Genomic DNA, 144,179 nt, shown 5'->3' with positions numbered 1-144,179 from the left:
ATGAAGGTGAGCATCATTGCCTCCTTCCCAACACTCTTAAGCCTGGTCTTTGGTGAAGCCAGGGATCTGGACCCAAGCCTCCTGGTTGAATCTAGTGCCTTAGCCACAAGACCCTCTGCTCTCACTATACTCTGTCTTTTCTCCCAGTGCTGTCCCCATCTGTGTCCTCACACAGCCCTTGATTACATCCTTATGAATCTGAAAAATAATACCCAAATGGGCCTTTAAATGTCACTTAGTCCTTTGCCCTGCACTCATTCTTCTCCTCTGTTATGTAGGTTTTTTTTCCCCTGGAGCTTCCCACCCCTTTCCATTCCTATCTTCCTACTGTAGTTTCATTTTTATCTCCCCAGTTCCATTCCTGCAGCATTTCTTCTTTTCCTTCCTTTCCCTCTCTCAGTAACCATGCACATGTCTCCTCCATCCTTGCCACAATTCCTTCTCTACCTTTTAGCTCTTCCCTGTTCTTCCATTTCCCCTCTCTCTTTGTCTAATTTTCTGCAACCCTTTATTTCCTTTCAATCAAGTGCCCTTTACAGGATAATCTTGTACCAGTTCTACTGTGACAGAAACTACCATGCACTGACATCTTTGAATTAGGTTGTCTGTACACTTTTTGACACACTCTTTATCTCATAGAAAAACTCTTCTGCTGCTTTCATTCAGCAGCATGAAAGGCACTTCTTGAGAATGGTCTTTAACTAGTTGGCTGATGACTATTTGCAATAAATATCTCATTAAAGGCTCAGCACTTTTATGAAGGATAAGTGCAGTTTCTCCCCCAAGCTTCCATCTTTTCCTGTGCTGCCTATTGATAGTCAAGCTGCTAAAATTCTCCTTGTTCTGAAGAGGAGAATTCATCCCTGTTACACTGCTCACTGGGATGAATCCTTGGCTCCCAGCCTGTTGCTGATGGCCACATGGAGCAGGCTTGGACCTGTGAATGGCACACCATTAGGCAGGTGTGAGCACTGATGTGTACAGAGCCACCAGCACCGCTTCCCCAGGCTTGGAGAAGGTCCAGTTTGCTTTCAGCCAGCATCAGAAAGTTGGTTGGAAAGAAGAGGTGCCCATTGCCAGTGATAAGGGCAACAGAAGGTTGGAAAGAACCATCCAGTTGGAGGAAGAAGAGAAGTGATGTTGGCCAGCTGGAAGGTGGTGGTGGGATAGACAAAATCAGCAGTGAGGGAAGGCCAGGCTTGTAAACCTGTATTGAGGATGGGAAAGAAATCTGTGTGGCAACTGGCATTTCAATATTTACAGCATCATCCTTCATACTGAAATATGTGCAATAGTGCAGGGCAGAGCATGCATGGCTGCACACAAGTGTGGGTTTGCAGTAATGGCTGTAGCTTCTGTGGGGCTACTGCATACTTCTACCAGTAGGAATGAGATCAGATCTTGGCTCTGGGTCTCTGCTTCCAAACAGAGCAAGGATGAGAGCAGAACCATTTATATCCAGCTGGAAAGTGGCAACCTTAAATCAGGCCACAAAACAGAGGCAACTCCTGCTCACACTTTTAAATTTTTTTTCTTTAAATTCTGCTCTGAGTTCTCTTCCAACTCCTCAGCATTAGCTTCCAGAGCTAGTGAAGCATGTACAGGGCTTTTTTTGATGTATGTACAGCTATCAGTTTTTGTATTGCTAATTGGGGTGAAAGTGTCTTAGCTTTGATTTTTAATGTTCTGTAATTTGCAAGATAAGCCTCCATTTCTGCAGCAGTTATATAGGTAGGGCATCATTCATCACATCTTGCAGATATTTTATAACATTGGAATTGTTTATATATCTACTAACCTTGAAAGGTGAATGACAGCTCTTTCCTGGTACCGTTCAACCTTAGGAGTAGATATTTTGTAACAGGCATCACATATCAAGTGATGATATAGTTATTTTAATTTTTTCAAGCATATGTAATATCTGCTAGAGTCAAACCTGACTAGACAACCAATTTGCTTACAATCAAGAGTTCAAACTTGCATTCTGGCACTCCCAAATTTATTACAGCCTATACCACTTACTGTTGATAGGCACATCTTCACATCTCATATCATTAAAAAAACACATTTGTGACTGCTCTCATGCAAATCCCAAAGGAGATAACAGGAGCTTGTCCAGCACATGGCACAGGTTTCTCATCAGTGACCTCATAACAGAGAAATCAGTGTGCATACAATAGATCACCAGGGTTCCTTTGCCTGCCAGATTATATATTTAAAATAGAATGTAAATAACTAGATTTCCTATTTATTAAAAATATGCTGTCATGATAAGATTATGGGCTTGAACAATGCTGACGACTCAATCAAACTATTCTATGATTCTGTTCTATGATTCTGTGACTCGATGTGAGGTGTGTGTAAGGCTGAGGACTTTCAAAAGTCCTTGGCTCAGATTGTCCCCCTCCTTTCACTGTCCTGTGTGGTTTTACTTGGCACTACCATGCTGCTGTCACCAGGCTCCTACTCTATTCCTGCTGGCAAAAGGCTGTGAGGTTTATTTATTTATTTCTTTGTTTCTTTACACTGGCAGTACAGCATTGTCAATGGCAGCCCCGTGGGCCATGACAGGAGCGATGCTGCCTGAGTGCCCCCTTGGAAAGAAAAGACCACATCAACTCCCCTCAGAGTTCTCCCACCCCTGTCCCCAGTCCTTAGCACCACACAGCTTTACAGGGTGTTTGAGCATGTAAATCTTCCTTGCTGTTTCTTTCCTGGTGCTGGTATAAATCCAGATCATCAGTGCAAGGCTACCCATGGCACACTCACTGACGAGAGAGCAGTCAGGATTTCTGTATTTATCTTTTACACATCTTTGCCTTGGTGCTGTTTTGTTTTGCTTTCTTTCAACGAGGAACAAGAAAGCATCTTAGCCTCTGAGCAGCTTCAAGGCCCCCATGCAGCATGCAGTTCTGTGCCAGTCCATGCCAAGCCTGAACATTTGTACCATTGCCATAAGTCTTGAGCTTTGTCTCGAGCTGAACATTCAACATGCTGAATATTGGTAATTTCTGATTCTGGAAAGCCTAATGTCCACTCTGCTGTCCCCTCATTTTACTTATCACCATATTTCAACGTTATTTTTCTCTTACTGTCAGGAGATAATAAACAATTTGGGTTGCTTAGATGCCTACATAGATTTAGATGCCTACAGCTCTTCTTAATACAAGCCTTCTCCATTTTTGACCAAAAAATCTTACTAAAGGTAACATACAGGATAAATTCTTAATTATGCCAGGATTACCATATGATTCTAACAATCGTCAGGGATAAAACATCTGCCCCTTAGTTCCACTTATTGGAAAAACAATGCAAACCCTTTCATACTTTGCTGTTTCTCAGCTATCAAATCCTCCCTCAGTAACTAATCTCTAACAGTGAACATTGCATTATATTGGATAGTTTTGTATTCACTTTGCCAATATGCAGACCTGGGAGAGCTGAGGTAAAATGAATGTGGAATTTACAAGTGGGGATAACATGCCTGGAGTCCCAATCCAAGATTCTGGATTATGACAAACAGTGTATTAGTATTGCTCTCACCCTGCCTCAAAGGGTTTTTTGGAAGTGATTTGTCTTCAGCTGTGGAGGTGTGTGCCTTTCCACGTGTATGTATGCACTGGTCTGATGTATGTACACCGATATGCACCTGCCCATCATACATTTTCATGCATCTGAGCCAAATAAAAAGTTATTTTAGCATGTTCTGTATGGGTGGGACCAATATAATCATTCCTTGTATGTACAGTGTTTCAGTACATGTGCAGCCATTTACCAAATATAGTGTCAAACTGTGATTCTTTTTCTATTTCTTCGGACATTGTTCTTTATTAACTGCAATTTATACCATCCAGTGGATTCTCTGTCACTATTTAGAGGCATGTTTCAATGTATAGTTGTATATTGCCTGTTCTGTGTGCTTTATGATACTGTTTGCATCTTAAATAAGCTGAGTATTTCTGGTCTAAATGTTCTTAATTTTGTACCCTTAATTTTGTACCCTTAATTTTGTACAGACTTTTGCTTGGGTTTCACAAGTTGATGGAGTATGTTTAAGAATGTAGTATGGAAGGGGACCAGCTGTGATAAGGTAAAAAGGTCCTAAAATTTCAGATTTATGTTTCATAGAAAAAGCCAGTACTTTCTTTTACTATTGCAAAATTATTTCGGTATTTTTTAATAAAGAATTGGATTTACTTTGTTCTATGTATGTTTTCTCTAATAAACCTTATTTTTTAAAAAAGGATCTGGGCTCAGTGTTTATGCATCTGCAATATTCATTGTGTTCAACACACAAAGCACTTTTACCTACCATGCTCCCTGAGGCTGGGCTCTCCTAATGCCAGAATTACCTCCTATTCTGACCAGTGCAGAGCTAATCTCATGTATTTATTCACCCTTCTCTGCTATGTAAACAAGAGATGGATACTGAGGTGCCAGCCTCTCAATAAATCCCCACTGTGATACATCAGCACCAATGCTCATTTGCAGGGCAAGCAGTTCCTTGGGTTCTCCACTGAATTAAGGCTGGGGTGTCAATTTGAGGCAGACTCCTAATCCCTCAGGCTGCCTCTGCATAGGCATGCCTTGCTCTCATTTGTGTTGATGTAAATCTGAGGTGGCTCAGCTGAAGTCATTACAGTTATTCTGGATTTATACTGGGGAGAAAACAAGAGCAAGAGTTGTCCCAGGACATAATATTTCAAGGTTCATCTGCCCCCTTTATACTCTAGCAGCTAGTGGAATACTCTAGCAATGTCTCAATAAAAAGCCTGAAAAATAGCCAAAAAATCTCAGCTCAAATATCATTAAAAATCTTCTCCTAGAAAATAAGAAATGCTTTCCCTGTTACATAGAGTCAGCTCTAGCTATCCAAGAAATACATTGCATTGGATGATTCCCCTCTTTTCTGCCCTTTAATTACATTTTCCTCCATGATGCTATCAAATCTACAGCCTGATGAAGTTTCCCTTGAAGTCAATTTGCCATCCATGTCAGTGAAAGTGAGTACAGACCCTGGATAATAGTCTTTGGGTTCTATCTTCTTATTGCTCTCCCTAATCAGACAGAAATCAGATGCAAACACTAATGTTGCAGGAAAAGTAGATGAATCAGGACACCCCTTGATTTCATTGATTCTGGACTCTCTTTATGAATCTTGAATTTAAGGTAGACTTAAAAAAATGTTTTAAAGCTGTTTTCTTCTCATGCTATGCCTTTGCAGGCTAAGACCAAAAACGAAGGCTTGTGAGACACACAGAAACCCAGCTGCTGCTCATCCCCAGCTGTGGCTTGTGGCTGTGCTGCTATTCCAGGGGCAGTAGAAAGGGCAGGAAAGTACATATGCCAGTTCTGAGAGGCCAAAGGCCCTGGCAGAGTTGACAGGAGGCCCTGGGCCAACTCCTGCTGATGGCCAGAGGTTCCTCTGCCTGATATGGATGCTCATATTCTGAGTGAGTCACAGAATTAGGTCCCAGTTCATACAACAAGCCTGACTTAAGCCGTGTATTTCCCTTGTTCCCTTAAACAATCAAGTGCAGCATTTTGGCTCTTCTGACAAGGAGAAATTTGCCTTTTTTCAGCAGACAGTTCTTTTATCTCCAGGCTTTAAAGCCAGAAGAAAGTTTTCCTTCTGACTGAATATATTTAGAAGCTGTCTGAAGTCATTTAGAGCCTGGTTTCTGAGGTGAAGCAATTCAACTTCATCGCTGGTTTATGTGTCTGCAAAGGGCTCTGTGGCCTCAGTTTGAAGCTCAGACACTGCCTGTAATAAATAATGGGGGGAGGGAGAAAGCTCCTTCCTTTGATTATGAGAAGTGTATAGAGTAGACTGGACTTCAGGAAGCCAGCATTGATCTTGAAGATCACTGAATAACACAGGCCATGAGGCACTTTCATTTACTATTCTGTCTAAAGATCCCAGCTGGGCCTCACATCCCAGCTCCACAAGGAATCACACAAGGAAAGACATCAGCATTCCTGCCTTGCACAGCAAACAGACCATGATTTAGACTTTGGGCAATGGATGAATACATACATATATACATGTGTGTGTGTGTGTGTGTGTCTAGACACACATAGAAATGTCTTTATAAGGATATATACAATGCACTATATGGAGACAGCAAAACACCATTGACAAAACTGGTAATGCAAAGAAAACAAAATATCTGGATGCTTTCTGTAACTATTATGTAAATTTTTATTTTGTTTTCATTCCCCTGGCTACCTGGTGTGATGTCCTTCCCATGAAGAACTCTTCCTATACAAGTCCATTGGAGTCACTTGCTCATGCAGCTGTCTGCCTCTTGCACATCTGTCAGGAGCCTCTGGTCCAAGAGCTGGGATATGGAAAGTGATGATGTTTTACACAGCCCTCTGCACAGACTGTTTATCTGGTACTACCAGGCAAAAGAGGAGTGTAATATGCCTGGGTATTCCCAGGTTTTTCAGATCTCTGGAAGGAAAGCCTGCTCAACTTTGCCATGTCAATCTACACTAACACATCTAGGAAGGATTTTCATATGCTGCTATTGTGAAGAAAACTTCTGGTTAAAAATTATGTCCAGACAAGATGAATTATTAAGCTGGAAAAAACTGTCGGGAGATGGGAGTTGCTTCCCATGCCCTTGCCTCACTCTGCACAACCCGGAGAAGGATCAGAGATCTCCAGTTCAGCAAAGATTTACTCTGGAGGCAATGTTGTGTGCTTTTGCAGCACTGTAAATAATTCCAACATCTGTCTGTATGAGAGCTCTGGGAGGCAAAACCAAGCCCTGTTCATGCCCCAGCAATGGGACTCATTCTGACGGGCTCATCTGTCTGCCAGTGCCTTCTTGATGGCACTCCTGCCACCAACAGCTGAGCAGGACTTCCCTGCCCAGCTGTGTGTAGGCCACTTGGACATCTGGCACAGAAGCATAGAGCAAGAGCTCTACATGTCCTTTGAAAACCTGCTCAGTGCCCTGCTAGGACCTAGAGAGCATGAAGGAGAGAGATGTATCCTGAGCAGGGTTGCAGAGCTGGGTCTGAGGGATGGGCTGGTAGGAGAATGGACTAAAGCCTGGACATAAATGAGAGGCTGGGAACTGGTGGTACTACTTGAGACTGGGAGAAAATAGGAAAGACAGGAATGGTAAGCAAAGTGGGAATATGCTGAAACAAACATGCAAACAAAAAAACAGTAGGACAAATTGGTGAAGGAACTCTCTTCTCTAGATTGTGATGGTTTGTAAGAAGACAATGCTGCTTTCTGTGGTTCCCTGAGCCTGGGAATCGCTGCAGGGACCTGGAGCACCCATGGAGAACTGCAAGCAGCAGCGACTGAATCTGCATAAGCTCTCCCCAGTCCACAAACACACGCTCCCTGTGACACCATGCCAGCCTCTGAAGAGCACAGGGCACTATGGTGCACCTCCGCCTCCCACCCAGTGACACTGGCACCCCTCTTCTGGTCCCACTGAGATCCCTTGCTTTCCTCCCCAGTGCTGATTTTTCCATTTCTCTCTTGCATTCATTTTTATCCTGCTGGCTTTTTAAACTGATGGGAGCTCTTTGTTCAAAAATAAGCCCTCTTTTGAAATAGTGTTACTTCTCTCCTTGAACTTCTCCCTGTGAATGACTTGACATTAAGCTGATAGTTGCTCTTAACCAATTGTTAACCTATTAGTGGAGCCCATAAAAATTACTGAAAGGCCAAGGCTAAAGCTGTTTAAATGAGAAATATTTCTACGGAACTCCCCCGAGATGAAATAAAAAAAGCTCCTGCCGACAGAGCGGCTGCCAGTTTGAGACTAACGGGTTTGAAGATGATGTTTTGCTAACAGCAGTTAATCAGTAAATTCCCATTACTAATAAGGACATCACTCTTGGCTGAAGCTGCAAATTACATGTTATGTTTCTCGGCGCTGAAGATAAAGTGTTCTTTAAATTCTGCGTCTGCAAATGTAATGTTTAGCACAAAACACCATCAGGAAAAACAAGAGGAAAATTGAAAAAATGTCACACACATTCTGCATCAATTTGCTCCCCTGTCACTAAAATTACATATCTTTTTTGTCTTGGTATTTATTGCCACCTTGAAATTTATATTTAGAAGGGGAATGGAAACCATGGATGCTTAGTTTTGATTTCAGGCATGCTGCGGTAGCACGAGAGGCATCCTAAAGTCAGTCATAGCCTGATGTAAGTGAAATCAGAACTGGCTCCTGCCACAAGACAAAATTAAAAAGAAAACAACCTGAAAAGTTTCATTATAATGCTGCATCTTGATTGCCATCCAGATCTTTTGCTCGCTTACAGCACGGCAAGTCTGGCTTCTTTCCACTGATGCAATCATCAGTCCGGATTTCAACTCTCTTACTAAGAGAGTAGAATCTTTGCCATCAGTGTCTAAAGAAGAGTACAAAAATGTGTTTTATTATGGTTAGAGAGCTGGAGGCACTCCTTAATTACCAGTCCCTTTTGTACTGCTTTCCCTATCCCAGACACAGCCAAATTCAGAGCCCATCCAGTTGCTTGGAAATGGAAGATGAAGAGTGCCAATAGCTAACTCGACAGCAGGGCTTTTTTCCAGTGTGAAGTGTTCTTTATCTACATTTCTAGAGACAGTCATGCAAAAGTCAGCTGCTTTAGGCAAAACTCCTCCCTCCAGTGCCAAATGAGGTTTGCAGGGACATGGCAGCCTCACTTTTGCTGTCCACTTATTTAATAAGAAAGTGTCTACGTGACTGACACTCCTCCATGACTTTCAGCAGCAGCTTCAGGCTTACTGGGCTGCTGGTAAGAGTGGGATTTAGCCCTGCACTCCTAATTCTGCATAGGACTGGTGCAGAGATACAGGCAGACACATGCTAACCCCACAGCAGTGAGCATGTTCCAACTCAGGGCTGGTGGATGTTGGTTGGCCTGCAGAGCACATTGTTCAGCCTCTGTGCCTGGGTGGGTGCAGGCAGGAGGCTCTCACTGCTGGTGCTGATGGGAGTGTTCCCCTATTCCCCTCTCTTTCCCCACTTTGGAACCAACCCCCCTTTTTTTTCCAATGCTGCTGGGCAGCCACTTTCTGGAGCAGGCAAAAAAGCCATGATCCCCTGGGGAAAGAGAGGTGGTCGAATGGTGTAAGGGCAGCAGACAGGAAATATTGTGCTTTGGTTCAAGGGAAGTTTTTCTGCCACAGGGAAAAAGCTGAAAGACAACAGTTTTTTTGAAGGAGAATCATATGTGGCCCAGGAAAAGACAAAATATGTTGTGCACTCCGTGATATCCTCACTGGAGCAAGCAGTGCCTGTCAGAAGTCAAGAAATGCCCAGGACCAGAGGGTCAGGGCCTGATACCAAAGTGCCTTTTGAATCCCTGGTGCTGTGTTTTCTTGGCACTGAAAAGCTTTCCTGTGAATTTCTCAGTCAGGATGATGCTGGCTGGTGATGTCTGGTGTTTTCCTCTTCACTTTCATCTCTGTTAACACATCTTCTGCTTTCTCTTAGAGATATGTACAGCTTCCTTTTGGATGGAATTCTGTATTTTTTGGCTTTGCTCTACTTTCTGCATTTTCTGCACATATTTTCCCGCTTTTGCTTGCACGTCTGTATCCTTCCTTCACTTAGCAGCTAACCTTCTATTAATCATTGCTTCCCTGTCCCTTGCTCTCCTCACTTAGAACAGCTTGGTTCTTCTCTTACAACTTTGTATTTTCCACCAGAAAATCTGCTTCCTGGTGGATCCTTCCTTCAAGATCACTGTCTAGGAAACAAAATGTCAGCTAGGAGTTTTCTGCCTTGAACTGGAAAATGCTGACAGCCATGAAATTCAAGTTCCAGGAATTTCTGGAAAGCTGGGAACTCATTTTCTGTTTCAGCTGTACAATATGAAGGCTGTAAGTGGCCTCCACTGCAATTCTCACTTTTTCTCTCCCTATTGCCAAGGATGCTCAATATTAAGTTAACTCTGTCAAGTCACCTCGGTTTTACCTCAGTTCACCAACCCGCACACAGCACTTAATAACAATTTTTCTCTGAATTAATATTTTTAGTATTTCTCAGGTGCTGGCATCCACCTGAAGTTTTAACTGCTTTTAACAAGCTTAGAGTTAGGCACAGTGAACTTCACTGGGGCTGTAAATTTATGATGGCATATTCCAAACCTCAACAAGCCATCTAGCCACCAAGCTGCCAAATAAGAAACCTGCCACCATGTCACCAGGTTGTCTCTTGGAAGGACTGGGCTCTTCTGAGCTTCTGAAAAAAAATATTTTTGCCTCTGGTTCCAGGGGGTTTAATGAAGTACCTCCTCCAGCAAATAGAGCCCATCCACTCTGGGATGAGAGCATAAAGCTGAAGATGAGCCCTAGTCTGTAATGCTTCTTCTCAGCAAGCTTCAGGAAGTTCTCAGCCTTCACACACAAGTGAAGGCGCATCTTGTGCAGGGACAGGAGCATGAAAGTCAGATCATAGAGTTTTGAGTAATGCTCTGAAATGAATGATTTACAAATCTGCTCCTGTGTATTTAACAGAGTCAGCTAGCCCAGCTGAGTTGCAAGAAAACCTTCATCTGAAAGCAACAAAACTGAGAGCTGACTGCAGGGATGGGGAAGGCAGGAAGGAGGTGTTTTTTCTCTGAATTTCCAGGTCTTAATTTTCCATTTCCACACATGAAGCTGTCTCCTGTGTTTTATTTATCCAGTTTGAAGTATTTCAACTTGGTCTTGATTTTATTGACTTGGGTATTTTTGTTGGCTCTACCTTTCCCCATCAGCAGGGACTGAGAAAGGTCCTTCACAGCCAAACCCTGTCCTGTTACTGCCTGGGAACAAGAAGCACCAACAGTAGCCATGGGCAGCAGTGGTCTTCCCTCTTCTCCAGAGAAAAACTACCCAAAAGAGTATGCAAACCTCCAAGGCAATCTGTGATATTAGAAGGAAACAAACTCCTCCATTAGAACAAATGATGCTCTCTGTGTTTCCTTTGATGGTTAATGAAGTGACTGGTTGCTTCTTTTGCAGAGAACTGTGAAGTAGGGGTTCTCAAATGTGAACTGGTTCATTTTAAGCCAACTGTACAGTTCCACACACCAGCTGCAAGGACCTAGAACTGCAACCCTTGTTTAGCTCAGAACCAATTTCAAATGAGCAATCTGAGTAAGAGACTCCCCAGTTTAAGAAGTCAACTGAATTAGAAAGCATGATTAATTGCTACAGTTTACTTAGCTTCAGATTTCTCTGCTTTGCTTGCTTACCAGAGAAATCCCAGCACCTACATTTGCTGCAAATAAAAACACTATTTGTGTTAATTGATTTTTATATTGTAAATTTATTACCTACAGTTTCATGCTACATGGCCATGTGGTTTAACAGTGTGCAGCCCACCCCTGGCTCAGAAAGGACGCTTGAATTAAAGCTCCACATGGAGAATTCGGCAAGTTAAACACCCACCACAACACAGAGTTCAGCACAACAGAGGTTTCCCAAATCCACCAGACCTATCCTCAGGCAATGAGCGCTGAGGGAAGAGCCTTGCTGGTCACAGGAGCCATCCAGGATCCGACTCAGAGGTTTGAGAGGAGCTTCAGGTCACAGAGCCTGTGTCAAGCCTGGAGCTGAGCACAGAGAGAAGAGGGAGCTGGAGGCTGAGCAGCACATGGCAGGCAGCACTGCTTGAAGACGCCTTGAGCTAAAAGGAAAGGATGCAGAAAAAAAGGAAAGTAAAAATTAGTTATATCTTCTAATATTAAAAAAATTATTTGGTGATTCATCCAAGATTCAAAGTGTCAGTAATTTCTGAGGGCATAATAGCACTCTTTGCTTTTATTAAATTTTGTTCTCTTAAATTACGACCTCTGCCTGGATGTTGCTGTTTCAAAAAGAGCAGAACCATTTTTCCCCTCCCTTTTTATTTTTTTCCAACTTTCCACAAAAACCTTCACCTCCAGCTAGAGAGGAGGCCTGGAAAATTTCAGCCTTCTAGGTGAAACTTTTGGATAGTTGCAAGAAAGTGAAAACAGGGAGATATAACATAATGGAAAAAATTTTGGCAGCCTCAGTTATAGCTGTCACCAACGTTCCAGCCTTAATGAAAACTTTCCTGAAGTGAGGCTGGGGTAGAGGAATTAACCCAAAGAGGGCCTTCCCTGACCTTGCTGTGGTTTGCAGGCAGGCTGAGCCCCTGGGACAGAGAGATCCGCTCAAGCTGCCATGTTCCACACTGGAAGGGGCTTGCATCTGTAAATCAGAATGTTATTTCTGCCCAGGATTTATTTCCCTTCACCTTGGGAATTCCCTTCACAATGACTTGCCCAGGACAAGAGCTTTCTGCGTTCCTGGTTTGCAATAATCCTGTCTGGTAATCCCTGAGCACCAGCAGTGCAGTTCTGGCCAGCTTCCCTGGACCTGCCATCCTACCACCCGCCAAGTTTCCATGGAAAGGACACTCAGCCTGGCCTGACAGGAGACAGAGATGTTGTGTGCTGAGCTGTGGACTCCCAGCAGACTCAGACAAACAGTTCCTGGCTCCTGGCTTGCCTTCCCTCACAGGGCACCCCTGACCCTGCAAGGTCAAGAGCGCGAGCCTCAGTGCAGCCCCAGCCCAGCAGGAAAGGGTGCACCAAGATCACTCCCACCACAGCCTGTCCCAGACAAGGAAACAGAGCTCCACCATGTCCATCCAATCCAGTTCAGGCAGTTGGCACCCTTGGCCCCCAGAAGCTCTGCATTTGCTCTAGGTGGCCAGCTGGTGTTTCTGAGAAAGGTTCGTGGTGTGTTGTGCATTGCTGGCTGGCTTGCAAAGTAAAAGTGCAGGGTTACAGAGTCATAGAAAAGTAAAAGTGCTCTAGGTTACAGAGTCATAGAATATCCTGAGTTGGGAGGTTTGATGACCCCCAAGGATCATCAAAGTCCAATTAATATTGTACCCCACTGGCAATCCACATGAACTGTGAAACTCTTGAAACTCCACAGCACTGTCCCAGTGGCTTCCAGAGAGAGAAAAACCCAACTAGCGCTTTACTCATCATCCTTTGTAACTCTGTTACCTGAGAATCTCTTTCAGATAAAACCAAAATAATGATTTAGTACTTGTCACATAAAATAATTAATTTTTGGCCCAGACTTTTACGGTGCTGCTCAGTTTCAAGAATTCAAATAAAAGAGCTTTCCTCATTACTTTGCAAGGTCCTACACCTGGGCTGGGAAAACTCCCAGTGTCAATACAGGCTGGGGGAGGAAAGGACTGAGAGCAGCCCTGTGGTGAAAGACTTGGGGGTTCTGGTGGCTGGGAAGCTGCACCTGAGCCAACAGCGTGCACTCACAGCCCAGAAACCCAACTGTGCTCTGAAACCCAACTGTGCTCTGAGCTGCATCAAAAGAACTGCGACCAGGAGGCTGGGGAGGGGATTCTGCCCCTTTACTCTATTATTGTGAGACCCCCACCCGGAGTGCTGCATCCAGGTCTCCAAAGGAAGGACAGAGAATTGTTGGAGCAAGTCCAGAGGAGGACCACAAAATTATTAGAGTGCTGGAGAACTCTAATATGAAGACTGAGAGGGCTGAGATAGTTGGGGTTGCTCAGCCAGAGAAGAAAAGTCTCCAGGGAGACCTCAGAGCACATTCCAGTACCTAAAGGGCTTATGAGAAAGGTACAGGAACAAACTTTGTTATCAGGTTTAGCAGGTCCTGTAGCAATAAGACAAGGAGTAATGGTTTTTAACTAAAAGGGGACAGATTTACATGAGATATAAGGAAAAAATGTTTCACAATGAGAGTGATGAAATACTGGAACAGGTTGCCCAGGGAGGTAGTGAGTGCTCCCTCCCTGCAAACACACAAGGCGAGGTTGGGTGGTGACAGGTGAGTATTGGTTTATATTGATATACACAGGTTTTTTGGTGTCTATCAATCAGGAATGTGTCAGACCTGTGATGACAGCTGCCAGTTTTGCTCTGTAAATGCAATTGATCGTTGATTTGGAAGAATATAGTAAAAACAAAGATTGTTTGTGTGTTGTTCCTCTTGTCCCCTTAAAAGAGGGAAGCTTCTGGCCCCACAGCTTGAGGATTGCCAGAAAAACAATTGATTTTCCATCCAACATAACTGAGGTGTGGGAAAGAAAGGATAATGAATCCTCTACTATGGGTGGAGAAAGTTTCTCTTGTGTTAGAAGCTGCTTGACACAAGGCTGCTGCCTCCCCTGCTTCACTGCTCATTTCTGCCTCCCTCCCTCCTCCTCCTCCTCCAAATCCCTTCCTCCCCAGGATGAACCAAACAGCAACAGTGATTCTTGCAGAGCTAATCCAAGTCAGGGCTAAAAGCTTCCAGGAGAGGTTTGGAACAAACAGCTGGGGCTGCTGGCAGAGGTTAGAGGAAAATATAAAATATTAATAAAAAGCAGTTATCATTTGTAAAAGGCAGACTGGCTACTGTTTAACAGCCCTACCTGTGACCAGGATGATACTAATATTAAAACCAGGGATATCAGTGATGCCAAGTGCTTGGAAAACATTACATTTAAGCACAAAGGCTCTTAGAGGATCAGTTCACATCTTGCTGACATACAGCTATCAGGCCACTCAGAGTTCTCTAAGATATATGAAGCAATTGAAAGGACACATACTGTAATTACAGGGATATACAGATATACATGTTTCAACCTTAGCTTCAGAGCAATAAATCCTCCTGAGGTAGATAAATCTTTGGTTGGTAAGAGAGGACTCTTGCTGCTGGTTCCTGTAAAGTAAACGTGCTCTCACATTAATAAGCTTTTAAAGTGAATGGTTTCATTGATTTTGGTGGGGTTCCTTGCAGAAGTGAGGATTGTAATGTTTCTTCCAAAGAAATCTGACTGGGACACAATTTTTGCAATGTATTTCAGGCACATTTGCAGTAAAATGTAGTAACTTTTCCAGACCAAGGGTCAGTGTGTTTCTTTTCCATTATTAAGCCAGTGATCTACAACAGACAGCATTTTTCTGCGGAGTGGTCCTTGATACATTTCCTGCCAGCAGGTAAGATGTGATGGTTTCTCTACCACACAAGGGAATAACCTTGCCAACATTATCCTGTCTTGCGCCCAGCATTTACTGCACCAGTGGGTGAAAAAATAAGAGCACAAGGCTCACAAAATGCCAACAACTGATCATGTGCATCTTCAGGGTTTACTGTTGTATTTTCAAAGGATTGACTTGTCTGGTTTTTATGTGTGCAAGTGGTTGCCTTAGCCATGGCAGAGTTGCCTGGGAGCTCCAAGTCCTTTTCAGAGTGTAGCATCTCCCTGACTGGCCCTCAATAGAAGCATCAGAAGAAGATGCAAAAACCACAGATACACCCAGGTGTTTTGCCAGTCCCTGACAGCTGACAGCTGGCTTGTGCTCTGGAAAAGCTAACTGTGTTTATCTTTTTGTAAACATGTTATCCTTTTAAAAGTCCCTCTGCCTCTGAAGTACTGTGGCAATGGTATCCTCAAATTAATATGCAATGCTAAGAAATGCTCATACTGATTTCTCTATTTCTTTCCACGCTGTGAAAGGTAAGTAGCACTATTTAACCTACCCCTTTTGCCACTGTTCTGTGATTCTCTCCTTGCAAGGAGAGATGTATCCATCTGCCTGTGCTTTGCATGTAAACCTTCTCACACTTCCAACTGGTTTTGCTACCCATCCTCAGTACCCATTTGTTTGCCCCACAGTCATGTCCAGGCAAGCAGGTCCAACTCAGCCACAGCATGGATTATTACACAGTATTCCTGTGCCAGTCTGTGTGTAGGGGCTGGCGTTCATCTTATTCCGTGCCAACAAGGTCTTTGGATTGGTTTTTTTCCTATTTTCTAGACAGTCTGTGACCCTGAGGGGCTCAGTCACTGGCAGGGACTATTTTGACAACACAAATAATTAACCCTTAACTAGCTTAAACCTCCAAGTCTAGCTGAACCCTTAAGCAAGGCTTAAGTTAAGCTCAGTGAGGTTTGGGAAACTCGGTGGCTTGCAGAATTGTCTCCTTTTTTTCCTCTGAAGTACTTTCCCAATTAAGTAGTAGTTCAGAAGAGGGTGTGGAATTTGGATCGTTATAGGTGACAGTCCTTGGGAGCTCTGAGGAAAGGGCCGGAGGGAATTATCCCCTCTTTCACTTGAGCAATGAGGTGACTGCCCTGGAAATCACTTCTTTTAGTGCCTTATTAGTATTCTGACACGCTGCTCATCCTATTAAAAATTACCTTGTCACCAGTGCCTTTACTAGCTGTCATAAGCATGGATGGGGCATTAACAGGCAATTCATTAGCTGTGCTCTGTTCCAACGCTCTGAAGCTATCCACAGCTGCTGAGGAAGGGTTTCTTCCACAGGGGATGGAGCCTGCCCTAGAAACAGCCGTGAAGATGCACACACCTGTAAGCAGGTGGCCTGGGGGTCACAGCAATATTTCCCCCAGCATTGCCTGCTGAGCAAGATCAGGTCTTGAGCAAGATCTGCTTCCCCTCTGAGTCAGGAAAAGTGAGGAAAGCCATAAAAATAAAGGGAGTATCAAAGGCATGGGCAGGACAGGGGCAGCAAAATATTTAGAAGAAACAGTGTCACTACTCTTCACCCTAAATCTTTCTTGTACTTTTTCAAAAAGGATTCCAGGACTAAAAAAAAGGTGCAGAAAAGTATACCATTTGGCCTGGGAAACCCATTTCATGAAATAATTTTTCTTTTTTTTTAAAGATAGTAGTTATTGTCATTTTGTCAACTAATTTTAATGATGGGGGTTGACAGTACAGCTAAAGATACAGAAAGTTTACTGAACTTTTTACAGATAAAATCCCAAAGGAGTATGTGGGAACAACTGTTTAAAGATCTACATCCCCTTTGTAATTTTATTTGAACTGTGGAAATAACTATTTTTTCTCTGATCACATTTACAATAATAACTCTTTGGACATTAGGAAATAATAATTTTTGGTTTCTTTTTATCTTTCAAGTTGTTTTCTACATCCAATTTAGGTTAATTCTGATCCTGAAGTGAAATCTTTTCTATTAGTTTCTCTCTTTAAGGTTGTGGTGCCTTGCACACCCCATCTGACTTAGGGCATCCTACAAGAAGGCTTATTTATATATATCCTCTTTGGTTTTGTTTTTTTGTTTTTTCTGTGGAATATAATCTGCAGGAAGTCTGCATATGCCTTCTTATTTGAGGAGAAGAAACCTCTTCAGTGAGGCATTCTCTGTGCTTGAATACTTTAGAGAGCAGAGTATAAAAGCAGTTACGTGGAAGCACAATCCAGAGCAATCCTCTGCCAAAAACACCATCTCAGCCCTCCAGCTGCAGCAGAGCATGCATGGGGGAAGCAGCCTCCACCCTCTGCTCCACAGCCATTACTCTAAAGGAGAGCCATGGAGAGATCATCCTGACATCATGTGGGATTAACAGAGCTAATCCAAGAAATCATCACATCTGAAGGATCCTTTGGATCAGATACAGTCACAGAATGGGATCATTTCCTTTTAAATGTGCTCTGCTTTCCCTTCCAGGATCTGCATTTCCAGGTGCAGACAAAGCATTTTCTGAGACATCATTTGACCGCTCACAGCCCTGCAAAGGTTGGCTGTAAGTTTATACACAGTAGAAGCCAATGTCAATCTGCAATGAACTCTAGAGTTCATAATGAAGAACAGGTGAGAAATCAGTTTCCTGCTCTTTACCTGGGGGACAAGGAACACTGTTTTGGGACCTGGCTCCTCAGTAGACATCATAAATAACTACACACAAAGCAGAAAAAAAAAAGAAGAAAGCTTCTCTGTTTCCATGAGTTAAGCACATACTTTAGGAATAAGTTAATCACTCTGTTGTTTCCTGTCTCCTACCAATAAAAGAAGACTTATTTAAAGTATGATGTATACTGGTCTCCAACAGAGCCACTCAATTTTTACAAAGAACTGTTGGATCTTGTTGGCAAAATCCACCAGCTCACTGACTCCAGGTTTATTGGAGCTGCCAGATCCTGTGTGATAGCTTCCCAGCAGGGAATCAAGGCCTGGAGAAGAGAAGCCTGCAGGACTGCCTACAGGATTGAGAGGTATCCCATGGCAGGGACCTCGGCACTGTCATTCCTTTGGAGACCGTGTGTGCCATTAGAGCAGCTCTGCAAGAGATGCACCTGCCCGCAGCGGGTGTAGAACGTAGCAGCCCCACAAACCTCGGTGTGATGAGGTTCCAGGGTCAGTGGACTTGTGTGCCAGCTCAAAACACGGCAGTCCGGGTCCCAGTATCTACAGTGGCACTTCTGCCGCTGAGCCACTCACACTCTGACAACATTCGAGTCTCTAATTCCTTCTGAAGTGCTTCGCTTCCGTGAAACTCTCAGAGATCTCAATGCCTTTGACGCGAGTAGGTTTTTCCACATCTTCGATGGATCTTCCCTGAGCACGGAGATTTTCATATCCGCAGGAGCGCGCAGAGCCCCGGGCATCACCCACGGCCGGCATCTGACGGCTTACGAGCCGTGCTGAGAGCAGGGGCTGCAGAGGCGTCGCTCGCCATCCATCACCCCACGGAGGGGGCGCCGGGCTCGGAGCCGTCCCCGGGCCCCGGGCGCGCACCCCGCGGAGCCGCCGTCGGGCGCAGCAGCGGCGGGCCCTGCCCGGAGCGCGGCTGACCCCTGGCGGCGGCTGCCGGCCCGAACGTCGGCCCCGGGCGGCGGCAGCGCCGGGCGGCGGCCGCGGGTCGCTCCGGAGCGGGGCCGGGGCACGGGCGGGACGGGCGCGGGGCGATCCCGATCCGCTCCCGATCCCGGGCAGATCCCGCCGGGAGCCGCCGTGCCCCGAGCGGCCGGCAGGGGGCGGCGCAGGGCGGGGATGGCCGCGCTCGCCGGGAGCCCGCGGGTTCCTTCGCTCATTCATTGATCCATCCTCAGGGAACATCCCTGCCGCCCCCGGCCCCGGCACCCCACCCGCTCCCTCAGAACTGGGACGCGGGCAAAGGCCCGTTGCGGCAGCAGGACGCGGCCTCGGGGTCCCTCTCTGCCTGGCCGTGGGTCTCAGCACTGCTGCTGTTCCCCCGCCTTCTCTTTGCATCACACCTTCCCGATGCTCCCGCGGCAATCTGCACCGCAAGACGCCTCGGAGATTTCGGAAGCCAATATTAACCACAAAGATCATTTGTGTCTCTCTTGTGAGAAACACAAGAACGTGGCCTGGCTTTTTCATCAGAGAAATAGCACGTCCTTTGCACAAAAGAGGCTGGTTGAACATGGGCTGTGCCGTCCTCCATCTCTTTGGGGTCCTGCTGAGAGCTGCTGGCCTTTCTTTTCCTCAGTAATTACCAGCAGCGTCTGTAGCTAAAAAAGAAAAAAAAAAGACATACATTTTTTCCCGGAGGTGTCATGGTTTTATGTCCCCACTTTTCATTTGGAGTACGGGAGCAGTGCAGACTGCGGTAATGAGTCTGGCTGGCCACCCCAGCCCAGCTGGGGCGAGTGGCAGAGCCTGGCAGAGCTGGCTGGCACATCCTGGGGAACATCATGAACCCAGGTGATTGCCAGACTCCGAGGTGAAGTTACAGAGGGGCCTCATCTGACTTCACTCATGTGGCGTTTCATTAGGGGACTCTGTGCCGATCAGAATGATGGAGCATAGGCCAGCGTGTTGGCTCTGCAGGCTAATTAGTCTCTCAGACCTTCTGCTCCTCTGGAAGTCCCAGCCCGGCTGGGCAGGAGGGGGCTTTGTGCTGCTCGTGTGGAGTGGCCAGGCTCCACATCTGTGGTGCTGGTATTTCACTGGTCTGCGGGGCTCTCGCTTGGCCTATAAACCACAAACATCTGCTGGGGTTATGGTCGGCTTGCTGGCTGATTTCAGCAGGGGTGGTGACCTGCTGTACTAGTCAATCAGTTCTGGAAGAGCAAACTGGATGCAATGCAGAGGAGTTTGAGAGAGCAGGAAAAGCACTCAGCCAGTCAAAAACAAAAACTTGGTTTAAAAAAGAGCTGTGAAAATGGTAAAATGTTGCAGCTCAATAGCCTGGGCAAAGCACACACTTGTGCCCAGGTGACCTTGGTCTTTTCCACACATTCTCTCCCTTACCACCTAGATAGTATTTTTTAATGCATGTTGACAATAGAGCATGCCAGTTTATCAACCCAGTAAGATAAGAAAAATCTAGAATCACTTCAGAGGAAGGAAATTACAAGAAGAAAATGTGCCTCACACCCACACTGATAAAGTACTCCTAATTTCATTTAGTTAGGGAATAGTTTATTTGAAAGTGATATAACAGCAATAAATTCACTGTAGTAGCTCAGGTTGCAATGACATCTTCAGCCATTAATGTGGATGTCATGTGTGTCTCAGAGAAATGTCATCATAGCTTGGCAGCCTGAGGAATGACGTGTAAGAGACCAACTCTGCTCTCCATCCCAGCAGTGCTGCCTGGAAGAATTCCACTGACCCTTCCCTCCACTTTCCTTGGATTGACACAGATGGACACTAAGAGAGGAATGGACTGTCAAAGCTCTCAGTGTTCAGCATAATTTCTTTAAAAAAGGAGTCCCTGCTGCTGGTCTGATTCACGTCTCTCCTGTTCCAGGGTAGATTCAGACTGATTCTGGGGGATTTGCGCTGGCAGACAACAGAGATGTCCTTTTTTAAGAGATATATATAAAGTTCTTCCCATGTAAATTCAGTTTAGATGCAGGAGTTTGGGTGAAGGACTGTTGAAGCTACTTATCCCACCAGTTATTCTATAGTCTCACTGAGAATTTATTTCCAGGTCAAGCAGGGCAGCACATGCTGAAAAGGCAAGGATGGAGCACAGCTCTGTGCAAATAATACATTAGGTCTGCACTGGACCAATATCTACTGGCAAAACAGACTCTTTTTTCAGGAACTTGGTCCAGTTGGGACTTCCAGCAAATGAAAGTATTTTATAGTGCAACCTTGTAAACTACTTAGGGATTTTGAAAATAAACATAAAAGCAAGGATACTGTTCCTGCTCCTCAGTGTCTGATAATTTCCCAGGAGCATAGATGACTGAAAAAAGATCTCTTTTCTCGTGGTTACATACCCTGCTATTTCAGGGATGTCACTCACTGGACTGCATTATCAAAAACATTTAATGAATCTCCCCTTGGGTTTGCATTCCCAAAGAAAGCCACAGCAGCCCAGATTGCAACTCATGGCAGCCTAACTGCTTCTTGAAGCCATGCTTGCCCTGCTGGGCGACCTCCTTAAGTCTCCCCAAAATGCATAGGAGTTCTTGGTCCCCTTGGGAGCCCTTAGAAAGCCCAGCCAGAGTATCCACCAGCCCGTATCCCTGTCAAAACAGAGGGGCTGGACAGGAGTAGAGTGAGGAGACTTCTGTAAAAAGCAGTCTACAAACCTGTGAGCTTAATGGACAGTGAAATACATGGTACTTTTTTTTAATCAACTCCTGTAAGTATTACAGTAGGGAATAAAAATTTCCACTAGATTCTATATGGTGGGAAGATTATCTCTTTCTTTTGAATTCTGCTGGATTTTCCTGTGAGAGCAAATGTGTCTGACTGATAGTGTGTGGCTATCAGACACAAGGAAAATTATCTAATTTATAGCCTGTACTGAGAAAGTTACCAGCAGCAGAATAAAATAGTTCTCCATATGGCACCATAAAGGTTCCAAAAACTATAGTTAAAGAAAACAACAATGCTCGTAGAGAAATTCTCCTTCCATGTATCAAGTAAGGGGTTACAGCAACAAGGCTGGTAAAGGCTCACAAGAAGGAACGATGTCTTTGATTGTCTTAGATGAATTTAAAGCTTTTATGTACAGGATTACAAGTATTAGATGCATCTTTGTGCTAACAGGGCTCATGTTTTGAAGTACAAGAAAACTCTACAGTTACATTCTGTGGAGGCTTCCACAGTTTGCCAAATGGAAAAACATTTGGAGGTTTGGAAAAATCTTGCACATAAATTACTAAAGGCACGAAGCGCCTGAAAGATGGATGAAATCAGAAGCCAAGGAAAAGCAGCGTGTGTGCCAAGGAACAAAAAAAAACATGTAATGATTTCTTTTAATGACTCTCCTGCAAAATGGAGAGCAAGCTTCCAGGGCATGTCATATTCTCATAAAAGCAGCTTGCCTGGGTGATGAGAAATACCCTGTAAGTGGTCAGACCGAGACCAAATTTTTCATCCTTTCTGCACGTAGCTCTCCATTGATTATGTTAAGTGCTACCCACTGGTTAAAAACACAGCAAGCTCATTGTCTCTGCCTGTGGCAAAGGGCAGCTACACACTTGCTAATTTCCTGATTTATGACACCCTATAGAAGGAATTGAAAATGGGCACAAGGCGGGGGACACACACGCACTATTAGGACAGAGGGAGATCAGGAAGTTTGTGATAAAGAAAAGGCAGGCTCTCGTCTGACATGTAATCTCTCTCTTGGCTTGAAGTAAACCTGCTCCTTCAAGGCTATGCCATCAACAGGGCCTGGCTCAAGTTTCACCACTAAATCTGAGTCAACAATCTCTAATCTGGACACTGGGCTCAGGATTCAGGCTCAGGTTGCAGTTGGAAGCAGACAACAGGGACACAGGAGGTGGGGGTCAGGGGGAATGGGGAGAGGAGGAAAAAGACAATCTTTGTTTCTCACTTGACTGTCCGCATAAGGCTCAATTGAGGTAATTTTTTTTTTTTTTTGTCATCTCCGAGATAAAACTTTGCACCTCTCTGGCCTTGAAGTTGCCTTCCTGACACTTATATTAAGTACAGAAGATATATGTCCGAGAATGGGGGACATAAGTTTGCAGAGCAGCTCAGATTTGGAGTTCTTTTCATCTTTCTGACATGTGATACCGTGACATAAGCTGCCTGCAGTGGGGTTGCTATGCAGATATACAGTTTCTGAAAAGTTACACCAGGAAAACTAAAACCTACCGATGGATTTAGCATTTCACAAAGAAGAGGGATAAAATGTGTGGCAGTTAGACTCAAAAGCTAGAAAAGGTGAATTAAACTTTCATGAAAACAATCTCCCTAAAAAAACAAAAAGGATCAATAAGTATAGAAGGATCTTGTTGCATTCCTAGCCTTTGGGCTGCTGGCTTAATCCCGCTACTGTATATAATAAAGGACACCCTGTGTGTTTAATGGCAGGGACAGAAAGAAGTGGAATATACTTGGGTACTGTTCCTCCTAATTTCACCCTCTTCCCCCCTCTTTGTTGTTTCTTTGCCATAATTTTATTTTGAAAAATAAAGACTAGAATAAAAAATATGTTGTCTGAGGCTTGCAGCCAAAAATGTGCCAGCACTTTCCCTTCCCACCGCCCCCCCAGTCCTCCTCAAACTCCTTAGGCCAAAAGCCTTAACAAAAGCTGTTTTCTGTTTGGAAGATCTCCGGGTCCTGCGCTCTCTTTCCTAACCCCTAACACAGGAAATGATTTTATAATTCACGTTATTAAGCAATTCGACTCATGCTCCCCCCTCTTCCCACCTCATTCCCTGGATGTCGACCGACAATAAGCCTGTGGGCTGGCACCCATCCTCTCTGACCGGTCTGTGTCAGCTCCTCTACCTGACTCTGCCCATAAATCATCCTGCTGGCTCTCTAGTAAGGGTGTGCAGGCAACAGGGAGCTTTCCCCAGCATCCAGCTGTGCTCAGCACTCGGGCCCCTGCTCAGCCATGAGTTTTGGGAGATACCTGGGAGTTCTACAGCCAGCTGCTCCTGAGCCCTGTGTGCGTGTGTGTGTCCAAACATTGCATTTCACATAAGGCCTGTCATGCCAAAGACCATGACAGCCACTGGGATGCATGAACTAACTGTCCTTTGGCAAGAAGGAGAAACCACATCTCTGTCCCGAGGTGCTCAGGAGAGGGCGGGTAATGAGGGCTGGCATCACCCAGCACATGTGGGGCAGATGTGTCGGGGCAGCCCTGCCAGCCTGGCACACTCCGCCCTGCTCCAGAGCTGCCTGGGTGATGCTGCCAGTGCTGCTGCCCCAGGGAGCCCTTTGGCTGCCTGCCCTCCCTGTCCTGCTGTGCTGAGGGCCCAGGAAGCGTGGAGGACAGCGAGGCTGCAGCACACTGAACTCAGCTCCTGGAGCTGGCTTGAGGGAGGCTTCCTTTGCTTCAGAAGTGGGCTTTGTAACAGCCCACTGTAAATGAAGCAACTCTAAAGCCCTTTTGGGAGGAAGAGCAGATGCCCTTTTTCCAGGACAGAGCCTCAAGCACTAGCTGGAGGACTGTGCTTCCTCTTCCTGGCACTGTGGATGTCATCTTTGTGTCTCTTCCCTGCAAAATGAAGAGAACCCCTCCTGCCTTTCTTGGCATAACCTGTGCCCCAGTAGACCAGCCAGGACAGATTGTATCACATCGATTCTGGCTTGGGACATGGGAAGGGATAACAGCCTCTCTCAACAATTTGTTTTGCATGTGCCTGTGTGGGTTCGATTCCTTCAGCTGAGGAAAGGGTGTGAAGCTGAGTCTCCTGGACCCTCAGCAAACCCCCAGAGTACAACACTTTTCTGGAAAAGAAGGCAGCATTCCTTCTTCTGCAAGCCTTTTTCTTTTACTAAATAGGTCCAGCAAGCTCCTTCAAAAGCAGGGCTGCTGAGAGCTGAGAATCACAACATATCTCTGTCCCCAACTATCTTATCAGCAGATAACAACCTAACAAACTTTCCTTCCCACCTGGGGCAGGATTCCAGCTGCAGCAAGCGTGGGCTGCTCAGATGTCACAGAGCTCCAAGAGGGAGCAGGTGATGCTGCCCCATCTCTGGTGACAGCCATGTGCCTGGACTATTGATGTAGGGACACACAACTTTTAGATGTTTGCATCATTTGCAAGGAAAGCTCCTGGGCATTTGGCTGCCTCTCTGTGTTTTGAGTATGCTTGGAAAGCTTATTTCAGTAGGGCAGTGGGTGAAGTGGCTGGGACACACCTGCTCCAGCAGATAGGTGATGCTTTAGAGACCAAGGAACAGCTTGGAGAAAAGAGAGTGTCAGTGGCCAAGTTACCATTTTCTTCTTCTTCCTTGTGGCTGGGCCAGTTCTTCACATTGTCACAGGACTTCAGGTCCCAGCAGGTCGTGACTGGCCAACACGTCAGGCCGAGGGGCGCCCCTGTATCAGATACCCTGTGCCCCTCTGGGAGGCTGCAGTGCCCTGCAGTCAGCATCCATTGCACCTCTGAGGAGCCATGCTCCCACCATTCCTAGAAGCAAACAGCCAGAAGCTGCTGTTCTGCTGTGCTTTTCCACAGCTCTCTGTGTTTTGCTGGTGCTTCCCATGTTTTGTGCAAAATGTCCAGTATTGCTCAAGGTAGCAATGAATTTCTTTGCTCAACACCACATAAATGACAACTAAAATGTGTGTAAGCCTATGAAAAGCTGTTTTCCCCATTTAAAAACATCTCAGCTGTTATATTCAGTGTGAAGCAGGTTCAACTCAATTTGGGATTCTCTCTCCCTCTGCTGCACATGTGTGGATACTGAGTACCACCTTTCCTTACTCACAGATCCCAAATATCAAGTCAACTTCCAGTGAGAGTGGAAGGCAAAACAACTTAAGAGACTGCTTCTTTTCCGATTTACACCTCTGTAAATCCAGAGCAATTCCAGGGGAATCAACCTGAACCAGCATCAGCAAATTTGCTCTTCGTTTGCACACAGAATGTTTGTCATAGTTGTTATTATTAAATGATGTCTTTATATTCCAGGTCTATTTTTAAAACAAAGGCAATGAAGTTTGGGCATCCAGTTCTATATATGGACACTCCAAATGGCATTGAAATGCCTCATGCATGTGTTTGGCTGAGTGTTGATTTGAGTGTCCAAATATGGACCTCAGAATGGGATATCTCACTTGGATAAGCATCCTTGCAGATTTGGCTCACAGCACTTATTTGAACAAAGCAAATTTATTTCTATAATTTAGCACGGAAAAAGCACAAATTGTTTTCATTTTGAGGGACATCCTTATTCACGGAATCGGGCCACTCAAAAAACTGTCATGTGTAGTAGTTCTGAAAAAAATAAAGCTCTCAAAATCATCTAAGACAACAGGGGAGGAAATTAATGCAGAGTGCTTGCAGTGCACAGACCCCCTTTTATCACAAGGGCAAAATTCTCGCTGACAGCAAGAATTCAGTGCTAGCAGAAGGGCCCATACAGCTTGATCACAGCAAACTCCCCTCTGCCCCGGCAGTGTGAAGGGGTGCATGCACGGCCAGCTGCTCCGAGACCCGAGGCAAAGCTGCCTCTCCCTGCTGATGGAGAGACAGTCTCTGCATCCCAAACCCATGTGTAAGGGCTGGAGCCATGGCTGCTGCACGCAGGAACCTTCCCCTGTATCTCCTGGTGCACAGGATTTTCTTTGTCTGGCTCCTTGATGGCAAGTTCCCTAGGAAAGAGCTTGGCTTGGCTATGAGGTCTTAGTGCTCAATAAATAATGTCAGCAGTAGGAGAGCACCGATCTGCAAGTGTTTGCTGGGCTCCTGTTAATTGCAAAGGACCTCTACATCCTTTGTGTAATTCCATTCATTTTGTTGGCATCGTACAAGGGATGGATTTGGCCTCAGAAATAAAGCAGGTTTCTCTTGAATAATGTATTGTACCATTTGGTCTGCATTTTCCTCAAGGTTTATGTATACTTGGATATTTCTCCCCATATATGCAGCTGGAGATATTTTTTCAATAGCAAACAATGAACCGATTCAGCTGTTCAAAGCAGTTGTTCACATTCTGAATTTTGGGGTAAGATGTTAAGAAAGTATAAGGTGAGCAAATTCTCAGGAAAGCTAAGGCAAGTTCGTGATCACTGGAAACATGTGAAGCCAGCTCTAGCCTAGATCACTTTCTCTACCTCTGCTGTCCTGATGATTTTTGACAAGCTGATTCCATTTCTGGAAAAGAAAACCAGTTCACCAGAGAGAAAGATTTCTCTAAAGAGTCTGTTGTTTTTCAGAAGAGTGAAAATGTGTGCTAACAATTCTGGACCACTGACAAAAGCAAAATCAATACACACGGCCTTCGTTTTACAGCCAAGTTCAGATGAATAAATAGAGATGCAGCAAGCTGTTTACTAGGGAGACAAGCTTCACTCTACATGCCCTTCCAAGCAGGCGTGCTTAGGCTGTTGTTGTTTGCCTTACATGGCTAGTAAATGAAATCAGTCAAAGAGTTCCAGAGCTCACTGGACATTTCCAAGCCCTCCATCAGCAGCGCTGGCTGTGCTGGCCAAGAGCTGGGAAGCAACCGCTGTTGTGTGAGACAGCTGTGGCAGAGGTCTGGGGGCAGTTGGGAGGAGTTTGGTCCTTTGAAGAACCTCTGATTTCAGGGGGAGTTCATGCACAGGAAAGCCCCATCCTCACAAAAGGCAGGCAGAATACTCCCTGTACATTGCCCCAGAGGCAGCATGAGAAAAGGGTGCTTGCACAGATCCTTCCGAAATCAACGAAGCTGCAGCCACTGCATCTATCCAGGGATCTTCTCTAAGATCAGGACCTCACTCTGTACTGTGCTAAGTGCAGGAGTTTTTCTCCCCATGCCTTAAACACTGCAGAAAGTGAGAAGTGTCAAGGGAGGCATGAAGATGGAAGGGACATAGATACAGCTTTCAAGAACAACTTACACGTATTTTTCTGTGGCTTCAGACTCAGGGGTCTTCTTGTCTGTGACCAGGCAGGTATAGGAATGAATAACTGCATGCACAAAGAGGGGGGAAAAAAGAAAAATAAAACAACAGCACATTTAAGTGCATTTTTTTCTTGGAGATTTATTTTGTTTTAATAAATCTGACACCAGTCAGGGAGAGAGAAAAGCATTGCAAGACCGAAAGGAAAGCAGAGCACGCTGAGGGTGCTTCAGATTCTTGCTGTCTTGAAGATGTTTCATCAAAATGTCTTTGAGCTCTCTCCCTAGACTCAGGAGTTTTTGGATCCCCCCCCCCCCCCTTTCTTTTTTGTTGTTTTTTTTTCGTTCGTTTGTTTGTTTTTTTAAAAAGCGAGCTTACTCGCCCGGTGTGATTTCCAAGCTTTCACAGCTCTAATAAATAAGGAGCACCTGTAAAACAGTAGCTTGACTTAAGTGAATCTGTACAAAGGAAAATATAGAAATACAGTATATACATAGTGCTCATAGTGCACCATCACTACAAGGCTCTGTTCAACTGACTCTACTGCCCTGCTCCCAACACCACTGACACAGAGACTCTGCTCCCTCCTCTCTTTCCCGCAGCAGCCTTATAGAAAAGGTGTACTCTGAACACTCAAGAGTGAACAATTGCTTTATTCGAGTTAGTAAACAGTTACACTGAATCACAAGGTGATCTGAAATTTTTTTTAAGTTTTTTTTCTTTCTTTTTGATTTTTTGTGGGGTTTTTATACGTTTTTGTATTTTTTTTCTTTTCTTTTTTTTTTCTTTTTTATTTGTCAGAATGGGATACTCCACAACTCTCTTACCAATTCAGTGCCAGTATAACATGCTCTAGTGTACTTTTGGACTCTTGGCTACAACTGTACAAGTGCACACAAGTAAATTCTACCCTGTTATCCTCCACCCACTGATTGAGGATCAAATTGCACATTTCTCTTAACCATGACAGGAGAAAGCAAACAGTGAAACAGAATCATGGGGGATCTTTCTCACTTTACCCTTGTTTTCATTGGTTTGTCCATACCATTCTAATTATCATGAAAGGGCTATGCATATGGAGAGATTGTCTCACTGCCTTCCTGGATCACTGAAAACCATCAGGGTTGAAATTTCATCCAAGTCTTTCGTGACGCCCAGCAAATATTCCCCTCAGATTATTTTACACCTTGAGGGAATTTTGGTCTTTAGTTCAACACTCTTGCTCTGTTCCCAAATGGGGCGCTATTTAGGGGAATTTAAAGAGAAAGCTGAGAAGAATAAACATTTACTGAGTTCTCTTGGCATTCAGTCTCTGAAAAACCACAGTATAAACTATTCATGCTGCTTCTTACATCTGTCAAATCAAAAATTAAAAGCCATAAAAGTGTAACACTGAAAATATGGCATTAGAAAGGATAAAGGTGGCCTTTGTAAAAATAACAAGGAAAGTATATTAGCCAATAAAATATTCTAACTCTTCATTTAAAAGTGCATCATGGGTAGGACAGAGATGACTCTGAAGCGTTGCTACTCCAGTATTACCCCTTTCCCCCATCAAAACTTGAATAGGTCCAAAACCATACAATGCAAATCACGATTCTTAGTGTAGCAGCAAAACCACAGCAGTTTTTCAAAGGAAAAAAAAATTTAAAAAAAATCCGTATCACTGTCCAGTTCTCACATATCTGAACTTCGAAGTCAGTGAGGGAAAAGTACCTATGTTGGTCCATGTGGTTTTTGAAACCCGGGTGAAAAATCCCCCCAGCAAGAAATGAAGAGGAAAAAGCGTTCCAAGAGGAGAAGAAGGGTGGTCGCAGAAATGCTGAGCACACTGTGTGGATCTATGATGTGCTGTCTTCTGGGTCAAAGGCACCCGTGGGACAGAGACTTCCTTGGGGGCTTCATGTCAGGAAGCTCTCTCTTTGCTGGACTTTCAGCTGGAGGGGTGGTGAGCGGACCAGCTGGTGTCATTCGGTGCAGTGACGTGGTTTGCTCTGCTCCCTTTCTCCATGCAAGGTACCCTGTCAGTGAGCGCTCCTGCAAAGCAGACAAGCAGAGGGGGTCAGGGAGAGCAGCAGGAGGCTCACTGCAGGCAGGCTGGGCACTGCCTGAGCTCAGGTCCCACACGGCCTCACGCTGGGCAGGCAGCCAGGCCGAGGCACAAGCCCACTGCTCCGGCCTCGCCGGCCCCTCGTGCCTCAAGGGCCATTGGGACACACAGCCTCCAAGGCCCCTGGAAAGGGAGATGGAGGAATTCCTGTGATACAAATCTGGAAGCTGATATAATGATAGTTAATTATCATCAACACCCTGGCAGGTATAAGCTCCTGAGTCTTAGTGTTTCTAGGGGATACTGGGAGATGCACCAGTGATTCCCTCATCAGCTGGCCACATAAGATACCTAGCAGTGATTGTCCCCTCTGTCTCCCTACACAGGGAGCTTTAGACTTTATCTCCTTGGACGGGATCTGCTGTCCCCTACAGATTTGGACTGAAACTCTGCAGTACTTATCAGCCTTAGTTTTGGTGCTGGGGCACACTTCCCTTCTCAGTCTGCTCCACGATCTCCCTTCACACTGGCTCCTCTGCAATCCCTCTCAACAACTTGCCTGTATCCCCTTGCCAAAGGTCCACCCTCCTTACAGCAGAGACTGGAAGGCACATGGAATATGTTGACTAGCATAAACTTCCATGGCATGGAGACCAGGATATCTAGGTTAAGGAGTAGCATTTGTGCTTTCAGGCAATGTGCCCAGTGAGATGAGCTTCTTTGTGTGTATAGAGAGCTGTGAACAAGAACTAGACTGAGAATTGGGATCTATCCACCTACTAAGGTGAGGCACATGACTGCTTTCTGTCACATTTTTTGGCTTGAAGTCTTGGTGTAAAAAGGGAAGCAGAGAAAATTAAACCTGTAATGTCTGAAACTTCATACTGCTCTCTCTTTCCATACATCAACAGAAATGAATTTCCATTCCTCACTAACCAGACTTATAGTACATGGACAGCACAGACCAATAAGGGATTTGGGAGGAAAGGCATAAAGAAGTTCAGTGGCTCTTGATGCTTTCTGCCTGGAGCAGAGCTATGTCAGTTCTGTCTGTTTTCCCATGGTGCAGGTGGACTTAGTGTAACAGGGTGTGCAGAAGGGCAGGAAGGACCTTCCCTGTTGACTGGCTCATATGGCAGTAATCTTGTTTGATGAATGCATCTTTGTAGCATTCAAGTTACAAAATAAAAATCCATATCAGGCATCACAGGCAAAGTTCTGTAAAGAAATGAGAACACACCAGTCATCACTGCTTGGGAGCTCAATGCTACACACCTCGTGCCAGCACTAGCGTGCATGACCAGCACAATAAAGTCAGCTATTTATATCTCTCCCCAAAAAACCCCAAATTACTTTTCAGGAGAGCGACATACACTCTTCACCCTAGCTGAACCTGCCTTCAACACACATCAAATATTGCTGATCAGATAGAAAAATTGCATCAACCACAAAAGAATTTTCACTAGGGTAAAGCCATGGAGCTGAACTTATGTGAGCTGTGCTGAGGTAAGCAGACTGGGTTTTGCTTGCTTTCCAAAGTCAAGTAGGCCTGGGCTGATCCTGGGCTGGAAGACCACCTAGAAGTTAGAGGCAGGCTGTAGTTCAAACCCAGGAAGCAGCATGGAAAAGATGAGGGAAAGAGAACAAGTAAGAAGGCTCATTTCTGCCCTATTGTTAATGTGGGGAGAAGGAGAATAACTCAACTGGATGACGACCCAGCTCAAGCAGGTGGCTTGGAGGTTCATCTGTGTGGGCTCAGATAGTGAGGCAGTGCTCCCGTACAACAGGTGAGAGCTGCACTGGTGCCCTGCATGGCTGTTAGTCAAAACCTGAGCAACTGGCAGCTGTGACACAGGCTGCACTCACCCACACAGAGCTTCCTCTTTGGTGATGCCCGACCTGCAAGGATTTAAGACCTTGCCCAGAGCAGCACAGAATTAGAGCATGGCAGGTCAATCTGGCAGCTCAGGCAAAGCCTCCCCACTCTTTGCTCCCTCTCTGCAGTTACCCAGCTACTTCCAGGTGCTGTTGCAAAGCTACAGCCCTTTATCCTGTGGTGGGAATTTTGGTCCTGCCTGGTAGAGCCAAATGCTGGAAGTGTTCCTCACTTCCCTGCCCCTCCATGCTGAGGAGCTGGGTGGCTCAGCTGCGGGGAGATGTCCTCCTTATGCTCCCCCACACCCCAGCACTGATCCCTGAGTATCTGCTCCCAGCACCGCCCAGGAACCAAGCTGGCAGCATGCTCCTGATGGCCACCAGAAAGAGCTGCTTTTCCACAGTGGCCTCCCCAGTCATGTCCTGCTCCCTCAGAGGGGCCATGTCATTGACATGGCTTTGGACTCATACACACATCCAGATGCACACACAGTTTTTTCCATGGTTGCTTCCCTGTCATTCTATGCCCCATTGAACATTTCTGTCTCCAGACTCACATCTTATTGTTCAGGAAAAATTAGAGACTGGGTGGGGAGGCTGAAACAACCGTTGATGTGGATTGGCATGGCAGAGTTTCCATAATTTAGCACAGCACTTAATTCACCCAGACAATGAATGCTGATGTGCTAAAAGAGGCCTGGTTCATCTGGGACATGCATGGCCCTAGAGTAAAGGCACTGCAATTATTTTCTCAGGGAAACTGCTCTGAAGATAAACCACAAGAGTGCAGCTAAAGTCAGCATGGGAGCAAGCTCAGCCCTGGAAACACTCGGGAATCATCTGTTACTTGTAATAGTTCTGTAATTTTTAATTTTATGTTTTTTACAATTCTTAAAGCAGTTCAAGCTTCTTCATTAAAACCTTCCCCTTTGAATACTCTATGATTTATCTTTCCATGAGCTAATGGAAGGGATGCCACATTGCAAAAGTCAGGGAGGGCTTTTAGCTCAAATGGGAGAACAAGCTGAGTCCTTAAGCATCAATGCTGGATTTCAAAGAGAGTGGTTTCCTTCTGCTCTGACCTTGTAAGCTAAAAAGATCCTCCTCAGCTTTGGGTCACCTGTGGAACTCAGTTCTCCCTTCTACCAAAACATGAGCTGGAATCTGAGCAAACATTATGACTTTAGGGAATATACTGGGGAAGAGCCTGGGGTTTGCCTTCTTTGCCTAGGCAGAAGAAGTGGTGAAGACACCTCCAAGTCTATGAATTGTTGCACCATTTTCTCCAGGCTACTACTGACAGAGGGGTCTCTGGTTTATATTTTGGGACATTCTGAGGTATGTACATGGATCATGCAAAGAGGAAAATGCCACCATGGTTTTGGACTTCTAATCTCTACACTGGAAGTGACTCCTATGGCAGACCACAGAGCCTGCCAGGGCCAGTCCTGATTGTAATTGGGTATATCTCCACAACAGCAAGGCAGCCCAGTCTCCCCCAGTCAGTACAGCACCAGTGTGTTTGCCAGCCTTGTGAGTAGTATGCTTTGCCCCACTGGTGTGCAGATGTGGCAGAAGATATGATTTTCCTCTGAAAAAAAAAAAAAAAAACAAAAAAAAAAAAACAGCCAAATTTTCAACAAATTCTCCCATTCTAAGCCGGGATAAAGTTGAAATTTTGCAAGGTATTTTTTAAAAAAATAACAAGAAAGCAACCAACCCCCCCAGCCCCCAAAAATAATCCAAATCAAAAAACCAAACTGTACCAAACAAAAAAAACCCCAAAACTGAAAAACTGAAATAGAAGGTAAATCTAATCCAGACAGCTTCTACTCTCCTTTCCTGAAAACAGGCAACCACTGTGATTCAATAACCCTTCTTTAAACCTCTGATTTTGTCTGAATCAGAACCGTAACTTCAGCATTTCAGCAGTCTTCTGTGAGCCTAAACCACTATTCCAAGGTGCTTCTCAATTTTGTTATTCAACCTGATCTCTGCAGTAAAACCAGTTAAATAGCCAGAGAAAGGCAGTTTAACTGTTGGTGGTGGTAAGGAGGATGGTGAGGATGGGTGTCTTGCTGAGGCACAGCCTGTGTCTCCCTGAGAGAGTCCTTCTCACCTGGGCTACACCTGGGCCTGGCTTTTTAACCCGAAATGTTATTGTGGGCCACAAAAATTATAACAATTACAATAACAAAACTTCCTGAAACAGCAATGAACTTTCTTAGTGAAAAGTTTCAGCGTCCTATATCACGAAGCAATCAACATTTTCCCGTTTTCCCCATGAACAACTCCACTGTCCATAACCATCCAGGACTGCATGCGTGACACTGTCCTCACAGGGTTTCTCCCTGGTTTCCACAGCCCTTGTTCTGGTTCTTTTCAAGTCTTAACAACAGCAGATGCAGACTCATCCAAAAGCAAAGGGCCATGCTCAGGTGGCAAAAATGTCACATGGATTATCTTGTGGGAGAAAGAAGAGGGAAAGCTCGTCCAGAGCACATAAGGAGCAAGTGGGTGAGACCGGGTACAGACCTCAGTGCAGTGCCAGATACCTTAGGGCATCTCCCTTATCCTCAGCACTGAACTGAGCACTGAAAAACCTGGATTGGGCCCAAACACTGCTTTAGATTTTCTCTATTTCTTACCCCAAGAAGACAGGAACAATGTTTTTACCACCAATCATTTCATCAATAATTGGCAAACTGCTTCAAATAAAACTGAATTGGCATTTTAGCTGATCTTTCAAATTTAGGGTCACAATTCAAATTTTCAGTGACTTTGTCATGTATCCTCTCTAGTCGTGTAAAGACTCTCTCAATTGGAGAATTCCTGTGGGAAGGGGCTTTTTTTCTCCTCTTTTTGGATTAGGAACTTAGAAGTGGCAGCACAAGTAGTTCATGAAACCTTATAAATATTTGGAGCATAAGCAGATGACACAAAGTTTTGCATTTAAGCACGTGGGCTCCAAATAAATAGCTGAAAATTGCCTTAACCATAGGTTTCAATATCAATCACCTGATGATGGGATACAGATCCTTCCAGAGAGGTCAGAATTCCATAGTTATGTCACTCAACACTACCCAATCCTGAAACCCCCTATTTCTTAATTTATTTTTTTTAATATCTGCCTTCATAGAAGATGATTACATTACACGGCATGAAAGTCCAAAGCTGGGACTGGAAGATGGAGCACAGCAGGGAGTAGGGGTGTCCTCTCAGCAAATGCAGTTCAGCCTCTTTGCCTTTAGATAATTTGTTGTTGAAGGTTGGCTCGAATTTAAGGCAGCAATGTTTCAGAAACACTTGGAAAAGCAAGCCAGCTGCAGGACGGATATCATTACAAATTGAGACACATGTTGTACAGGAATACCATTCTTTTCAAATACCAGAGTTGTGTCTGGGGAAGCAAAGCCACGCAAAGGAGTCGGAGGCAGGACCTCGAGCTGTAGCATGCCAGGGGCCTTCAGTTTGCATTAGAGGCACCAAGCACTGAGTGCACACAGCACTGAGCAGGATCAAGCCCAGATATTTAATCAGCTGTAATTTTCATGGAAGAAGCAAGCATTAAATAGTTGAGGGCTCTGCAGAATGTTAGAGGTTACTCCAATTCATGGCTCTCACGAGATGATCACATATGTTTCCAAAGACAACTTTCAGTCCTGCAGCTCATTATCAAAATAATGTAAATAAGGTCATTATTAGGAGGTCTCAGCTGTGAGGCTTTGACTGGTGGAGGCACCCAGAAACGTGCTTACCTTTATGGGACCAACAGGAGAGACTCAGCAGGTAATCTGGAAGCAAAAATTGCTTCAGAAAGTCTTGCTTGCCACTATCTGATTTCTGCCTGACTTCTTGCTCAAAGAGCATTGTTTCTACTTTTCTTCAATCTTCCACTGTGTTTTTTCAAACAATAATTTAATTTTATTTAAAATCTATACCTCACTGCTTGAGTATGTCCAACTTTTTTACAACCACAGTCCTCAGAAGCGTTTTGCTCTTTTCTCTCTCACTTTCAGGTATTGCTGTTAAATAGTTGATAATCTTCTCACAGTTGTTCAGAGCTCACTGCTCCACATTGAGGTTGGCATGGTGTTTCAGGGTCAAGCTTCACAAAGGCTGTGAGGTGCTTAGCTCCTCATCAGATTTCAGTGGCAATCAGACACATACCATACAGCATCTTGGCCCCTGCATGCCAAGGCAATCGATGTCTAGATGATGTTTTTACAAGTGTTTTTACAAGAGTCTGTTTTACTATGGTCTTTGTTGTTAGGGACTCTGTATTTAATTATGAGTGGTGCTTTCCTCCCCACCCCCATAAAATTTCCCTGTACCACTGACTTTGGTAGCTCAACAGCACAAGGACAGGCTGATGAAGAGCTCGAGTCTCCCCCGTAGGGCTGTTTCACACTTAACACTTTTCAGTGCAGCCAAACCCCCTCTGAACCAATTTAAATAAGAGGAGCATTTTAGACCTTATAAGTATGAATGTGCCTGAAGAGTCTTTAAAGCCTGGCAAAGAATTATGAGCAACTCATTGTTTCAATATGAATATGAGTTGCACCAACTTAGGGAATGCATGGTGCTTATTTCAGTTCAAATGATTTTAATTTCATAAGACAATTAAAACTAATAATGGCAAGTAAACACCAAAATTATCTCTGAAATGGGTGGTCTGAGGTCCTGGGATCTGTCAGGTAGGCTACAGTCTGTAGGTGTCATAGGTTCTTCAGATTTCTTTGGGTCTGTCAATTGAGCTTTTTTGGCTGTCAAGTTCTGGCCGTGTGTGTTGTTTGCCAACAGGCCTAGATGATTATTACCTTTACAAATCAGACTAGGTGTAGTTATTTTCTAAACTGAGTTCAAGAATCAGATTTCATATTTGAAACATGTGCCCTAGGAGGTTTTATAGAAAAGCAGGAGGAGCCCATCAGAAATCAGCACTTGCTCCTTTGATTCAAAGAGTGTGCAGTGATCTATGGCAGCGTACCACGAGCCTGCTATTTACTGCCACTGAGACGGAAGTTAGCACTCCCACACCCCGGCAGCAAGATGTGGGAGCTGAAAGCTACCCTGGAAGTATGTCATTTTATACTTCACTATTTTGAGAACCTTTTTTTTCTTTCCTTTTTATTTTTTTTTCCCCCTGGGAAATCCTTTTTCTGATTTAATATACCTGAGAAGGTATACAGGCAATTTTGAAACATAAGATCACACTGCCAGAGTCAGGCAGCTCTCAAGGGCAAAGCTTCAGTTCCAAGCAAATGTGTTTAAGGCTTTGTGGTGTTAAAACTCTCTCCTCTCCCCCTTTGGATAAATAGAAAATTTCTGTAGGCTCATAAGAAGCCAGGTGAAGGAAAACTTCTGAAGCAGAAGAGTAGGTGTTAAGTGCATGAGTCCAATTACTCTGCTGATTTAAATTATTTTGGCACCAGTGGAACTATATCCAGTTAAAATCAGCTAAGGCTCTGGCCTGTAGTACCATGTCAACAAAGATGACTAGCATAGAAATGTGTTCAAATACAGAAAAACTATTTTCAACTACATGTTTAAGGTCAAATTTTGTCAGAGCAATCTGGGCAGAGGTAAGAAAGATGTTGGTAGATAAGATACCACAGTGACAGAGGAGATCTAAAATCTCTAAGGCTAAAAAAAAGGAGGTCAATAGCTATGCTCCTTCCCTCAGGAATCCAGACCAGAGTAGGAAATCTTGTGCTGGACCATTATGGGCAGAGGAGCTCAAAGTGGGATATATACTACTTCTGCTCTGAACTGAGTATTCTGCCTGCTGTATATTTTTACGAGTACAGTGCACGGACTAGACAGCTGAAGTTTTGGATCTTTCACTTTCAGCAGATGCTGACCCTGAGACATACAGGTTGGCTCTGTAGATGGCCATACACCTACTATTTCCATTACTTCTGGAAGAAATTCTGCTGTCACAAGCAGAAAAACTCTTTCCTTTCCTGACCCCTCTGTCCCCAACACAGGATTACCCAACACACACACATACGCACACACAGAAGCTAGTTGTGAGTTTAGCATGTGCCACTTCGTTTTCTCATTTAGTTTAACATAACTATCATGTTAAATCCAAGCAGACCTCAGTGTTTTCATTTCTTTGCTTTAGGAAACACTGACATCAAAGCTAGCGGGTAAAAACTGATCCCGCCAGGGCATAAAGCATGTAGGCAGGCAACACTAACACTGCTAATTTTAGAAACTCACATTGCTCAAACTTGAGAATATAACACTCAACAGAATACTCTTCCTAGCTTCATTCCTTTATCATAGCAGGACTTTGGCACTGAGACATCTTTTGATAGTTTTTCAAATTGCATCAAGTTAGAACAGCTTGACAGTCCACATCCTGATGGAGAAACTAAACTTTCACATCAAGGATTATGTTGCTGATTAGCACTTTCAATAATCAAGTAATTGGTACATTAAATAATCCAGAAATTGGCAACTTGCCCAAAAAGGTCACGCTTGCACTGATTCCTTTTTAGAGAGTCCATGTTGCTGTTACATGAATTCAATCTGTCTGTCCAGAACTCTAGCGTAAAAATATTTGGCTAATTTCCTTCTTGTCACACAATTTGATGGGAAATAAAATCCAGGAAAAGTTGCACATTAGAGCAACATGTTCAGATTTCCAATTCAAGTAGGTGAGAAGCAAGAGGGAAAACGACAACTGGCTGGACTTTTTTTCTCCCAGGTTAGTGTAGCCAGCGCTATCAATACAAACCTCCAAGGGTCCAAATCAACCCATTTGTTAGTACAGCTTCTATCCTCTTTCTAATTTATTAGAATTTCTATGAGGTTGGCGTCTCTATTAAGACATCCTCCCCACAACTGGACTGCAGAAGAAGGGTTTTATCTCCCTGCTTCCTGAGGCCTGGGCAGGAGGAACTAACCCATGTGCATGGCAGAGCTCAGGGCTGCGGGTGCAAGAGGCTACACTGATGTTCTCGTCTGCACAGACACAGACAGGCACAGTCCTCACAGGCAGGGAGGGCAGAAATCTAAGGCAGAGCCAGCCCTTTTGCTCCCCCAGACTGGCTATGACCAGCAATGCTGAAATAGCAAAAGAAGGGCTCTTCGTGAAACCACAGAGTCCTCACCTCAAATCAATCATCAGAGCTGCACAAATCACTCGTGCGTGCCTTGAGGCGCTCAAAACCCACCCGCATTTCACTGAGGTACCCACTGGAATGAGATGGTTACCATGCTGTTTACTTCTGCAGGGTATTTGGAGTATCCTCTTTCCCTTGGAGCACTTGGGGACTCTGGTCTCCCATATCTTCTGCACAGAGGCTACTTCTTTTCTTTTCCTGGAGGAATGAGGGGATGGACACAGACTAATAACCATCACCATGCCGTGCTATGCTACTGCACAAGCCCCAGGGGGATGGCAGACACCTGGGCTGGGCTTCTTAACTTCCAGTGTCTGTGTGGAAATCTAGGTCTGTGCCAGTCACCCTAAGTTTACCTCATTGCAGGCAGAAATAGGCACTCCTAGGGCACAATTTATCTGAGCTGTCTTAGTTGTTGACTCTGGGATGAGCTCAGCTGTCTCTTTGAAGTGCTTGCTTCTCTAGGTTAAAGAGAGTTTAGACAATTAGCTCAGCTGCATCTTTGTTACAGATGTCTGTATTGGGTCAGATGAATCTTGCCTGGCAACCTGAAAACTTTCCTGTAAGACAACCCTTACACTGAGGCAAAGAAATATGAAAAACTCAGGATAAAAGGGAAAATCGCTATTCCTGAGGATAATCACAGTGGCAGTTATTGACATTTAGAGAATACAAAGGGCTGAGGACAGTAAGTGGATGATAAAGAATCCTTGTCTTTCTAATGCAGCTTGTTCAGCTTGCCAACCTTCTCTCTCAAGTACTATCTGTGATGTCATGAATAATCATGTCAACAGGCAAAAACACATTACTCGATGAAGCCAGAACTCACTCTGAGGGTTTAGGCTCTGGCTTTGAATGTTACTACTCTTCATGGGACTGGGACCTTGAAGAGGCAGCACTGCTGCAGCCTGGATAGTCCAGGCAAGCAGAAATAGATGCTAAGAACCAGCCTGTCTTTGACTACAGAGTAAGCACATAATATGCAAGTCTTCTAGCACTGTCTTGAAATAAGCAGCTATGAGGAGCTTCAATGAGGTAGGAAAGGGTTAACCATGGCTCTCCTAAAATTTAATAAAAAGGACACAGCCAAATAGTGGCCTTCTCACTAGATCAAATCACTACCCCTAGGTAGAAGCATGCATACATTTATGAAGGGAATCTTTCAAGCTCCAAAGGTAACACAGGGGTTTGCAATAAAGATATTGCTGCTGAGGGACATACATTCCATACCTCAGGGGTGGGTAGGGGGATCCCCACTAATAGGACCTAGGAGTGTGTAAAGATTTAAATATTAATTTGACTTTCAAGTGCCTGTATATGCTGATTACTAGTCCAGGAATGTGATAGTTGTCCTCTCTTCTTGTTAGTGTATCTTTCATGTGTGTCAGCACATGCTGAGAGCAAAGAATAATGGTTGTATTCCACCGAAGAAAGTAAATAAATACTGTTGGTGATCAAGGGAAGAAATGTTTCCAGCCCTGCAATGAGCACAGGGAAGGCTGTGTTAACAAATGAGAAGGCAGTCCTGGCTATACTATATATCTTTGATGGTGCAATTAGCCCACACTGATGGAGCAGGGAGATACTGCAATGGCCCAGATTACACAGTCTGCTGCTGCTATCTGTGGCTGTAGGTGCCAAACACCACTGCAGTCATTATTTGTGCTACTAGGAACAGGGATTTACTGGAGGCTACAGAATATTCCATGGATTGTAATGAAATCTGGCATGTCACCAAGCCACATCCGGCTAAGCATCAGTATTTTACTGCTGAACAGATTTCTTGCAACACCCACCATTTCCCCTTTTCCTGAAAGAAGCTCTTCGTGCTTGTGAATCTAAATAAATTCCATTACATTAGTTTTGTTAAGGAATATATTCAGTGCAGGTAGCACAGTGTGCAGCTGCAGTGCCAGCTGCAGGTTGAGCTCTGGGGGGGCCAGAGCCCAAGCCTGAGCACCAGGCAAGAGAGTGGGAATGGGCACTAATCCTTTCCATAACAAAGGACACAGGGTGACCACACACCCCCAACAACTCCCAGGCTTCCCTGTGCTTAGACTCTGAGGGTATACAAGGTAAAAAAGCCCAGGGTTCCTTTGTTCTGCATCCCTACTCAAAGGCATCAGCTCGAGCTGTTGTTTTGTTATTTATTTATTGCACCATGATGAAATTGTTATAATGACTGGGATATCTGAGAACTCTGATGTGGAAAACCTGGGGTCAAGCCAGTGAGGAAACCTGGTCTGATTGTGTGAGTGTGGGGTGTGTAGCTGTGGAGGGGCTTTGTCCCAGCTCAGGTGGCACAAGAGTGACTGCCAGAGGCGTTCTTGCATGGTCAGACAGGAAGATTCATTAGACAGTTTCTCACTCGCAGGTTTGAAGCATCAGACACATACTAAACAAAGAGTTTTACAAAGGTGCTATGCTATCAGAGGGATTCAGTAAGCTGGAAATTGGAAACAAAGGATGAGAAGTTTCTGCATATGGAGCACTGTCCTTGGACAAGCCAAGGAGGGTGGTGGAGATACCCAAATCTCTGCCTTGCTTTGCAGCCCTACCAGGAGCCACAAACATACACCAAGCACTGGGCTGGGGCAAATCTCAGCTGCTTTTTTAAGGTGGGAGACTTGCACCAAAGGCAGATACCTCAGGAAGGGCAGTAAAGCCCCACGGCAGAGGTTTTGCTGCAATAAGCTATAGTGGGCAGGTCCCAAACAGCAGGCAGTCCCTAAGCACCAATACCCCAGAAAGGAAAGCCCATGGAGAGGAGTTCAGTCTCTCGAGAACAGCTCAGTGGAAAGCCAGGATGCAGTGTGGAGGCAGATCAAAGTGAGATGGTTGGAGGTGACCATTTGCTAAGTCCATTGGACCTGAGCTAGCAGGAAGCTGCTGGGTCATCTGGCTCTGTGCTACGCTGCAGGGCAATTTCAGTCATCGTGAAGGCTTGAGCTGCTGTGTAACTCAGCTGGAATAAGTAAGCAGATTAATGGCCCAGACCTGTACCATATTCTAGGCAGAAAACCACTGATTTTGACATACACAGCACAATAACTTCACAGCCAGAACCATCATGACATGTTCTGTGAGCAAAAGTGTAATGAGGCTGCTGATGAATGGAGTACTGACAAGTACAGATGCAATACAACACAAAAAACAATACTACAACACAAATACCAGTAGTTTTCTGAAAGTGCTCATAAATTGAATTTGTATCTTTCTCTTTCATGAAGGCCACATCCACATGAGTTTGCCCTCACACCTGAAAATACTGAATTCTATTCACACAGAAGGCAGTAGTGATTACACAAACCTTTACTTATTCTGATTTCGAATTCGGAGACACCTCCTTTTCAATGGTGGCTCCAGATCCTCTGGCCCTGTGCTGAGCATTGGCGTTGAGATAATGCACGGCGCAATAGCAGTCTTTTCTGCTGGTTTTGGCACAGGCTGGATCACGCAGCCTGTCTTGGGCAGCATCCTCAAAGCATACGCGTGGTCCTCGTCTGCTGGATTGTTAAGGTTTGGGTCCTGTTTGTCTCCCCCAGCCAGGGGCTCATCCCCAGCCTTCTTGCCAGCCTCTCCCTCGAGGTGGCAGTTCGAGGCGCAGTTGTTCTCCTTCACGGACTCCAGCTCGCTCACCGCCAGCTCCTCCGGGGACTGGGGCTTTTTCGGCTCCTGGGGCGGCTCCGGGTTCTTGGAACCCTCTGTGCTCTTTGTGCCATTCACAATGACGTTGCACACCGCTGCGCCAGCTTCCAGTCCTGGCGTGCCAGAGGCCAAGGAGATGGGACAGCAGTGAGCTCCGTCACTGCACGGTAACGTTTTTGAGTCAACCGGGCTGCAGTTGTCCCTGCAGTCACTGCAGTTCCTTTTGTCTGAGCTACCAAAAGCCAAATTTACAACACTGTTAGGTTCACGTTCAACTTTCACCTGGGCGTGCAGAGCCCTGTGGATGACATTGTGCAGCCTAGACCGGTGGCCCACTGTTAGGTCTATCACACCGTCCTGTGGACCCTGCAGCACGCTGGGGAAACCAAATTTACTGTTCGCTGGACTACTAGGTCTGACAGTCAAATCAACAACTTCATTTTTACTGTGCTCCTGAAGCACTTTAGCTTGATTAAGGGACTGGCCTGAGCAGCTCGGTGATGAGTCAGAGGATTTGGATGATCCTTGCTTTGACTCTCGAGGGGATGAAGAGCTATTGGTTGGCTTTGCCCCAGGCGTCTCGCTGGAGGTACTCGGAATGAAGCTTTCACCATTGCTGGAGAAGCCGTTAGGGGGTTTGGAGTCGTTGATGTGAGGGATGGGGATGGGAATGGGGATGGGAACGGGCAAAGGGACAATGACAGGATATGGCACTAGTAGAGTTGGGGGTGGCACCAGTGGGGCGAGGGATGGCAATCCGAAGTTCATCATCTGTGGCATAGGCATAGGACCATTTGGCATCATGCTGACAGGGGGGAAAGGAAGACTGGGCAAAGGAGCCCCGGGAGGGGGAGGTGGCAACAAGCCAGGAGGATTCCCAGGCATGGTAGGTGTTGTGGGAGGATGGATATGGGGGGAAAGCATTGGCCTGTGCATGGGGCTAGAGGTGGGACCCATATTTCTGGGACCACCTGGTGGGGGACCAATTCCAGGAATCATTGGATTTGATAGAGGGCTGTTAGGATTTGAGGCATGGTGAGGTGGCCCACGAATAAACGGTGGACGGATTTGCTGCATAATTTGCTGTTCCATGAATATGGGCAGAGGAACTGGCCCACGGTTTGTCATCACCATGGGAGGACTGCGAGGAGGGACACCAATTGGAGGCACAATGCTAGCAGGTGGCTGGACAGAAACTGGTGGAATATTTGGATTCTCACTGATGGGAATAGGTTTGGGAACTGGCGTGGGGATTTTAGTGACAGAGCAGTTGGCAGTGTCAGACGGAGAGGCAGTGGTAGACGCTGATGGTCCAGGTCCTTGAATTTGGCCAGCTGCAGACGCTGGGGATGGGGCTTTTCTCCGAGCATCTGCTAGCGGTATATTCCAAGAATCTGGAGTCAGCAGCTGCACCCCAGTGCCTTCTGCTTTATTTTCGACTGGAGGATGTAATGTACTGCACAGTCCAGCTGGAAGATTGGCCTGTGTCTCTTTGTAGAAAATGTCCATTTTGTACTGATTGAGACATTTTGCACTGCAGAACTGAAGCCTTCTTTCCCCGTCCCCAAAATCCAGATACTCTTTTGTGTGTCTTATGTGCTTACACCAGTCACATACCTACAACACAGTAATAAAATCAAATCAGGTAAGAAAAGCAATCTTCTCTTCATAGTGTTATTTTAAAAGTAATTTTTCAGTTGCTAAACACATTATTTTTCTAACAGGAAAAAAAGAAGTCGCATTTGTGAAAACTGCACCCTTTCTTTCGCCCCAACATATTAATGAATTGAATGACACTCCCTTTTCTGGCTCCCATGATCTCAGTTCTACCTTATATGATGCTTTATATATTTTAAACCCAAAGCACAGAAAAGAATCCTCAGCTGGTATAAACTGTTATAACACGCATGTGTAAGCATGCAAAGTCCATATGAGTATGGCTGTGATCACTCCTTGGTGGCAATCTAAGATGCCTGTGCCATCTGAGATGCCATGCTACACAAGGAGTGCGAGAACTGGAAAAGGACTCAGAGAATTGCTGGAAATGAATGCAAACCATTCTCTGCTAAACTGCAGCCCACAGTAACATTTAGTATTCTACCAAGGGTATCAAATAATAGGCTGGAAAGAGTGTGATATTTCAAAATGGCATCACAAAGCAAAAACCATCACTGATTCTTTGCCCTTCGTTCCAAGGAGAAACTTGGAAAAAGTTGGGATATTTGCGTAAGGTTCGAATAGTCCCAATTTGTGATGTTTCAGCAAGCTGGAATTATTTTCTGAGCTGTTTGCCCACTCTTGTGTACAAGTCACTTTGAGTAAAACTTCTTGGCAAGCAAGGACCTGTTTAGCAACTCTCAAATACTACGGCAAAAAGTTTGCATTGCAGGCTCAATTTTGTTTTGTTTCTCTGCTTTCCATTTAATCCTTTTTTTGTGTTGCTGTTGGTGTGGTAAAGGCACAGCCAAAATTTTTTTAAATAAGGCTGCAGAACTAATTAAGCTGTGAAAGGTTTTCCCAGTTGTAAACCACTAGACACGAAAGTTCAAAAAATAGTCATTCTAGGCTTCAGAATCCATTACTTCAGAGAAATTATTGTGATTTCATTAACACATTAATTTTGCAACACCAACAGCTCTCACAGATGGTGAAGACATGATCTACAATTCAAATATGACTCTTGTTTGCACAAATGCCTTTCCTTCATATGGCATTTTAAACAAGAATTAATATGAGTAATCTTGCCATAGCTATAAACAGATAAACAGATGTCAGATTTTTCAGTGCCTCACTTTTTTGACAGAATTTTACACACACAAACCCCCCCCCATTTTTGTCATTTACATTAGTTCTCAAAATACTCCACTGACAGAGATTTTTGGTGCTTTCTATCAGCATGTTGAGCCTATGACCATGTCATAATATATCCTGGTATTGTTTTCTCTGCCTTTTCCAAATAGCCCACATTAGCTTGTTTTGAAATGACTCTATCTTTTGTACAGAGGAAAAGAATACACTAAAAACCCCAAAGAAGACTATGATTGTGAAAAGACTGCATTAAAAGGATAATTAATTTTAATAACTATTGGCCATATAAACAATTCAAAACAACATATGCTGGGCATCTGATTACCCATCTCATTTAACTCTCAGCTTTCCTTTAATATAAACAGTGGCAACATTCTTGAGTTTTCAGTAATATATCTTTAATGTATATAGACACACACACACGGTATGCTATGGCTACTAGCCCATTTAACTCCTCCACCTTTTGGCTATCCTGCCAGGTCACTGTTTCTTTCCCTCTTGCTCCCCTCCCCATTCACACACACAGGCACACACTCCCTCCTCTCTCTTATCCCAACATTTAAATCAAGCTAAATAATCAATCGAGAAGCAGCATCCCCTAAGTCAGCCCTGAAGTTTGTGAATGCGGGACCCAGATTTTTAGCTTGGGCAAGCAGACACTGTGCCCTGTGAGATAAAGCAGAGGGGCTGCTGGTGCTGTTTGGCACATGTGGCATCAGTAAGGCTGTATTTCCAGCATGGTGCCCCATGGCAAAAAAGGAAATTTCCTGGTGCAAACAAGTCCAGCCCTGCATTGAACATACAGTGACGTTGTCACACCCTAAAATGTGTGGGCAAAAAGGCTGTGAAATGCACAGAAGTGCTGGGATAAATGCCTGCACTGCCATGGTGCATGCATCCCCCAGGCGAGGGGCAGATGGGAAAGCAGGAGCAGCAAGCAGGGCAGAGGGGACAATGCCACTTCCAATAGCTCCTGGATTTTATCAGGTGTCAGCCCCCCACAGGAAGGCTCAGGGGCCATCACAGACAGCCCTGGAGCTTGTGCTGCAAATAGTGCAAGCACACAGCAGTGGTACTGAACCATCCTGCATATTTGGCATGGCTGTGGGTTTGCCACCCACCTGGCAAGGCAGCACACATGATGGAACCATCCTGTAATCAACCTCCTGAAATTTTCTGGCTTGCCACTGTTTTCAAAGCAGACAAAAGGGGAATTTGTGAGTCTACACTATGAGGTAATAAGATACATTTAACTCAGTAGAACTGCTGAATTTACCTTAAAGTTATTTCTGAGTGAGAGCTCACTGCTGTAGCCATAAAATGCTATCTATTTTGCATGCATGGAATCAGGATGTACTCCACCACACTCCTCCTGCTGCTTGCAGAGTATGCTCTTGCCCCAAGGGCTGGCAAAGATGCAGAGAGACTCCACATGTACCCCAGGAGATGTACAAAGAGATACCAGGAGCTCCCACACAGCTCCTGAGGCAGGCTGGGGCAGCATGAAGCCCACCCTGGCCCACCACCATCTATTTGCAGCAGAAAGACAAGGAGGAGAGTGGCCTCAGAGGTGCCTGCAGAAAGGGATGGAGCAGGACTTCAGGTGCATCTGCACTGAAGACTCGCCCTTCCTTTGGGACAAGGAATAAACCACCTTGTAACCCCCTGCCAAAGAAATGCCTGAGAAATATGAGAGAGCAAACCCAGTCTCCTTCTCTTTCTAGGAAGAGCCCCATCCATGACCTTAATTAAAGGGACTGAAAGAGAAATACAGCTCCACAAAAAATTGTGGCATCTTTTCTAATAATTTAATTTCATTTGTTAGCATTTGCAAAATTCACTGAAACACTCCACTGTATTATTGCTGTATTGATTTGTTTATCTCCAGTGGGCTCCTGTGTCTCTCCTGGCTAAACAAATATTTTCTCTTCCTTGGTAAAATATTTAGAAATCCTGCTTAGAAATTCTCTACTGATTTCTCCAATTTTCAATAATTCGGTGAGGAACAAGAAACTCTGCCTCACTCACATATATACCCTTCTGTATATTTTATCAGTAGATAAAATTAATTAAAGCCAGAGAAATTAAAGGCAGCAAATCTATTCCTCTGAATACCCCGCATAGACCAAATATTCCATAATTATCTCATTGATTTAATGCAATATCTCAAAGTGTTGAAGCTACAACATCAGTGTAAAATGTCCATCTTCTACATTCATGTATTTCATAATTTTCTTTTGTTTTTTCTCTCATTCTTTTTACTTACATCAGCAATCAGTCTGTGCTGCTTAGTTAAGACAAAAGGTATAAAAATGTGGGACTCATATGCAGGTAATATGACACCTCACAATACCATACTAAAAGGCAGAAAAACTGTCTCTACAACAATGAGGAAATTAGTAAAGGAGAAAAAAAATCACTTAAGAATTAATGAATCAAGTCTGTCTTACAGAATTGATAATTTAAGATGAGGTCAATGAATTTATGATACAAATGGCTATATTACTAAAGGTGATAAAATGCAGCAATATCATTCATTTTACATCTAACTAATGATGTGCTCAAAGTAATTACAGATTTCTTCTAAAAGCCTACACTGATTAGTTCAGATGTGATAGGTAAAACATATATATCTCTCCATTCAATAAAATAACATTTTCTTATCTGTAGAACACACAGCTGATGTCTTATCTTTTTAAGTACTTGCATTCTGTATGGAACATCACTGTTCTTCACAACCAGCTCAGAATTTCTCTGCACATGTATTCCCTTTCCTTCCCTTTTCCTGCCTTATTCCTTCTTTTCGTTGTACAACCAAGAGAAGAGCTGGACTGTTGCAGAGTGCTTATTGACACTGCCCATTGGATTTGGGAGTGCTCACACATGGGAGCAGCTCCCCAGCTTTCAGTGGGATTAGTCACAAGCACTCATCCTGTAGGATCACATTTGGAGGCCCTGACCCAGCACCAGTGGAAAACAATGAAGAGGCTCCTCTTTAATGCAATCCATCGGCTTTGGGTCTGTTGCCTAACCATGGCCCCTGCTCACCCTGGAGTCATCAAGAGCTTTGTTCCCAATCTCAACAGCAGCAGACACAGGGACAGGGATTTTGGAAGGAGCTGCAGGAGAAATACCCAGGAAGAAAATAAATGCTGTGAGACTGAGTTACAGACATTTCCTAACAAACATAGGCACAGCCACCATTTTACACATTTCTACCAACAGGAGGTTGGACCAGTAGTGGTGTCACTGACAATAAGCATGAACATTTCCAAGATAAGAGGGTGAAAACTTGCAAGGTGCTAACAGATCTCCTATGCACCTTCATCTCTCTTGGAAAACACTTCTAGGACCGCTCTGGGAGAAGCCCACTTCACACCATGAATGCCAGAACATGAATCCTGAATGACAGAAAGATCAGTATTAAGATAACGGCCTATCTCATTCAGCTGCAGTGCAACAACCCTCAAGAAGATTAAATTTACCGAAGTGGGGCATATCCAAGGCTAAACAACAGAATGAACATTCCTTCAGTACATTTAATGTATTTATATTTTGGTGGCAGGTTGCCAGCATGTTACTTATAAGCTCAGTGACTTGGTATCATTTATCTGCTTTCCTGTGAAACACACAGCAGCCTACACCAGGAGACAACTCAGAAGACACTGCATCAGCAGAAACACAGCTCGTGCCCGAAATGGGAACACTGAGGCAGCCAACACTGAGGGATCCCGTAACGCTCAGATGTCTCTAACACAAAGAGCGGGAATAAAGCCATTCCTGTTGGCATCCATATCTTTATTTTGATAGAAACACCCAAAGTGGAGTCCAGACATGGCTACAAGGCTGCCTTGCAGGCACAACACAGGATCCTGCTGTGCCCAAAAGGGCCTGGACTCCAGGCACCAGGTAATTAATACTTAAATCAATTGGCTGTCAAATGCAGGCACAAAGTTCACACATTGGTGCAGTCCACCACTAACTTTTGAAGAATAATCTAGTATCAGACACTACTTCATTAAGAAATACACTTGGCAAAACCTGTTTGCAGAGGTATTTACACCAGCCCTAGAGAAACCAGGAACAAGTAGCAATGGAAAAAACCCTGCTCTGATGAAAGATTCCCTATGCCTCTTACACAATGCTTTGGACAACTATCAGCTCCATGGTAAAGCTTGGCAAGAGGACAGAAAGTGGTCACTAGGGCAAAGACGTGCCATTTTCAGCTTCTCCAGGACCAGAAGGTGACTGACAAAGCTCCTCTCCTTGCTCAGGACAATGCCACTGGGGTATGCCTTGCACAAGTGAGGGTTGAATCACATCTGAGGACCAGGCTTTTATCAAAGATGCTGAACAGATGCTGAAGATTATCAAAGACTCATTTCTTGGCATAAAATCCATGTATTCTACTTTGCTGAGTAGTTCCTATTTCCTTTTCTCACTGTGGTATCCAAGTGCTATCTCTTTATATACATTCAGGCATATGTTCTGACTTCACGAACACCACTGCACATTTCCTATATCCTGTTCTGGCCCTGGTTGCCTTTCCTTTTAGCCCAGACTGGTCCTGGAAAGGTCTGGGAAGATGCCTGAAGTTTCCAGTACTGCCACCCAGTCAGGATGTGTGAGGCATGGAGGCAGAGGCTCCCACCCCATCCCAAAAGCCACAAGGTGAGGACACAATGCCTCTCCCCTCCTGCCTTGCAGCCCAGTGAGAACCCGACACACCAGCCATAAGTTTTTCTGCAAGGGCTCAAGATTTTTGAAGTCTGCCAAACATTGGACACAGCAAAAATCTAGAAATTAGGTGGCGGCTAGAAACACACATACAGAGGTTTCTAGCGCACAGCCAAATGAGTCACAAGTGGTGTTCTAGCACACAGCTCAGTCACACCCTTTGCAGAGCACCCAGCAGCCGCCGCAGCACGGACACCAAAGCACCCTGAGCCCCAGGCCCCCTTGCAAGGCTGTGAGCACTCCCAGCAGAACACCAGGGGAAAATTCAGTCAATCAAAAGGAAAGAAACCTAGATCTGTGTTTCCTGCTGGACTATGTACCCAACTGACTCCAAAGGAGTGTGAAACCTCTCTCTGCTGTCCTCAACAGCTCCCCAAGCTTGTTGGGCAATGTGGCTATCTGCAGCCTCCCTACTTTTCTCCATTTATCCATCAACAAGGCTTCTCTTCAGAGCAGGTCACCTAAAAGGTAATCCCCTCATAGACCCCACCTGCAATGCTAATCCTGCAAATGGCTCTGTTTCTGCAGTCTGTTGCCTGATTAAGAACTGAAAAACTTTGGGGCAAGAGCTGTACCTCAAGTGTTAATGTATCCAACACTTGTGGGCACAGAGAAGCTCTGGCCCCAGTGGAGCTCTGGGTTAGACTGAGACCTCCTGCAAACATCAGTTTGGGTCTGTATCAATCTTCACCTCCTCTTCTGCTCACCTTCTGAGGATAACTTGCTGCAGAACAGCCCCTCAGGAGCCAAAGCCCCCATCAGGCTCTGAGTTCTTAGCACACACACCGATTTGTTTGACACAAAAATTGTTCCAAGGAATTAAAGTTCCCTTTTAGCATTTCCTGGCTCAGAAAAAGACAAATATGAAGAAGAGCAAGGTAGGCACACTGCCATGCCAGTTGAGAAGGTGGGCAGGTGAAGATCTGCAGAAGGACACAACCATGCTCAGAAGAATAGAGTCAGAGAGAGAAAGAGGGGGGATAATGTGTTCTACCCAGAGATGATGGAAAATGACAAACTCATTGGAGAGGTAAGCAACAATCAGCACAATAGCCTAATGCTGTTGTGCTTTTTTCACAGCTAATTGAGTTATCACAAAAGGTATTCAGCTGCCAGCACCCAGCGCCAAGAGATAGAGTGGGCGCAGCCTTGCCAGGAGCTGCTGTCGCTCACCAGTGTGTCCCACATTTCTCTGGTTGATCCTCCTCCAAAACACCCATGCTCAGGCTTCCTCCTGACACGGACCAGGCAGCCTGGGGCACAGCCAGGGCTGGGCAGGGTGTGCAGGATCTGCCTGTCCAGCACTGCAGCCGCTCTGTGCTGGCCCATGGGGCTGGGGGCTTTGTCTGGGGGTCCCCAGCAGGCATCAGACTGTTCCTGAAGGGGGAGGGCAGCTCACAGTGTCTACTTTGAAGACAACTATGACTAAGTCCCAGCTGTCATGACTGGGAATTGATGCTCTTTCACTACCAAATGTCAAACAATACTGTAACAGGCATAATCCTAAGTGTGGCTCTAAGCAGTTATCCAGCCTCGATCACCATTTTTGATGTCTTATTGTAAAACATTCAGCATGTTTATTGTGGCAAGATTTTTCTATCCAAGATGGCTTGTGATAATTTTTTTATACTGATTGTTCCATTTGAATGGAGTGATTATTATAAAAAACAAAAAGAATCATTCCAGCTGAAACCTGCTGCGAAGGAACCCCGAGGCAGGCTCTAACACACTGTGAATGTGGTTACAATATAGCTCATAGCAATGCTAGGTGTGAAGGAAAACAGATTTTTACAATGTTTGGAGCTTTGTGTAAAAACAGTTGACAAAACAGAACACTGCAGTTGCCTACAACTTAAAACTGTCCTGTGACAAGTTTCTCTCTGTTAAAAAGATACCAAAGCTTGCCTGCCTGATTGTTTTTTCTTTCCCTGATGTAACCCTCCTGAACATCTTGTCCTTTCAAAAATCTTACCCAGTTTTCTGAGTGAATACTGATTTTATGTCATTTAAATGCAAGACTCACTCTGTCTCCATTTTTCATACTAATTATGCAAAAGTCTAAGCTACATGAAGCATAAGGAGAAAATAGAGTTATTTGGTAATTAATGGCTAATGATAAATTGATACCATTTTTTGAATCATTGCAGTTGTCATCGGTGGTATTTAAAACATAGGGCTTTTCAAAGCCCTTGGGTTCCTTTGTGTTGGGGGGCTTTTTAATGTTCCCAGTCAAGAAAAATGAATGTGAGTTATGCTAATGCCTGATGGAAATCCAGGTTGGGTCTTATTTCATCACAGTGGCTACATATTTGATTTTGTATATAAACAGCTGAGCTCTGTGTTTTCACCTTCAGTCTGAGGCTTTGAAAGCACAGAAGGAACTTTGGATCTAAAACCACTGGTGAAGCCCAAAATATGATGGGTGAAACTTCAGGGAAAATGAATGTACTGTGAGGGGGGGCTTGCCAAGAGGGAAGTTCTTCTCCCCAGAAACATTCCTGGCTAAAATAACACAGAATGGGACAATAGCAGCATTTAAATCTAAAATCTTGAATGTAAGGTTTTTTACAGAGGAGCTATACAAGAGCAGATTAAAGGGCATGTCTGTATGGCTGTTTCAGTACTGGCTAAGTCCACCACTGCAGCAGTGACAGAAGTCCTAAATAAAATGAATGTGATCCATAAGATAAATGGGAGGTAAGAAGAGGAGAGAGAGCTGGGGGTTAAATGCCCTCAGTAGGTCAGACAGTCTGTCTCACACATTTCAGAAACATCTGAAGAACACCTCAGTCTGAGTGTCCTTTCCAAAAGGGCATGCCATGGGTTTCTCATGCCTTGGAAACCTCATCCCACACCAAGTGTATTGGTCTTTGAGCATGCAAGAGTCTGTGGGGCAGAGCAAACCACAGTTCAAGCCATCAAGTCCTACACTCAGATCCTGAACTCTCATCAAGCCTCATCACACAGAAAGGCCAAGTAACAGTTCCTCTTCCAGACTTAATCTAGTCTGACAGGAGACCATGCAACTGTGTCAGTAGCCACCTTCCTTGTGAGCATAATTTGAGGGATCTGTGGAGTAAACTGAGTGTCTCCACCACCATGCTCCTCATGGCCTTTAGTTCTTGGGAGGCACCATGAAAAGCCAACTTGGCAGAGCAGTGGTGCAAACATCTGCTGGTCAGTCAAGAAGTTTAATTTGGATTATGTAGGCATTGGTCTCCTTGATGTTCAACACTTGATTTCCAGACAAATGCTTCTCATGATGTGCATTCCCAAACTGCCCTGCTCCTGAGATGATGGTGGGAAACAACTCAGCAGACAGAAACAACTACATTGAGTAGGTGAAGCTGGAAGTCTTGCTGAACTACAGCCTGTCCCTTTCCACAACAGGAGGTTTTGCTTTATCATACTTAAGCTGTTAGTGCCCCAGCAGGAGCTTCACTTCTTCCTAAAGATGATACAAATGAACTTCATCAAACTCCTGTCACTAAAGCTGTGCAAGGTATCAGCAGTGGAAAAGCATTGCAAACACCTTGAGAACAGGACAAGAAATGTTGGTTTTGAATATTCAGGAAGTCTTAAGAAAGAAATCAGAGCTATCATCTGGAAAAACATTTCTGGGGCTTAGAAATACTTCCTCAGAGTGCCCAGGCCCTGTTGTCTCTTTGGGGCAGCAGGGGAAGGTTGCACTAGGAAATACTCTCCTTCCTCAGAGAGTAGAAATGCACTTCTTTCCTCAGGAGGACATTCACCTCCCTGACATTGGAGAATTTTTTGTATAATCTACATTCCCACACGTTCAGCTACAGGAGGCAGCAGAGCAGCTTCTCCATCCTTGGGATAGCCAAGCTGCAGAGATCCATCAGTGCCCAGGCTGACAACAGGGCCAGCACTTCTGTCATGACAGAAACCCCTCACTCCTTTCTCCTTTGGAGAATTGGACTAAACATCAGCCACAGAAGGTTTCTTCTGCAGAGCATCTGCCAACAAGGGCAGTGAGAAAGAGAGCCTGTAGGCACTGCAGCATTCCCTGCATCCAACCCAGCAACTGGGAAAAGAAAGGAAGCAACTGACACTGCCAATTCTTCTATCAAATTCTTTTGAGAAATAAAGATGCTGTTAAGCAAAAAAAAAAAACCTTAAGGGTAAAAGGGGCACTTTACTACGTTCAATCAGTATTGACCAAAATCTTTCCAAATGAGAAATCTGCACCCTTAGGAATCTCATGCAACCAAGTCTGCAGATGACTTCAGAAGCCAGATGAAGATTTACTTCTCTAATTAATTCGCTTTTTTATTCAGTGTCTGAATAAACATGTTCACTCATCTTGTTTTCTGATCAAAACTTTATTCTGATAATATGGCAGACATTGTGAGGTGGAAAATTACCCATCTGGCTAGAATTTATATCTAGTAATATCTTATATGTATTTTTCCCAGTATATTTTCTTTTTTATATTCAAGAGAATATAAAAATAACAATAAAACCCCCTGTTACTACTCCAGTTGCTCATAGATTGGTTGACAGAACTATAAATGTAATAATGAGGAGGTTTGAGGGGCAGGCTAATGTTTTTTGCTAGCATATGATGCTTTTAGCCTAAGGCATTGCTGGGGGCCAATACCACTTCACCTGAAACCAAAATCACCACTGAACAGTCATTAAATCACTCAGAGTTAAATGTAATATTATGGGTCTAGAGAATAGTACTGTAATCCAGATTTGAAATTTCATTAATCCATAGAATAGGAAGTAGGAGTGCAATCTGAAACCTAGGGAAATCTTTAGTTATTACCCTTTATTTGTAATGAAGGGTTCTAAGTCAAATTTCTCCCTCTCACCTACTGCCATTTTACAGTGGCATAACTCTCTCAGACTGTTGGGAGACTGGTGGGCTGTTTTCTTCTGATTCACGCCTGTACAGGCAATTCTGTAAGAAGCTTACAGAATTCAAGACTCTGGGTGCTTTGAAAAAAAAATATTATATACGTGTGTGTGTCTCTGTGTGTGTGTGTGTGTGTGTTTGTGTTTTCCCCCTATCTACACAGCTAAGAGATCTTCAATTCTTCAGTTTTTATTATGACATGGTAATCTTTCTCATGCAATAATTTTTACAGGCCAGGACCCAGGACCCACTACACTGTATTAGGTGCTGTAACAGATACATAACTGTGGCACAGGCTGCAGCAGAACTGGCTGGGTCTCACAGTCGACCTGACACAGGCTCCCTGCATGTTTCCCCACCTTTCCCAAGCATATAAAAATCCTAGAGGGACTGCATCAGTCACTAACTTGAAAAAATTACCTTAGGAAAAGATTGACTTGATTAGGGAAAGATTGACTTGACCATTAGTAAAAATGGATGAAAAAAATCCCACAAAACTTCCCAAGAGAGGTGTTGCTGGGTTTAGGCTACAGAACTCTGAAGGGAGTCAAAGCTGTCTGAGATTTGAATGTGTGTGATTCACACTTTGAGAGCTGCTGGTAACGGTACACACCACCCTGCGTCTCAGAGTATGCTCAGTCTGAAAAGCAGCCCTCTCTCTGGAAACCACATTTGATTAGAACAGCCCTGGGCCAGATCCAAAACCTGCCTGGATCAGGGAAACATGTGTCACATCAGTTTCAGCCCAGGACTGAGACATGTCACATCTCTTGCAGATTGGGCACTGGGAGTGGAATTCATTTTCCCATTTCCTCTGGAGTTGGGGGCTGGAGAAGACGAAGCCAAGTAAGGGAAATTGCTCTGCCGCACACAGAGGAAACATTCTGAGTCCTCTACTTCTCTTGCTGCAAGGCACTGATCCTGGCTGAAACCCAGAGCCCATTGGTACAGACCCAGCTCCCCTTCCCCCTCCTAATTAGCACAAAATCACCAGTGGAGAGAAGCTTACTCTGAGCAACTGTGGGTATTAACTCTTGGTCACTCCCATACGGAGCAAGGAAGAACGAAATAATGGCCAGGGAATGGAAGAGATGGGGGTTGTAAGAGCCTGCACATCCCTCAAACAAGGAAAAGAGAGGAGAGGAGAGGAGAGGAGAGGAGAGGAGAGGAGAGGAGAGGAGAGGAGAGGAGAGGAGAGGAGAGGAGAGGAGAGGAGAGGAGAGGAGAGGAGAGGAGAGGAGAGGAGAGGAGAGGAGAGGAGAGGAGAGGAGAGGAGAGGAGAGGAGAGGAGAGGAGAGGAGAGGAGAGGAGAATAAAAAGATTACTCTGTTTCTGGTAGGTAGGATTTACCATTAATATTATGGTCCCTAGCTATCTGAAACCATGGTTTTTCAGGATTCTAACCTTGAAAATAATAAATGAGGAGTTACAAAGGGCTGAAACTGCAGCCTAGAGCCAAACATATGGTGAACTAATGTGTGTGAAACTTCCTTGTCGTCTTCTTCTGCTAATGCCTCTCTTGTTTTACTAAGAACATTCCTGCAGAGAAGCCAGGCCTCCTTTGACAGGAGCCAACAGCTGTGAGGGTGATGGGCAGCAAGCAGCTTTACTTATGTGCCACACCTGAGGGAGGGAGGGCCAGCCCTTCACACACCCTGCTTGCCCACTGTGATGCCCTTCTCAGGCCCAAAACATTTGCTGGATCTCAAGAAATGCAAAATATGCCTTCTTCCTTGCTGATTGACACCTCTTTCTTTCTAAGGCATGGAAGTGAAAAAAATTATCTTTCCTATTCCGATGAAAAGGTCTTACTTATCCCTCTGTTTGGAAAGTGTTTAGCACTAGAACATACCTGACACTAAGCTATTTACATAAATCAAATCTATTCTTAGCAATCCTGGGATCAATCTGGGATAACTCCACTGAAGCTAGTGTTGATTTTCAATCTGAATCATGTAACTGAGAGTTGAATTTGGCACAAAGGATTAATTTCTCACCGAGGAGGGTACATTACAGCAGAAGGCATCAGATGCACTGTTCAGTAGAGAACACAATCACAGAGGACCCTTTAGCAATGCATTGTGTTACTGTAGATGGCACTCCTTCCTTGCCTGGGTGCACGATGCACACTGCAACTGTACAGATTCTATTATGTAAATGCATCATGCCAAAGCCTTTCATACTTACAAGACCATGCAGATGATTTTCTCCTTGCATGACATGCATGACAAAGCAGCTATGTGGAAGCAGCACACCAGGACAAAAGAAATCAACATATTCAAACCATCACCCTGCAAAGCTCTCAAGAATGCTTTGCTCTTTAGATTCCTCCTCAAAGAGGACCCAGTTGGTCTTGCTTTCTCCAGCCTTTTTCCTTTTGTGGGAAGACCGCTGCAGGTCTTCCCACAAAACTACTTCTGACAATGATTTCACAGGGTAGAGCACCACTCGAAATATTCATCAGACCTGCTGAGACCTGGCTGGCAAATGAAGACCTGCAGCCATCACATACAAAGACTTCTAACTGTGCATTTGTTCAATGTAACTCAAGTGTTTGTTTTTCTTTAAAGAGCTTTCTTTTAAATTTATTTTAACACCCATCCTGGGTCAAGTGCTCCTCATCCAGTGACTTAGAGCAGTAGGAGAAGGAAGGTTACATAGCTACGGCACTGAGATAGGACTTGCCATGCTGGCATTAGTCATTCTCTGCAAAGACAAAACTGCTGAGTAACTTTGGACAAGGAGAAGGGCAGGCAGTGAAATAATGCAAACAGCACAATTTCAGATATTAATTTTGATTGCCCAGCTCAGGTCTGTGAATAGATGTAGGCATCTCGGGAGGGTGGATCACAGCAGGAACCTAACTAAGGCTCTGAACTGGTCCCAGCAGAACTCTGTGTCCATCCACTGTCAGAGGAATGAAAGGAGACCAAGCAAGTCTCTAAAGCTGGGAGGCTTCTGTGTTCTTTATTTCCAGTATGTATCTTTGATCCTCCTTTTACAACCAGGAGAAGGCTTCCCCAGATCTGCCTAACCTGCTTGGAGCAGGAGGGTTTTGAAATGGGAAGCAGGTCCTCCCACATGTGTGTACAACATCCAGTACGGTCACTCACACAGAGCCGGTGCCTTGATCCACCACCATCAAACAACCAAAGTGCAGCATCCCTGTGGGGCTCTTTCCTCCCTCTGGGATCAGAAATCAAGCGGGGCTTTGCTCACACTCTGACTTTAGGATTTGGTTCTCTGTGGCTCATTACAACTGTGCACTCCTACACACACTGTTATATGGAGATGCACCACAGTAGCAGGGAAAGGAAGATGGAGTTAAGTACAGTGTATTTACCATTAGACACGACTGAGAATATTGGCTGTTCTTCACACGTACCAGGCACATTTGTCACCCTGTGCTATAGGAGGGGATGTGACTAAGAGGTGGGGACATGCCAGTTAACCTCAGGCACTTGTCCAAGCACAGCAAGAGATCTGAGGTATGCACGAGGGTTGAAATTCCATTACAGGTTTTAAATAATTAAACACTACATGTTTGGAAGCTCATTCATTCCTATTACTTTTTAAATAATTAATCTGTATTTACATCTAGTGAACTTCACGGAGCTATACACATAACAAATTTGAGTCAAGTTGCAGAAGAGAGATTGTTCCTGTCTGACAGCATTACAAATGTTTTTGTTGTACACAGTAACTTCAGCTATTAGGGATCAGTCAAAAGCCAAATCCAACCTAGATGCTGTACACCACTGAGGTTTTTTATCAAATTATTCACAGGTAATCAAAACACTAAAAGAAACTGTAAATCCCCAGAGGATAAAAATGTGCTTCTTAAATCTTAGAATAGTAAAAACCAATTCAAGACAGTGAAATGAAAAACTGCATATTTTTTTCCTATTGAAAATAATCACTATGTTCATAGATAACGCTGTCAGTTCCACCTAACTAGTACAGTCTGATTAAAAAATACTGATCTCAAAGCCTAGAATAATACATGTAACAGAGTAACAGGCTCTAGAACAGGGAAAAAAGAAAAACTTTATCCAGAGTCCTTGTCTTCCTCAACATATTATTTCCTTCTATTTGCTTGTAGTTCAAGCTGAACCAGACATTAAACACTCAGCAGGTTCCCCCTAACTGAACTAGATGTGATGCACCAAAATGAATAACCAACACTGTTGAAACCTCCAAAACAATAGAGCACTGAAATAGGTGCTTGAAACCATAGCTCTGCTGTGGGAAATGAATTTGTAGCAATGGCATCAGGATTACATGTTTATTACACATGTGATTTCCAGCTCCAGTTAGCCTCTATTTGCAGGTAAACAGATATATATGCATTCACTTATGCAATTCTAGCTGCTATTCCTACAAATTCAGCCCAAAACTAAGTTATTTCCTTTTCAAATATCATTACTACTAATAGAAATGCTGCTGGCCAAACAGTTCCTTCAATTATAATAAGTGGAGCAAAGCTGCCATCAAACTGAGATCTCTGTTACACCTGCACAGTTATTCTGTAAGTTAATTAGATTGCACAGGGCTAAATATGGACTTAATGTGCTCTTCAGAGGCCTCATAATGGCAGAAGACATATTAGGGAGAGAAGAAAGAATTCAACTTGACTTTCAAATCCCAGGCTGGCTTTGCAAGGAAGGGAGCAAAAACATCTGTACTATAGGTGAAGCAGACATGCATTAGAGATCATGGAAAGCCCGTGTCACCTTGGAGAGGAAAGGTTTGCTTAAAAAGTACCTTGCAACCTTCTTACTTAGTTATTGTTATTAAAAAATAAAAAAAAAAAAAAAAAACAATGCAAGGACATCTAAATCAAGGGCAGGTGTTGGATCCAATAATGACAAGTCTCCTGTTTGCTCCTTTGACCTGTGCAGCTCTAATTCAGAGTCCTGAGGACAGAAGCTGCACATTTCTGAATGGCAGAAGAGAAACAGGGCTGCAGAAGAAGGGACCACGAGGTCAGGTTTCAGTGAAAGCCAGGCTTGCATGCCAGGCACAGAGATCAAGGAGTGACTAACTCAAAGCACAGGAAGAATCAGTGCTTCAGATGTCAGCTGTTTCAAGGATTACAAGTCCTCCTCTTTCCAGTGTCGAGGTAATAATCAGAGCAGTGGATGTGCAAGGATCCTCGCAGTGATGGTTGAATGTGCAGCCCTCGATTTGGATTCAGTTTGGGGGATTTTGTTTCTTTTTTAGACAAAGCCAACAGTGCCAAGTATTCATATTTCAATGCTGTTTTAAGGATCAAAACCCATCTTACTTAATAAAAAGATGAGCAAGATTCAAAGCAGAAAATTATATGGGAGCTTCACATACAGTAGTGGAGAGCAGGATTCTGTGACTTTTTGTCAGGGGTATTCATTTAAAGATTGGTGCTAACAACAGCTTCTTAAAAATGTTGTTGTATGTGTTCCTTCCTGTCCCTTCCCCTCCCCCTCCCCCCTGTATTCATGTTTTCACATAAATCCTGATTTTGGCATATTATTTTATTGTGGAGACATGTTCTGTGTACTGGATGGCTTATGCAAATTAGCCAAATGTCCTATAAATTAGTCTTGAAATGCCTGGGATAATGAGCTGCTTGCATGGTGAGCAGTGCACAGTATTCAAAGAAGGACTTTAGAGGTTGGGAGAGTAGGAAAACATTATAAATGTGTCCAGACTGCACAGCAAGGCAGCATGCCTCCCCGGCACTGTGCTGCTCACCTCAAAATGCAAGGCTGACTGACTGGAACTGAAAAATGCAATACCAGGAAGCGACCAAAAATTGAAACACCCTGCCCCCCACTTATTATTTGGTAGGCAGGTATGCCCTCAGCTACTGAAGCCCAAGACTGCAGATCTTAGTTGACTTGGCCAACATATTTAAACTTCTGCAGGCTGGGTTTTCTTTCCTGTCTAGTTTGGATTCTAATTGAAGGTCTTTTGACATATGTTATGTATGTGAATTGTATTGTATGCACTGCTTTCTTTTGTAGATATGCATCTGTCTACCAAAACTCATACCTCCCTTGTGTTCCTTGCATGAGATGGAGAGAATGCTTCAAAACTACGCTCCCAGCTGTATTTTAAAAACAGATGTTTTATGTCACTTGCTGCTATCTTGTGAAGTGTAAATTTAAGAGCAAGCTTTGCGCACACAGGGCTGGTTCTCTGCTCCTGATTCAGGTGATGACAAATCCAAAATACACCGCTTGGCAGTGGTGGCAATTGCCAATGTGGCGTGTGTTTAATTGGCATGCAGTATTGAATTTGTGTGTGGGCACCTTCACTTGAAACATCCCAATAATTAAATGATATTAGCATTCAGATGCAGGTGTATGAGAGAAAAGTGCTGTTGGGATGCCTTTACCTTGCATTCCTTTATTTTATTGTTATCACAGAACTAAAGGGGGGGGGTAAGGGAAAGAGGCTGGACAACGGGGAGGAAAACCAGAGATGGGTTTTATCAGTTGGGGTGTTCACCTTGCCTCCCTCCCTCTCCTTCTGGTTCTTCTAAAGCCCCATGTTTTCTGCTAAGGATCCTGTGGAGCACGCCCTCAAAGGGAGCCATTTTATCCCTTTGTCCTGCAACAACCACTGTGCCCTCCTGAGCACCCTGCCTTGGAAACGTCTCTTTTCACTATACAGAGAGAGCATAGGAAGCTCCTCAAAGCACACAAGAGTGCAGTGACAAATCTGGCTCTCTGCTGTCAGTGCTACTGGGATACGGCGAGTGGCCAGGCCAGCTGCTCGGAGCTTTGTGCTAACCATGGCTAGCCCTGATTCGGTGGCGTTTTATCCCCTCTGACAATTGTGCAGACAAAAGGGATGAGGTAAAGGCAAAGCAAGCAGGAGGAATTCATCGCTGCAATTCCACGTGAGCACCAGAAGTGCAATTACGTTCATTTTATGAATGGAAGCAGAGACAAAGAGAGATAAAGTGACTTGGCCGGGGTCACAGGGAATATCTGGAACAGAGCTGAGGAAAGAACAGGCACCTCATTAAGGACTGATCTAATACCATGCACTGGGGCAATCTTCCTTGCAAAGAACTCAGGGCTTGCATTCAGAGACCCGCCTAGTTTGGTAATTCTGAGAAATCAAGCTGTGAGCTGTGGCAGGCAACTGACAGGCTTTTAGATGGCAGAGATCACATTTAGCAACATCTGGGCTTTACAACACTTAGGGATGGGGACTTTCCACAGCTAACAGCACTTACAAGCCAAAGACTACAGGAACAAGCAGACATAAAAAAAAGTTACGTGATTTACCATGGAATTGAGGAAGATAGTTAAATTGAAAGAAACAAAATAAAGTAATGGAGGAAGAGAGATATTCAGTGGAGGAAGAGAAGCCTAAGAAAATAATTGCAAGTAGCAGGAAACCAAGAACAAAGGTCAAAAATAATTTTAAATGGAAAATAGTAGGTACACTTAGGTGAAAACAGCTCAGCCGACAGAGACAATCCCTGCCTCACTGCACTTTCAATAAAAATGTTTCAGCTTGCATGAACCTTGGGCAGAGGAGCTGTTTGTGCTGGAGATAGTCACAAGAGGAGCTGCCCAGGAGACAGAATCCCAGTGCAAGGGTACCCAGGCAGGGGAGGGACAGCAGCCGTGCCCTTCGACGAGCTCCACCTGCTCTCTGCTCAGCATCTGCAGCGAGTGTAACACCAGCAGGAGCTGTTTCAATAATGTTTTAAACCTTCCTGCCCTGCTTTTCAGAGCTCCAACATGTAAATTCAAATCCCTGGACATTCACAAGCAATTATTTTCTAACAATGCTAGAAGAAAAGCTTCCAGCTCTACAGCTTCAAAAGCTCCTGCCCAGACGTGCTCTGTGGTTGACCTTTTTCAAGACCTAAATATATATGAGATACCTAAATAAGATAATTGGCCAAGTATAATGTTGGTGTGAGCTAGACGCCTTATACCAGAGGTGACAGAGGCCCCCTCTAAGCAGGAGAGAAACTGCAGGAACTCCATCCTTGCTGGTTTGCCCCCTGCGTTCAAAAGCTTCTCTGATGCTTGATCCTCTCCTGATTTTGTGTGATTTTATTCATGTACAGCCAGGTGTCGGGTCTCACAATGGATGTACTTAGCTGTACAAACTGTGCCAAGTGAGCTTAGCAGAATGGCAGTGCTGTGCAGGAGATGGTACTTTTGCAAGGGCAGCCCCAAATTTCTATTTTCCACTGCTGCATGAGAACAGCCTATCATGCCATAAAAGATAGAAATGTTTTGTGGCCTTGCAGATAAGCTAGACAGATGATCCATCATCATGGCTCTGCATCACCACCATGGTGAAGGGATAAGGAGTGAAAGCTGATGGCTTCTGCACAACAAACAAACAAGCACAGTGTTTGCTCATTTCAATGTGCAAAGCTGACTTGTTTAAATATGAATTTGTTGCTTATAGACAAATTTTAGTGACAGCAGCCCCATTGCATCTATCACTGTTTGCACTTCTGCTAAAAATAGTTGTATTGTCTTTGGATTTATTTAGATGCCACATCTGCAGGTAGTTCTCACTCCTTCCACCACATCTCTACCTGTTACCATTTCCTCCAGGGTACATCACACTTAGGAAGAAGCTAACCATACAAGGTTCATGTGGTGTCACAAACACCTGAAATCACTTCCCTGACCTCACCAAAAGGCTGTGCCCTTTTCTCTCTCATCTCCTCCCAGTTATTCTCCTTCTCTGTCATGCTTACAGGCAAAGGACAACAGGTAAAGCTTCAAAATGCCCCCAGTGCCTTCACTGAAGACTGAGGTGGTCTAAAAGGCAGCACAAACTACAGAGACTGCAGAGTGGTTTCTCTCAGACCAGATCATGATAATCATTGCTTCTCCATTTACAGAAAAGTGAGCGATTTTCTCTTCCCCCTGTGCCAGCCCACAGCACGATACAGAAGTGCTTTAGAATCAAAGCACTGTCTGGAGGAACTAACAGAACCTTGCCATTTCTAGGTATTCACTGTATATATATATATATATTCAGATGAAGCACACTGTATATATATTCAGATGAAGCCCCTGTCTCCAATTCAGGGTGATCTGCCTTAACTCAGGCTCCTCCCAGAACTCATTTGGGCATTGTCTTAACACCTATGAAAAAGGAGCAAATCCCACCCAGGAAATAAACAGTAGTGAGAAAACATAAAATGTGAAGTCTAAACACTACTGGTTTCCTCCAAGAGCCACAATCCAGGCACTCTCTAAACCCCTCTTTTAAGACAGAGCTGCATGGAGTTCCTGAAGTTTCACCAAGGTCCAGGCTACTTTTGATTTGCCTTTTTTGCAGTTTTTGAACCCCGAGAGCACTGGGAGATCCCCATGCCCACAGCACCTCATCCCTCTGCTGTGAGTATCTGCCTTCATGGATGGATTTTAGTGCAGGACCAGGGCTTTGCACATGAGGGATGTGGCACCTCCTGCTGTGTCAGTGCACCATGATATGGATGTGCTGTCACTCTGCCACTCAGAAAGGCACTCTGAAAATAAAGAGTGTGGTCTCCACACCATGCACCATTTTGCTAGCTGGGCACCCAGGAACCAAAACCAGCCAGCAAAGACCACGAACTGCAGCTTCTATTGCTCCAAAAACCTCCAAAAAGGCATTCTGCCTTCTGCACACAACCTGCACTTGTGGCAATCCTCAGCATTTTACAGCTGAATTATTTTCTCTGCTGTGTTAATCGGATTTTTTTCCAGCAGGTTTTTCTAACAACACAGGGGGGTAATTGGGCCAAACTCCTCTACATAGGAGCTTCTCCCAAAACTCCCAGACACAGCTGAACTGGAGGGAAAGAATAGTGGGATCATAGTTAATTCCATGGAGACAAGCACAACCTGCTTTCCAAATACATGAGCAAGGTACTGCAGCTCTCCCAAGCAGGCTGCTGTGTTCTTCCTAGCCCCTAACTGAGCTCCCATCAGCAGTTCAGAGATACCAAAGGAATACATCTCACCAGGGTGGCACTGGAGAGAAAAGCCATCACACAGAGGTCACTACAGTTGTGTGGTGACTTAGGGCAACTGAGATTTCAGCAAGATCCCAACAGAAGGATTTTGACAATGAATACAGACTAATATCTCCATTTATTCAAGGAGCACAACAGCAGCCTTTCCTTTCACTGACCATAATGGTCTTGAGCTAATATCATTTGAACTTTAGACAGCTTGCACATGGTCCTTGGCCATGCCTTTCTGCTGGGGAGAGTTTCTGCCCTTGTTTGTGCTGGAGGAAAAAGGGAACTAAAACTGGACTGATGGACTGCTCAAGCACACGAGCTATAACCCCTCATTAAATGTGCATCATGTGGTAACAAAGAAGGAGCAGTGCAGTGGCAATTGCCAGAGCCCTGTGGCAATACAGCAAGCACAGCCACTGGGGAGAGCAGTGCTTGCTCAACACAGTCCCCTGCAATCTCTCAGAAAGGAAGAAATAGGATATGCCTAAGATAAAACTGAACATGTTTTCCTGGCCCTGTGCAAGCCCTGTGTCTGTAAGGGTGTGCCTGTCCCTGCTGAGCCCCCATTCCTCTCTGGGCACATGGTCTGGGAAAAGCCCTGTAGGCTGCAGGCACAAACACACCTGAGAAACTCACCTGCTTGCTTTGCTCATGGTACTGGATGCTTCCAGTTTAAGCAAGAGATTGGATCTTGAAGGATTCAGTGATTTTACATGAAATACCATCCCAGAGATTTATAAATACAAAGTGAAAAATAATGGATAAGAGAAGCATTTACCGTTTCTATCTATGGAGTCAATCTCTTGGCTCTTTAATATTTCAGTTTCCAGCATCCTTTGGCCCTGATGGCTTGGTAAAATGATACAACAGCACAATGTCTCTAGCGCTATCTTCCAGCACTACATAATCCTATGTTTGGGACAGATTGTCAACTACCTTGAGACTCTTTTACACCACTCTGGCAGCTGAAAGGGGCCACCTAAATGCATTTCATATGCACCAACTTTTGAGGCTTCTTTCCATTGCTAGAGTGATGAAAAGGCATCCCTAGCTTGGGCCAGAACCTCGTCCTTTGCTTAAAGTTTTGAACAAATGAAGCTGCTGTTTGAATGCCTAAGAAACAGAGAGAAGGGGGCAGTAGCCAGGTGAACACCAAGTGCTTCTACCTTTGGCAGTCAGGAATCTATGTAGTAATGAAGCAGAAATGTATTGGGATGTGTTACCTTCCCAAGCACTAAAAAACACTTAGAAAATGACTGCTTTGCATGTTGACTAAGGACGCATTAATTTCAGCGTCATGTGCAGTAATGTTCATTTGGGACAGGCCACAGGTGGTCAATTATTCCTCTGCCTGTCTAGAAGAAGTATGTTTATTCCTCATAATAAAGTGTATTAGTACAATATAGAGTTTATCGCTCAATTAGGAAAGTGACATGTAAAGAGTTACAGCTTCTAGTGGAGAATAGACCTAAAATGAAATTTTTAAAACTGAGTGAAATACTACCCTCCTCCCCATCAGACACAGAAAATATACAGCTGGAGAGGCAACTGACAGGTACTTTAGGTGGAATATTTAACCAGCCTGTACAATTGAATATTGTATTGTATATTAAAACTCTAGACTATAACTGTGTTCCTTTCTCTGTTTGAAACATTTTCAGCTGATTATTCAGGCACTGGTTAAAAAAAAAAAAAAAAAAGGAAAAACAAAACAAAAAACTCACAAAATTTAATTTTGGTCCAAGAATAAACAAAGCTGTGCATTGAGCAGAATTTGAGAACATTGTGCACATGCACACGTCGATCACTTTTTGGGATCCACACACAGCTCTGCTTACTTCAGTTACTGTGTCTGGGCAGTCAAGTTGTTTTTAAATACCTGTAAGTAAATCTTGGTACTTGTTTACTCCTGCATCAGATAATAATTCATAAGAAATGAACTTTTCAAATACCAAGGATGCAGTTGTTCACTATTTGGAGTATAACACAACATTCAATAAGAGACATCATTTTGCACTTCTAACATTTTAATCTCAAATTTAAATTGCATGCAAAGGCAATTAAATAACAGCATCCCCATTTAAAAGCTGTAGACTACATATCTAAACATAAAGTTAGCAGATACCTAACTTCCAAGCATACAAGCAGTCCCTCTATGTGGCTCTACATGCAAGACTGATGTTGGACACATGCAGGAATATGCAGCTCAGCCAATGACTGTAGTACCTAAAATGTAGGTGTCCTATGGAAGGTATTTATCTAGTTAATGAGCAGATACAGGCATGTCTAAACATTGCTTAAGCAATCCTAAATCAACACCTAATTCCCACTCTACAAGTGGGAATTGCCTTCCTGGACCTAGAAAGAGACTCCAGCCTGGATGCCAAATACTGAGATGCCCCAGTCAGGCATGTGAATGGAACCATGTCCTAAACCAAAGGATGCTGTGGAACTGGGAAGAAACATGGCACTGGTGAAAACCAGAGTGAAATGTTGATCTAGCTGAAGCTCACACTGAAACATCCATCACCTTACTGTGAATGCAGCTGAGAACAACATCTGATCACCTGAATTCCACAGGATTATCCTGCTACCCTGAAAGACATCAGGTACAAGGAGATGTGCATGGTTTTCAAACAGGGAAGCAACCTCATGCATAATGAAGATTTCACTGAAATTGTTAGGGCCAGACTGGGGGGAAAGGTGTACAGCATAGGAATATTTCAGATTGCTACAAGCAAAAAGCTGTACTCAAAATACTGATGTTCTTTTATCTGCATGTACACCCACCTGAAAGACCCCAGTCTGCAAATGAAAGCAAGAACAAGCAAACTTCTTGTAGGGAAACAGACACTTTCCCAGGGTGAGAAACAACAGCACATCAAAATAACACTGTGTAAGACAACATTTATAAAAATGCTGATAGAAATCATCTCCCTTTTGACTTATGGAGCCATCAAAAACTTACTTCCACAGAGCGTTTTTGGACCCTTTAGTTGACTGAATCACCAATTTAGAATCTGTCAGACTCCATTATGCAGATTAAGAGCCTCTCCTTGGTTTCATTTGTTATGCATTAATAAGAGAGCACTGGTGCCTGTATCCTCTCGCACAACCAAAGCCTTTCTGCCATTACATAGTAAATTTTGTTCTTTCTCGCATTCGGAAAAAAAACCCAACAAAGCAGCAACACGGCTTAGTTGCTATGCAAAGACTTTAGAGCCACTGCATAGGGATCAGTTCTAGAGTTCAGTTTGATTCCAACCAAGAAAGGCAAATTATGCCTGGAAGTGAACTGGCAAGACCTTCCACCTTGCCTGTTTCTCTTGTCTGCAGGTGTAGCATGTGCTCAGAACAAACCTGGGATGCCCACAACCCTTTATAATCCTGATGCACGTTTACTGCCTTGAAGCCTGATGCCTGCTACTGTTAAAATTCCGAGTACCAACAGCCAGATTTATTATGAATGCTGGTAGGGATCTTTTTTCTCTCTCATTGACTAGATGTGACTCAAAAAGTTAATGGTAATTGCTTTCATCTTCATTTAGCAACAAGAGAGAGAGAGAGAGAGAAATGGGAGCAATTTGCAGATATGAGAACAGGTCATTACAGGTGTGTTATATTAGTGTATTCATGAGCCCCCTGGGACAGCCATGCTGTGATATCCAATAACTTTTTTAATGTGTAATTACACACCATTGGACTATAATTGATTAATTGAAAAGAGAATGTAGGCAGATGCTAGGCCAAGGCTGCTGCTGCTTGTTAAATGAATATGTCCTTGCTTCTTTATAATAAGTTAAGTGAACTACTCAGAAGCAATTAAGTGAGAACTGAAATTCATTAGATTTTATGTAATTGTTGGTATTAACCTCTATAATAAAATGCAGGATTTATATTTTGGGTTTTTCTTCCCATCCCAAAAGCAATATAATACAGGTCACTGCTGAGATGTAAAAAAAGTGTCTGCCACAGACAGTGAGCTGTGAGATATGTGCTCCCAGCATTCAGATCTTCCCCAGACAACTGTGCAGCACTAATCTTCCTTCTTGGGATGTCATTCCTGGAAGCTCTGCACAGCCCCAGGGATTCCCAATGAGATGGAGTCAGACACTTAATGTCCCAGAGCAGCCCCAAACCTCCCTGCAGTCTGCTTGAATGGTGGCCAAGCTCTTCTCAACCATCCTTCCCACTGGCTGGATCTTAACTCTGAGACATAAAAAGAGTACAGTCTCCTGATTTTCAAAACCCTACTCTCTGACTGCTGTATGTTGGCTCTACAAGGGATCAAAGCCTTCAAACACTTTTCAGGGGGAAGACAACACATGAGCAAGATGAGACCTAAGCCAACTGCACCATTACAAAAAGTGACACTTGTTACTGTAGGCACCTGTTCAGACCCAATAAAACCCATTCTAATTAACACCTTGCATGACTGAGAGCCAGGGTCAGAGGGGAAAAAGAACCTGAGCCCCTGGATACCAAAGAGATATATTGCAAGGGATGGTTCCCCCCAGGTAGCTGCCAGTGTATCCCACAGGCCCTACTGAGCCATCTCCATCCCCTGCACAGACCTCAAAAAGATATTTATTTATAGCTTTGGGTGATGACTTGGGAAATTTTATTTCCAATTTATATGGAAGGAAGTCCAGTGAATTTTAATTTTATCACACTTCACTTCCTTTAGAACAAGATACATCTTTATTCTTTAAAATTCTATAAAACTGACTCTGGTTGACTCAACCATCTCTGTTGCCTCCTTTGGACACTCTGATAATTTAATGCCTTTCTTATATTGTGGTGCCCAAAACTGCTCACAGGACATGAGATGAGACCGCTCCAGTGCAGAGCAGAGCAGAGCAGAGCAGAGCAGGACAATCCCCTGCCTTGCCTGGCTGGTGATGCTGTGCCTGACACAGGTTATGAATGCCAGTTTCCTAAAGCTAAGCCACAATTCTCAACTGGTTTTCTTCCCAAGAGATATGAACCTTCTTTTTTTTTTTTTTTTCCTTTTTTTTTTCCTTCTTTTTTTTTTTTTTTTTTTTTTTTTTAAATTTATAGAAGTTTGGGTAGGGGAATGGCTGACAATTTTTTCCAGGATTTTTTACTTTAAAATTTATTGAAATCATTATTAAGTAGTAGTCTCCTAATCAACAAATGTAATTTCATCTAGTAGTGTTTTAACTTTTTACATGTTTAAATTTGTGGTAAATAAAAAGATTGTGAGGCTTTTTTTAATATTTTTAAAAAATCAATTTTTTAGTGACAAGAGGTTTAATACAAAAATTGTAACTTCAGTAAACATATCAAATAAGGAAAGTAAAGAGTAAAACTAGAGTAATACAACACAATATTGCAGTAAGGATAAATTAAGGTTAGAGAAATTATTCAGAGGTCATCAGTAAGTGCAGATTTATTAATGAAAATTTTAATACTTGTCCTGGGAATGAAGATGACAGATTAGGAGCTGTAATGGGATTTTAATTGTTTTCCTTTTTAACAAATGCATTTTGCTTCTCTTTTGAAATAATAATAACAGGGATGTTAAAAATTAAAAATATGCCTCCTTTTGAGAAAAGGCAGGCTTGTGCTCACAAAGTGTCAAATTCCACATCCTAAAATAATGCTCCAGTATTGGGATGAAGGAAAATGCTAAATTAGAGGCACTGGGGCAAAGTTGCTTCCCATATGTAAATGGGTGCTGTGGGAAAGGGGATATGGCTCACCCTTGGCTCCAGAAGGCCAAACACTCACTGCCTGTAGCCATAGTATTTCCCAAATCTGTCCTATTCCCATTGCCCCTATTCCCATGATGCCCACCCCTCTCACTATCACACCTTTTAGTCCATTTCTTTAGAGCCCTGAATCATCCTCCTTAATTTGGCTCACCAGGTTGAAAAGATGGGGATTATGTAGAGCTCCAGGAGGTACCAGCCTGCTTGGGGAGGAAGACATATCCCTGACCATGGAGGAGAATTTTATTCCTTTTATTCCCTTCCTTCTTCCCTTTCCTGATGCTCCTGTGACTTTCATACTTTGTATTTTATGTGTTGCTGGGCACTGGCTCTCCTTGACACTCCAGGGGTGACTGGCGCTCCCCTGCCCACCTCTGTGGGAGCTGTGGGAATCCCTCACCCTCCTTTGTGCTCAAAGTCCTGGTCAATCACTAACCCTGGGTGTAAAAGAAGTGAGGTTTGGATCTTCTTTCCAGCAGAAAATCTGCTACCTCAGACTTTGGCCTTTGTTTTCTATTAGTTCCTACAACAGGTCTCTGATGTCAGCCTTCGGCTTAGATATTATTAATAAAGATCATGTTTTCTACATTTCAAATTAGCTGTTAGCTGGCCTGCTGAGGTTTTTGGTCAGACAGGAGAAGATGTCTCAAAGTAGTCATTCATCTTTTTTTGTTTGTAGAACATAAGGTGTTATTCAGAACCCACCTCAAGTGAATAAGAGGGATCTTATTGATTTCACTGGGCTTTGGGTCAGAGGTTGTGGAGTCCTAAGCATGGTGTGGGTTAAGAAATAAAAGCTTAATACTTTAAGTAGCATGGTGGTGCAGACTAGGGGAAGGGGAGCAGAAGGCCTGAAAGACCAAGGAAATTTCTCAGGATCCTCTAGAAAGTCTCTTGCAGCCCAGAAAACCTCCCAGGTCTGGTCCATGCTGCCATAATGTGAGGAATGGATTCGCTTCCATTGTGGGATAGAAAAACCTATCATTACAAAGCAGGGCCAAGAAGGACACAGCCTGTGTGCCGGGCAAGACAGTGGCTGCATTTGTTCTTACCCAGTAAAGAGATGTGTGCAGACAGGCCCAGGGACTATAATTTCCTGGGGACAGTGTGTGGCAGGGGGGCTGGCAGGCTGCAGCTCTGTGTTTGATCCCGTGTTATCCCAGCGGGATGCTGATCATGGCACAGATGCCAAGGCACCCAGTGCTCCTTGGTGCCTATCTGTGCCAGCAGGCAGGGAGGGTCAGCTGGAGCTGGGTGTCAGGGCTCTCTCTCCCCAGGGCTGCAAACAGGCCCACGGTCTGAATGCTGCCTTTTTACAGTGCATTTACACAGCACTCAACAGGAACATGCAAGTGCCACTTAGCCCTTCATTCAGCCTGGCGGCAATCAAGGACAAAAAACCATTCAGAATAATTTTTCCTGGTTTGTTGCCCTTACTTGAAGAGAAACAGAGTGCAAGGTTTTCAGTGGGGTTTTGGGGAGTTTAGTTTCAAAATACTCTGCCATTGCTCATGGACAATTTAGTTTTTGAAAATGAAACACTACAGGCGATTAATCCACCATATGACCTAAGCGTCACTGTTATTTCAGTCACAAGAAAGGTTGGATTTCATGTGGCCAAAATTACTGAGGTTTTAAGAGCATCAGTATCAATTCACTGCTACAATTGCTTTTCCCCATATTTTTGTTCCAGGGCCATAACCACCACTCTGACAGCTCTCTGTGCCTGATCCAAGGACCCTAAAACCCACAGTGGGCTTTCCAATGATGGTTGTTGGGGGTTTTGCACAGTCATCTGCTCGAAACACTGCGTGTGCCACAGTGCAACTGATGCAGGACTACCAGTTGCCCTCAGACAAACTGAGGCAAGAAACTGATGAAATCCATCAGAAAACCACCCAAAAACTGCACCAGCAGTGAGACAAGCATCTGTTGATGCTGAAGCAGCATTTAAACATGGCTGTGGAGGTTTTAAACTCTCATCAGACTCAGTAGCTCTACGATCTGGAACTCCACAAGGTGTCACAGGTCTCTTCCCCCTCTCCTCTCCTGCCCCTCCAAGGTGGCAGAATTGCCTCCTGACCACAGGATTGTACCTGACAGGCTAGCTGTGGCCCTGCACCCCTCAGAGCTGCTGGGCAGCGCTTCTGCCCCAGCTTTCAGGCCAAAAGCTATGCATATTCCCATCCTTGGCCAGAATGAAGGAAGTGCTCTCCCTTTCTCTCTGCTGCTTTGCACCCAAGAGGGAAGATCCAGAATAAGCACAGGAGGAAGTGCACTTCTTCCTCTCTCTCCACTCTGCTATGAATAAGAAGAGAGAGAGACAAAAAGGAGAGAAAAAAAGGGTGGAAAGGTAAGGGACAGAATGAGCAAAGCTATTTCTCCCTAATTCAGTCCTTTTTTGAAGGCGCTGTGATTTTAAATGGACTGAGAGGTATTTTCTTCTGCTGCTGAGGCACTAATAGGGAGTGGTTTTGCTTGATACTGGGGCACAGTAAGCAGGTCAGGCACCTTAAAAAAATGAATTTAAGCCTCACTTTCTGAAATCAAAACTCTCATGGCCTTCAAAGGATACCAATATGCATATTTACATTTAACTCATCTACAACACTAAAACCTATCAGCCTCATCTGATCACAAATACTCTCAGTACTTTCAAATATCAGTCTAGTAGGTACAAAATCTTTCCCACATCTCAGCGCCATAATTCTGAAGTTAACCTGCCTGCATCCCCACATCCCTGTCTGGGTGCCCCACATGTGCCCCTTGTCCTGACTCTGCCTCTAGTGCTGGAACAGCAGAGCACAGTGACACGACTTCAAGCAAAGCATCAGATGCAGCTCTGGCTCACCACAGCTTTGCCAGAGCCTCCCCAAAGGCCTTTTGCTCATAAGAGAACAATTTGCATTTCATGTTTCCATTGTAGATGTGTTTTCAGAGTTTTCTCTGCCTCTTTTTGTCAATGATTAAAGATAACTAGCCGTAGGTGAGTTTGCATTAAATCCAATAGCAAGCATGTTTTATTTTGAGTCTTTTACATAATAGCTTCCAAGCACCAGGACTTATAATTCATCTCATACTGCATTCACAAATTTATCCTCCTGGAGCAGAACTACTAGGAACAGGACTTTTTTATTTCAAAGATGAAAAGATGAGGATTTTTCTGCACGAAAAGCATGGATTCAACTTGGTATAAGACTGGAAATGAATTTTTTTCCAGGATATTTATGTTTTGTTTGGTTATTTGTTTGCTTTACATATAATCCCACAGCAGTGGGTGGTACTCACATCATCTCCATAAACAAATTATCTGGAAAGCAACCTGATGTTTCATTTCCTTAACCCATCAAACCCTCCTTGCCTCATACAGCAGCATGCCAATCTGAAACCTTGACTCAATATTTGAGTAAATGCGGGGGGGAAAGACGAACTTCTGGTTTTTCTTTCCCACTTTTGTTAAAAGGCAACCAAGCATGACTCTCCCTACCCTGACTAACCTGGGTAGGTGCCAGATGGATTTTTCCTTTCTCTAGGCAATGGCTCAGGAATTTCATCCGGCTAGAGCTGGGGCTGTGGGCTCCTTGCTGGCCTTTTCACTCCAGCCTCCCCTTTCTATGCAGTTAATCCCATCTTTCTCCCCACATCCACTCTTAGCTGGACTGTACTGTTTCTTGACAATCAGCTTACAGCAGGGACTAAATTCTGCCTTTTCCTTCTGGAAACAAAGAGATGTGCCTGAAAGAAAAGCTTCCAGCCACTCATGGAATAAGAAATTGAAATCCCGAGGCAGTGCCTATGGGAGAAGAATGGATGGCTGGCCAAGACAGCATGCTGACCTGGCTCTTTAAAAATAGATTTCTTTTATGTAGTTCCTGATATTTAGCATGGATAGCTAAACTTTAGACAACATGATTCTCAAAAATACTGTGAAGTCCACAAGGAGAATCTGATCTGCTCATTGATTAGATCATCTTAACCATTTTGGGTTTTATGCCCTACAACAAATCCCAGGACGCAACATATATGGATTTAGCTTGGGAAATGAGTTCCCTGCTCTAATCCCATAACTGCAAAATGGCTTCCTATACTAACCAGAATATTTAATTGTCACTGCTTTTCTTAATGAGCAGAACTACTGAACACACTTCAGGGGTTTCCTCTGCCTAAATTATACCTTTCTTCCTTCTATTTCTTATCAAACTTGCTCACATTCAAAAAAGACAAAAACCAAACAGAAAAGCTGAGTTCTATCTCATCAAATTATCTGCTCTTGTGGTGTGTAAGCACTAAAGAAAGCATACAATTTATAATCCTCCATGTTAAATTTTTAATACTCTATGTTACCATGCTTTAAAATCTCTCCAAGTACTGAAGAGTTAAAGCTTGCTGTGTGTGCCTGTGGCCTGGGATGTTAAGATTCAGCCAGTGTAGCCTGGCTCCTGAGGGAGAGCCCTGGCATGCAGACCCAGCAGCAGCAACCCAGCCCTGGATCCCGGCTGGCAGCACTCTCCCAGCATGAGCATTTCCCAAACTGAGGAGCCTGCCTTTGCCGAAACTAACCTCACTGGAAAATGGCAGCTGAACCCTAAAGCAAAAAATGCATTTTTGAGCTCAAGCCTCCAATTTTACCTGACAGACTATTACTCTATTTACTCTGAACTGCCCTCAGAAAGCTCCAAGGATTTCCTCATTCTCAAAAGCATAAACAAGTTTCAGTTTCTCTTTGATTTATAAAATCTCGTCTGTTCCCTCAGCCAGCATCTGACTCGTGCTGTTAGATTCTGGGTAAGTTTTCACCATTGGGAAAATATTTTTTTAGAGGATCAGCTGTCCCCACTCCTTTCTTTTATGTTTGTTTTGGTTTTTTTCTCCTCTCTCAAGGATACTGAGTAGCCTTTAAGAGAAAGAAGGTTTCTTGATGGCCAGTTCTGGTGAAATTAGCTTTTGAAATTTGAGCACATTTTAATATAGCATTGTTTCCATAAAGTAAAATGTAGAAGGAATAACACTACCTCTCAGTGAAACACATAGAACCTTCAACAAATAACACTAGCTCCCCCACCACCCACACCTAGGCTCAACATCATATTTTCACTGAAAGTTCCTAAAATACATCTTTAAAGATAGCAGAGGTACATATTCATTATTTGCCTACTATTTTTTCCACATACAAATTGAGTGCAGATTACATCCCTGCCAATTTTGTTTCCAATAGCATAGGAAAAATAAAACTATAACAAATTGCTTTTATTACTTCCTTAAACAAGAATTGAAACTTGTCCAAAAAAGCACATGAAAGACTAACTTTGATGACTTGAGCTTTTGCCAGACACAGTGGTGATATAATAAAGCAAAAACTTAAATGCGTATTAATAGAGGAATAAGCAACTGGGCATTAAAAGAATGCTTGATTTTAATAGCACAAAGTGGGTTAATTGGTTCATCGATGGCTTGCACTAAATATAAAGCAGATTTTCAATGGAAATATTACATGACATATCCATGTTGTCTCTATTACTAAGTTTCTCCAGCACCAAGAAGCCCTACTGACTTTGGGAGCATCTTGGTGTGCTGTGATGGTTCGTCAGGCCTGATTAGCAGCACAGTAATTAAGCATGGCCTTGATGAAAAAGCTTCATTTATTTGGCACAGGAATTATGAGTACACCAGGGAACCACCCTTTGTGTTTGTCTAGTCCCCCTCTCCTTAGGATGTAACACTGCTAACCCAGAAACCACCAGGAACTTTGCAAAGGGTTTAAGAGGACCCAAGACCAGATCTCCTGGGTCACCTTGCTTTTGGCTGGGGAGAATTATACTGGTAACAAACTGAACCTTCCAAGTGACACTCATGGGTTTAAAAAGCATTGTCTTTACCTAACCAAGGGCTGGCTCAGCGCAGGGGACACTTGTGGGGCAGGAGGGCGCAGGCTCAGTAGTGCAGGAGTGGCCGAGATGCTCTGTGCTCTGGGCAGTGTGGGGAGCAGGGACTGGCCACCAGCCCTGAGCTGCTGCTTCCTGCTGTGGGCTTCTCTGGCCAGCTGACTGGACCTGGAGGCCAGCTTCAGTGCTGGGTTATCAGCGCATCAGCTCGACTTTCACTGCCTGTTGCACCTGGGACACCCAGAGCAGCGCTTGGCCTGGCATCCTGTGGGAGCAGGCACGGGCAATAATGCAGATAAAACACAGCTTGCTCCTGCACTGCCACCCGCCTCTTCTCTGGTTACAACCAGAAAAAAAGAAATGTTGTTTCAAAGTAAAACCCCGTGTACTGGCTCTCCATAAACACTTCCATTTAGCCAAATGATACATTTTACTTAAGTACAGATGAGAAGAAAGGGGAATGCAAGGGAGAGATCTATGCATGTATCTAAACCTCCCTTTTCGAAAGCCATGCATGAATCTCTTTTAAATGTATGACAATTCATCCTCTGTTTACTTTAGGCAAACAGAAAAACTCATGGTGGAGCACTAATTTTCGCAAGCTAATCAAGAACATTAGGTCCCAACAGATTCATTTAATAGAAATATAATAGGCATTCCTGCTTGCTTTTAATCTTGTCTAGCTGCAAACGCTAAAATGAACAGCGAATTAACCCTGCCTTGGAACAGAGATTCTTTCACAGCTGATATCATCTCTCTTATGGCTTGTAAACACTCCAGGCTCCCTGTAAGTGCTTTCCTGGCTTTCACTCTTTCCCCACAGCAGAGGAGAGGAATGGAGAGGAGAGGAGTGGAGAGGAAAGGAAAGGATGCTCTGGGTTGCATGCAGCTATGAAGGGGAGGAACAGGCAAGCTCTGAAGGGAGGACTGCCTGTTAGCAGAACAAAATGCAGCACCACCACCCGAAAACAAGGCAGAGCTAAAAGGTGCATGGGAGTTTTGGGGTGCCTTGGGGGAAAGGGTGGGGGGCGTTCCGTGCATCACCAGCCACTCCCCGCATGGCTCTCCCTGATTTACCAGTGCAAGACAAGGTAGTAAGACAAGGCCATTCACGTGCTGACATCAAATATTTGATATTTTCCAAGCAATTTAAGATCTTAAACTGTTCACGGATAGCAGAACTAGCATTAGAACGCTAAAACAGTAAAAAAAAAGCCTATCATATTTCATAATGTATGTCATAATGAACAAAAGCCTTTAAAAAAACGGTTTTCACTGTGCTAAAGTAACAATCTAGACTTGTTGTAAGTATGTTATTCTTACAAGTAGTTCGCAGTTATTCTTGAAGGCAAGTCTTGGAGTTTCCTTAGCATAGTGCTGCTGGGGAAAATTTTCAGCATGTCCATCTTCATCTCTAGCCTGAAGGGAAATATAATGGCCTATTTAGGGACTTACAAATAATGGAAGGAAAAAAATAGCTAAAAGCATAACAGCTCAGATCATTAAAACAGACGGGAATCCCAAAATACAACATTATTAAAAAGTTTCTTTAAATAGTACACCTTTTAGATATGAGAACTTGGGATGCTGTTTTCTTACATAGCTTAGATTGAACATGCAAATTCATTGTGGAGTAATAATTAGAACAACAAAAGACAAAACCAAAATGAAATATTTGAGCTGGAAACTGAGTAACTCAGGGTTTCAATTTACTCCATGGCATTTTTCAGGATTACATTACATATGTACTCGTTTAAACTTTTTGACATGCTTAAGCGATCCCTAGATGATGTACTTGTATTTTCAGTTTAACAGTAAGGCCAAAAAAGAAATTAAAAAAATAAAAGCTTTCATACTCATAATTTACATGTAATACTATTACAAATAAATGGATTCCCCCTCCATGTTTAAGTGAAGCTTTGAAAGGAGCAATCATTGAGTGAGAACAATGATCCTTCAGTCAAATGCGGTCAAAATATTTAATGACAAAGATGCATTAAAAGTTACTGGTTATTTGTAACTACACTGTTAATTAAGAAAGCTGAAGTCTAAATGGAGACATTACCAGAGCCCATTACCAATCCTGCTTGCATATAGTATTTTTCCCTTCTCATCTCAAGTGTTTTCTGCTTTTTGAGTTAAAGCAAAAGGGAGAAGCAGGTGAAAGGAGGAGTGTCAGCAATACGCTCATTACACTGTTCATTTGAGTGACACTTGCACTCCGTTCCGCTCCATCTCATCTGATTCCTGACTGTTCACTCTCTCCCTCTCACAGCCTCCCAAAATTCACAGCTGAGCTGTCTCCCTCACATATGGCTTGCATATAATTATGCACATTCCATTTTACACTGCATTAAAATGATGAGCTCCTGGCTCCCTGCCAACCTATTTAAATCAGCCCCTGCCCAAAGAAGCCGGGGAGAGGAGGAGGGCAGAGGCAGGGTGACCGCATCAGGGGCGAGGGGTGCGGGCAGGGGCAGCGGGGCCAGGAGCCGCAGCTCTGCGCCCATCCCTGCTGCTGCCCCGTGTGTGCTCCCGGGACAGGGGTGCCCAGGGATGCCCAGGTGCAATCCGGGCACACCTCAGTGCCTGTGGCAGCGAGAGCTGGCACCTCGCTCGCCTCCCGCGCGCCGAGAGCTGCCTGTCACCGCGTGTCACGCGCCCGGCGCACCGGCTTTTCGGCATTGGCATTTATGAAAGATATTTACACCTTGCAGGCTCTGTGACTTGTTTGTCTTCAAACAGGCTTCTGCCTCTCCCCAAGGAGATGGGCTGGGGAAGGGGAGATGTGGCCTAACAGCACTGGCGATAAGGAAAACATGCAGGGTCTGCACCTCAGTGAAAGCCCCTTGACTCCAGCAGGCCTTGACTCGGGCCTCTGCTTGTCAGCCATGGGGTGTGAGCACAGTTTGCCCAACAGAAAATGCCATTTTTAATGGTGAAAAATTTGTCCAAAGGTATATTTTGGGAAGTACCTAAAATTGATGATGATTACAAGCACAAGGGAAGTAGGAAAAAAGTTCATTCTGTATGATTCCTAACAGTTTATGGGTATTTTCTTTAAAAGACCTCAATAGTTGTGGGGTAAAAAATGTTTAAAATTTTCCTTTAAAACCACAAGAAAGAGGATTCCTGAACATCTGAAGTCACTTTTATACTGACAAAGATTTAAATGTATTCTTCCAATTATTAGTTTGAAACTAAAAGCTCTCTTTCACAATAAATCTACCTCCATGCTGCATGGAATATAAAGTTCAAATCTAACCAGGTTTTCTAAAAAAAACACACCTCAAAATTCTATAAATTTTGAAAATAAATTTTGTCCTTTCCTCTTTGAAGAAATATGGGCAACTCACTGAAGTTCTTCCAGGTCATCTAGAAGACAGCTGGGGGATGAATGCCTTAAAAATGCCTTGCACAAATAGAAAGAGACCTGTCAGCCTGGGAAAACAGATGCCAATGGGATGCTCAGTGAGGGACAGCTATGGAGATACTGGTGGGGCAGAGGTGTTGTGTGGGGCTCTGAATGCTGTTGGTGCCCCCAGACCCCTGAAATTTTATCTTGGCACCACGCACTGCATTGTGCATGTGATGGCTGGCACATTGTAACCTGCCAGTGACCCTCTGGAGCGTTGTCTTGGTGCACACACACACCTTGTAAAATGAAATGGATATCAGGGTGTTTGGAGTGCATCTGTCAAAATACAGAGACAAACCTCACTGAACTTGAACTGCTTACCAAAACTGCCAGTTACACAAAGGTTATTCACCCCTGCTGACAGAAACATGCTCCTGCTCCTACTGATCTAAACCTTGCTGTACTTAATTTTGGATGTCACTAAAATTGCCTAGTCTCAAAACCTGTTTAGCTACATACTGCCAAAATTTGCTCAGGCAGCAGAAATACACCCAATTTAGCTAGCTGGTTTCCATTGTAAAAAACACCTATTCTGAGCAGTCAGGACTAATTCTCCAGTATCTTTCCATTAATTCATTACTACCATCTTCCAGTCGTAAATAATTTGCAGAAGGAAATACTCTTACAATGTTCATTACTGTTCTAAGCATATTACAAAAGTGGCTCAGAATTTATCTTGCAATGGTCATATTGTGATGCATCTGTGCCTACACTGACCCACTCTCAATCACTGCTGCACACCTCGTGACTGCCTCGGTTCCCCAGCGTCTCACTCACAGCAAGCTGGCATCTACAGCTTTGCCATCAGGCCTGGCTGCCGTGGGATGCTATTGTTCTAAAGGAAACAAGTGCAAAAAAAAACTGAGCCAAATCTGTGATCACTCTGATTTTTTTTAAAAAAGCTTTAATACTGCTAAAATCATTATAGGAACGCAGTCATCAAAAAATATATGTACTAACTGCTAGATGTGATTGAATGCATACATGTAATATATGGAACAACTCCTCTCACAGCACATTTTGTTCCAGGACAAGAAAAGGCATCAGCTCATGTTCTGAGGCCTGGAACCATGGTTAGCACTGCTAGTTTTATCAGTGCAAAACTGCTGCAACTTCACAGTGGCAGTGCCTCTCCTGGGATTTACTGATTCTCCTAATTCAATACCCTCGACTGGCGGACAGCCGCCCTCCCGTCAGCTGCATGGGATCCGAGAGGGAAACCGGCCCATTGCCAGCCTCTGGGACACCAGGCTGGGCACTTGGCAAGACCAGTGGCACACACACACACACACACACACACACACACACACACACACCACCTCACTGCTACTGCCAGAGCAGAGCACACCGCCCAAGGAGCAGTGCTGGCAAAGATGATTGAGTGAGGACACTGCAGCTGACTTGGCGGAGGTGGTTGGGGTGTAAGGTCAGCCTGATAATGGGTTGTGTGGGAAATCATGGCCTTTAATTGCAGGTTAGATATCAGGAGCCCTTCTTAATGACAGGTACAGCAAAGCACTGGAGCAGATTGCCTAAGGAGACTGTCAAAGCCCCATCACTGGAGTTTTTAAAGAGCAGATTAGGCAACATCTGCCAGGAATGACACACATGGAGTAGCTCCTGATGTGGGGAAGCTGGACAGATGAGAGGATCTCCTTTCCTAGGTCCCTTTTTCCTCTGCTTTCTACCACTGAGCTTTGAAAGAAAATGGCAGGAGGCTAAGGAAAAAAAAAATTAAAAACCAAACCAGAAAACAGGATCTGAAAGGATCTCTCTGAAAATAGCACAGCATTTGATGTTCAGAGATATGTGTACTCATTAATAAGTGCATGATGACAACTATCTTTGGCTACAGAAACTGTGCTATTTGTTCGTAAGCCAGCCAGCCTATATTTGTGAAAGATGCCAATAGTTTGGAAACAGACTATATATTCAGTCAAGATTCCTTTTTTTAACACAACAGAGGAAGAACAATCTACAGCAGAATTTCCTCCTCTCCAATGAGCATGGATATTTGCTTCTCCTTATTCTCAGAGAAAAATTATCTTGATCCAGACAGAGGATTCCTGAGCTTCAGTGCAAGCCTTTTTATGCAGCTTTAGCCTTGGGAGAGGAAATCTGTGCTTACATTTTAATATTAAGGGCAGGATCTTACGATAGTATAAGTCACAAGGCAGGTTGAGCCAAATTATTTATTAAGATGGAACTTATTAATGCAAAGCTTCCACTAAAATGGGACAATGCATTTGCAACAAAATCCTACTGCTTAGTCCACAAAACTCTAATGCCACTTAACCAAAACCACCTAACATTAAGAGCAACAGTCACTTGAGTAAGGCAGAGTGACAGAATATTAGTCTGCTTACTCGGGATAAAATTGCCACCTGATTTCCATAAATGTCCTTTAAAAGAGATGAAACAGGGAATGCTACTCCCAGATACGTTCAAGGCAGCAGGCATTAGCTGAATGTCTCTGCTAGGACAGAGAATAAGCTGCAAGGAGCTGAATGGCGTTGCTATAATAGTGCAGATAATTGCGTCGGGGCTCCTGTCCCGTGGCGATGAACAGAGGAAATTCACATCACCCTTAATGCCATTGTCTCCAGAGGCTGGCTGCAGATGGGAACTGAAAGCTCTGTTTCCGTTTCCACCACAAAGGTTATCTCTCCTTTCACTGAAACTCGAAGGAAATCCTCGGGGAGACCCTAATCCTTGAAATTCTAGTTCCTGTGCATTTCTGTTGTCCCAGTTAATCAATTATCATGCTCTTTACATTCACTGTACCAGCAATAGTAAAAACAGTACTAAACTTCCACCTGCTGGGTATATTTTTCCCAGAAATATGAATGTGCTTGCTGTGGGCTGGGTGGTTGGGGAGCCCAACATCAGGGTCCTGTGCTGGGAATGGAACATGCCCAGGGAAGATGATCCAGAGAGGATGTTCCCTGGTTCAGCAACCACACAGTTACAGGAATGAGCAAGCCCTCAGCTCAGAGAAAGTCCTCTCTCAGGAAAAGCTCCCACTAATGTTTGATGAGAGGTTTGCTCTTCACAAGGATTTCAAGATTTTCCTGAATCACAGAGTGATGGAATAAGCGGTATTTACTTGCTTGTTGCCTCTCTCAGCTGCACTCTATTTACTAATCTCTACAGTTGTAATATTTTGCCACTCCAAACCTTTAAAATCTTCTTAAGATTTTTTGAAAAAGTCACAGGTATTTTGAAAACATATCAAAACAAGATTTCATAAAATCTTCCAAGACTCAGATCAGTGAAAAGAAAGGACCTAAAGTCATGCTGATTGTTTATCAAGTTGTTATCATTTACATCCCACAAAAATTGAGGTTATCTCTTTAGCCTGACCTCTGGTGACCATATGGGTTAGAGATGACCACCCTACCCAACATTTTCCAGCCTGGGGTGTCTTTACCAGCAGTGACTTCCTGCACACTTGGTGGTGGTCTATGGAGAGCTTGCAGGTCACGTGCTACTAACTCCCCTTGTTTCCAGCTGCTAAAATGCATTTAAAGACAGCTAAAAATACATTAAATACTTTCCTAATGTTATTTTTCCATGTAAGCAACTGCTGTAGTCACCACAGGAATGTTATTTGATCGCCAAGGGGAGGGGAAGTGGTCTGCGAGACAATCTGTCTACTGGAGGTGATCTACAAAGTTAAAAAGAAATTGGGAATATGCCCTCTTGTAACTTCTTTACTAAGCATGCAAAAGAAAACTGGAAGGGCTTTTGCTGACTTGCTGCCTCCTCTCCTCTCCCCAGACATGCCACACAAGCACATGTACCAACACACACGTGCACATCCCCACCCATTACTCCAGTTAGGAACCCAGCCCTTGTTTATGCTGGAAGAAGGCACCAGTGGAGAGAAAGCAGCAGAACAACATCACCGTGACAAGCCAGACCTTGGCACTGCCCATGCAGCTCTGCCCAGCCCCTGAGGAGAGGGCATACTGCAGGAGACAGCTTCTGTTGCCATTTTGTTGCCTGGGGTCTCTCCATAGACTTCCTTGAAATCTCTCCCTGGCACTCAGCTGCTCCTGGCTCCCATACATTACCACACAGAACTGTGGAGTCCCTTTCCCAGAGGGAAGTTATATGGTCCCCAAGAAGGAGCAAAGATGTCCCTGCAAAGTCCTTAAGCAGAGCCTGAGGTTCAATCCCCTGCAGGTATCCTCAGCAAGACAAGGCTCCCTGTTGCTGTCACAGCTCTTGCTCACAGCTGCTCTTGCCTTACTGGGACATGTTCAGGGCAGACAGTGATGAATCTAGACCCAAACTCCAACCTTTGTTCAAATTTTAGTTGCCATTTCAAAAGCAAATACAAAACCTGAATGCAAAACCACTAATGGCCGACTGGATTAGAAAAACATTTCAAGTCCTCGTGTTTAGGAGAAAGTTTGGTATGGAAGCAACTTCAGGAGGCCAGTGTGATTAAGCCCTGAGAAAATATCTAATTCTGAATATCCTGCAAACTTCTCCACTGTGCTGACAGACGAAATACTCCCTGACTTCAAAAACAAATAGTCACCAGTTCAAACCTGCTATTCTAACCAAACCCAGCCCACACCACTTCATCATCCTTTTCTGAACACATGTAAAATCTCCTGACAAACAGGCAGTTTTGCTGAGAAAAGCCAACTCAGAAAAAATGCATTACAACAAAGAAGGAGAAGGTGCCAAACTGTGAAATGATAGGGCAGTGTTTCTGAAATTATCCTTGTCAAAGCAACTGAGGACTGTCACGTTCACTTTCTTGCATAACTGAAGCACACTAAAAAATCCAAACAAATGTGCCTGCAAATCTGAAAAACAGTTATTTAAGGATCTTTTTTGTTTTTTGTTTTTTTTTTTTAATGCTTGCCTTCCACAGGCTATGGCTCTGAATGGTCCAGCACTATGTATTAAATTTTTCACTCAGGATTTCATGGTATAAAATTCTCCACAGTTTATGTTTAAAATGCAAGCTGCAAACTCTATTATAATGTAAGGAATATTATAAGTAGATCAAAAGGAAATACTAATAACAGTACTACTATAGTGCCTGCTAAAGTAATAACTTTCATCCTACTGCACTTAAACATTACACCAAAAAATGCATTCAGCTTCCTGGATTCTATAAAACTTTTCCTCCCCTTCCCCCAGTTTTGTTTCATATACTTTGTAGAAGAACCCTGATCTCCTGCTGGACTTTTCATCCTTCCAGGCAAAACCAGGGTATTTCTTTTTATACCGTTTGCAATGCTGTACATTTATGGCCCTTTCTACAAGGGTCATAATATACCTAGAAAAAACTGGTGATCACTTTCAGTCTCCCAGCACATCCAGAAAGAGCAACTGAATTAAAACCATCCGTGTCAACTGCCCTGGATTGCTTTTCTAATTTTTGTAGGAAGAGGAGCAGAAGGTTTGAGATGTTAAGTGACTCAAGCCCACATGCAAGATAAGGTGGTACAGCCTCAATCCAGTTGCTCAAGCAGGGAACTGCCTAAAGCTCTCAAGTGCAAACTCTGCATTAAGCCTCATATTCCTACTGCATTCCAGACTTATGGCCTCTTCCTTTCTCTATCAGCCAATACCCAGGCAGCACTCCTGCCTTTCACAGGACTGCACTACCCTTTCTCTGACACTTCATGGCACGGTGATATGTGAGAAGTGTTCAGGTGGCTTCCGCAAAAGCTAATTTTTCAAACTGCACAAACCTTTAACCACATCATAAATTTTTTATAACCACTTCCAAATTGTCAAATAATAAATATAATAACAAACATATAACGTTGAAATAATTTGAAATAAACTTTGTTTATTGCCCCTTTGAACATTTTTTCAACAAGTCACTGCTGTGTGGGATCTTCACAAACGTGAGCCTATCCTGCTAATCTCCCTCCTGATTCACAACAGGCCTGACCCAGAGACACTAATGGACCGTGCCTGACAGTTATTGCAACATATCCAATACCCAGCCTAAAATATGGCCAGGAAAGAAATGAAAATATACGACAGACTTGCCAGTATCTCCCATTTGTGTAACGGGGAGCTCACACCAGCATAGGCAATAAGCTTTCCCTCTCTCTTCACATTCCCTGATTATTATCATTTATGAGATAAAATCAATTTCCAAAATGTTCTGTGTGTTTCACTGTCAGATAGCTCAAGTGTCCCTTGTCACTGCTGCCATTTCTACATGGGTTCCCCTGTCCAGGTGACAGATTTGGGCACAGGGCAAGCACACATTTCCAATGAGCCTGCCAGAGAAGCAGGGAGACAGAACACAAGACCAAGGAGGAAAAAATAAAAGAAAAAAACCCCAAAACAAACACCAGAAAAAAAGCCCTGTCAGATGTTAGTAAGGGTTACCTAAGGCTCACAGACCAAGCAGATAGCTGTCCCTAGTGAATTTGTTTTCATGCATTTGCGTATTTCAAGCTTTCGCATTGTAAATACCAGAGCAACAATGCGGATTTTCTCTGATTGCAGTGTCACATATATGATTAATCATCTTGACTCAGAGCATATTTTTTTAAAGCAATTGCAGGCTGGTTTAATGAACTCCTCTCCCACTGGCTTTTATAGACTAGTCATGATCAACATACCATTAAGATAAACCTCGTGCCCCATCCCTCCCCCCTCTGACAGCTTGCCTTATTTGCCTCACAACAGTCAATATCCAATTAAGAGGCAAGGGATTTGATCGATACAGAAGGCAACAATAAGACTTAAACAGCTGGTAAATTCTACATGTACTCTTTTTCTTCAATTCCCATCTTTGTGGTGTACACGTGGTTCCGAGCTTTGAATAAATGCAGAGAAGGAAAAACAATGGCCAGGTGTGGCTGGTAAAGCTTTCCCTCAAATGGGCAGTGTCTGCAAGCTACTGCACAGCCATAAATGCTTGTCTGGGGCCACTGCAAGACAGGCAGGATCCTATTCTCTGTATTTTCTGTGGCCTTTTAAAGGCTGAAGGTAGAAATCTCTTCCTGGTCTGATTACAAGCCACATGTCACTTGGGTCATTCACACGTGAAAATGGAGGGGCTGTAATATTATTAAAGCAATCATTTATGAGCTGGGCCAAGGGATGACTGGTCTGGAGAGGGGGGCAAAGCCCAACAGGAACAGAATATAGGCAAGAGAACAGGCAAGAAGAGGGTGAAAAGAAACGGGAAGCTTTGATACAAAAGACATATTCTACAACCTTAATATCATCTCCCAGTCTTTCTGCCAATGATGAATGGCTGCAATAAAAGGTGGGATAGTGGCACATACAACCAGGAAAAAAGCAAAACCTGCCTTGTGGTGAGGGCCATTCATTTTAATTCCCAGCAGCCCAGGTAGAGGTCAGGGACTGAGGTCACAATATTGCCACTGCCTTTGGGTTTAACACCAGGCACAGCACTTCTTCCTCATCTCCTGCCACCTTTTTTCAAGGCTTTTATTCAAAGTTTTACTTTCAAAGACATTTCACAGAGTACTGAGCTGATATAGACCAAATGAGGTACCCCTCCTTTTCCAGGATTCCCACTCCATTTTAAACAAGAAGAAGTCATGACCATGTGGGATGCCATGCTCCCACTGACAAATGGGACCTAACCCAAACACCTCTGAGCTTGCTCCCAACACTGGCAGAAAGTTATTCCTAAATCACAGTGGCCTGCCTGTGTTCTCTACTGCCCACTGCAACCCTCTGTCATTTGGAGGGATTCCAACAACATATATCATGTCTAAAACCAGGAAACTGTCTCTTCAAACTCACAAGAAAGCTCAGAGCATACAGATCTTTTTAGGCAACGGGAGGCAACCGACTATAATTTATTTTCCCAACTTGCCTTGGGATTTGAGAAGTCCCATTCTGAGCTCTCCTTTCTGTCACAATAAGATGAAATGTGCTGAAAAACACCTCCATCCTCCCAGCTCCCTTCACTACCATCTTCCACAGGGAGTGGTTGGAAGTAGATCTTTGGCCAGGTTTCTGAATCTAAAGTAATCCACTTCTAACTGTTCCCAGCAGTTTACTTCAGGCCCCAAGTTTTATCAGACTACACCTTTTTTTCAACTCTGTGCATTGCTATTACAGAAGAAAAAATTATACTACTTTGATGCTTAAAGATAAACTTAAAAATGGGTATGCTTCCACTTGAAAAAGGAATAGAAAGAAACATATTTTTCTGTCTTCTGCATTCACTCAAATGGCTCTGCCCCTGACTCACCTGGCCCCTTACCAGACAGCAAAAGTCTGCCTGTTTTGCCATGTAATCCTGTAATCCTGATTTTGATGGTTGGACTCGCTGATCAATTTTGACAGTTGGACTTGATGGCATTAAAGGTCTTTTCCAACCTTAATGATTCGATGATTCTCTTTTCAACTTCTCACTCTCAGCTCCTGTCTTGAAAAGCATCCCTTAGGGCTTCACCAGACTCTGCAAACTCCCAGTTAGCACTGATGTCTTGTCAGGCATATGTACAAGTATTTACATGCCACCCCTACCATTTCATGGTGGCACTGTCAGCTTTTCAAAACCTCCATGTGTTTATTCCAGGCTCTTATGTGATTGCCCCTTAGATAGCTCCTACTTGCCAGTAGATATTGCAAATACTTAGCCAATAGCCTTGCTTGCAGCCCTGACCTCCTTTAATGTTTCCTCACTATTCTGTGGACTATTCAGTGCCACCTCTAATGTGTCACCCATTGTGTTGCTGGGCCTGCTGAAATCCAGCTGCTGGCCTATGCCATAGGTCTGCTGCCACACGTGTGTCTCATTTTCCTCAAAAACAGAGGTACTGCTTCAACAGGGGAAAAAAAAGATGCAGATAGGCACTCCTCTGCAAAGCTGGTATCACAGTTGAAGAACTGGGAACTGTCAAAATCACACCCTTGCACTGTGAGTGCCCCTGGGGCCTCCATTCAAGGGCTGGAATTTAGGCAGCCTGGTAGGCTTTGCAATATTTGGAGAGTAAAGCACTCCTGATGTTTCTGCACCCCCGGGCTGTGAACTGAATGCTTGCCTCTTCTGTCTCCAGCACAGGGAGTTATCCATCTCAGTTTAGGGCTCAGTTGAAAGGACGTTTCTGTCTAAAAAGAGTTTGGAGAAACCTGCAGAACTATGGCCTTTGGTCTATCATCCACTGTCACAGCTCTACAAGCTCCCCACTGTTTGGCTGAGATGTGGAGTCTGTCTTGATCCCGGTGTATATTGCAGTAGGAGGCAGCAAGGCTTGGAGGAAACTGGTACTCTAACTATGACCTCTACATGGAAGTACAAATGCATCAAGCAAAGAACCAGCTCTAAATGAACACTTTAAGCACACTTACTCTACTAAATATTACTGCTATCTGAAAAACTTCACATAATTTTCTATTCTCTAATTTATTCCATCAAAATTCAAGGCCCAATTCTCTTGACTGCATCCAGACCACTTTGCATTTGTTTTGTAAAGCACAGGAAAGGGCTTCACCTCTGCTGTTCTTAGTACACTTTTCCCCTCTGTGCCTACAGATACTCTAAAGTGAAGAAAGCACCTACTTGCCCTTCACACAATCATGAGTGAAGTTAAGCTTAGGAAAAGGCTAGAGCCAACAAGATAACCACTGGGGTAGTGACAGATGTTCAGCCTAACATAAGATTGAGGCCAGTAGACAGGAAAATCTGTCTGTGTTTCCCAGTACTAACTAGCAGGAGGAGGACCGTGGTGGTAGCCATCATCTTTTCGTTAGCAACAGCCTGGCCAGAGAGAAAAGAAGCCAAGGAATCGTCTTTTCATATTCAGAGTGTGAGTTCCAGGAACAGAATTACCATCTAAATTACTTACATCTAACTATGTAATTAATGTTTGTGTCAGTTTATTACAGGCATCTTCACCATCGATGCTGTGAAATGCAACTTAGTGACTTTTTTTGTGGGGAAAGAGCTGGAACAACCATTTGTCTCCCATTGTTTATATATTAACCGTAAATTGTTACTAATATTATTAATCTCATTATCCTAATTACATGTGTTCTGTCTTTTTAGAGTAGCATTCCTTCCAGAATTAGTGTTTTGCACATCTCCATTGTTCCCTTCTCTCAGTTTAGAAACTTGATGAGGAATCACTGGCACGGAAGAAAGGTGAAATGAGAGTATTAAGCACAAGAAGCCGCACCATCGACTGCTGAGCAGGAAGGGGAAATCTGTGAGCGCTCCTTAACAACCTGCATACACTGGCAGAACATTTCACAGGGCAGGAGGTGAGGCTTGGAAAAATTGGTGCACCATAAACCTTTGAAAGCAGCCTGGGTCTCTTTCTGGAAGTCTGGGTCATGTGCCTGGCACTGCCTCATATGGTGTCTCTCTTCCACCATTTGTTTATTTGCTGCTGGCAGTTTTGGCAGTGAGGTATCGGAGTGAAATGCACACCACTCCATACATATGGTGGGAAGAATCTAGTGCATCAGTTGAATGCATACAGTACTGTATACACATTCTGTTTTATCTCTGAGCACAGCTGTGCTGTAAAAGCTTACAAAATGTGAAGCCTTCTGTGCAGCAAAAACATCGACAGGAGAAGCTGGCCTATAACTTATTAGGTTGTGACACAAGCCAAAAAAAGACGGAGTTACAGCTGACAACTCCTGGCATCGTGATGAAAAGCACAGTGGCTCAAGTTAGAGAGGGAGTGTCAGCCCTAACTTCATGTTTTGGACCTTCCCTGCCATGGGTCACAAATAGCATTGCTGGTTTGCTCTAGGACAATGACTCCCAATCCCAGTGACTGAAGCAAACAGGCAAATCATCCCCCTGGTGCCCCACTGTGCTTGCAGGCAGCCTGCACTAGGAAGGGATTCAAGGAGCAGGTGGGCAGAAGCCAAAAAGCAATTGTGGCTCTCTTCCTCACCCAGCACAGCAGCTTTCAAGCTGGGATCAGTCCTGCATTCTCTACTCCCCCTGCAAATTGGGCTGAAGGTAGTGGAAACACCTGGCAGGAAACTCAGGTGCTGGTTGAAGCAGATGTCTGGTTAGGCTTTTTTTCAGCACAACCTTGAAACAGGGACTCTCTATCTAAATCTGAGAAAGAATGGCCACTCTGGGTCAAATCTAAACTGCCTGAGCTCAGGCTCGTCCCCAGCAGCAGCCAGTATCACCCTCCTGAGGAGAATCTGAGGAGAAATGGGCTACCACTCCTTGCAGAAGTACAGACCTGCCCTGAGGGCAGTGGGAATGGGTGTGTAAAAGGTTTGATAAGTGTTTGGCCTCTGTGTCCATGGATGTTTTACATGTATCTCTGTGAAGTGCTGAGTTAGGTGAGACGGTAGTACATCTCCTTCCCTACCTACTGACAGACTCCATATGTGCATGTAGGCAGAGGAAGTGTGGTGAGTAAGCAAAACAGAAAAGGAAAATGCAGGTGAGACAGCACTTCTAGGACACAGAGGAACTGCCCTGATAAGAAAGCTATAACTCGAGACATCACACTTGCTTCCTGATCCCATAGGAATGAATTCCTTATGCTGCTGAGTGCTGGACTTCTCAGGGCTGACCTGTGCTGCTTCCCACAGATGCTGTGAGAGCTCCACAGCTAGAGAGGAAAATCCCTCCTGTCCAGCCCCTCCACTGGCTGGGGTGATGTTGACTCTCAAGGTGGGCTTCCTGGAGGATGTGGAGAGCATCTCATGGTGGGAGAGCATTCCACAGGCACTCCCCAGGGGACTCACACCCTTTTCTGCTCCTCACAGAAACTTCTTTTTCTCAGGCAGGACCGCACCCAGTCCCAAGGGAAAAGGGGAGCTTGACCCTCCTGTCAGTGGGAGCTGAGGGAGGAGCCATCCCACAAGGGAGCTTTCATCCAGCTGCTACCACATCCCTCAGCGGAGAGATTTCCTTCCTCTAGCACAGGCATGGTGGCACCTCATGACTCAGCTACCCCTGGGGGCTGCCCAAATGTCACTGGAGGAGTCCTGCAGCCAGGTGCTGACCCTGCAGGGGATGAAACAAAACCTCCAGCCAGGTTAGGCCAGTCTGCCTCCTCCCGTGGGAGCAAAGCTCCATGGCTTTTACACTGCACTGTGCCCTCTGCCTTCTTCCCCAGCCCCGTCAGTGACACCCTGACTACTCCACAGTGAAGGGGGACACGACTGTCACACTTTGGGGGGAAGACAGACAAGAAGGAGCAATTTAAGGCCCTTAATTTTACAGCAAACACCCCTCCTCCTATCAAATATATGAAAATAAAAGAGAAGTAAGGGAAGGGAAAAATAACAAGCTGTTGCCTCAAGCTCTAATTGCTGCTGATGTTAGTTCATTTTCAACAATTGGCTTTAATTGCATGTCCACACTGGGTAAACTTTCTTTTTCAAAAGTTATTTTAAATGCATGGCAGACTGCTCCTTAAAACCTGGCCATGGTTTGCACCGGAGGAAATAGTATCAGTGAAAGGCAATCAGAGTTTTGGAACAGTTCTTAAATAAGATATTCAATAACAAGGATTTACCCACTTAAAATAAAAAGAGAGACAATGGATGTGACAGTAGTCTATGTTGTATGTTATATTTTTATGATACCAAAAAGTATTGGTATATTTTTGCTCCCATATTTTTGTTACCCAAACAAAAGTAGCAAAAGTAGCTATCCATTAACTATCCACTGTCTCTCACAATGTAAAAAGCTAGAGGTTCAATGAATGTGCAAAAATATTTTTTTTTTTTAATAACTCTTTGCAGAACAAGTCACCAAGCTGGGTGATGTGCAGGTCAAAACCATGCACTATTCCAGGAGGAGTGTAATGCCTCTTGGAAGGGCACATTCATCAGCTATTAACAACAGCAGCACAAGCACTCCCACATGAGAGCAGCTCCAGCAGCCACGAGTCTGGCCTGCAGGGTGACCTCGGCTGCAGTTTTCAGACACCCAGGCCTCCCTGCAAGTCAAACTCTAGGAATTGATTTTGGAAATGGGAACTCTGGATCTGTTTTCAAACCTTGAAAGTAACCCACGGAAATGAGTTGGGGCTATCATTTCTGCCTCCAGAAAAGGGTCATTAAATTGCTTCTGAGACGGGTAAGAGACTTCAGAGATGGGAGCTGCATTTGAGTTTTACAGCAAACACAGCCACACTTTGGCTGAGAGGGGAAAGGGTAAAACACAGGTGTGGATCTCCTGAGAGTACTAGACACAGATTAGCTTTTCTTCTTATACATGTTCTAGGAAAGGTCTGTCATTGAAGGGCTTTTGAAAGCCAGGAGGTCACAGCTTTTCTGGCCTTCCAGCTGTCTGTTCATATCACAAAAAAAAATTCTAGGAATCTATGCCTGTTGTGAGAAAGTTCAGCACTCTTGAAATTCAACAACTTTGAATGTCGTGATTTGAGCCAAAAAGAGACAACTAGATTTGAAACACGCAAATATCCACAGGAAAACATGCACACATAATGAGTAGAATAGAAATAAATTTCACTCTGACTCCTAGTTTTCTTCAGTTTTACCTGCATTTCTGAGTTCAATTACATGGTCATCCAGGAAATCAACTTAGATTGCACTCCTAGAGATATGTGAAGCAACCAGAAATGTCATCACTCTTGTGATGGCTTTCAGCAGGGGTTTAAATCTTTCTCTCTCAATCTAAGGAACGCGGTGCTGCGCAGAGGAATTCAGACAATTACAAATGAGCATCCTAGAAAACAGCACTTCTGGAATGAGAGCTTGCTAGAATATTGTCAGCTACTAAGAGACATTCCCTAAAGCATTTGAACAGGAAGGGAAAGGGCAGCTGGAGATACTAGGAAATGAATTTCTCTAGACCCTGAGCAGGACCTTTTAAACATGCTTCATTAAAAATGGTATTAAAAAAATACTAGCCTTGGACATATTTTTTATAAACTTTAATACTACAGTTTTACTAGTTGTAAAGGACCTTCAAAATTACCTTCAATAATACAATAATATACCCAAAACCAGTCTCTGCTACTGTCGGTCGCTTGCCTGGTAACAGGTGGAATGTGGCAACATTTATGTCTTTCTGGGACATGGAAAGTAGAATGTAGTAATGGAAAAGAAGAGAAACCCTTGGCTGTGCCAAGATATGCCATTTCTTTTTAGCTGGTTCTGAGGAAAAGATACAACAGCCGCACTGGGTGCATAAATGCATGTATGAACATGAATCTCTAGGTTTAGTTCCATCACTCACAGGAAGTAATTAGAAACTTTAAAGTTAATTAACATCCTAAACATCCTAAAACTACAACTGTTGTGAAGCAGCTACAACACTTGCTTCACAAAAGGGTGGAGCTGCCACACGTGGCTGTGGCTGGTCAAATGCTGCAAGAGCTCACAGAAGCCTATGCGGTTTTTATTTCCTTTTCCTATCACTTTTCATCCCTCTTGGTCACCAGGTGCTTGTTGCTGCAGACAGATGACTGCAGGAAGCAGAAGTTCTACAGAAAAGGAGTTTCTAAACTACTTTTGTTGAATCAACTAGATCAGATGAACTTGCGCTTTTTTTTCCCCCCACATCCTTGCTCATCCCCATATACACCAGGAAAACTTGTGTCATTCTGGATTGACTTAAATGCAAAACAGACTAATAGGAGACCCATATCTAGGCTGTGGCAGGGAACAGACCTGGAATACTCACAAAAAAATTGACAGGCTTGATGGCTGAATGGATTTAAGCAACAGCTGGAATTTGATGAGTCTAAAATCACAAGTAAGCTGATCAGGAGAATAAATCTTTTGTGGATTACATTCAATTAAGTGCTCCCACATCATTGAGAGGCAGCTAGACATCCATGCACAATATATGCTAAAAGTAACTGGGTTCCAGATTCTCCCACTGAGGCTGAAAGCACAGAAATCTGGGATTTGTCTTCCAGGCTGGGCATGGGGCAGTGCAATTAATGTGAAAAAGTGACCAACACTTGTGTAAACTCTAAACATCCCTCCAAGGGTATCCCCTCTCCATATGCGAAGAGGGATTGTCTTTAAACTGAAAGAGGGTAGGTTTTTACTGGATATTAGGCAGAAATTTTTTTTTATGAGAGTGATGAGGCATTGGCACAGGTTTCACAGAAAAGCTACAGATGCCCCTTCTCTGTCTGTGAGTGTTCAAGGCCAGGTTGGAGTTGGACCTTGAGCAACCTGGTCTAGTGGGAGGTGCTCCTGCCTATGGCAGGGGAGCTGGAACTGGATGTTCTTGAAATTTCTTTCCAAAACAAACCATACTACAATTCTCTGATAACAGAGCACCCAGCTCCTTTATGTTTGCTACATGTAACATGCAGGAGATGGGCTGATTTCTAAAAGCTGCCGCTCAATAAGAAAGGCAGAAAATGTTTATGCCAGCTACTTTTAGCTATGGAGCAGAAAGTGGCAGAGCCAAGCCCATCACGCACTCAAAGGCTTTCATTCCAAGGCTCCCAGGGCACAGTAGCTGTGGGGTTCTCAGCAAATCTGAAATAGCTTTCATGGTTGGAGATCAAGTCTCTGCAGTAAAACGTCATCAAACAGTAAAGAGAGAGAGGCAAAGAACTGAACTGAAGCAAAACAAACCAACAAGTCACCAGAAAGACAGCATGTCTCCTGGGAAAAGTGTCTAATTGTGACTGATTTTACAATGCTAATATTTCTCATTCATTCCTTTCATTTATTTCTCATTTTTCTTTAGAGGAAAGTTTTAAGAGGAACCAAAATTTCTTGCTGAAATTTCCCATACTGTATGTCATAACAGCAATTAAGACATGACAGAAGGAAATTTTGGTGTGATTCTGGATTTATACAACAGTGTTGGAGTCAAGAGCCCATGCAATTCCCTCTAACAAAGTCACTTTAGCTTGGATTTTCAGAAGACCGGGTATAAGCTAAACAAACAAGGTCCATTTTTTTCCCCCAGGGAAATCGGTTGCTTAATTTTGTCCTGTGCTTTCAGAAATTTCAGGCTTGGCAAGAGGAGCAAAGGAAACGCTTTCCCTCATTCCAGAGCTGGGATGATGACAGGTTACAAATGCCCATCTGCATCAGAGCTGCTCAGACGTGGTGCTCCTGTAGGGTGGCTCCCTTCGTGGGTGCTCCATGGAGGAAGGGGCTCATGTGGTGCAGGACCATCCACCTGGCTTTCAAGTGCCTTTGTGGGTGTCTTTCCTCTCCTGATGAGAGCATGCACCTCTCTGACTGCTACAGCTCTTCTCCATCAGAAAGCAAAACAAAGTGGCAGAAGCCCACCTCTGCTTGATATGCAGCTGTTTGCTGGTGGGAGAGGCTCCTCCCTGTGAAACTGTCCAAGCTGCAAATTCACTGCAGATCTTCAGCTGTCAGCTGGCCAGCTCACAATTACCTTAAACACTTTGACCCCTACTGTGTCCTGAGTATCCATCAGACAGTGACTGCTGTCTCAGACCAGTTCCAAAAGACTCCCCCTTTGACAGTTACTACATCAGATACGCTCGGCTTTGTTTTCCATTATAACAGTGGCTTTCTGAGGCCAGACAGGGTTGTGCTTTGCTGTCTGTCCTATAAAATCAACCTGTGACTCAAAAATTCAGCTGTGTCCTTTCAAAGATTTTCACTCCTGGTAATAAAAAATCTGCGTGTCAGGCTTTCTTGACCATTACCCTGATGATTCTTACTGAGGTAGGAAGGCATCTGGTCATTCTCCAGGCACACTGACAGGGACAAGATCCATCTGGGTCAACACAGGAAGCACATAGAGCATGCAGAATTCCTTTGTTAAACAAGAAGGTGCTGTTTTTCTAAATAACCACTTTCTTAACTACAATCTCATTTTAAGCGGAGGTCACTAGCCTCTATTCTTCAAGGAATAAGAGTAGTGTGATAAAATCAGCACCAGGAAGGACAGAGGATTAGAAACTGGGGTCAGGGAACAAGGATTTAGGAAGTTGAGAAGGTGTCCCTAAATCTCAGAGTATGCTCAGTTTCCCCAAACAAAAATCTACTATTTGGGTGTTGAAATCTGAGACTCACAATAAGAACACGAGCTCCGTCAAACCAGCCGGGTTTTCTGCAACTCTGACAAGGAATTTGGTGCAACAGCTCGTGAAAACAGGTGGTAAGTGTCCAGTTCAGACTGGGAAGTAGTGTACTACTGTAAAATTCCCATCTTCCCACCCCTTGATTTAAGAATTTCCATGTCAAAAAAAAATTGGTCAGTTCAGCAAAGAGACTGAACTATCTTGTAAAAGCCTTGTCTTTTTAATTGCAATAGCTGTGGAAAACACAATGCATCTCTAACATTTTTACAGTGCTGGTAACATAAAAGAACTGAAATATTTGCCATTATCTTATCAAAATATCAGTCCTGCAACTTATAGGAATATTTTATGAATGGTAAGCCAGAAAGACTTGATTTTTCTTTCTTTCTTGAATCACATTCACAGCAATGCAAGAGCAAAGAATAAGCCCTTCTCTCTATTGCAGAATTGATTTGCTTCATTAAAGGCCAAAATCCTCTCTCTCTTGCCAGCTGAAATAGCTGCCTTTGTATCCTTAAGTGAAATCATTAAGAAACATGTCAGACAGAGAGAGATGTGTTTTTCCCAGGTATTCCTAAAGCCATCGAGTACTACAAGACAGAGCTGTGAAATTATACTGCACCACTCCAAGCATTTGTTCCTCTTCCCAAACAGAGAATCATTGTTCTTGTTTAAAGAAATAATCCTCACAAAGCTGAAATAATTATTCAGCCCAAACAGCCCATAGCAAGTGAAACAGTCTTTAGACAGCTGTCATGGCTCAGTCTTCCGGAAGCTTTGATTTTAATGAAACTCATTAAGGAAAGAAATTAACAGAAATTAACAGGAAAATATCATAATTTGTCTTGTTTCAGAAAGCTTGAATGGAGACAAAAGGCTCTTAACATGACACGTAATGTGACCAGTCAAAACTCTGTGTGTCGCTGAATATCACAGGCTGAGTAAGTCCGAAGCTGCTTATGCTGCAGCTCCACAGCTTGGTGCAGTGAAATGAAAACAGTAAATGAGAAATCCCTGTCTTTGGGCACTAAGGAGACTCTCTCCTAAGCATCTGTGCACTGTGTGCCCGTACAACCATGCAGGAATGTTCAAGGTAATGAAGATGCTACCTGTAAATATCTTAGGATGATGAAAGATGAAGGGTAATAAACTCTCTTGAGAAGGAAACAATTTATAGATAGTTCATGACAACTGTTTCTTTTTGCAATACTCTTCAAAGGAGGGGGAAAAAACCCACTTATCTTTTCAGATACATATTAGGTGTCTAAGTAATCTCTGATTTCCCATTCAGAAGCACAAAAAGGAACATTCCATCATGGTTTTTAATCTGAATGGAATTGACAGAGGAGCATGCGGTGTTGTAAGCAGCTCAGAAAAGCAGCAATAACATTGACATGTCTTGGTTTAGTGTTCTCAGCCTCTCCTCTGGCTCTTGCTGGCAAGCTCTCCCTTAACTCAGCCTGCTACACTGCTGCCTCACCCCAGGAGAGAGCCACACACACCCTCTACAATGTGGGACTGGCATGTGCTCAGTGGCTGGGCTAAAATCCTGCCCTTCTGCAACCATCAGAGTTCCACCTTTGACTTTCAAAGGGGCCAGGATTTAGACTGGAGGATTTGTGAAAAGGACAGCCATGGTGCTTGAGACCAGAGGGAAGCAAAAGGGACAGCTGGAAAGCAAAAGGGGCATGAAAATCCACAGATCACATTCAGAAAATAAAATTTTCCCGTGAATCACTAGTTGTTCCTCAGGGGACCAGTCATCTTTCTACAGAAAACAATAACACCACTAAGAATCTGTTGAAAGCACATTCATAAAAGCATTACCTATTTGGCATTTGCCCCTTGCCACCTGCAGTGGCAGTCATCTTCTGAGGCAGAGCCACATTGTGCTGCCATTGTATCATGAATCTACTGGCAATATGAGGGCAGTAACAGGCACACAGTTACTACAGCTTCCTAGCACAAGGAATTTGCATAAATATAGGTTAAAAGACGAGGTAGCGCTTCCAGGGGAGGAAAAAAGCCTTAGTTATATGGAATTTAAAAACAGTTTTCCTGTGATTTCCTGTGGAATTCACAGGAGGTGTCAGTGGCATGTAGGAAGTGCTGGGGTCCATAAGGGCAGAAACAGAGAGCAGGTATGACAGACAGGGAAAGTCAAGGGAGTAATCAGAAGCTGTTGGCAGGAGGGAGACAAGGATGGACAAGGAAATCAAGACTAATGGAAATGCTTCTGAGAGAAGTAAAAAGTGTTGGGCCTTCAGACAAAGCAATTCTTGAGAAACAGACATCAGCAGAATGGTTCCTCCTCCAGTTCAAATAAAGCCTGAATGATAATACAAGCCACAGAGGATATGGAAACTGGATCCTATCCAAATGGCCTTAGAACAAGCTGAATATGCCTAAACTGGAAAATCACCTGGACCTTCCTTTATCCCAGCTGACTAGGAATCTGTTCCCAGCTTTTAGTTAGATAGTTCTCACCTGACATTTATCCAAAATTGTATGCTGTTTCTAATCAAGAACACCAGCAACATCCTTCATGCTAACATGCTTAAAGCAATTGTCCACTTGTGAATACAGCTGCTCCAAAAAAAAAAATCAAACTTACTCTATTGAAATCACTGGAGACAAACTGATTAGAATGACCAGAATTCAACCCCACAATTCTATACACAATCTGGGAAAGTTTGTGAAATTTTCATTATTCTTTTAAACCTTCTGAACTTCAAGGAGTTGAGGAAAGCTATTGAAATATACCAAAAGAGAAGTACCTCCTTACAGTCTCTCAGACTATATTTTATATGTTTTTATCTAGTAACACTATGATCATAGACTACGATTAAATTAAACAAGCCCTCCTGCATTGTAGGGAAATGCCTGGATGACCTCCAGGAGGTTATTTCTGCCCTAACTTGTTCAATGTCAGAGCCATTTTAGGAATACAAATGAGTGGAGAGATTAGGAATAGATGAATCCTGGATATTGGACTGCTGTGAGTTCACCAGCTCTTTCTGAACTAGCAGCAGTGATTTCTTTCAAAAAGAAATCCCCCAAAATTAACCTCCTATCACCTAGATTACCTTCTTCCTGACTGAGAGAGCACTGAATTTCTCTTTCATTGCCACTCCTTCTCATGCAATGCATTAGACTATTTACTTAGGCTCTGAAGACTACCTTAAGTGTCCTCCAGCACACAAAAAAAATCCATACATAAATGATTCAGGAGTACATGCTTTATCCATTCCCCCTGTTTAAAAACATGCAAGCCAAATGCTTATCACTTACTGCCACTCAGCTCAAGCTTCCTACTCGCTTCAGCCTGCCTTCAAACTAAAGGCTAAAGATGACCTGACTTTCCCAGGTGTGGATGTCTAGCTGTAAGCCCCATCACACTTCCTGGAAGATGAGGTGTTTACAATATCTAGGAAAATCAAATTGTTATGACACAGCTCTTTATTCTTTGTTCTGCTTATTGTGGTAAGCAGAAAATATTCCACCAACATTATTCTGCTATCTTGATTTGCTCTCATTTATTTTCACATGCAATTCACTGTGTGTTCGGACCACTCACTCACAAGAGTTATTTCAAAATTGCTTGCACTTCATCAAGTTTCCTTTTATATCCTCCCTTTTTCTTATTTCAAAGAGGCCAAATATAATTTTTTCACCTTTTTAGAAAGAAAGCCTGAAATCCTGCTGGTCCTGCCTGATACCTCCACAACCAAAACATTATGTCCTTTAGTCTCCAGTGCTTCTGTTTTCAGCAATCTCCAGTGCTTCTGTTTTCAGCAATCCTGACCTCTAATCTGTCCGCTCCTGGAGCATTCCAGCAGCAGTGGCTGTACCTCAGAAGGGTCCCTATGAACTGCTCTTTCTCCAGGTTTGGGAAGAGGTTGGCACATCCCTCCCAAATGCAGCTATGGCACAGAGCTATGTGCTGACCACTTCAGTCCCTGTTCTCTCATTTATGAACCCCACTCCAAGGACAGCTGGGAGAGGGACCCACATCTCCATCACAACTCACTCCTCCGTAATACTCAGATAAGGAGGCCTGTCTGTTCCCTGAGAGAAGCCAGAAACCATAGCAAGAAAATTGTATCAAGAACACAGAGCTCCTGCACATCAAAGAAAACCCCTTCCCTTCCTATTTATATTGGAGACTTCAAAACAGCCACCTCAGCTTTTGCTGTCACTTTAGCTGTTACAGAAGAGCCTGTTCTCTGCTTTCAGACACGTGTATTTTATGTAGCATGACAAGAAAACACAGTCAAAACTTTTTCTCACTCTAGTTTGAAAAAAACCCTTTTCTTCTGTATTATAAAGGAAGAAAAGCTTTGAGAACTTCACAGGCAGATTTGTTGAAACAGTACTTTAAATACAGAGCAGAAAGCTTTCTTATTATGATTCTTTTCATGAGTTTATTTATAGGACATTTTTTTAATTCTGGAAACAAGAGCACATGGCTGTTGCACCTACAATCTTTCAACCAGCTTTGCCTCTAGTTAACCTCAGTTTTAAGGGAACATAATTAAACCAATTTCTCTGGGACTACTACAGTGTAAACCAGGGTGATCTCATGAAGAATTTCTTTCCCAGCGTTCCTATTGTCACTTACTGCAAAAATAGCAAAATTAAACACAGCAAGACAGTCAACTTTTCCACAGGTATTGTGCACACTGCAGCAGCCCATGATGCATGACATAAATCATGATAAGTAAAATACAAGAAAAATGGAAACAGAGCACTGATGTCACTTATGCCTGGTAATTTGTGTGTGTGCATGCATGTCTCCTGGATGCAGGGGACACTGGCCAGCTGGGGATAATGTCTATAAAACCACAGACCCACAATATACCTGGCACAAAGCTTGTTTCACCTCGGGAAGTGTGCTATGACTTAGTGGAGGCTCACTTTTGCCACTGACATTACTCTGGTAGATAGAGACCTCATCTCACAAGCAGGCCCTATCTCATATTGAGCATCTGTGCCTGAGCACTGCCAAACGTGCACATCCTTCCTGACAGGCTACTCAGAGCCAGTTAAGCCTGGCAAATGTGTTTGTGCACGGCACTTTAGCAATACAGCACACGCAAAACCTGCTAGTTTTCTTCCATAATATTTGCAAATTCCGTAACAGTTGATTATTTATACATTAACCCACAGACTTCATTTCTTCCATCTTATACCCACCCATTGTAGATGTAGTGTTGTTGCCACTTGCTCTGTTAGGCACGAATTAATGCATCAGGGCCGTGTAATTTATGCATGCTATTTTGTCAAGTCTGTTTGTATGGAATCTGCTTTGGAGAGGCAAGCTGCTCTCTACTCTGGGGCCAGAAATAGTATTAATTTTTCTTTTCTTTTGGTGCTATGGATCAAGGTAGCTTTAGAGCAGTCACCAGCAAATCTCTGATGAGATGGAAACTGCAATGTTCTGTGTTTTACGCCGCTTCAGGTAGAGATGATTTGTGTGCATGCAGAAGTATGACACGGACACAATAGAGGAAAACCCTAGTTGACATGGATATTCAGGGATGCCATTATCAGGGCAGCCAAACGACCAAGGACAAAGCACTGATTTACTAAGTTAGAATATCACTGTGCGCTTCCAGGTTTCAAAAGCGAGGGAGGAAACCAAACTGCCTGCCTTTCCCAGGAAGAAGTATTACAAGGCAGACAGCTTGTTCCACTTAAATGCGCCCCACTGCAGTAACAGTATTACTTGTGAAATGAAGACACAACATACAGTCTTTTCTTAGTGCTTTACAATTCTCAGGTCAAGTGCTAATACATATTACAGAGCTCTCCCTGGCAAGTATTGTTAGAGCTGTCATTAAAGACCTCCAAAAGTCTTAGCTGTGCAATTCAAAATGTTTCCAAATCCTCTTATCCCAAACATAACAAATCTTGCTGTTGTTAAATCTGATGTTTTGTAAATTCGATACTACTTGGCTTATTGAGGGGGCTGGAGAATTTTTTTTGTGTAATAACACAGATCTCCAGAAAACGAATAAAGCGTCTCTGCAGCAGGGGAATAAGACGGATCTCTGGGAAGGGATTTATGTAGACCCGTGGAAAAGGAAAAATCAAAGACCACCTACAGTACAGTATGAAGATGATTCTAGGATTAAAAGGCACAATAATGCTACCCAATTACATCTCTGCCTGGGTCATGTGCTATGCATAGCAGAAAGAAGCAAGATGGCAGATACCCTGGGTTATTTTAATTAATTTAATCATGTGACTAATTGGTCTCTGCTGGGTTTCTGTGGTAACTGCTTCCTAAGTGCTGATGGGCAATTGTGTTAAATGTAGCTTGGAAACTGCACGTAGGGTGCAGTGCCTTCTAGGGAGCAAAGGGAATTGTACAGCTGTGTGGAGAAGGTGCTCCTGCTGGGGCACTGATTATCTCCGTGCAGAATGTCTACAGCTGTACCGTCCTCTTTGCTCGCCTGCTTCCCGAAGGAACACGCAGCAAACACGCCAGACTTTTCCCCTCCTGGGCGTGAAAGTAGATTTCCTGTAGGAATATGGGAGGGCACACGTATGCGGCAGAGCACGCGCGATTTGGAAACAAAGGGAGAGCAGCCAGAGCGCTGTGCGTGCAGAACTGAAACGACTCCTGCGTGCACAGTGTGAGGCCCTGCAAGCCAGAATGTCTTCTTAGTGTTGACTCTGTTTGAGGGTAAATCCATTACCAAGCCCTGACACAAACAACGTGTGAAACCGGGTGGTTTTTTTTTTCCCCAACTGCTCCTGCTTCTCTTGTATTATTCATGAAATCCCTAAATCCACACAGGTCATAATTAGCATGGAGTACTGCAAAATGGCACAGAGCTGCCTTCAAAACTGGCAAACATGAAAATGACTTGTAAAAGTCATTCCTTGCTTCACGGGTTGAATTTCAGATCACCACGAACAAGAAGTTGTCATCCTGTTGGATCCAAACTTACGCCCATGTCTCCTCACATGATTAATGTAACAGCAAGAATGGAAAGATGATTAATAATAGCAACCTACATTCCAGCAATCACAATTGCACATAAATGACTGTTTAATGGGGTGGTAAGTTAAACCCCATTAAGGGCACAGAGAAAAAACAACTGAGAATCTCCCCTCCTCGGTACCTTTCAATGAAAAAAAGCAACCTAAGATAATATCCTTAAGACAATGTAAGACATGCTGCAAATACAGAAAACAATAGGGAACAGAAAATGCCATACCTTATCCTAACCTCACCAATGAAAATGCAGAAAGAGGACAGGAAATGTAGGAAGACATAGCCAAAGAGAGGTTAAAAGTTTGGTAGCTGCATTGTGAAGGATAGAAAGGTTCCATATTATAAAGCAAGGGAAAGGATAAAGCAGAATGGTAAAGGAGGAAAAACGTGCAATACCACCCTGTCCTGGGCTACTGGAAGATAAAGAGCTATCCAGCCTAACTGTGGCAAACCTGAGCTTTATTTTATTTAATATAAATTAGGGTAAATTTAAAATACCTTATGCAGCTTTATCAGCAAAAAGTTATAGTTGTAGAGCACAAATATCAAATTCCTTGTTTTTCCTGTTGTAATGCCACCACTGGTTTGAAGTTTGTGATTCAGTTCTCATCCTACTGACATCAGTGGAAATATTGCCCCTGACACTCATAAGACCAGAATACTTCCTTTGTTTTGAAACTGGTGGTCAGCATGCTATTGCATATTCTGTTCTGAAATTTCTATTGAGTTATTCAAACCTAAATTCAGGGCTGAAGAAATAAAATGCTCAAAATAACCACATTTGCTGTAAGCTGTCTTTAGGAAATCAATTTTAGGAAACAACTTACAAACCAGGTGAAATGCTGTAATATCTCTACTGTGTTCTTTGGAAAAGTTAGGTAGGCATAGTGAAGCTGCTACACATTACATTTTATGCTGAAATGTCCAGATATAATGAATTAGAGCTCTACATGACCCTTCTTTAAAAACAGCCCTTATTGTGTGGGATTGAACACAACCTCACATTCTGCCTTAGTCTTTTTATAAGAAGTCTTTTACACTTTCCATATTTTCACCAACAGCAAATACTAGAAAATATTGACATTTTCAAAATACTCCAAAAGAGCAGTGTGGCGACCCTGACAACTGCATTATGAAGGCTGAAAATTTTTAAAAGAGACTTGAGAATAACTGAAAGTGAGACAAAACATTTTCGTTTGAGTGATATTAACAAAAAACTCCCCAGTACAACGATACCAAACCTACTGCTCCTGCAGACCCAGTAAGAACTAAATGGAGCCATTACAGCTCCTACATTGGGCCAAAATTACTGCTGATCCAAGCAGCCCTGTTTATTTTAATAAAGCTGTGCCTGTTTACACCAGCTATGTATTTGCCCAACAAAATGGGACACGTCAATCTGGATCTGGATTGTGTCACAGAGCCCTTCATGCCTGCTATGCCAGCAGTGCAACCACTCTGATTAGGAAGATGGGTCTCACCACAGTGATCAGCCCATTTGTTCATCTCATCTGGCAAATTGCAGCTGACAACAGCCAATACCTGAAGGAAGGAATGAAAAATATCCTATAGTCTACACAGTTACAGGATGCATCTGGGGCTGACACAGCGGGCAACATCTCTCATGCATGATATTTGGTTCCTATTGCTCTTTCACTTGGTTTAGTTATACACTCTGCTAACAGTAATCAGCTTTATCAAACCTCTGCAACAACACCATTTAATTTTAGTACCAGTTCAACTGCTACTCCAAACAGAGAACTCCTGTTTATTTCAGTGGCTTGTCACTCGTGCCTTTAACTATTTGTAACAGTTGAGTCTAAAAATGGGCAGTGTACTTTGGGGAATTAATAACTCCTGAACCCAAGCATGCTATCCTTTCATTTCCAAAGGAGACAGAAAATACAGAGGACGGTGTATGTATCCCCCTGCCAGTGCCAGCCACTGTGTTTACTAGTGTTTGTTTTTCCCAGCTTAGTCAGTCCCAGGCAAACCAGCTCATTTCATGCCCCAGCTACAAGTGTTAACACCTCAGAGTATTATACACCAAAACTGCAAAAGATGAACCTCTAGTCCAGCCTTCTCCTACTTCTCCACAGGCTTAACATTTTCATATTCCCTAAAGCATCTTTGATTTGTCTCATCACTGAACTCTGCATATCCAAACTCTCTCCAAATCTTGCCACCCCTTGTTCTATCCACATTACAGCAACGACCCAACTGTCTTCCCCGACACTCCACCACCCCAGACCCTTGCTCATTCAACTACCATTATATCTGCATCATCCAACTTACCGCCCCTCTCCTATCCTCAGCTTCAGGCTGTTGTCTAGCTTCATTCATTCCCCTAGGATATTTTTTTCAGGTTGCTTTTTTATCCCCCCTTGACATAATATCTTGCTTTTGGAAAAGTACAAGTTGGATTTCTTCATTATTTCTAATTCCTCCAGAGAATTATTTTCTGTCCTGTCTGGTATCTGCAACTCCTCCTAGTTCAGTATCAGCTGCAGAGTTTGTGAACTTGCTCTCTGTTCTCTCCTGGAGATCATTAATGAAATATGAAACAAGACCAACCTCACGAAAGTCCCCCTGGCACTTCTCTATCCACAACCTGATATGCTGCTCTTTATCACCACCCTTTACTTTATTCCTTGAGCCTGTTTTCAGGCCACTTGACAGTGTTCATATCCAAAGTAATCTGAATTAATCTGAGGGTAAGATTTCATGAGATGCCATTTCAAGTGCTTTACTAAATTTCAAATCCATTAGAACTTCTAATTTGCGTCCCTCAGCTGATTCCTGTGCGTGTGTACACACTAGCCGTGGTTGCTGGGCAAAACCTCTGTACTTGTCTCTTACTCCTTGCCCATGTGGTACAACTGCAGAAAACAGGAATGTGGTTGAGTGGGTTTGTGCATAGAGTATCTGCCTTTTGTTGGAAAATCCATTTTTTTCCCAAAAAACAACTAATTTTTCTCAAGAAAATTGAACTAAAATTTTGTGTAGCACATACAAAAACACTCCTCAGCATTATAAAGTAATTTTTCTTTTGGCAGGAAACTTGAGTCCTTTTCAACGCAAGCAGTTTCTTATATAAATGTCCAGCTTCCTATGTAAACATGGACTGAAGTATGCTGCATTCACTGCTTCCATGGAGAGCATCAAACTATACATAGACATCAAATAACACATCAAAACCAACCAATCTTATCCAGCAAACATGATCCTGAGTCCAAATAACTACCTAAATATCTCTGTCTAAAAGCTGCTATGTATAAAAATTATATCCCAGCTGTTCTTTACAGTGTTACTACCTGCCAGGTCATGCCTAACTGAAGTTACTTTATTCTGCTGTTAAGCAAATTAAATAAAAATTATTTAGGAACTCTCATTTCCTGTGCTCAAGAAGAAAGTAACCTTATGTCTCCTTTTCTTTTTCTGTTTTTGTTTTGGTTTTTTTAAGCACCATACAAAAGGCTTCCAAATTTTCAGGAACAGTTGCTGGTTTTAATGATATATTGCAGATCCTTGTCAATATCTCTGCTGCTTCACACTTTTATTTCCTTAGGAACACTCGGCTGAGCACCATCTGCTCCTGGTGATTTACTGCTCTCGAGTTGCTGAAGTTGGTCCATAACTTCATCCTAAGAGACTTCAATTTCTGTTATAAGGCCACATTCTGATTTCCTGTGGATAGTGTCCTTGGGACAGGAATTTCCTCATCATCCTCTGTGGTGAAGATGGACATCGGAAATTTAATTTCGTTTCTCTGCTGTTCCACTTTTTGAGAGGAGGTCAGAGCCATGGCTGGATGGCTTACAGGCACAGGGGACTTACAGGTGGCTTTTTGTTTTCTAGAGAGACTTTTTCTGTACTTTTCCTGTACCTTCAACGCTGCCCGGTATCTGCACCTTTCAGATAATTTCTGCACTCCACCCTAGGAACCTTTAGCTATAACTGATTGATGATGTCTTCAAAAGTTTTGAAGGAAGTGTTTTGTCTTAAAAAGGCAAAACATTTTGTATTTCTGCTACATGTATGCCTAGGACCCTGGTGGCATTTCCATCATTTAACAACCACACTTCCAATTTGGAAAAAAAATGGTTTTTTCCTCTCTTGCTGTGTGAAAACCACAGAAACAATAGGAAAACAGACCAGATGCAAAATAATTGAATTGCATGTACACAATGTACAGGGCAAATATGCACAGGGCCTGATCTAAAGCTAATTGCAAGCAGTGGGATGTCACCCGCTGATGCCAATGGAATCTGGATCAGGCCCAAAGAAAGTACACAAAAAAGCAGAGGGAGTTTTTTGTCTCATCTTTCAGTTACAGTAATCATAGGTGTTGTTTGTAACAGTAGTAGGTAACAAATTTTCCAGTAAAAGTGTGATTTTTAAGTTGACAGTGTCCCTTTAAGCTTATGCACTTCTTCACTTAACTATGCCAGATTTACTCTCCCCTTTCTACTTTTCCTTGCTCAGAGGTATACATACCATCTGTGCATCTAATATGGTGTTCTTAAATAGCCTCCAGAGAGATTCAATGCTTCTTTTCTCCCCCTTTTTAAAACTTTTCTTGTTTAACCCTTTTCCTTGGTATTTTAGAACCTCCTCTTTCAGAGCTCCTGGTCCTTCTTCCTCAGGATGAAGTTATCACCTTCACACACTGAACTCAGTAGTACAGCTACTTTCTCTTTTAATACTTGTACATTAGTCAAAACTCAGAGGGAGCTGCCTTATCAAGGCAGTGATATTGATAGATTCCTTCTGCAAAAGGAGGCATGAGACTGGACCATTCAACAATAGCCAAAGTCAACCATTATTTTAACACTACACAATGAAATAATTCAAACCTTTCTCCCCATAAATATTTAAATGTTGGTGCACTGCTTTAATCTCTAGATTAATCTTTTAAGACTTATGTTTCGAGTTCTAGGAGCTCTCTTCCACCTAATTTTTAGTAGCACTGTGCACCACAACTGCAAAAGCCTGGGGGCTAAATTAAAAATAATAAAGAGTTATTGAGACTGAGATGTTTGATTTCTAACTCAACAGGATTCCCTCTTCATTTGAGACTTTGAATTTCAAGGGAGAGAAGGGCCACAGGCATACAGGACACTGCAGTGCTGCATCCATCCATGTACTAAGAGGAAAATCACTCTATCTCATGGAGACGTTGAGTCCTTGGTGGTTCCCCACGCTCCCTAGGAAAGCTGCACCAGGCTACCATGCCCCACTAAGAGCCCTTTCCCTCCCAAAGCCCAGAGAAAGGCTGGAGAGATGCTCTGCTCTGCTTCTGAAATAAATGGGCAGCAACAGAGCCCTGTCTCCTCCTCATCCCAGCCAATGGACTGGCTCCTGCCGGAGCATCTCTGCCATCCCTCTGTGTGACAGAGGCAGGGTCTGGCCTCCTGCTTCTTAGGCTGGAGAGCAAACAAACCAAAAACATCTGAAGACACATGCTCCCCACCTCCACACTCATCAAATGGCTGTTTCTAAGTATTACTAAGCAGATGAGTACATTTATTTTAGATACAAAATCGCATCAAGTCTGACAACTCACAACATATGTTTACTTTCAACTTAAATTCAAATAGGTGAGCTGTAAATGCTTGGGGTTTTGACAGAGCACAGCCAGTAACTGAATTTATCTGGTCACCAAGTGATCAAACATTATTGGAGAAATGATTTTCTACTGGAAAGACATTTTACATTTTCAGACTTTTGCTCTATAAAACTCACCTCATTCTTCCATCAAGTTTAACGCCTGCACAGTGAGCACGGCTTGATTTATGGCAAGAAACTGACTTCAACTAACAATTCCCAGTAGTACATTTTCCTGTTCATCCAGCAGATTATAAGTTATATCCATTTGGCCTCTCCTAGCCTCATTTAAACTCACAAGGCCAGACTCAAGGTTAATGGGTGTAAGGGTTTCTTCAGTCTTCCCATAAACCAGCAGACGTTTCCAAACAAACCTAAAGGGGATGAAACTTTTCTGGCTAGAAGAGGCCAAAAAGATAGACAATGTGATTTACTCCCTTGGTCTGAACTCAGTTTCATCCTTGAATTTATTGCAAGATTTCTATGGCTGATGGAGAGGAAAGTCGCCACACTGGGAGTGTAATAGAGTGATTAAATACAGACTGTCAGCTGACAAGAAATGTCGCAACACCTCTGAATTGCTGCCTCACCTGCACAAATTACTTTGCCACTTGCGAAATGTGACAGCAATGTCATCTCCTGAGACACTTTAGGACTAGAAATTACCTTCCACCTTCAGCTGGGCCCCTCAGGTTTTTTACTTCTGCCCACCCTGCTACTCTGCCTGGATGGAATTTTGCCTTGTTAAACTACGCCACTAATTCCAATTTCTGTATTCCACACACCCTTTCAGAAGTGTGTACGAATGGTGTTGCTCACAACATTGTTCCTAATCCAAACACATTTTGGAAAACCATATTTGCTTAATTTTGGTTTTCAAATAAAAATATATAGAGTGAAAAAAATACTCAACCTCCTTTTCAATATTTCCCTAAGTTAATGAGCTGACTGATAAATGAACAGATGCCATTAAGGCAATAATTTATTCAAATGTCATGATATTTTTGAACAAACATTTAATATGCATTTCTTTATTTGCCCAGCTCATATTAGTATTAATGATTGATGTGTTCATTAGGAAAAGGAAGAGTGGCACCAAATATAGTCTGTGCAAATTAGATTCACTTTGGAGATATACCCTGAGCTTTTGTCAGAACAAGGACTGTTCTTGATGATCATTCTGTGTTGAGCATGAGAAAACAAAGCTGAAAGGTGCCTAATTTTGTACAAAGCCAAGGTTAATCTAAGGTGACCTGAGCTGAGACGTGAAACAGAGGAGAGCAATCTTTTTTTGAGGAATTGGCTAGCTCACATAGGTTGGAACCAAAGGGGTTCAGAGGTAAAGTAAGCACCAGTGTGTATTATATCTTCTCATTTTCTGAATGCATCACTGTTATTGATTTAAACTCTTTAATCAAAAATCCCTTGGTGATGTAAAAATGCCATGGATGCAGACCATGAAGTCTATCTTGCCAGACTTTTTAAAGGAGCAAAATGTCTGTTATCCTCTAGTGTTCTCCTCTCCCCTTCAAAAATTCACCCTATGTGATTGAAAGCCTCAGTAAAGCTTTTTAGTAACCTCCAGAAAAATGGCTACTGGCCATATTTCTCCCTCAGTCACTCTGCAAGTAGAAACTTCTTTCACTTCTCCAATACCAAGGTGCTAGAACACCTATTTAAATCCAAATCATTGCTCTAAACTGCATTCACCCAGTGTGCAAGAAACTTAAAAGCATTTCCAGTCAAGTCCTAACACAATTAGTGGTTTTTGTTGTACCATCTGTATGCAAACAAAACTTGCTTCTGGGAAAAAGGAAAAGTGCAATCGTTGAAGCTGTCCAAAACTGATGTGAGGACACCTTGCATAAACTGGTAGCTTTGTTTGAATCAAATGCCTGGGGCCCCAAGAGGCAGCTGTAATTAGCATATTCATCTTGCTAGAACCAAAGCAGCCAGAATGCAACACGACTGATGTAATGTGACATGGTGGTTAAAATTAAAAGTGAACACGCCTTTTAATTGGATTGGATACCTGCTAGTAATTCAGACAATGGGAATTTGATTCAAATTTATAGTATTAAATGGCAGCAGATGGACATTAAAATGTCCATTGAGTTTGCAAACTGACAAGCACGCTGGGTTTGCCAGATCCCTTCATTAAGTCACTGGTGGCATCAGTCAGGTGCTGCTGCCCATTTCATTGTTACCAATGGCAATACATTTTGCTTTGTTGTGGGTGAGTGGCGAGATATTCTGACTGATGGCCTCAGTGGGTTCATTTGGAATTTCATTTGCCTCTTCTAATCATGAAAAATCCTAGCTCTGGTTTAGGAAAGTAATTCTATGAGATTTCTGGGTTTAGCATTCTGTAAATAACCAGGCCAGCTGATGACAGCAAGACAATGATGCCAATCTTCTTTCTGACCAATGCCACCCATTTTTTTCACACCTCAGGATTTTCTTAATATTTCAGTCTCTGTTCCAGGTTCTTGGTCACTATATGCAGCCTTCAACCCTCCACAAACTTTGAAAACATCTTCTGAATGAGGTTATTCTCCTTATCCCTCCTTCTCCAGCCAGTTCCTCAAAGAAGTTTTCAATTGTGCCCCACACTTGAGCTGCTTCCCCTGCAGACTCAGCGTCTCATCTGCATTCACTCATCAGCGCTCATTTATGTCTCAACAAAGCAATCACAGCTATGGAGATGTTTGTTGTCTTTCTCCCCTCTACCTTCAAGCATTTGCAGGAAACCTTTTCAATTGGCTGCTGTGGCAATAGGCGCACACACACACGCAGCTGTGCACACACAAATACACGCACGCACGTTCTACGCAAACCCGCAGCGGCGGGAGCCGCTTTGTGAACCATTTATTGAATCCTGCTTTTCTCTACAGCTCCACAGAACCAAATATGGGCAACTGCATGAAAAGATGGTGGGACACCTGCTCTGCACTGACCTTTCTGAACACCTGATTAACGCAAGTTAAATCTCTAGGAGAAACAGATTTTCTATTCAGAGCTCCATGTTTTTCAACTATAGAAAGGGAGTCTGAAGGAACAGCTAAGCTTTCTTTTTTTTTGGTCGGGGCATTATTTGCATCAAGTTGCTCCAAGCAATTTTCTGAATTTCAATGAATAATGATCACTTTACAAATTAAATTTTGTAGATGCATAAGGAAGAGATGAATGTGGCTCTTTTTTTGCCATTACTCATTGACTTAACAGTGAGATTGTTAAATATCTCTCATGCGCTGTTAGGCCGCACAATTAAGCTTGAAATCAAGAGAACTTTCTCTGACAATTCTCAGTAATAATTCTGGGGAATGATAGCTGCTGTTTACTCCAGTTTATAGTACATGTTTGTATCTAAATGTCCATATTATCACTTAGTGATAGATATTAATTAAGCAAAAAATTATGCAGGCAAGAGCACTAAAGTTATATGACGTTGCATGCTCTTTATCATCTTTAAATATAGCTTGAAAATGTGAGGGGTTTCCTAATGCAACAGAACTCAGAACTAAATAAATGTCTATGACTTCTTACAGCTCCATTTGATAGTTCACATTCATTTTTGCCACACAGATGAGATAAAGGACCCTAAACCTGTCTGCACTACTCCCTGTCTGCACTACTAACACACAGCATTGCCCATCACTACACTTTACAGGGAGAAAAGGGTCATCCTTGTTTACATCTTCTTGGTGCTACAGAGTAGCTTACTTTTACTTTCTGATTTATGCCTTTTTGTTTATTAGCATGAATGAAATTGGACTGCTCTGTAAACAGAAACATCTATCTTGCTTCCTAATTGTGAGGCAGTATGAAGCAGGGACAAGGTCAAGTATAAAATACTGCCTGAGAACCTTGCAGTCGTTATGTCTCCAAAGCCTTAGTCAAATCAAGTAAATTACTCTTTAATACATCTGTGAGCACATTTTATAGCCTCTTTGAAGTCAGTTCTAGTTCTATGTTTGGCTATTTGGTCATAATAAATTTGTTTTCTGACCCATTGAGTCAAACAATTTAATTTCAAAATTAATCTTTTCAAGCTTCAGACTCACTGGATCAAATTATGAATCCAACCATTCCCTTTAAATTTCATAATCTGAAACTTGGTGGTCTAGTGCTTTTTGCCCTTATGTGACTCTTTGGCACTTAACTTTGTATTAGTTGGCCTCTAAAATTAAATCTGAGAAGGAAGCATCCAAATCTTGTATCTTTGGGTACTACTAACATTAGTCCCAAATGCTTGCTTTTCCAGCAATGGTTCCTTTTAGTCGGTATTATTATACACAACAGGTTGTCATCATTCAATATTCAATATACAATATTATACATTATTACTATATGTACATTTGACTGGGCAAACTGGACAAACAGAAGCAGGAATGCATATTTGGGCTATTTTTTGTTTGGGGGTGGCAGTGGTGTTATTTTTAGGTTTTTTTCTAAATTGGATCTTGTCTAAATGCTTTGGGTTTTGCTGAATGGGGTAAAGGCCTCAATTTTTTATTAATTTTTTATCACTAACAATTTAGATAAGTTTATTCTGTTGGAGGAGCCTTTATGATTTCAAAACATACATATTTCTATTCTTGCAAGGCATGGCTGCTGACTAAAATAATTTTAAACGGTCATGACTTTAGAACACCTGGAGTAAAATTTGCATTTCTTATAAGAAAAGCAACTTAAGGTTGCACCAGACTTCTTCCTTACAAAGTTCCCATTCCAGGCATGAAGCTCCCTGACAACCCTGGCTATGCATGGATGCAGAGGATACCAAGGCCCAGCTTCCAGAGCACAAATAGACAAGACTCCAGCAGGACAAAAGGCAGGAAAGCCTGATGGGCACCTCAGACTTCACTCCTTGGGTTCAGAGCTCCCAAGGCCAGGAAGGCACCAGCTTATCCCAATGTGTTGCTGCTCTTGCCAAACCTAGTGCAGGAAAGGGCTGAGAAGGAGTTAGAAGTGGGGAGCAGCCAGTGCCCAGCTGGCCTGGGGCTTTGTGGAGCCCTTTCAGGGCTCTTCAGGGTGGGCTCATGCCAAGCCTTCTCCCAGCTGGGAATCTATGGCATGCAGCACTGCAATGTGCATTTGCTCTGTGTATGGGAAAAGATTTTTTTTATTAGAATGATTATAAAAGTCCTCATTCTGAACACAGCAATTGTCATTCAGGGATGGATAATTCACAGCATTACTTAGTGCTGTTTTGAGGCATTAGTGATGACTAATTCTTTACTGCTTAAACAGTCCTACCATCCAAGGCAAGCACTTATTACAGCACTTCTTATCTAGGGGAGGGAGGGAAGACTGCTTAACGTGATCCATTAGGAAACTCAAGCTTTAAATAAAGTGACCACAAAGTCCTATCAGCTCCCAGAAATGCAGCAGCTGTACATATTTAATGTAATACAACACTATATTGTGGCAGAGATCCCTGTTTAAAACATGCATAAGGCAGGTGAAACGTGACTATTTTGCTCCTCTGTTTGAAAAATGAGAAAGTGTAGAGTGGCATAACTCCTTAAAATACATAAATAAGCATTAGAGTCAGGGAGAAGACAGGTACGCTGTTGGAATAGCAGTAACAGAGCAAAGGTCAGCAGTTAAATCTGAAACTATTGCATCCTGGTCCTTTTGATCTTATTCCTTAAGACTCCACTCTGTTACTAACAGGTGAAGTGCAAAACCAGAAGCGTGAGGGTCTGCTGAATTCTACTGTGCTTGTCTTTATTTAAGAAGAGCACTTCCTAAATATTCTGTCCCCAGATTATCTAATGCCATAAATACATGCAAGGGACAGCTACAGATTTCCTCTGCTCATCAAATCCTGTGAAATTCCAGGTTTCACAGGTCCAAAGAAAAAGAAAATTTAACTCACTGGCTTAGCTTTGAAGCAGAGCCAATCAACATGATAATGTTTTCTCACCATGTTTTGCCAAGTCCTCCCACATGGCATTTTGTTAGTTTGAAACCTTTTTAGTGAATAATAGGACATTTCACTGGGATATGCTGGTATATGAAAATATTAGGAACATCTATTGTGCTTATATACATATATGTGTATATGTATTTATTTGTATATATTTGTATATGTGTGTGTGTCTGTCTGTCTATACACACATACAAAATAATGAATACAGAGAGCTTTCTTGATGGAAATATTTGGCATCTGCCAGAAGTTAACAGAGGTGTAGGAAAGGGAACCAAGGAGAATGTGAAGCTCTAATTCATCCTCTCTCATAATACAAGAACAAGAAGACCTCCAGTAAAGCACCAGGGTAATAAATAGTAAGTCAGGTAAAAGGGAACTTTTTCATATACTGCCTCACTGATTGAATTCATGGTCATAAACTATTACTGAATTCTACTACTAATGGGTTACTAGAAGGTTGAAGTACCCTATGCGTTATGTTAACACACATTTATTTTCATTTAGTGGAGATCTAAATCTCTTATTTCAGGATCTGAGCTGTAGGAGAGAAAGAATACAACAAGTCCTTTCATCTGCCTCTCCAAGGTTTCCCAAATTATCTGGTACTCATCAGTTCTGGTCACACAGGACCACTTAACCAGGATCACTGACAATGCCTCCATTACTAGGAAGGATCTTATCCATGAAAATTTGTGACTGGAAGTCACAGGAGCATCAGCTGACAGAGATCTGCATCGTGTCAGCCCAGAGTGTCTGGACTGCCCTGCACACTGTAAGGCACACAGAACTGCATGCGATAGAAGGGCACATGTGCACATGCACATACATCCCTGCGGATTTCTTTTCAAATGAGGAGCATCTAAGGAGCACATATTTCCCTCCTCTACACTTCTAGATAAAAAGAATGTAAACAACACTCTTCACAGAATACTCATGTGACTTTTACTTGCCTGTCTGCTCCAGTAGACACTATGAGCTTGATTCTCCAAGACTGCCACTAAAATTCCACTCTACTGATTTTTGCAACCTAATTCTTCAGGCTTTTTTTTTTTTTTTGGCAGGATGATGTGACCCAAATTTATAAAGGAGATTAATTTGCTATAACATTGCATCTTAAGTCTAGAAACCATATGTACTTATTGATTATCATGACAGATGTAAAAGACCAGATTTAGAGACCAGAAGTCAGTTTGAACTTGACAGGCTTGGAATGTCCTGAAGGATGAGGGTAAATGGCATCATTTAGGAAGCCAAAATGTAAAGAGTTTTCTGACTGATAAACTTTTCTAAGACAATAAAGTTACCCAGAGGCTCACATTATTAAGCACCAAAAGGATACAGTTAGTTTTTTAACAACTAAAAATTTGAGGGGTTCCTTCTCTATTTTTCTTTAAATGACATGTTACAAATTCTGCTGCAGAAAAACAGCTGCTGAAGTAACCTAGACGGCATTTTCAGGCACTGTGCTTCAGTGATTACAGCAATTTTTGTAGACATTCAATATTAGGATTGCTTCTAATTTTAGATGGAGTTAAATTTAAATTGAGTAGGAGGGGTGTTCACATTACTCTAGATGTTCCAACATTGCTTACCCCAACCCAAAATTGAATAGTGTCTGAATTTTTTAGCAATGATAAGTTATTAAAAATGATATACTTCTAAAGAATGAAACTACAGCTCACTAGGAGCAGTGAAAAGATGTGCAGTATTGTGATGGGACTGAGACTTAGGCCCTAAAATCATTTACCAACTGGCCATGATCCCAATGCCATGGGACTTGGTGGCACTGTCATACACAGACTTTCTCTATTCTATTTCTCTGATACTTCCTCTTAGCTGTGTATATGTAGGAAGTATCCTGAGACTCTAAGGCCAAATTCAGAGTCTTATGTTAATGCTTATTAGTATTTAAATTTCCTGACCCTCACAAAACCCAAGTATAAAGCTGAGAGAAACTGAAAGAAAGGTTAGTAAAGGGTTGACAGTCCAACAGACAATACAGATGGAAAGTGGTGGGACTAGGTGAAACAGAGAAAACAAAAGAAAAGAGTTTCTATTAGATGCTAAATGAGACTCAGGCTGGGCCTGATTAAAGCCATGTCTATGTAGGTTACATCTTTCCTTATTTCTCTTACCTTGTTTCTCTTGAAATATGCTCTTCGGCAAGCTGCAAAGCACTTCTCGCTGCAGAAGCATTTCACTTCACTTCCCATACTCAGGGAATAGCGCTTGATTCCAACTTTCTGGCACCAGGCACACATTATTTGTACATTTGACACATCATCTTCTACAACAAAAATATAAGAACAATGTTTACATGAGATGCAAACACCTTCCTCAGACATCTGCACACTTACTCTTAGACACAAGCAGCACCAGCTCATCTTATTGCTAACTCCCTCACTGTCAGAGAGCAGAACTGTGCCTGCCTGTGATCACCAGCTTCATCCTCAGGCAGCCAGTGACCTGTGCCAGCCAGACTCAGCAGCCTGGCAAAGCTTCTAAAATGGCTGGAAAAGATGATTAACTCCAAAAATTGTGCACTGCTGAAAATGTCTGGAAATCTTGAGAACTTTTTAGCACGCTTTAGAGCGCACAACACTTTATTAAACGAGTAACCAAGACTGAAGGTTTAGTGGGTATTGCTGTTTTGCTCTTGTTACTTACAGTCTGCTGCAGTGAGTCCCTGAGATGCTCTGCTCAGCAAGCTGTTGATAAAAAACAGCCAGAAGGTGCTGCACCAAGGCAGGTCTCTAACACAAGCCCTCTTCTAAATAAGAAGGAACATAAAACACCCCTTTTCTGTATTATTTTGAAATGATTAGCATACAAAACAGGGAGCTTTTGTGTGAATTCAGCAGTCACAGAAACATAGATTTAAACAAGGCAGAAGTTGCAGCACTGTGGCAAAATCTGCCGGGTTACTTTTCAGTCATTATCCTTATTGGTCAAATTTTAATTCAGGCAGAGTTCACAAGCCTCTTTCAAGCTCTTCTCTAACATGTGTTACAAATGTGGCATGTGTGCCTTCTGGCATGTAAAAATACCACAGAGCTTATTTACTAATGTAAATATCCTTTTGCAATATCCTTTTGTGGTCATCACTCCCACCTCAGGTTCACAGACAACAGCAGTGAATAGTTAAGCCTACTAAACAGATCAAGTCAAGAAGTTTGCAGGAATCTTTCTGACTTAAAACACAGAATTCTTCAGTTCTTATGTCCAGTTTGTGATACTGAATGACCTTTCAGTTACAGACAGCAGCCATTGTCTAACTTCTGGGAAAAAATATCCCTGGAGACTAATTGTTAAAGCAGTTCCTGGTCCATGAGCTGTGGAGAATTCATAGCTTAGAGATTCTGTCATGCAGCCATCCTATTTCCCTATAAAGGATTTGTTTTTGAAGCTACGCTGTCATCGTTCTGTAAAATTATTGGCAAACTAATTTTTAGCAGAGTGATTTGGCTCCTTTCCCTGACTATCATAACTCAGAACTACGTGCTGCATTTTACTCACCTTATTGGAATAAATACTGCCAGTTTAATAACTTTTTTCCTTCCACAAATTGTGTTATGATTTACAGCTACAAATAAAATTCTACAATGTAAAATAATGACCTTTTAGTTTTAATCAGACTGTCTACCTTTAAACCTACATTTAAGGCCAAGTTATAGCACAGATTTGTGTTTAATGTATTGTATCACTTACCCTTTAGAGTGGGATTTGCCAGTATTATAAGCACCTTCATATACTGAACACGAAGGGAAATCAAAACAATTTGGCCAAAATTATCACTAGCCATCTCTAGGGTGAAAAAGCCTGCCCTGAGCTGGCTATAATATCAGCCAGGCTGCTGTAACACAGGGTGCTGGGTGGTGATTTTTGCATGCCACTTTCTCTGCAGACTGGTCTTGTCTAGGGTGCCAACTACTCCAGCACAGACCTAGAGCTCTTCCCCCATTCTTGTCCTGAGCCATTTGCAGCACTTATCTTTTTCAAAGGCACCCTGATTCAGCTACTTTTGCACCATAATAAACCAATTCCTTACAGACTGAACCTGCCCCTTTGAATGTACCAGGACAACAGAAGATCCTCTGAATCAAAGGAACCAGACAGCAGACTCTTGTTTCAGATAACAGTAACATACATTCCCCTACTGATAAGAAGCATTTTGTCTCTGGAAAAGAGATGATCTACCAGTGATACCTTTCTAATAGCCTTCATTTCTGATGAGAGGAACTCTCATAAATGAAAAAAGAATATTACAGAGCTGAGAGTTCACTGGCAAAGTAGGTGCTGAAGTAGCTCTTTTCGAAGCAGATTAGCTTGTCTGGGGCACAGTTTTTAAGGGGAAACACAGATGCACCACTGGGATTCTCAGGGGCTTTCATGAGTGATTTGATAGGGGGAACACCTCAGCTGTCATTCAATTTCTGTTCACTAATTCACTTGAACAGTCTCCCATAGATGATGAGAAAGACACACATAATTGTTTATTTCTAATTACACAGACTACCAGCAGCAGCTGTTTACATGGAAAAGCCATGTTATTCACTGCTCTGCACTTTTCTGCAGGTGTTATGCAGGATAGTCAGGTTCAGTCCACCTCCCTCTACCAAAGCCCTCTAAGACACATCCTGGCAAGGGAAGGGGAGGAGAGGAGAGAGAGAGGGACCTTCCATGTCAGGTTGCTGTCTTGCCATGTCCCATCCAGCAGAACTTCACAACCACCTCACAGAGAATCCCTTGAAGCAGCATGGCTTCACTAGTGGTCCATAGATTTGATGGTCAAAAAAATAGCAGAGAACAGTTTACAAACTACTACTTCCAGTCACTGTATGCACTTCCAGAAGTGATATGTGATATCCAGGGGGCATCATCAATATTAGTCAAAATGGTCATCATTTTGAAAGAAGGAAGGGGAAAAGGGAAGGAAATAATCTAGCTATACACAAAGAACTCAAACTATTTCTCTATTCTACTCCTTTCCCACAACAGTCATCAAACAATGTAATCCCTTTCATTTCATGGTAAAAGCAATAATAAAACTAGATGCCTCTTCAATTAGATAGACTCAAGAACACTGCTACAAAAGGATTAACTGAGTACAGCCATGTGAAGCAGCCAGGAAATAGCAGTACTTCAGAAGGCGGTTCAGAGTACACACTTGCTGGGACAGGACACTAACACATCACTTTTCAAGTCATCTTTGTTCCCTCAAGTGTACATTTGCCTAAGACAACTTTTGATGCAACTCAAACTCAAACTTTTTGTAATGCAGTTCATCAAGTGAAATAGAAAACATCCACGATCACATTTCTATGGACCATCAGTCGGATCCAGCCCAGTGGGAGGAAAACTTGGTCTAAACTCAAATATTCTCTTTCAGCCATAAGTGATGATAAGAACAGCAGAGAAAGGGAGCCATGCTTGGTACCTGGGGAGTACAGAGCTGTGCCCTATGGGCGTGGGTGACAGCTGGGGACAATGATAAAGGTTCAAACCTGACTGACTGTGTGCTTTCCTTCTTCACACCGGTTGTGGTAAACATCTGTGCAGACCTTGTGAAAAGAACTAATAGGCATGTTTTGTTACAGTGTATCAAGCTTAGTGACCAAAATTCAGAACTGCAACATTGGCAGAAAGTATTACTTCATGTATTTCTACCAGCAATGAGAAGCAATAACGTAGCCTCAAGACATTAAGACTGTGTGAAATAAGAAAAGACAGAGTCTTGGGATTTAAGTGCTGTCATCTGCTAAATGCAAACTGGAATAATCTGAAACCAGAAATTCATATCTTGCATTCCATTCAAGATAAAATTCCTCTCACTTTTTCACAGACCTTTGTTTTTCAAGGCCAAATTCTTTGAAAATCACTTTACCAGATTCCTGCCCTGCTTTCAGGAAAATGTATCAAATCCCTGTTCCTAGAGTGTTCAGCTAGAAGAACTTGCTGCTAGGAGATCACAGGCAAGTAGGAATTTTTCAAATCCAGTAGTTTAAGACTGGTTATCTGTCTTCAACATTTATTCTAATCTTTTCCTGATTAGAACTGCACTAAGAAAGCTTCTCCACAATAATTATCCCAGTTTACTACATTGGCAATAGTCTCCTTTGTTCATAGTCAATCTTTTGCTGGTAGTCTAGTTTAGCATATCTGCTTAAAGTAACATGAGCTCATCCTGACACCATGCCTACATCCATCATGTGAGCTCCCACTGGAGCAGCTCTTCTGATGAAGATCATTCACCATCACTTTTAGGACACATATAGCTATGCTGACACATGTTTGTAAAGTACACAAATATCACTTGCAAGTCCTGGCACAGATAATATTGAAGTGAAAGAAAATACTTCTTATAAAAAAATAACTAAAAAAAATAACTTCTTCTAAAAAAAATAACTGCCTTTTTTCCCCCCCTCCATCTGGGCCTGCAACTTTATGACCCGCTTTTGCAAAGTGTTTAGCATGCTCTCAGATCTGTCACACTTATGACAGGTAGCATGGGCACTCTCACAGGTGAGACAAAGAAGAGATGGGACTGACACAACTGAATAGTAACAGGAGGGCTTTCAGCAGAACATACATATTGCTGTCCTCTCTAATTAGACCAGGTAATAGAAAGATAAATTCTTTCTACATACTGCACAAGATCTAAAGTTCCAGCCTCTACTTTTCTGAGTTCTCAACTCTTCACAGGGAGAGATATTGTGGGAGTTACAATATTGTGATTTTCTGCCTCTGGGTTGTGTCATTACAAGTGGAAGGAGCACTCCCTGCACCCACCACACAGATACTGTTCAGTTATATCTCCTTGTGGTTTTTATCCTGTGTATTTTTCATAATGAACAATGCAATAAACACAGAGTGTTTGCAGTGTTAAATCATGTTCCCAAAGGGAGTAGTTTGTATAACAAGATAAAATTATCACATTATAATAACTAAATATGCATCAGTCTAAAGCATGCTTCAATTAATCATCAAAAGTTTGCACCGCCTCTTTAGGTCTTAATTAAGCAGAATGTTTGGAATTTTTTTCCTTTCAAACCCATGTGAAGGAGCTGCAGAAAATTGTTCCTCTTAAACCCAATGAGCAGCAGTTTACACTAATCGATCTTATATGGAGCTATAATTTAAACAGGTGGGGGAAGTGAAGGAATGTAATGAGTACAATGGAGTAAATCCATCATGAACAGCTCTGTCTCTTTATCTAAGCAAACCAGCATGATCTATGGTGTTTAGTGCAATGTTCCTGAAATCCCTACAATTCTGGAGTTAATCCTGAATCAGTTTACTAAGTTTTAGGTTGTGATACTCTACTAATACTGTTTTGAACTGAGATGTATAATTTTCAACTTTAACTCCACCTTCAAAAAGTTGAGTGAAACTAAATGCAGCTACAGCTCTAATCCTGCATATTATGATTCAAGGACAGGTACTTCAAAACCTTATTTTCCATATTTCCTTGCAAGAAATTCAGCAGGAGATAGTCAACCCTTCTGGCAAGAAGATAACATCTCTCCCAAAGGTGCCCAACCACAGCACTGCTATGCAGAAGGAAGACCAAGAGGATGGAGTGTATGGGATTGAGATCTCAACTATGGCACCCGGACTGAGCAAGCCTTTCTGAAACCTGTACCTTGACTTGGTTGTATCCATGATCTGATACAAAAAATATTTTGGAATCTCATCCCTCCTCCCTGTCTTCCAGCCAACCAACTCATATCTAGCATGAGTTTCTTTCCATCACACTATCAGAAGCCATTTTTCTCCACTACTACTTTCCTCTCTTTTTGCTGCATCCTACCCCCTGACCCAGGCAACTTGGATCCTAGGTTTTTGGGTAGGGAGCTATAAAGCCCTTTTACTTTGAGCTGGGAACTGCACTCAATCCACTGGTGTATATATAACTTTAAATATTTTAACTGCTTTCACTGTTACTTTCTAATGAAAAGCTGCAAAACTTCCTTTTAAAAGACTTAAGATTAACTTAACTTGAGCATCTGCAGCAATAACATTAAGGGCTCACTGTTTCCACTGGGACCTGCCAGGATTTCAGAATTGGATAATTCTGAGTTACTCTCCTGCTGCTCCTGAAATCCCAGATCACTATTGAAGAAAACCAAGTAGCATGTGTTCAGATTTTTCATCCCCAAGTAGTTCCTGAGGTTGTTGATCCCAAGCAAGGCAGAAGCACCATTACAGTCAATTTTCTTACACCCAAAATGCTTTACCAAATTAATCTCAAACTAAAAAAAGGTGAAGAAACAAAACTTCTGAGACATTGCTGCAGATTCCCTTGTGATATCACCTTAAGTGCTCATCCCCTAAACAGATGGGGCACGTGACAAACTTAAGGTACAAAAAGCACCTTATAAAAGTCACTACCAGAGGAAGATTGAAATATAGGCCTGACAATAGAAAGCTTGCTGCAGCCATCACTATGGAAATATCAGAGCCTCTACAATGCATTTCCTTTTAAGGACCAGTCTCTTCAAGTTCACTGCTGTGCCAATAAAGCAAAATGTCCCAGCCCCTTTTGAAAAAGTCATTTTGGGGAACCACGGCCTGCCTACGTTTTCTATGCATGAGCTGAGGCACGTTCTTATGCATAGCTCAGAAGGGACTGAATGCACAACACAAAAGCTGGCATTTAGGCAGGTTTTAAACATGCAAACAAAAAACGCACCTATTTCAGCAAACAGAGGGGGAACCCCCTGTATACTTGAATACATGCTATTAAGGTGCATACATGGACTTTATTATTTTCTTTTTAGCACAAAGGAAACGTTTGGCCCTCCAGAGAGAGCAAAAGACAGCAACAGCAGGCTAGATAGGGCAGGCATCCTGGCAACCACTGGCATTTAAAAACCCAGGCAGTAATAACCCTACAATCACTGGAATTTTGATGATGCTTCAAACTGAAAACAAGAGAAATAATTTGAAGAGTAGTGACTATAGGATTAGTTGCAGTGATCTTTACCAGAGGGCAAAACCTACAGTTAGAGAAACTGTAATGCTGTTCAGCAACCTTCAGATATCTTCTGAAGAGGGATCCAGAGCACAGTAAAATGAAAGTCTCCCTCATATACAGACCTGACTAGATTTGATAATGTGGTCTTTACTTAAGGAAAACTGCTACTCGGTTCTGCCTGGAATCAAACTTCTTGCTACTGTAGTTATAGATCCAATTCCTCAGTGAATTTTGACAGGTGATCTTGGAATTAATTTTTAGTGGCCTGCTAAATACATTCATGCTTTCAGATTCCTCCAATGCAATTTAAATATTGAGAGAGGTTACAGCAGGCTGTTCCAGAATGTTCGTAGGGCAGGAACTCTGCTTATTCCCATATGTTGCACAAAGTTACTCATCTGCACTTGCATTTACAAAATCTCCTATAAATTTTAATTCTAAAGCAATGCTAAACCATAACACAGAAAATTACTGAATCCCCTCCATAAAATAACTAAATACTTACTTTAGCATTTGAATCTGATATTTCTTTGCCAGCCTAGGTCACAGGCTGATTTTACAAGTCAGCACTGGAAATGCTTCTCCTTTAAGACATTTTGCCTCATCAGATACCATTCCTCCAGCCTAGTCCTCCTTCACCTTCACAAGTTTCTGATAACTTCTGGTACAACTTCAGCCATAATACAGAACCGAACATTCTGTTGAGACATTCATCTGTGGGTTATAGGATCTACATCCCTTTTCCTTCTCCAAATGTTATGAAAACCTTGGGAGGGAGCATTATTTCTCCCTTGTACTTTTTTCCTCTGTGGAAATCTCAGTAAACTGCATGTCATCATGCCTTCTGCCTCCCCTTCTCCTGTGTCCCTGGGCAGTGACCTCCCCTGGCAGCACAGCATTGCAGGAAGCTTGTTTGGGATGCTCCGAGCAGCTGGCACACTCCGTGCAACACTTGTACAAAGGAGGAGGCAGGAAAGGGAAGGATTTTGTAGACCCTCATGCTCAAAGGACAGACCAACCAATGTACTGTCATGGGGATCACAAGATAAAACAAATCAAAGAGCACTCAAAGAAATGGGAAAACTGAGACACCATAGCCTCCAGCAGGTGCCAGGTGAAGGAGGCAGCTTGTTCTCACCCGCATTGAAAGAATTTTTTGCATTCTTCTTTGACTACCCTGATTTCAGCCTTCCTTCATCCCAGGTAACAAGAGTTGTCCAGACTTGCCTGAGTAAAAGGGCAGAGTCACCCTAAGTGCCCTCTCAAATTTACTCTGTCATTAAAGGCTGCAGAATTACAGAAGGTTTGCACACTACATACTAAGGCCATATACCCCACACAACTGTGGTGAGATTTTTAGTTCTGGGTCATTCCAGGCTATTGCATTGCTGTTCCTCACTATTTATATGAGACTTTTAAAATGGGAAAAAAAATCAACCAATCAAGCAAAATAAAAAAACCTCACGAGCCTTCTTTACATTGCTGTGCAGGAAATAAGAACCTTCTAACAGCAAGCAGAACTAATCTTAGGATCACTTTGTTGCAAGAGGCTGTACTCAAGACTAACCCTGAAGATCATTGAGAATCTGCAGCCAGGTCTAAATGTAGTTGCCAACCAGCTGGGCAAGATGGACTCTTACTAGCCACAAGGAGACTCCTACAGCAACACTCTGGAGGCTGCATTGACTTCTCACACGCTTCTAGATGCAGGCTGGATGGCTAATGCTGACTTATAAACTGATGTTTGACTTGGGCACTGTTCCAGTGTGGTCTCTCTGGCTTGTGCTGCAGATCAGGGGAGTGCTCTTGCAGACAGCCTCCCATCCAAGTAACTTGCATTCTCCTGGTGGATGCTTCCCATGACTGGATTTAGCATCCTCCATTGACACACCATAACCTGAGTCTGTAGATACTCAGTGCACCACATAGGGCCCATGCATTAAACTCAACCTTCTTTGGGTTTAATTATGAGGTACAGCAAGGAGAGAGTGCCTTTATTGGAGCTGTTTCTATTTGGTTAGTAGCACCCTAATTCTTTCCAGAATCATATAAGCAAATTGGAACCTAACATTTCATTTGATTAAAGCAGAAACTGAACAGCTTGAAGATAAAATTTTAGTCAGACTGCTCAAAATTATTTGGTTTTCAAATTTAAAAAAAAAAACCCAAACAAAGCAAAAAAACCCCAAAAAACAAAACAAAAACCATCAAAACACAAACCACTTTATTGCGAAATAGGCATGAGGGGAAGAAAGGTAATTTTGTCAACTCTTCAAGGTTTTAGCCTGGTCATACAAAATATGAATGCAAGCACGACCCTTGTTCAAAGCTTTCCAGCACACTCAAGGAAAACCTAGTCTGCTGAAATCTTCAATGGCAGCTTCCTAGATAGTTTAGGATCAGCACCCCTTCCTCCACTTTTTCAAACTGATAGCTGTTTCTGATAAAGAATTGTATTTGCCTTCCTAGAAATCCTGCTTCCCTTGGCTTCCTGACTGTCTTTTCTACCTCTGCAATTGCTATGTCAGTGCACAGTTTCCTTCTGGCTGCTCTTCAGGTTTGTGAGCACACCCCATGCTCTGCTCTGCCTCCTCTTACCTGTATTGAATCTTATCAGCAAAATTATTCAACTAATAATTCAATGGATCTGCTTATCCTCTTCAGACCATTACACTCCTGTCCAAATGAATACCTCAGCCTGTCTCTCTGACACCTCTTTACTCATGCTGACCCTTCTGTTCAAGATCAATACAGCAAGAATTCAAGTCTTAATAATTTCTCCCTGAGTGCTCACTCCATATTATTCGCTCAATATGGATGGACTGCACCATTTTTTCTGTCCTTCAGGTTCATGATTTAGGTATCATTTTCACCTGTGGGCACTCCCTTTTGAGCTATAGTGAAGTCTTGTAGATTTTTCTTCTGTACAATATCTAAAAGCTTTTCTCACCATTCACAAACTCTGGGCACATCCTAATTCTTAGCCTCCCAGTCACTGCAGTGCATCACTACCTGGTGTTCTCTCTGGTCTGTAATGCAGCTTTGCCCTCTGTGTGTCCACACAAAATATGCTGCAAAGATCCCTTTTTCTGCCCAGCATTTTAACCTTGAAACTTGCTCTTGGCCTCTTTCTGCCTCTCTCCTCTGCCCCCTTACTTCATTTATCCACTCAAACGTGGATAAATGCTTTTGTGGCAGGTCAGTCATAGCCTGACTGTCCCCCATGCTGAAAATATCAACCTTCACCTTATTAATTAATGTGATTTTAATCACTTGTCTGCTCAAGTCAAAGAAGCACCTTTGTGCTGTTGCCAAAGTCATCCCCCTATGCTTGTGAGGGACTCCAAGAAAACATCCCCAGAGTTACTCTTGTCTGGCCTTGTATCACTCTGAAGTTTTCTGCTTTGATGTAGTGCCCACAAAACGGTGTCAGAGTGCAGTGCCAAGACCACTGCCTTGCACACTGGCTCTCCTGGAGCCTTTGTACTCCCTTTCCTACCAGTTGTTTCTTGCCAGGCTCTTCAGGGTGATCATGGCTAGGGCACCAACACCCTAAGATAAAACAAAACCATTACTACCCATGCTTGCTGCAAATCCCACAAGGTGAGATTCTCCTCCCCCTCCAATCCTCCCAAGCTTTGGTCTCTAAAACAAAGATGAGATAAATACATTCATCTGCTCAGAAGTCATGGTGATCTAGTGCTCATTACCGATCATGGGATAAAGTCAGAGGAGGCAGAGATTATGCATTCATATCTCCTGTGCGGGTACAACAACATTATTCATTGTTAATGAATTAATTAAAAACCTAAAGGTGGGAAAGACTTATGAAAAGCTCTCTCTACACATTACCCTTAGAGGTACATTTGAACACAGGATCATATGTTGTAGGTGGACAGGCAAAGAACAGAAGGCAGTTGACTTGGCCAAGATTCCCTTGTGTCCACTTAACTACTGTTGCAGTAATTTGTTTTTCTACTTCATAGTTCAATCTCCTCCTGCTTATTTGGTGTCATAAAAATCCAGCAACTCTGGCAATTTTCACAATGCATGCTATAGCCTTGCGTTCACATACCACAAATTCAGCATTCTGGATTCATTCGTGACTCAGATTGGAGGGGAAAATAGCTTGGGATGGCACAAGCCCTTGATTAAAGCTTTAGGGCCAAATCAACAACAGCTGAGGATCCAGCCCATATGGCCTGAGATCTTTAGCTGTGTAAAGGCTGCAGGAATGGGTCCAAATAGCTTTGGTAATTAGCAAATATCATATAAAATAGATTGAAAGTCTTTGGCAACGAGCACGTATTGAGTAACATTTGGAAATTATTCATTGAATATTATATACTTCTTTAGAGATAAAACTCAATGGCATAACAGTAATTTAGGAGGGGCAACTGTAGTCTATTACAAGACCAAGAACAGGCAAACACTTCCTGGGATCAATCAGTATTTTACAGCTACCTTTAGACAATGTCACAAAGGGCAGAGGTGACTTGGGACCTGATCCTATAAGCAGTTCTGCCTCTGCAGAAGCACCCTGGCACCTGCTGGCACATCTTTGGCCCTGTGTGTGGAGAGCTGATGTTCTTGGGTAGGAGTTGCATGTCACCCTGCAGTCCTCAGTGCCTTGGTCACTCAAGAACAACCACAACAGCACCCAGGGACTTCCATGGAAGCAGGATGCCGCCTGCTCCTATCTGGATTCACCAATTTTCACACCGTGTGGAGCAATAAACAATAACACAACAATTAATCACCCTGGTGTAGCCGTAAGAGCTCCTTCCACAGATTACAGTAAGCAGCATGCAGAGGGGAATAAATCATTTTTCATGCAAACTCTGAGGAATGGCATGTTAGAAAACCACTCCTGATAAAAATCTAATGAAAATGTAAAACGTCTCAATGCAGTCTCCTGGGTAGAGTCAAAATCATATTAAACCCTTGAGAGACAGCGGTCAGGGATTTCAATGGGAATCAAGAGACAGTATTCCCAGTATGAGCTTGTTAACCTGATATAAAGATATGATACTGATTTGATGGCTTTGTCTCTTTCACTGTTTCCTCCATGCAGCCTATTTTTAATTTAATAATCTTCCATTAATTTAGTTAAAGGCTTTATTCACCAGAACAAAAACTTTTTTTTTTCCTAAAAGCAAATGCTGTTGAAGTGCTGAGAGCATAATCCAGCATGAGGAGTGTCACAAGCAATGCAAGTTTGTTGTCATTGCATTTGCAGGAGTTTTTCAAGAATACTAAAGTGATTAAAGCCACTCTCCCATTCATTTTTAAAGTACCCTGTGACTGGATTTTAATCATTTTGAAATCAGCCCTCTTCCTAAGACACTGGGATCTCAGGACGTTGTCAATAACAGTAACCATTTTTACATGTTCATTAGGATTTACCTGCTGGTGGCTTTATGAAAGGTGGTGGAATTAATGGGACAATTATAGGTACATTCCCATGATCCTTCGACCCTGCTGGTGAGTCTGATAGTCCATTTCCTGTGGCAAGCCCTGGGTAGCTTGGGTTTATATTGTACGGTGAAATAACACTGTCCTCAGGTAATTTTGGTTTTGGCAAAGAATTTTCTGTAAAACACAAAGAACACATTGTACAGTATGACACATAAATTTCTTAAATGGCCCTACATACTTTCACCAATCTCTTCATTAAATTACTTACCCTAATATAAGAATAGTGCACAAAAATCCAAGGTATTTTCCCTTTTAAAGAAATTGATACTTTCCAGTAATCTTCAGAAGTGCTCCATTCTTTTTTCAAAATCAAACTCACACGTTCTTTTTGCAGAAGGTAAAAGGTGGGATTATTTTGTCATGTATAGCCTTAGTATGCCTGATTTAGTCAATGGCATCCTATTCTTGTACTTCATTTCTACTGTTTGCATGGTGATCACACTTGGTGTGCTGTGATTTCACCAGTACAAGGAGCATGAACTGAAGAATAAAAGAATTCCTATTCTCTATAAATAATATGAGTAGTAATAATAAAAGGAATTTAAATAAAGGAACAAAATATTGAAATCACAGCAAAGCATGCATAAAATGATGACAGTTATTATTCTAATTCTTTAATCCCAAATCACCTCTGGATTCTTATTTCTAAGAATTTCTCTAATAGCTCCCAGCCATGGGACTCCCTCTTTTCCCATCTTTCAGAACAAGAAATATGCTTTTTCCCCTCCCAAAAACTGCATACACCAAAAATTTCTATCTGTCACAGGCATTTGACATATATGGTACATAAAACATGATTTGTATCATGTGCCTGTTAAAAAAATATTTCACAATTTTGATCAAGCATAGACTGGAGCCAGTAATCATTCAGTAAAAGATGCATTTATTAAAACAGAAACAAATTAATTGTATTACTACACAGGCACAAGTTTCTTCAAAAGTAGCTTAATGACATTATGTTTTCAATGAAAAATAAATATTGATCACCAATGTTGTTATAGTACTAACAAGCTGCAAACATTCAATTTTAACACAATTAGGTTGTTTCACCTTACCTTTAATTTCTTCCCCTTTTTCCTAGCCATCTGTCCCTCAGCACTGGTCTCTCTGGTGTCAATACTCATTGCAACACTCACTGAATACAGTGCTGCTGCTGGCTATGAGAAAGAAAACCCAAGCACTGCTGTGCATGAACACAGTGAAAAGCAGCACTCCAAGTGGATAAAAGCTGCTGGAACCTCCTCTCTTTACCTCCCCTTTGAGGAACTCCTGTTGGATAAGTCAAGATGCAGCAATTTTCTACTCTTCTCCTTACCCCGATGACAAGCCCCTATCCATTCCCTGAGACTGAGGAGTCAGAAGGCAAGAACTGAATGACCAAACAAACCAACGGGCTCTCAGCCTTTACATTTTGAATCACAAAGATTCAGCAATGTCTCAAACAAATTTCATCCATGGAAAATTTCTACCACAGTGCAGAAGACAGTACAGTACAAACATGGATGAGAAGCTTTTTGTGAACATCCACACTTGTTCCTACATGTGTGAATATTCCAGTTAAAAATCTTTCAATATTTTAAAAAGTTGCAGGCCAACCAGCCTTAGTATGGGAAGCCAAAGGGTTCCTTAAGGCCACCCTGCTAAGAAAGTACTCCTTCCCTTCTCCAGTTGTGAGTAGTTTGTTTGTTGATACCACAGACACATGGCTTTCAACTGACACAGGAAAGGCATTATTTGTGAAGATATATATCAATATATAACAATATATCAATACACCAATAGCAAATTTGTTAAATTACTTTTCCCATAGCCTATCAGCTTCCCTGTGCCACAAGGTACTCTCAGGTATTTTTATGTAAAGCAACCAAGACACAACAGCAGAACATGCTTCGCAATCAACACCAATCAGACAGGTTGAGCTATTAATCTCTCTTTACATGAACACAGAAACATGAAGTCTCGTTACCTTTGAGAACAGAAATGTGCTGGCGGCTTTCCCCATCTGCTGAGTAGTTCCTGAATTCAATATCTTCTCCATCTTTCAGTTCTACCTTATCATAACCATACCAGCCAAGGAGCTCATTCATAGTGTTTTCAGCAAAGTTCTGAAAGAGAAAAATTACCTACTTATTTATGTAATCAATAACCATTTGGAAGGAAGGGAGGACTGCATAAATCGAACCATATCTGTGCTACATGAGGAAGTGTCAGGTTTGGCCCACCTCCTCAAAGACAAATGTTCATTTCATAACTCAAGTGCATAAAGTGAAACGCATTTAAATCTCCGACTGGCACATGTAATTATGACAGAGACTCATATGTCTGTAATTTAAAGAAAATGAAAAGGAGAGTAATTTATGACTCTTGCTCTGACATTCAATGTCAGAAATATTTTAACATACATTCCTCACACAAACTTGTCTGTGTTGCCATAAAATATTTAAGACTGCAGCAAGAGAATAACAGAAAACCAAGATTTTTTTCCAGCCAGCAGTTAATCAATCTTACTGCATTACAGTCTTTTCAGCTGGAGCAGGTCACTGACACAATTACAGTTCCTTGAGATGCCCATGAACCAAATCAAATAAAATTGCAGCAGACATTTTTTCTCAGTTTTAAGCCCTTGCATAGTCAAAGCACTTAAAGATTCTTCACTGTGACAGCATTCTACCATCATTTTTCATACAAATGTTTCTTATATTTGTTTAAGAAAACCTTTCTCCATTTTGCCGTATTTATTTTCAAACCAATTTCCAAGCGGCTGAGTGGTTACATTTTCTGTTTGTATGGAAATGTAAAGTATGGAACATGACTGTCATAACCCTCAATTTCCATTAAAAATATGTCCTCTAGGTCATGAGGCAAAAATATTTCTGTAGAAAATGCTCATTACTGGGCCAGGAGATTTAGTGGAGTAAGTTAAGAAATCTGCAGCCAGGCAACAAAGCTTTCTGAAACCAAATAGTGCCACAGAGCTCCACAGCTTATGGACTTAGGAAACTGCCAAGGGAAACCAGCTAACAAATTATTGTAATGGCAAAGATCAGTTTCAAGTAGTATGACAACTATAAGTTGAAACAAAAAAGCCACACACAGAGCCTTTCTACTTGGTTTTTGCAATTTTTTGCAATTTTTTTTTATTAACACTCTCCTAGAACAAATTCCAAACTTCATATTCCTCCAAGATCTTGACATCTAAATTAATGCCTCTGATAAGCACTGCCTCCCAGGACTCTGGCAAGGGAATAAGGAGAATACAACACCAATTCAAAACAAATGGTGAATGTCAAATTTGCAGGTTGCCAGATTTTGTCTAGTAACTGCTCTAGCTAAATTTTTGAGTGGGAGAAAGTCTAATGATAGAACACAGCAATTCTCCAATCATTTAAACAAATAAATAAAATTAATCAGATGATAATTGCTTTTGAATTCAAAGCTGCAGCAGGCGGTGTGTCCCAGAACCTCGGAGCGCTGCACTGCTCCTGGCTCATTCATCACACCAGATTTCATAGGTGTTCCTGTCACTCAAGGAGCACTGTAAAGCAGCTATAAGCAATAAACACAAGCAATTTGTACTCTTCCAAGAGTATCATCTCTGCAATTATGCTACAAACACATTTCAGGAAAAGAAAACCCCAGAGCAGACTCCTAAAGCATCCCATTTCCTTTTGTTTTTTCCCCTGTGCATTTTCACCTTACCATCTGATGGAAGTCACAATTCTGTGGCTGTCCTGTGCAGCCCAAGATTTCTGGAAAACATTCCATTATCCCACCTCTGCTTCTAGACTCAGCATTATAAGTATGATATGTGAGTTATGCCACTACTACAGCTTTCAATGAGTACAATGCAGTGCAAATGTGGCTAACAACTATCTAAATAATTTAAATGATGCAGTATTGTGTTTTAAATACTAGCAAAATTTAAATTTTTTCTAGAAGTTGTTTTTCATTTTTTTGTTGTTGTTTTTGTTTTTTTTTTTCTTTTAGCTTTTTAGAAAACTTTTCTCTTAGCATTGAAGAGACCAAATTCACTAACCCTGTTTGTAACCCATGGGAAACCAATAACAAAATTACCTGGACCTGGGGAGTCAAATCTCACCACTGCAGCTCACCCAAAATGGCCTGAAAGGGCCCACGGAGGCCCAAAGGCAAGGTCTGCCAGCTTCCCTTGCTTTGCTAAATTTCAACTATGAAGACACAGCCCTAGAGACTAATCTAGCAAGGTAGAGACCAATAGACAAAGTCTTACCAATTTAAACCCCATGCAACCAAATTAATTGAGTAGCTCTAAATTTGCCTCCTGTGGATGCTTTGTGTTTTATTTGCACTGCTGATCAACTCAGACAATGAACAATTTCTAATTACTTGTCAAGGAATACATAAGCAAGGTTGTACATATGTTTGTTTTTTCCTGAAAATTCATACATGCATCTGTCTCCTTGAAATGTAGTCAAAATGATGGCTGGGTTTGCAATGGCACGAAATTTAAGTACCTTTCACATCTCATTTAAACTATCCATGATAAGTGATGCACCAAAATGAACACTCATACTGACAAAAAATACATTGGATTTCAAAATCAGTCATCATAGAGATCTGACTCTTTTATAAAATAGTAAACCAATGGGGTCTTTTCTATTAACTTCAATGAGAGTACAATGAGGTTGCATGCCAGCAATAACAAAAGTAAGCACCCTTTTACACTGATTTCCCAAAAAGAGTGGCTTGGACTTAAAAAAAATAAAAGAAGAAAACAATTAAGACATTCTCCTTCATAATTTATCTTACCTACTACAATGATGCAAGTGTCACCCTTAATACCATTCTCTCAGTGACTAACAGTCAGAGCTCCATTACACCACGCTCTATTCACAGCAAATGGAAAGCATGACCCCATCCTCAGCAAGCTGAGTGTCACACCTGAGAAGTGTTTTTTTCCACACTGACTCTACTGCATAGATGGGTATCCAAAAAACAACATCACCTTCCCTCAGACTCCTGACCACAACACCTATTTGCAGAGATGTCTAACACCCTGACAGTTATGCTAAGATCATGCTGAAACCACTGCCCTGAAGCTGACCACTACTAATTCATTGTTTTCATGTATTTCCCCTTCTTCCATTTCAATGATAGACACGAAACACATGGATTCAAGACATGGTAATGAGATGGGATTTGTAAAGATCAGTGTGGTGGCAATAGTCAATACACAAATGATTAAATAATTTTTCTCTGTATGAATGCAGGGAAAGGGGGAAAGAAGAAAAGAAAAAAATAAGACAGACAAGGACCAGTTCCTAGTGAAGCTAAAGAAAGGAAGAAAGCATATTAATACACAACCTGTACATGCAGAGCAGAACATCACTGAAAGATGCACAAGTGTCAAAGGCTTAGTGAAAGGAATGGTGACAATTGTAACACTGAGGCTTGAGAAAAGCAGGAACGTGGACTCAATACTGAAGCAGGAAAGCAGAAACAGCTGTGATCAAGCAGGCTAGACAGGAGCCAGAGGAATTGCAAGATCATAGACCTGCCAAAGACTAGGAAGGAGATGTGAAGGCAGGTGTGGATGACCAATGGAAGATGTGCAAGGAGCTGCAATTCAAAACTTTGGCAGGAACAGGACAGCAGAGACATTAAGGTAGTCCATGCTTACTTTCAGACTCATTCCCCAAAAGGATGTGGAGCATCTGCAGGATGAGGCTGCCACCCCACTCCCACAGCTGTGCCAAAGGGCTGGGATGATGTGAAAGACTAGTGTAGAGAGAAAACCTTACTCATAATCAGTAAAATCTCAGGTCAGCAACCATACTGCTAAGCTGGCACCCTTATATCCACTGAGCCCAAAAGGAGCCCCCCTGCAGGGACCCACAGATTTCATTGCAGATGTACAGCATGGAGTCTAACTTCAGCCAGGTGTGGAGGCAATGCTCAGTCCCCTGTGTAAAAACAGAGACTGAGCCCTGGTGCCACCCACAGTGTGGGTCAGCATCAGAGCTGAGAAGAAAACCACAGAAATCCAGTCCCACGTCCTTCTGTGCTCATTCTGCCATGCCAGGCACCAAGCACACAAATTTTTGAGACCACAGAGGAAACACCAGTCCCCTCTGCAGCTGCCAGTGCACCCAGGCAGTTGGTTAACATCCCACAGGAGCCAAACCTCCTGCTCTTCCCTAGCTGACAGAGCACCATTACAGCTGCTGACTGCCCGAGCATTCACTACGGCTGCGGCACAACCAGCTCACGCCTGCCAAAGAAACCGGCCCGAAAACGCTCCGCTGTCCCCAGTCACACACCACAGCCAAAGCCCTTCCTTCCCAAGAGATGGCAACCCAGCTTTTGCCCACTGCTAAGTCCCAAAGCACTTATCACCACAGTGGGGCAATGTGGAATTTGCATGTTTCAACTGTATGATTTCTCTACTCTTCTACTACACAGAAATACCTTCCCTCCTGGAAGAGCCAGGATAACTGACTGCTATGCTCATTGGTATTTCTACTTGAATTTGCTCCCTATTCCCCTGAAAGATGAAGAAGAGTGTGTTGATGCGCTAGACTGCAGTTTCCCTCCTTTCTGAGTCTGACTTATATGCTAGGCAGTAAAAATATAATCACATTTATTCCCACTTTAGGATTCATTTCATCGTAACAATACACCTACAGTTTGATTTTTTTACATTACAATGCATCATTTCCCCAAATCTTTGCTAATTAATACATTCTCAAGCTATGCCACACGTGTCTTTCCATCTTAGATCTCTTGACTTTCCTCCTCTATGAACATTATTCACAGAAGGCAAGGCCTGGCTTCACTGAATGGGGCCTGGCAAACATGGAGGCAGGAAACACAGGGGAGCATGAGTCTGTCAGACTCATTTTCTTCGAGGTTTTACTGCTGAATGTTTATTTCAGATCTGGGAGGAAGCATAGTGGCTCCACTCCATTTCCTTGCCTGCATAACCCACTCAGTGCAGAGCCCCACAAATTCACTTTTCACTTTCACTGCATCAAGGAAATAAAAATGTTTCTAGGGGCACTACACAAACTTGGATCTTTTTTCCCAGCCCTCACATTCTTTGCTTGTTTATGTTGTCGCCATACTGAATTCTGTGATTAGACCTTTACACTACCAGAAAGAACAATTCCATTATGCTTTACTTTCCTTTGTCCTCCCATGTACATTTGGTTCTGTATAACCCACTTTGTTTGGGGAAGCACTGCATTTCTGCAGTGCCCTGCCAGGTGAGGCTCCCTGTGCAGACAGGCAACCCCTCTGCAGCCATCCCACAAAACTTCCATGCATACTCCACAGAAAAACCTGGGTCTCCTGAAATAATGCAACTGATAAAGTCTGTCTGCTTTTCCACTTTCCCAAAGATAATTTTTGCTTTTCAGGAGAGAAGGGAGGAGTTTCCTTGGAATCTTCCGAGCGCTCTGAGCAAACTGGCTCGCTCCAGGCGCACGGCTGCTATGCCTGCTTCACTGCTTTCCTCCTTCTGACAGTAGTACTTTCAAATGCCAAACAGGGACTATTTAAACACTAAACTGAAAGATATTCTGATCAGTTTACTATTAAATGATAACAGATGGGGCTGCCCTAAGCTCTAGGCACCAAGAACAAAGCCCAATTTTAGATACAAATTAGTTCTTGAGAATATTTATGGACAGCAAACTCCTTGGGCACATGGAGCATCCCTGTGAAATTACAACATGAATTAATTGCTTATCTTTCAACTGCTAGGGACACATGGATACAGTGCCTCATCTGTGCAGGAGAACTTCCAGTGCAATTCAGTACTGGATGTAACCTCACCTCACAGCATTGCAGAGCACCTAGCTATTCCTCCTGAGCAGCACTGCTTCCTGCCAGCAGGATGGCAAATGGAAATACAAATGGAAATAAGGGAGGAGAGATGGATGGGGGATTCACCACTGTGCCTAGACAAGTGCTTTCATCAATTTAACTTTTACAGATATTTTGGTCTTAAAACAGTAGTGGGTTCCCTGATGACAATAGGTTTGGATCTATGAGTTGTTCTGTTATTCACCAGCAAGTGAAAATGACACCAAGCTGAATTTCAGAATAACCATCTGCTTTTCCTCCAGAGCTTGAGGTGAATGCTACCTCTGGAAGAAACACTGGAAAGTCTCATCTGAAGGAGGAAGGAGGACAAAAGAAAAAAAACAACTAGAAAATATAAAAGAGTGGCTGTAAAGGTCACAGTGTAACAAAACAGTTCCTCGTGAATATATTTTTCATTGAAACGTAATATCAGAAAACTGTGCAGAGTCATGTACTTTTTGCACACAACATTGTATCAAATTAAAATTTGTTATAACCATCGTGTACATCAGGTTAGTGATAACAAAAACGTAACTCAATATCTGGCATAAGGAAAAAGCGAGCAACCTGAATATCCATCCAGTCATGTTAAAACCAAGCTGTGACACTACTGTTGGAAAACACTAAAGCAAGCAGTTAGGTGTTGTGATCCTTCTCGAGTAAATATCTGCCTGTATCAAACAGCAAATCTCAAAGGAAGTCTCTGTGATGAAGTAATATTATTGCTCATTCATAGTGCCTTGAATTTACTGTACTTAAAATAGACACTTGCACCAATGGTCTTTTTATTATCCAAAGGGGGGGAAAAAGAAATCACATATACACCAGTCCTTTTTCTTTCTGCTAGCAAAGGGAGGCAATCTGATCCAACGTGGGCTGAAACCTGAGTAGGTCACTGTACACCATGATAAAATTCCCTAACCCCTGAGCCAAATTTCCCTGAGGGGGCCCTCCTACTTCTCCTTTACTTTCCAAGCTGACTTTTCCATTCCCTCTCTCGTCTTTTCCTCCCCTTCATCTCTTTCATTTCCCCTACCTTAAAGCCTTGATATCTGATCTGCTGCTGATACTCAGGTTACAGTTTTTACAGCTTAGGCTGTCTATTGCTGTATACATTCCTTTCTTTCTGCTCTGCTGTGATTACTTACCAGAGCTTATTTTACACTGGTCCAGATGAAAGCAGTTCAGATGAAGGGAAACAGCCAGCCTGTTTGAACATTACAGATACAAACCTACACAAGGGCACATTGTGCTCCTTCTGTCATCTCACTGCAAACATTCTGCACACTGTAACCAATTTGTTACATTTGTGTATTCTCCAGGTTTATTAAGAACAACTAGACGTCAGTTCATCAGTAAAGAACAAGGGTAAACGATCACCACAGGATTTTAACTTTCTCAACCAGTCAAAAATTCAAACTACTACTTCTTTTTCCTCACCCCTCTTTTTCCCTTCTTAGATGACAGCAGCCAACAGCCCTACTAAAAATGCATAGCACATATAGCATAGTTTATGCTGAAAGGTGGGCTATGGAAGGTTCTGCCATCAGCTGTCTCACTCTCAACAAGAAACTACATGGGTTCAAAATGTCCTTTCTATACACCTTTAGTTTTTAAGTCAGCTGAAATACTGAGGTTCCTTAACCTTAAGCAGTTAGCCATGATTAAAAAAGAGAAACTCTCTACACAAAGGTTAATGCCAGTGCTTAATACCAAAGCATTAGTTTAAAATTGTGTAATTTTTCTCCTTCACACAATGTTGTTTTTGTTTCTTCCTCACACTTTCAGACAAACATCTGTTATACTGTAGAAGAACAACTATCTCCCAAACCACTGAGTGTGCCTGCAGCCAAAGTAAACAAAACAAACCCAGAGGATCCAGCACAGTCAGCCTTTATATCCAGCCAGGATAACATTTCACATGTTTTGATTAAAATTAGCTAATTTGTAATTCTAGAACCTATGAAACTTAAAAGCTGCAATCCATATAGATCGCATTAGGCGATGCTCTGAGGGGCCAATGCCCTGCACTACAGACCTCTGCAGTCCTCAAAACTATGTGGGATTACAATGAGCAGTGACTCTCCGGTGGCTGCACAGAGCCCTCTCCGAAAATAGGATGTGTCACATATCTCACAAAGAAAGATCCCGCTCCTCTGGACTTGAAGCTACTACAACTTGTTTCCAAAGAGATGCACCAGCACATTATTTTGTTTGTACCCCTAATACTACTCTTGTTCACATTCACACTTGAAGTGCACACAGACCCATGTACACGCTCAATACACAGGCAGCCTCGGGCAGGAAAGGGCACCTAACCGAAATTACTGGTGTGCAAAAGAGGGGAGAGGGGAGGGGACGGCGCATTCCCGTTTAATTTTATATGGGGAGATCAATGTACCGGAAAGCAAAGATATTTTCACTAGGCATCATACATATTTATACACTCGCCTATATAGTATACATACTATGTGAACGAGTGACATTTTCCAGGCAGTCTTCCACTTATAATCAGCCTTTTAATAAATGACATATTCAAATTAAATCTCAGCAGCTTTATCTCATAGCCAGACTATGCTGTTTTAGTCACTTTATCTGCGCATTTAACAACAAGTTCAGCTGAAGTCTAGCAATACATTGTTACCAACTTTGGGGAATTAGAGACAGCAAACAGGCAGGGAACAGACATGGAAAACCGGCGCAAAAAACAGGACCGGTCCAGCCTGGAACAGCGACCTAATGATAAAAGAAGTTCCAAAAGAGCGGGTTTGTGCCATCGCAGCCATCCCAACATCTGGAGCGGCCGCCGGAGCACAGCTGGAGTGGCACCGGTTCCTATCAAGCAGGACAGCCCTCCGAGCGGTGAATACACACTTCCATCAGAGGCAGCCCTCGGACAAGCCCTCGGACAAGCCACCTTCCAGCGACACCCCTGCGCTGCCGCGAGCCGCGGAGCCAAGCGGTGCAGCGGAGGAGGAGGCGAAAGGGGCACGGGGAGAAAAGGGGTCTCAAGTGCCGGACTGATGCACGGCTCAGGCCGCAACGTTTCACTTTGACAATTTAATTACACAGCTGCAGCTGGCGATTGAAAAAAGGACAGAAATACAGTGTTTAAAAGAGATCTCTTTCTTTCCTAACTTTAAGGGCTTCGCAGCTACCTGAGGGGGTGGCTATAGAAAGAAAGAGGAGTAAAAAAAAAAAGGCTCATCATTGGCACCCGAGGAGCTTAAAAGCCCAACGAGAGAGTTATTTTTAAAAAATAAATAAAGCTGGTCAATGAACAGGATTTGCAGCCTGTGAATTCGTCTCTGTTTGCAGCCCAGGAGGCGGAGTTGAGACACATTCAGTGCATCCTACAAAAAAAAAAAAATGACAAGAGATCCTTTCTTATTTCATCTCCATGCTCGGAGGCGGGGGTGCGGGGGGGGACCCCGCTCCCGTCCCCATCACAGGCACCTACCTTCATCTCCTCGTTGATCTCCCGCTTCACCGGGTGAGCCGGCTTCCTGCTCCTTTTATTTTCGGGAGGTCTCCCTTCTTTCTCCATTTCTGCCATTTTTTGCGCCTACTTGGTGGTGGTGGTGGTGGAGATGAAATGGCTGCTGGTGCTCTGGGGGGGCCGGGAGGGGCGCGGGGGGGCGGCGGCGGCGGCTCTCAGTGGTGGCAGGCGGCGCCGCGGAGGGCCCGGGGGGAGCGCGGCGGCGGCGGCGGGCGGGCGGGGGGCGCGGGCGGGCAGGGGCGCGGGTGCCCCGGCGAGTCAGCCATCTTCTGCCTCGCCGCCGGCCCGCATGGGAGCGGCGGGGCGGGCGGGCGGGAGGCAGCGCGGAGCGAGCCGGCCCCGCGCCTGCTGTGGCGCTGCTGGCGGGCTGCCGCGGAGGGGGCGGTGGAGGGAAGGGGGAGGCCGGCCCCGGACCGCCGGCGGGCGGGGCTTGCCGGCACCGAATCGGCCGCCGCTGCCCGCCATGGGAGCCGGGGAGGGGGGAGGCGCCGAGCACCGGGCGGAGCGGAGCGCGGCGGAGGGGAGGGGGCGGTGCGCACCCGCCCCCAGCCCGGGATGGGGAGGGGAGCCCGGTGCTCCCCACGAACGCCCGAGGGGTCGGCCCGCTCTGTGCCCGCTACGCAGCCGACCCGACCCGACCCGTCCGCTGCCGTCCGCTCCCGTCCCGTCCCCGGCGCTTTCACCGAGGCTTTTCCCCTGATCACTCCTGGTTTTCCCTTTATCTGCGGCGGGGAGGTGCGGATGAATGGTTTGGTGGGACGCGCTTCAGCGAGGAGGTGCCGGATTACAGCACACACTGTGGGCGATACATTGATTATTCCTAGGCTCTGCTTTCCCGCTTTCCATGGCAGTCCCTGATTACCCGATACAACGCATTACGGCACGGGGGTGTCCATTGTTCCGACAGTCAAAATTGTAATCGTACGGGGTTTCTCATTATGACTGCGGTGCACCTTAAAATGATACGGTTTTTATCAAAACACCCAAACCCACAGTTGAAAATGAACTGCTTTCCGTGTGGGCATGAGTAGGCTTCCCATAAAAATCTCTGTTTAGCCTGTCAAAGACAAGTTCGGTTTGTGTGCAACAATGTTTAATTTACATTCTCTGTTTCCGAAGCTTTAAATCACTGGCACTTTTTAGCATGAAAAGTTGAGCACAACTTTGTTCGTTTCGTTACTAAAATGAGCCTTGCCTGCCTGTCAGAGTGATTTCTAGAGACACGGGGAACATTTTTCCCCGTGACTTTGAGAATAAGAAGAAACGGGGATTTTGCACAGTCTCAGCTGTTAGAGCATCGAGCATCAAAAGATGAGAATAGCAACCAGACTGAACCTGTAAAATCCTGGAGCACATCCGCAGTGGTAAGGTCACGGCCGCTGCGAGGCGAAGGTGCTGTCACTCCCCTCGCTGCCTGAAAGAATCAGGCAGATGTTGAGAAAAAACCAGCCCTGATGGTTTGTTTTTCGCAGAGCAGCAGGACCTCGCAGAGACCCCCGAGAAGGCTCTGCTGGCAGCAGAGTTGCAGGAGTTCAGCCGCAGCAGGGCTCGTGCTGTAGGCTCGGTCCGTTCCACACACCCCAGGAACACAAGGTCTGGGCTCAAACCCACCAAGCAGCAAGCATGAGAAGAAAACAAGGTGGTTTTTTGTTTGTTTTTTTTTTTGTTGGTTTTTTGTTTTTTTTTTTTTTTTTTTTTTTTTTGCTTGTAGTATTTTAAAATACAGTGATTTCTCAAACTTGTGGAAACTAACTTTTGGCTACAGGTAACCTTCAAAGGATGGTGCTCAGTAGGGAGGTTTCCCTCCTCCTGTGCCCCACCACCACCACCAGCCTCACCTCTATGTTTTGCTTACCGTATTCTATTACAAACAAATGGGCACAGTTAAGCTCTCATTAAGTACAGGAGATATTCCTAGAATCTCAGAGTATTCTTTTGCACAATAAGAATAAAACAGACAGCACAAAGGAAAGTTGCTTTTAAACACAAACTCACATGGCTCTTTGAAACCTTTGGCTGGAAAAAGCCAGCCAGCCTCAGATGACTATTCTGCTTCGAACAGCCACCACCTTGCTGATACAGTGTCATTCTAATGAAAATGAAAACTAGTTCTTGTATTAGACATATGGCTAATTTCTCTCTAGAGTGGATGGAAGAGTTTTAAGGAAAACCTTAAAATTTCTTGCTAAATAGAGTACTGCCTCAAATGCTCTTGTTCAGTGAAACATCAGAGGACTGCTTCTCAACACTTACTATGTGTATCGTAATAAAGCCCTGACACTGTTTCATTAAGCACTGCATAAATTTAACAGGTTTGAGTCAACAATCTGACAAAAAGATTAATCTCAAACTCCCAGCATAAACAGAACTTCCTTTAATGTTGGAAGATACTTTGCAGAAGGTATTTGCAAGCCTAGGTGATGTGACTACAGCAGGTTACAGTGAGTAGACCAGAATGAATTTTCTTCGGGATCAAGTCTGTCATTCCAGTTTTCCTGACTAGCATCTGAAGGTTTGGCTGCAAATTGAAGCACTTCCCACCCCTTTTGCTACCGGTTCTGAATGCTGATTCTCACTTCTTGATCACCAAAAGTAACAGCATTCAGCTGGGGTTTTTTCACAGTATTTTTCTGCATACTTTTGAATGGAGATGTGAACTTATTTCTCCTGACAGTAGGCTCGTTTTCTCAGCTACTTCTGATAAGCTCTTTAAAAAGAACCTCCAGTCCTCCAGTACCTTGTCAACCACCAGATGAAAGCCACAGTCTTAAAACTGTGCCCTGTTTATCTCAGTATTTAATGTAGGACTGGGATGGATACAAAAGTTCTACCTCTCTGTATCCTAATAATAATATCTCCATCTGACAGCTGGTTATTTCTGCAACTGTCACTATTCCTACTTTTCTAGAGCTGTTATTACCTTTATGTATTGCATATTATTACACTGCATATTCTTGGGAAGTTGTTCTTCTAGTGGCAGCATATGGAGGACCATCAACTGTCAACACAGAAGTTCATGCATTTAGAGTGCTCAGACGTTATCTGACACACATCGGAGGTACTGAAATAAGTTTTGGAAACCATCTAATTATTCCACTTGTTACTAAGTGTGAGGGAATGACTAACAAAAAGGA

The 144,179-nt window shown here is 43.1% G+C and overlaps 1 protein-coding gene across 2 annotated transcripts; it reads right to left on the bottom strand.

The window, feature by feature from the left end:
- Positions 1–29,467: 29,467 nt before the first annotated feature.
- On the bottom strand, positions 29,468–141,189 carry SOBP (sine oculis binding protein homolog). 2 transcript variants are annotated; one of them, XM_063150965.1, is made up of 7 exons: positions 141,007–141,189; positions 131,668–131,806; positions 129,630–129,815; positions 117,382–117,533; positions 77,634–77,729; positions 41,941–43,895; positions 29,468–29,606 (listed from the first exon to the last, which is right to left on the bottom strand). In XM_063150965.1, the coding sequence occupies exons 1-6, from the start codon at positions 141,100–141,102 to the stop codon at positions 41,943–41,945; spliced, it is 2,622 nt and encodes an 873-aa protein (XP_063007035.1). In that variant the 5' UTR covers positions 141,103–141,189; the 3' UTR covers positions 29,468–29,606; positions 41,941–41,942. The 2 variants fall into 2 exon arrangements, with proteins under 2 accessions (XP_063007035.1, XP_063007036.1); XM_063150966.1 differs by lacking the exon at positions 77,634–77,729.
- Between the last annotated feature and the right edge of the window lie 2,990 nt (positions 141,190–144,179).

The sequence above is a fragment of the Melospiza melodia genome, chromosome 3 (assembly GCF_035770615.1).
Source record: "Melospiza melodia melodia isolate bMelMel2 chromosome 3, bMelMel2.pri, whole genome shotgun sequence".
Lineage (NCBI taxonomy): Eukaryota > Metazoa > Chordata > Aves > Passeriformes > Passerellidae > Melospiza > Melospiza melodia.
The sequence above is the reverse complement of the archived record's forward strand: the minus strand, read 5'-3'. Positions and strand labels throughout refer to the sequence as shown.

What these genes read in the sequence shown, in the direction of transcription:
- SOBP (XM_063150965.1), bottom strand. Translation starts at nt 141,102, where the DNA reads ATGGCAGAAATGGAGAAAGAAGGGAGACCTCCCGAAAATAAAAGGAGC. An exon ending in CATATTTCAAGAGAAACAAG is followed by an intron (nt 77,730 to 117,381) that starts GTAAGAGAAATA and finishes ATTTCCCTTCAG; the next exon opens with GCTAGAGATGAAGATGGACA. An exon ending in AGAATAACTGCGAACTACTT is followed by an intron (nt 43,896 to 77,633) that starts GTAAGAATAACA and finishes ACTGTGTTGTAG; the next exon opens with GTATGTGACTGGTGTAAGCA.